General features: G+C 40.0%; 2 protein-coding genes across 7 annotated transcripts; both read left to right on the top strand.

Moving 5' to 3' along the window:
• The first annotated feature begins 40,566 nt into the window (after window positions 1-40,566).
• On the top strand, window positions 40,567-114,369 carry sema4c (sema domain, immunoglobulin domain (Ig), transmembrane domain (TM) and short cytoplasmic domain, (semaphorin) 4C). Of its 4 annotated transcripts, XM_085909882.1 has the most exons (18): window positions 40,567-41,030; window positions 51,723-51,804; window positions 69,615-69,699; window positions 87,185-87,383; window positions 98,089-98,243; window positions 100,481-100,543; window positions 100,971-101,069; window positions 101,289-101,385; window positions 101,727-101,846; window positions 102,948-103,099; window positions 105,167-105,342; window positions 106,602-106,746; window positions 107,032-107,245; window positions 108,812-108,927; window positions 110,099-110,256; window positions 110,573-110,664; window positions 110,891-113,159; window positions 113,250-114,369. In XM_085909882.1, the coding sequence occupies exons 4-17, from the start codon at window positions 87,260-87,262 to the stop codon at window positions 111,784-111,786; spliced, it is 2,607 nt and encodes an 868-aa protein (XP_085766008.1). In that variant the 5' UTR covers window positions 40,567-41,030; window positions 51,723-51,804; window positions 69,615-69,699; window positions 87,185-87,259; the 3' UTR covers window positions 111,787-113,159; window positions 113,250-114,369. The 4 variants fall into 4 exon arrangements, with proteins under 4 accessions (XP_085766008.1, XP_085766009.1, XP_085766012.1 ...); XM_085909883.1 differs by lacking the exon at window positions 51,723-51,804; XM_085909886.1 differs by lacking the exons at window positions 40,567-41,030; window positions 51,723-51,804 and adding an exon at window positions 65,663-65,721.
• A 7,115-nt stretch (window positions 114,370-121,484) lies between these two features.
• On the top strand, window positions 121,485-132,565 carry cdca2 (cell division cycle associated 2). 3 transcript variants are annotated; one of them, XM_085910727.1, is made up of 15 exons: window positions 121,485-121,734; window positions 122,293-122,464; window positions 122,770-122,909; window positions 123,695-123,848; window positions 124,599-124,750; window positions 124,897-125,070; window positions 125,661-125,790; window positions 126,657-126,943; window positions 127,371-127,422; window positions 127,500-127,574; window positions 128,210-128,337; window positions 129,573-129,632; window positions 129,843-129,911; window positions 130,489-130,645; window positions 131,564-132,565. In XM_085910727.1, the coding sequence occupies exons 1-15, from the start codon at window positions 121,711-121,713 to the stop codon at window positions 132,376-132,378; spliced, it is 2,589 nt and encodes an 862-aa protein (XP_085766853.1). In that variant the 5' UTR covers window positions 121,485-121,710; the 3' UTR covers window positions 132,379-132,565. The 3 variants fall into 3 exon arrangements, with proteins under 3 accessions (XP_085766853.1, XP_085766851.1, XP_085766854.1); XM_085910725.1 differs by having other exon boundaries at window positions 123,692-123,848; XM_085910728.1 differs by lacking the exon at window positions 129,573-129,632 and having other exon boundaries at window positions 123,692-123,848.
• Window positions 132,566-144,179: the final 11,614 nt, after the last annotated feature.

Below are 144,179 nucleotides of genomic sequence, written 5' to 3'. Positions count from 1 at the left end.
TTGTCCAACCCATCATTTGCTGCTTTCTCATTTTTGTGCAGATTTCTTCTAATTCTCGTCTTAGTGTGATTTTATCAAATGATTTCGCGGATCAGTAATTAGTCAAAACAGGATAATGTTGCGACGGTACCACCATACTCGATTATCTGTCAGGGGACTCAAATAGCTAAAAAGTGATACTCATTTTCTTTACTGATATCTAAATTTATGGGATCTTCTTAGCTACCCCTCCACATACAGTATTTCTGGTTATATAGTTTGTATTGCCAATCAATAAACACTAAGCATACCAACACACACCAATTCCTGCTCACTTCTGGCAGAGATAATTGCTTTTTTAGCTATCGCATAAGAGTATCCTGGATGTGTGTGCAAAGTACTTGTTGACATATAAACACCATCAGGAGGATTTGAGTACATGGCTTGAGCATATTTTGACAAGACTGGCTGAGACCAGAAGTCAAGTCAATAATTTAAGTAATTTGCTAGATGTCCACTGAAATACTTCATTCAGAATTATTAATTATCCTCCTAGCCACAAAGCTGAAAAGCATTGGCATTTGTTTCCTTTAGATGAGTCGTATCTATTTAAAAAGGCACAGTGAAGTTTCTTAGAGCTAGCGGCTGTTTGACCCTCCCATGCTCCTTCTGCGAGTCACCACATGCCCAGGCACCAAGGGCTTCTTTTGTCTGAAGCCCCTCCCCTTTTATCTATCTCCCACCCTCAGACCACTTCCTTTGCAGCTACTTGGTCCCTGTTGAATCATCACTTTCCCACAGATATCACAATCGACTCATACTAGTGTGACTTGTCAGTTGGATTTGGTTGGTAAAACTGCTGCAGTATCAGTGAATGTCAAATATAAATAAAAGAAAAGACATTTGTGTCATGAGAATGTAAGAGAAGGGTACCGTAGGCCAGAGGGTGTTGGTGTCATCGCAGATCTGCATCACGCGGCGATTAGCATGCTTTGGCTATGCTGGAAGCCTCCCAAGGTGTGAAGAGCAAGATTTTCACATCTTCTCCTTCCTGCTCATTAGCCATTCTCCCTATTTGCAGTTAGGGCTTTGTCACTGTAACTGTCATCTTTCATTGAAATCAGCATTCCCCATCTGTATCCTCTCCTCCACTCACAGGCGTACTTTCAGCTTTTAGACATGTTTCTCCAAGCAGACGCCAAGGATGAATCAGTAACTTCCCCGCTACTTTCCATCTTCCACCCGCTTGCCTGCTCCAAAGTTTGGAGAGCTATATTTGTTAGCAGATTTGTTTGGAGAGTCATTTTCTCTCATCGAGACATGTCTCTATTTGTTAGCCACCGGTTCATCTTGCAGCCGAGGAAACATTTTGTTTCGAGACGCCGCTTGCTGCTTCAAACAGCTCTATGAGCTCCCTTAATCCCCATTCCCATATCAAAGTGCCAAACTCTCTTCTTGCGACAAAAAGTAGTAAGCATAGAATAGTTCCACACAATCAGTGTAATGAATACTGGCCTTATGGAAGTATTATGGTACTTTTCTGCAGTAGCACAGACGGCTTGGAAAGTATATCTTCATTTCACTTCATTCACTTGTGCCTGTCATTTATGTTTCAGTGGCGGCTCCTCATTCCTCATCCCTCCTGAGACCCTCCTGCACACTTAACTCCCCTTCAAAGTCATCTGGTCTACCTCATCGCTCCATCCAGCATCTGTCTCATTACTATTTTGGTTTTATGAATTGGACGTCCTTTGTCCGCTTTATGCAGCCATCAACTACTTAAGTATAGTCAGGAAAACACACACACACACACAAACCTCCGTCTTGGTCCTTGCTATACTGAGCCCAAGGTCATAGACATTGTTCATTAGGGTGCAAAAACAATTTGTAGTCTATGCTGCAATGTGCCGTTTCAGCTGGCTATATACGTAGTAGACAAATGCAACTATTTATGCCTTTACACTTTGCCAAACACGCGGGCAACAACAGCAGCATTGACTGATGCTGCACGTCTGCGACGGGTCTGCAACACATAACGGGCACATATTGCACATTTCCGACGTGTCTAACGCATAATGTGCACACATCAGAAATTGTTGCTGCCGTGCCCAACATCTCTCGTGATTGGTCCATTTAGTCACATGCTGCTTTCTTGACATACAAGGGCTCATTAGGGATCATTTATTTATCACCACAGAAGAAAGGATGTGTAAAATGCATGTGTAAAAAAAGCCTAAGCACACTCATATCACCGTCTTCTAGTTCTCTATCGATTTCTCAGTTTATGCATCTCGTCATCGAGGTCCCTTTGTTCTAGCAGACATGGTCTTCAATATTAGCGCTTTGTTCCTTGTTCAGCCAAGTAAAAACAATGACTGGAATGAGGAAAAAAAAAAACTCAAGAATAACTCCACCCTATGATGTCCTACCTAGCTATGACCACTTATAGCAGTACACTCAGATTTGGATTGAATTTGGATATATATATATATATATATATATATATATATATATATATATATATATATATATATATATATATATATATATATATATACACACAGTAATCCCTCCTACTTCGCGGGGGTTACGTTCCAGACCCACCCGCGAAATGGGAATTTCCGCGAAATAGAAACTAGATTTTTTTGAAGTATGAGCCATAATTTAGCCATAAGATATTCTATTTTTATCGCTGACATCAACCAGCTCGCTGCTAGGGGACTTTCATATCAATGGACTGTGCGCTCCGCATTCATGCCTTAGCGACGAGACTAACAGTGTATTGCTATGTCCAGATGAAGGCCACCGCCGGTGGAGAGAACGCCCTGAAGTCACATGTGACAATAAAGTATACTGTACTGACTCTTTAATTTATTCATTTCAAAACAAGAAAACGACTTTTAAACATAAGCTATCATTATTAAAGGAAAATGAAGAAACTCAAGTGGCCGCGAAACCTCGTGAAATGATGAAATTTCTGCGATAAAATCATTAATTTATTTTTGAAAACCCGCGATACAGCGAAGCCGCGATAGTTGAAGCCGCGAAGTAGGAGGGATTACTGTATATATATATATATATATATATATATATATATATATATATATATATATATATATATATATATATATATATATATATACATATATATTGGTTCACGGACAAACAAAACATTCAAGTAAACAACACAAAAAGTCAAAACAAGAAGGCACATTAAATGAATAAATAAGAGCGATGAATAAATAATAGATAAATGAGTAAATAAATAAATAAATAAATAAATAAGAGGAGCAAAAAGGAGCCTCTATTCTTATACTATCAGACGCAACTTTCAAGTTTACCTCTGGAGGTCACACATTGAGCTCTCGCTGGGCAAAGCAGCAATATTGTGACCTAAAAGCTTGATGAATGCTGACTGTTACTGTGTTCCTTTATGCCTTGGAAATTATTTTGTATCATTTTCCTAACTGATATCTTTAAACGTAAGATCTCTTTGATGCTGCGTTAACTCTGCGCAGACCTTTGCTTGGTACTGTAAAATGTGACAAAAAAAGGAAAAGCACATCAGAACAGCTAAATGTTCCCCTGGGTCAATCGGATGCACTTTTATAAATTGTGGCAGGGGTGCACTAACTATTAACAACAGGAGTTTGAATTAAATCGTTTTATTCTGAGCAGAACCAAATCTTCAGTGATGAGGGTGGAGGGTAACACAAGCACATCTCGATTACTTGTTATTTATTTCTCCTTTCTAAACTTTCATTTGAGAAGTTTTAGGTCTCTTATCCTTGTGCCTTTTTGTCTAAATATCACAAACACCTGGCACATGTTCGTGTTCTGCCAGCTTAACTTTCTATAGTTGAAGTGGTTTAAAAAATAACCCAATTTGGGTTCAAAATTAGACCAACCCTGGAAGTTGGGTCAAATTGACTCTTTTAGACTGTTTCTGTTTATAACAAGTGTAGATTACTTTGTTTGGACCAGCTCTGCAAGAAAATATTATCATGATTACTTTTGTATAATTACTGCATTATATCACCACATAGTCTTTCAAAGTAATTTCAGTGCACTCAAGCTGAGCACCAGGAGTGCTTTGTAAGCAGACAACACAGAAGTGTGAATACTGCTGCGAATGTTTGCATATGCAACATTGTACATCAAGAATGTGTCATCATAATCATTTCCATATGTTCATTAGGTTAGGTTTCATTCTTCAAAAATTACTCAATAACAATGTCACTGTTAATGTAGCACGAAACCTGTATTTTGCTCGGTACCCGACACAGAGGTCACAGATGGTCGCACTTAATGTGCTCTTCAATACTCATTCATAAATTTGGCTTCATCTCCACGCCCCACTACCTTTTCACTTCCGAGCACATGTTCAAGTTGCGAAATCTGTCATTTGTCTTCATTCAGACAAGTGGCAGTCGTCAAATGATCAATTCAGCAACAGCTGTTTCTCTTCCTCACACACGTGATAAGTAGTTAACATGATCAAACTGCTTAAATATTAACTTAATTAACTGTTCGCTGGAATAAAAACAAAATGCATATTCAGGCCCTGTCATCAATTTGTCATTGTGGGTCATTCTGGAGTTGTGACTCACAAATATCTGCCTCCGAACTGTGAGGCGGATGTATTAACCAGTCTGCCAGCATGCCGCCCTATCGTTGAATAATTTGGTCAAAATTGTTATTTTAGAAGTGTTTCAAAGTCGCAGCACTCAGCATGAATCCATGCCCCAGAAGTAGCAGAAGTAGCGATTTGAAAAAGGTTGTCGATCACTGAAGTAGACTTACATTATGTGCTCCCTACACCAAAATGGAGTTTGTTTGGAATGTCTGTCTCATTTCATTGACTTGCAGACTACGCTAACCTTTTGAAATGGCATAGTCTGTCTATATTGCTGGCAAATCTCTTCCAAAAGAAGGGACTGTGCCGCCAATAAGGTTATCTTGGCTCTGAATTGCTTTATTTTTGTCTAGCATGCCATTCGAATGCAGAACTCAATTTTCTGGGACTGACTCTGCACCCTCAAGAATTCACAAGGAGAAAATATGGCAATTTTCAGCTTGTAAAGTCACACTCCCCATGGCAAAATGTGCCTTCCCTTTGTCTTCATGGTGTGCAGCTCTAATTACTTTTAAGATTTGTTCTACTTGGACACAAATAATAGTTAATGGTTCTTTGGGGACTTTGCACACAATCTGTTGCACTTTTGATGGCGTGTCGCCCAGCTGGGAATGCAAGATGTCTTCATTTCTACAATAAATTTGTTTAATTGCCTGGAGGCTCTAAATGAATGAAACAGCTTATTCACAGAGAAAATTTAGAACAGGTTTAGCCTTAGGCTGCCTCTACTACAGTCCATTTTAAACATTTTAAAAATAAATGAAGTCTTTTACCTAAATTCCATGCATCGTCTGACTATATTCAAACTTGAATTCGGTATTGGGGAAACCTGCAGTCATTTGAAAAGAAGAGAAAGACTCATATTAACGCAGCATCGCATGATCAGGTACTGCAACCATGTAACTACTTTAAATAACTAATCCATGTCTTTTGTGCTCGCAAATCAGTGGCTCTCCGGACAAAAGCTTTCTGGTCTACTCTGACTAAATGTTCTTAGAGATAACTCCCTGCTGACATTGACAGATGGGACTGCAAGCTCCCTGACATCAACACGCAAGCAAAGGGCAGCTCATTTGCCTCACAACCCGACCACAATCCCTCTTTCATCCTCCGCAGATAGATGTAATACATGGCTTTGGCACGTCAGAACAGTATGTTGAAATAGTGACCACAATGTTGAATGGAAGATAGAAAAATTAAGAAAGTATGTTATGATGTTACGAAGAAAATGCCGGCATTATCAGCTTAGTCTACTTAAACGTATGTACATTAACTGAGGCATTTCTATGCATTTTTTTCCAAACTACAATTACAAAAGCTATCGTTTTGATAAAACCATTTTGCAAAAAAGGCTCGTTCACCTTTCTGATAATGGCTTTTACACTTTTATTCGTCATTTTCCCAATTGGCTTAGTGGCATCCTAAACTTTTCGCAATAGCCCTGCTGTCGTTTCGCCGCCTGTCCCCTTAATCCTCTGAGCAGTCAATACCCCTCTCCAGCACTTAGTCCTTCTCAGCAGGCTGTCGGCTTTTTGTGCTCTTCTCCATACCACATCCATTTCCTTCTGATGAACACATCACACTGACAGGCTAAAAGCTCATAAGAAGACTCTTTAGGAAGTTCGATTGACCAAGATGAGTGAATTGGCTGAGCTAAAGCAAAGGTTTCTCTACCAAAGGCCGGATACATCAAAATAAATATCAATGTGTTGGACGCTTAAGCTTTCTTCACTTTTAATTTGTCACACATTATAAACCTAATGTGTAGTATATATGGATAGTACAATATTGCGTTTGTGTATTGTTACCTGGCTAAAGTCTTCTTTTGCCTAAACAGTCTCCTCATAATGCTGGCCATCTCTGATAGAATTCACATTCTATATGTTATGGTAACACCAATGAATGAATGAATAATATTTATAAATACACAAAATACATGTCATTTTCTTAATTAAGAAAATATCATTTGTTTTAAAAATGGCTATATTTACAAGCTATGTCAGAAAATGGTGCCACTTAAGATATATTTCAAATCCAAACTACAAAATATTTTTTCACATTTGGAGTAATCATTCTGGAGTCAAGTGCACTTTCCAAGCGCTGTCTACACTACAGCTTCTTCATCACGGCCATCTTGATGATGTCCACATCTTGAAAATTGAAACCTCTGATGACCTTCTTGACCTTAGGAAAGTGAGAAAATAACCTACAGAGTCAGGCTGAGTGAGTAGGCGGGCAGTTCAGCGCAGTCAACTGTCAAATGCTCAAGGCATTGAGTAGACGTGTTGTCACGGCAAAGCAGCTAACAAGTTCACCAAAGATTTTGAATATCAATCCTTGCCAAGTCCTAAATCTGAGTTGCTGTTGCGTCCTCTGGGTGTGAATTAGAGGAGGACATCACAATCCTTAAGTATAAAGTGTAAATTTGAGCAAATTCACTCAGTTCCTGAGTGAAGGAAGATCCTTCAAAGCTTTCTCTATGATTATCTACTGAGTGAATAATGTCATGTCTTTTACTATAGTCTTATGAACTTTATTCAATATAGATTATTAACATTTGATGTCTTAATATTCACATCTGATAAAAAGTGTCGCTCTGTCACTCTTTCTTTATTCTTCACTGCATTCTCCTCAGTTAACAATTTGCATGGGTGCTGTATAAAATAGCGTCTGACTCGTGCTGCTGTCACTGTTCATTAAATGCAAGTATCACCATAAAAAGTTGAATCCTCTTGTAGTTTTGACAAAAAATGACTTGCTCTCCTTTCACATTATTCTCTTCTCTGCATCACTTGCATCTGTTTCATACAACCATGACAGCAAGTTGGTTTTTGCTGAATTAAATCTACTCATGTACAATAAAATGGATGACTAAAGAACAATTTAAGTATTAAGATTAAATATTTTCAAATGTTTTCCTTTAAATTAAAGAATACTTAATTCAATTTTGGAGGCCCAAGGAAATCTCAGGGTGCCAGGAGAGATAGATATTGACAGTCTGTCCAAAATGGGTGGGTCTTCAATTATAACACTGCAGTTCCCTTGAGCCCCGATCTGGAGTTTATTTTCATGCATCTCAGTCCTCCATTGAGATGATGTATTACAAAAGTCTCAATGTTTCTATGCTGTTTTTGTATAATACATACTACACAACATATGTGTACTTATGTACTACATATTCACAAGTCGCTGCAAATATGTACGGGTGAGAGGCTGTGGAAAGTCACTCACAATTGGACCCTAACCCTCAGAAATTTGAAGCGTAACAGCGTTGATCAAATTTTAGTCGGCTTCATTTCATTTTAAACAATAAACCACACATTGCATGTGTTGTGATAATAATGGTTCAGCCATGGAGAGTCCTATAATAAGAATATTATCAATAGAAAACAATAATACAGTGTTACTTACCTGTAAAAGGCTTTTGTGATCAATAAAATAGAAATACCACATATTTTGCATGGGCATGAGTGATGCTCACTTAAATATGATTTCCACCTATTGGCATTTAACAGTTGCTAAATGTGCATTCAAGATTCAGCACAACTTTATCATAAATATTTGGGGGAATATTTTATTTGTTTATAGATTTGTGTCACAAGTTTATGTGCTGAGAAATAAAAACAACTGTGTAAAACGGAAAACACAGATTTGCAAATTTTTTTCAACATAACCTGTCATAACCTGCCTTACATAGAGACAAGATATTTCATGTTCAAATTGAACAGAATCAAAAAATTCTTTCTTGGCCTAGTATGTCAAAAGGGTTGACAGCCTTCTGTCATGAAGACGCTGATATTTCACTCATCCGAAATTAGAACATAATGACCACTCATTACGATTAAGAAAATAATTACCCTACAAATGACAGGACACAGCAGACCTCGATGTTCCTATCTGTTTCATGATGAAGTTTTCAAATGTCATCTCCCTCCTGGCGGATGTAATCCCGACAAATCAACCCAAAACTCTCATTGAGTCCCACCAAGGAGATAATCCCTAATTACCGTGTTCATTATTAACCTAATTAGCTGCACCTGTACCACCGTTCGTAATACGTGTGCCAGCAAACACCCTCGGTGGCTATTCCGAATCAGACGACCAGCCTGTGAGGGGTATTATGTCTGAGGGATTACAGGGTTCATTCTCATAATCTGGCATTAACCCCAAGAATAATGCTAAGATTCTTATCTATGTTTCATTAAAAGTGTGTTAAATATGTGAAGACCTACTTTTCTTCAAACTGCATACATTCGATGCAAAGCGCAAGGTGTTTTAATTCACTTTTTATAACACCGGTTTCCCAAATTGTATACAAAAGTCTATTGATTCGTCATGGACGGATGCCCATTTTGCAGATGGGGGACGAGGGACAAAAAAGACTGAAGACGGACGGATGTGGGCTTTCGTCCTTCCCTCTAATGGTCCTTCAACTCTCAGTCTATCCAATGGACCATTTCAGCATGCTTGCAAGTCTGCCAAGGATAGGGACTTCCGTTTCCACTTTGTCTCATGTAAGCAATCCATACGTCCAGACCAAACGTCGATGTTAAAAACAAATTAGTTTGTTTCTTCATGCAGGACCTGGAATAATGTTTTTCATCTGTCTCATTTACATTTGGGTGCAACTGGTTGTAAATATGCGCCAACAAACCTTGTTTACTGGTAAAATCCCTCCATGACGAAAACTCCCTGTTTCTGTAACCGATACTCAAATTGATTATTCTCAGGAATGCGTTTAATACCATCAAGAAAAGTCTTTTTTTGGAGCCTGCAAATGCAGCCCAGTTTCTAGGAATAATGAAATGTAGCTGTGAATGCGTCAACCTCCGTCTGAGGAGCAGACTTGAAATCAAAGTATCCTCCACAAATCAGAGCCTTGATCAGTGGGAGTGAGAGGCACAACTGACCTCTGCTCAGTCAGGGTGTCTAGGCCACTTATAGCCACTCCTTGTGCGATTCATCACAGTGACAGCCAGTGATTGGGAAGTGGACTTCACAAAGCTGTCGGGCAGTACCTAATGGGGCCATGGACCGTCTCTCTGTATGACTCCTGAGACAGAATTGTTCATATTCAATAAAGTTCGCATTATTCACGTAAATATTCTACACACCATCACCCCGTGTCTCAAGAGCATCTATCATTTATCTATGTGCAGCTGCCACGGGAAGACTGAAGCATACAGATGCTTCATTAGTTCAAAAGATATTAATGAGCCATGTCACACTGGTCATGATCCACAACGTCACACAGCTCAATGCAATGATTAATAGGCCCTTGAATGCAAAATAATGTACTGGTACATATGACATGTACTGAAATGAAGTAGATAGTTGAAATATATAAATGGGATATATTGTTGTTGTATTGATGATGCCACGACCACCCACTCTTCCCATGTGTTGTGCAGGCTACTGCAGTGAATTCTATCCATTGTGGCGTGACACATTTATATGCTATGAGAAATGCTTAGGTATGCTGCAGCGAATGAGTGGAATTAATTCACTTGATTGCCAAGTGAGGAAATGTTCACAGCAAATTATGTATGGTATCTTTCCTCATCTAGCTGCAGTATGCTAGTGTGGTATAGGAATAGGTAGACAATCTAAATGCCCTTCCATGAGATGCTGGAAGGTAAAATAAACCTGCGTATCACTTGTTGCATTTCATATAACAGGAGTTGTGCCGTTTTTCAAGTACCTCAGTTTAACTGAAAGGCCTGGATTTTATATGAAAGTATTTCAGTGGGAAAATTGAGACTAGCTCATCATTATTTTCAGTATATTTATAGTTTGTGGGACATTAGTGTTTGGTGATGTGCCATGACAAATTCCTGATGTGAAGCAAGTGGCTTGTCTCAATTAACTAAGGTAAACATTGCTATGCAAAGAGTGACCACATGGCTCATGGCATCGACCCACAATTAACCCATACCCATTGATGAGGCAGGGAGATTACTGAGAGGGCTTAACGGCATTATAGTCGGGTGCAGGTATAACATGTCTCTAGTATTCCACCAGCCATATATGACGAGTTTCTGTTTGTTTTTGTTCTAGTTGTTTTAAACATTTTAACTGTTAACAGCTTCACTCAAACTATAGATATACAGTGACTCTTCCAGATTCAAGTTGAATACTTTTATAGACATTGAAATTGTACCACAGAACATTTCTTTAAAATGTAACCCAAGACTTCAATCTTGAACTGTATTTGGAGTTTTTCCTATGGCTTTTTTTTCTGAAATAGTTCCGCTTGTCTGGATGCCGAGCTTTGGCTCTGGTCCCAGTGCCCTTGAGAGAGGTTGGACATGCTTCCACTCAAGAGTTGCCCACAGAGAGGTGCTGAGCAGGTGTGGGAATACCTATTGCCCCCCAGCACGGTGCCCGTGCATTGAGGTTAACTCCAATGGAAGTGAGTAAAGGGTCCCTCGACCTCCGATCTTTTTGGAGTCCTTGGAGTGGGTGCTGGACACTGGGAATTCCATAACTTTGATTGGAAAGGCAATGCTCACGTGGGGAATGAGAGTGAGACCTGGAAGGGAATGACTGAGAGCAAGCAATACACGCCATACACCGGGACAGCCTAAGTCGAGGTCCAGCATCAACTTTGAGGTTGGCCATCGTACTTGTGGCTGCTTGTCTGAGCACTCGGTGAAGAGAGGCGCAGAGCTGTCAGCTGATCACCACTTGGTGGTGTGGTATCTCTGATGATAGGGGGAAACGGCGGGCCGATCTGGCAGACCCAAATCTCTTATGAGGGTCTGCTGGGAACATCTAGCAGAGCCCCCTGCCAGAAGCGGATTCAGTATGTTGCCAGTCAGTCACCTGACAGAACAGGACGTTATATGTGTGTGTTTGTGTGCGTGTGTTTGTACCTGTGTGTATGCGTGTGTACGTGTGTGTGTATGCGTGCGTGCGCGTGTCAAACTGTTGCACATGAGTTTGGCTGCACTAGAAAATGAAAAATTTGTGAGGTAGATGCTCCCTGACAGACACAATTCATATGGTGTGTTTCTTCGTAAAACCCCTTAAGTGAGGCTGTCAGTCATTACCATGACCTATTTCCTCTTGATGGATTGAAAGGAATCTGAAGTAGTTGTGTGTCCATGTGCTAAAGGCAGGGCAAGGTCAAACTCAAACACTGGCACTTGAGTTGAGGGCCACGCCACCGTTTAGCTTCCCAATACAAGGCACTAAAATAAGCAGCTGGTACGCTAGATGACCTAAGCGGCAGTCATTATGGAGCTCTTTTCTTCTCACATTCTCTTCACATCTGCATTTTATGATTATATCTCTCAACAGCTCTCCTTCCAATCTCAGTAGAATGTAATTACTCCCATTTGACATCCATGATTGGTTAGGATAGGCCATCTTGTGTAATCAAGTCGTCAGCTGGTTTTGAGAGGCAAAAGAAGTCAAAGTCTCATTGTCAACAAAGTGACATTGATCATATGTATACTGCGGATATTAGTGCCTGGACTCTCTCCTATAATTCGCAATTGTCACTCATGGCAACGTCGGCGAATGACTCCTGAGTGGAATCACAATCCGGTGAGTGGGAGTACGGATTTCCCAGCCAAAAAAAAACAAAAACTAATTAAATAGTAATTGAGGAGAAACTCATAGTGCTATATAGTGCTTTATCTGCACCATACCTTGCCCAAAACATTTTAAAAGCCAGACATTCTTAAATTATTTGAAAGTGTATTACTATATTGAAAACATATTCATATGCTGCTGTAAAGACAAAGAAGAAAATAAAGAAGAAAACCAAGAAGAATAAGAAAACAAACTTTGGCATCCTTAATTATATATCGTATATGACATGCAGTTTCATGAATTAAATAATTATCGATATTCATACGCATCCTTGTAAATAAACCATTGACTCTAGCAATTATTTTTACTGAAAGGATTGTCAGGATCCGAATGGAGCAGGGCGACCAAATGCAGCTTGGACCAGGGTTTATTGAGGGAAAAGATAGTTGGAAGGGAGGATGAAGGGGAACAGATAGACGGACAAACTAACATAACAACCTAATAAAATAACAACGGGACCGACCGACGGACTGGCTAACAGAAACAGAGCTGACAGACAAAGACGTGAGACAGGAGACATGAAACAAGAACGCTCGACAGGGGAGTGAGGGGCCGACAGGACTGACTCCCCGAATGCCGCCGATTGTGGCAATGACTCCCCGAATGCCGCCAATTGCAGTTCTGACTCCCCGAATGCCACCGATCGCGGTTCTGACCCCCCGACAATACAAGTTTAAATACAAATCAGGTAATGAGAGGCAGGTGAGGGTGATCACACTGATCATGGGCAGACACAGGAGGGGATGGGCGAGTACACAGAGACAGTAACAGAAACCATAACAACATAGACTTCATAAAATAACCGGGGACGAGTCGTCACAGTCCACAAACAAGGGACGGCTCCCGATGTCCCAAAAACCCAAACCCCCACATGGTCTGGAGGGGAGGGGGGGCGCACCAGTCCAAATGACCCCCACTGGTCTGTGGCAAAGTCCAAACTGGCAGCAGCAAAGTCTTACCCGCGCTCAGCGGCAAATGGGAAAACAGAACTGCGCTCAGCAGAAACTCAGGAACCGAACCGCAATCGGCGGAAACTTGGGAACAGAACCATAACCGGCGGAAACTCAGGGACAAAACCGCAATCGGCGGAAACTCGGGGAGTCAGAACCGCCATCGGTGGCATTCACGGAGTCAGAACCGCAATCGGTGGCATTCGGGGAGTCATTGCCACAATCTGCGGCATTCGGGGAGTCATTGCTACAATCGGCGGCATTCGGGGAGTCAGCGCTGTGCGCAGCGGCAGGAGTTACCACGTGTTGCAGCAGTGGGAGTGGGGTCAGGGATGAATGTGCCACTTGTATCAAGAACACTACATAAGTCAATTTTATTCAAAGAGCAAAACAACAACTCCAGCTGTAACAAATTGCTCTGACTATACTACAATAAAATATTAAATAACAGGATAAATAATATTGTTCATAACATTCAAATTATAAATGAATAAGGAAATTAATGACTACATAAATCATTATTTTCTAACAAAATATACTACAAGAACGTTGGCACTTGGCATACAGCAGGTCCAGTGGGGGTTCCCTCCCCCTCACTTGTTCCACAGTCAATCAGGGTTCACCAAGTCTGGTCCTCGAGGACCCCTATCCAGCCTGTTTTAGATGCATTCCCAATGGAAGACACCTGATTCAAAGGATCATTATCAGGTTTTGATAGAGTTTGCTACATTTGAATCAGGTGTAATCAGGCTGTACCTAAAACAGGCTGGATAGGAGCCCTTGAGGACCGGAGTTGGTGACCCCTGGTTGTGAGAAGTTGTTAGTTGATGGGACAGAGCGAAACAATATTGTCACTCTCAATGGCTGCCGGGGATCATGTTTGAAATTAAAGAAACAGCTGAAGAATCATTCAGTCAAGCTGCCATGGCTAATTCATACTAATATCCAAAGTACTGTTCTCAATCATGTGTTTTTTTCTGACAGTGAGACTTTTATCCAAACATCTTGAGTTTCTTGGTTTTACAGAGAGAGATAGTCAAGTAAATTACAAAACCACACATTTCAGTTTTTTGGGAAGTGTGTGTAACTTGTAATTCTTAAATGACTCACGTTATAATTGAGCCACCAAAATGTAGTCTTTGATAAATGGGATAAAATGTTGGCTTAATCTCATTTTATGTATGTAACACCTACTGACTCTGAACCATTTCTTCCTTCAATACCACTGAACTGATTATCTGAAAAATGCTATTGATGTGACACCGAGAAATTAATCTTGCATATTTGGACTTGTCTCCCATAAGAGATGTTGCACTTAGCTGCCCAAAGACCCCATTCCACGATACAAGCAATTAGTTGTTGTCCCAGCAGCGCACGGGTCTTTTTACCGTATCCGTACAGCAAAAACACGGGCATTTATAAAATATAATATATATATATATATAATAATTTATAAAATGTCATAAACGAGGTACACTTTATTATATATATATATATATATATATATATTCCTATATATATATATATATTCCTATATATTTATATATATTTATTCCTATATATATATGGCAGAGTAATGCAAAGGAGGTAGATCGGTTAATGGCAAGTGACAATGCATAGTTGTGTTATACAACAGTATGGAACTCACACAATGATATCCATTTGCAGAATAAATCATTCTATTGGTATACTGAGTCCCAAACATTTTTTTACTTCTTAATATTCTTCTCACTTTAAAAAAAAAAAATGTCAAGGCAATTCAATTTCCAACCAACAAGAGCTCTTTGGGACAGCTCAGCTATTTTTTCCCTCCGTCAAAGTATTATCAGTTATGAATTAGTGTTTGCAAGAGGGGCAGACATGAAAAGAATGATGTAGCAATATCATGAACTAAGCTATTATAGCCAATTCATTTTGTTGCCATTCAGATTGGTAATCGCATTGCTCTGCGTTAAAATGCCATTCCTACAGCAACTTCAATTTCTTCTCTTAAATGCTTTTCAGGAGTGTATGTGTAATGTCTTCCCGCTGTAGCTTTTGTGCTGTGACCATGAAAGCTCATGTTAAGTTGAGGAAAGTGAACAATCACTTCAACTATCCTGTTGTGTTGAAAGAAATGGTTACGCCCCTGCAAGTACCGTATTTTCCGCACCATAAGGCACACTTAAAAGCCTTTCATTTTCTCAAAAAACGAAGGCGCGCCTTTTGTGTGGACCAAATTCCAAAATCTGTAAAGTTGTTTTGTGTGGCTTCCGTAATGTACAGGCATAATATGAAAAAACAATCAGAAGAAATTACGTTTTACGTACGTAGAGTACGTACCTACGCTGCCATTGATAAATATATACTGCCATGTGTGCAAATCTGTAAAGTTGTTTTGTGTGACTTCCGCCACACAGAGACCTAATATACAGGCGTAATATGTAGACCCGATGAACCAGTCAGAGGACATTACGTTTTATGTAGATCAGGACGGTAAACCAATCAGAGGACTGCACATAACACGTAGAGTATGTACCTCCGCCGCCGTTGATAAATAAATACTATTGTGCAAATAAAACAGCATTAGGACTCCCTAAAATGGTATAGAAAAAGAGACATGCTTATGAGGCACAATTAGAGCAGGATCATTGCAGAAGAGCAACGTGACAACGACGGGAGGGGACTTGGCATGTTTAATGACAAACTTGCCCAACTGTTTAATTTGGATTCAGAAGATGAGGACTTGGATGGATTTGCATATGAATATCAATTAACAATAATGTGAGTTCATGGTTAAACAGTAGAATAAAGTACAACCGAACTCACTGTCCTGCTCCCGTTTTTGTTTACCGCAAATCATGGCATGCATGCACCATATCATGCGGTGCGCCCTATGTGTGGATTAAATACAAAAAAGACCCCGCAATTGAGTCTGCACCTTTTAACCTGAAGCGCCTTATGGTGCGGAAAGTACGGTATTTGAAATGTCACACTAGACACAGACAAAGTGTTGTGTTCTGAATTACATAAAAACACACAATTGTAGCAATACCTTACTTAATTTCTGTGTAAAAGATGAAGGCCCTGACATACTCCAAAAACTCTAAACACAGCATTGTGATTGAAAATGACAATTCAGTGTTTAAAGGCCTCATGTAACAACCAATCAGGGCTCACCTGTTTTCTGGGTTTAGCCATATGATGCTGAAGCTGAGCCCTTGGGTACTGTCGTGTTATTTTCAGTCACCAGTTATTTTCAATGGTGCATTAAGCAAATGGATCAATAGATTTCTAAAATGAACATTTTATGAATGTAAGATATATTCAAGACTATACTGCTTCCTACAATAAACGTGTTCATTCATTTATAGCATCTGTGACAGCATAATGCCTGCATCATTGAAGGTGGACAAGCACCAGAGTTTGTAGCAATAAACTGGTGTTTAACAACTGTGAAACTTTCTTATTTGTAACAAGTCATTGGAGTGGAATCATGACCTTAACACTAACAGGGGGTAAAAAAAAAAACTTTTATTAGCTTGCAACACTCACACGACAAGGTGATCTTTGGTTTTATCGTAGTATTGCGCCAAAAACATCTGCATTCATTGAAAACACTGGCGAGCAGCTGCATCTCATTGAAATGCAGCAACGGTGATTCTGCATTGTTAGCGTATGTTGAGAGGTGTAGACCAATGTCACTGTTTGATATGGTATCTCTTTTTACCTTCCTCATTTTCATTCATCAGAATGATGTCTTGCTATATCGGTACCGTGCTCCATGTCTCTCCCTTTTGCTCCTCTCCTTCACCTTCTCCCTTACTACCTCCTCCTCGTGGGTCTTGTTCTAATTCAGTGCTCATCCTCCAGCCCAGTTTTCTACAGTATGTTCTCTAATCCTCTTTTCACTTTTGCAACTTGTAGGGACATGTGCCACTGATAACAGTAGCCCATTCTTTTTCACATAAAGTATTGTACTCCATATCTCTTTTGTGTCAACATCTTACCCTCCTAATATTTTCCCCTTAGTCTTATCTTACCTTATGTCCCTTTTTTTTTTTTTGCTTCATCTTGTTTTTGTTCTTTATACTTAACTTGCCAATTTTATTCTTTACCTGGTTGTTTGTCCATATTTTCCACAGTTTTTTTCTACTCTCGCTTTCAAAGTCAAATATGGTCTGAGGGCCTTTTTACATGGAGCTCCAAATAAAAAAAAATGAGCACCCCTTCAAGACAGCAGTTAAAGGACAAAAACATTTTTTGACTTTCAAAAAATAAACTGTGAATTGCAATTGTCCGATATACACAAAAAGAGGTAAATGGTAAGTGGCCGTGTACATACATCATTTTTCAAATCTTAGAAGATGTATGTGTGACAGACAGAAAAAGAGTCAGTTTTTGCTGTATTATGTCATCTGATTCATCCAATAATCTCAACACATATTATCTTCCACCATCAATGTTCTCTAAGGCAGAAATCTCACATGATCGCACATGATCTCTCAAAAAACACAAACGAAAAAATCACACTCACACACCCAAATGTATGTCTGGGTAACTTACTATTACACATACAAACAAACAAACAAACAAAAAACTTTGCTGCATATGACATATTTTGTTTTATTTTCCATTGCCTTCTCGTTGGTGAGTTAAGGGTGCTTCTTTGATAAACATGAATTCTGTCAATTTCTCAGGAAACGTCGGCTTCCCCCATGCACATGAAGATTTTTTTTGTCATAAATGTTGAACACAATTTCATATTTAAAATTGTCATATTTTGATGACACAAAAATATGCATTTCCAGGCCAATTGACATGAAATTAACACGAACTAAAGAGAAAATTTCACCCCTGTTTTATAGTATCATTGTCAGAATTTGTGAAATTCTAACTGTCATTCATAAATATGGTGAAGGAGTCATTTATCCTGCCTTTTAATGCAACCTTAAAATGCCATGCTTCCACTTTTCAACTCGAGACGTCTGTGTTTTCTTTCGCTGCTACAGTGTCTGTTTACCCACACTGACAGACATGTTATCATGAAGGCGAGTGTTTGTCAAATTAGTAAGCGCACATCAAACACACATAAGACGTCAGTACAATACAATGAAAACAAAGACAGATCAAGAACAACATCAAGAACTGCTGAACTCAACCACCCAATAAAGTAGATCATTTTTGAGGTTCCAAGTTCCTCCTTTTTTTTTTTTTATTTTGGTTTTGAACTCAACCACCCAGTAAAGTAGATAATTTTTGAGGTTCCAAGTTCATCCTTTTTTTTTGTGCGTGCCCTTATTCTGCAGACAGATACAACCTGAGACAGGAATATGACCTTTGGTTAAATTACCCTGTGGGTATTCGAAAAGATTGTCCCAGAACAGTGGTCAACAGGACATTATAATCAGAGAAGGCTTGAAGATGTTTTTAGCACAGACTGAAACTGCCTATATCTTTTTTCAGCTAATGTTTTGAGATATTTTCACATTTGTGAGTTTATGTTTGGCCTATGAAAGCATGCACAATACAGAGTTTACCATGTGATCCAATCTTATCTATGATGTTCCATCCACTGTTGTTTAAATTAACACTTGAGTCATGAGGTTTGCTCATCATTATTATTATTAACCGGGCACTCCGGTTTCCTCCCACATCCCAAAAACATCCTTGGTAGGCCGATTGAGCACTCCAAATTGCCCCTCGGTGTGAGTGCGAGTGCGGATGGTTGTTGGTCTCTGTGTGCCCTGCGATTGGCTGGCAACCGGTTCAGGGTGTCCCCCGCCTGCTGCCCGACGACGGCTGGGATAGGCACGCCCGCGACCCCCGTGGGGACAAAGCAGTTCAGAAAATGGATGGATGGATGGATGGATGGATGGATGGATGGATGGATGGATGGATGGATGGATGGATGGATGGATGGATGGATGGATGGATGGATGGATGGATGGATATTATAACAAACACCTGATGTGCTAGAGAAAACACAAGGGTAGTTTTAGCATCAGCTCAAAAATTAATCTAGAAAAGCATCTGATTTAAAAAAAAAAAAATTGTTCACTTGTGCAATCAAATTCTAATACATAAGCATTTTGTTTCTGGGTTCTCGTCCATTGACTATTGCAAAAAAATCGTAACGTACAACTCAACAGGTACATTTCCATCATTAGGGATGTGCGAGCTGATAGTTGCAACTTGTAGCAGTGCCAGACATGAGAATATAATGCTCTTAGAGCCAGTTCTCACAGCTGGCGAGCTAATGTCATTTGCGTGTTCTCACCAGTCCTTCACGTCGTGGGCTATGCTTAAGCAATCACGGCTCGTGGGGCACGGTGTTACAAAGTGTCCTCTGCTTCACCCCCACTAAGATGAGACTGTCAGGCAGACCAATAAGATGTAGCTGAAAGGCTCTGGAAACTGGCAGGCCTTTTGTGTGTGTGTTTTTAAGCGAGAAATTGGGCCAGAGGACGAAGATAAAATGAATAGCAAGAACCCAAGAAAAAGAAAAATAACTGTAAAAGAGTAGGGGGATGGAAAATATTGGGAAAATGAAAAGAGATTGTTTAGGAAAGCCGTGGTATTGCAAGGATCACTCGCCCTGGGTTGCCTTCCGAGATCTCGATGTGAATGGCTGATTAGCCGGTCAACCAAATAGGCTACAGGGCTGCTGCTGCTAGAGGATATCAGGCTGACCAGTGTCTCTGAAAAGAAATACACTAACTTAGAATATTGACTAAAATCCAGTGGACAATCATACACTCGCTTATGTCTTAATTAGGTGGTAGCCAAAACAGTGTCCCAGTTTTGAGAATGTGTTGTTGAATGGGTATGGTCTGACATTATGAATAGTTCATGAATAGTTTATATATTCTACATTACTGTAACAATGTAAACTATTGTTATACGTACATTTTTTTTCCACTGATTAAAAAAAAAAAAGTGTCCATTAAACATTTTGACCTATCTACCTAATCTATCGTCTTACAAAGCTTGGAAGTGCTACGACATGAAAATCAAGGATGATTCAAGGATGAGTATAATTGAGTCCATTTTTTGTTAAATAACACTTTTCAGACATCAAACTTGTTTTTTGCACAAACAATTTAACATAATTTGTTGTTTTGAGAAAATTATTGCGAGAAGCTGTTTGCAGTGTGTACTCTACAGGGCGCAATTTAAATGTGAAGCAAATAGAACCCACAAAAGTGGAATAATCTTAATAACGTTCAATTGTTTTTTTAAATTAGACAGATTATGAACCTTTTCCTATTTAAAACATTTCTCAGTTTTATTGACATACAGATTTTCTCCCATCCTAGCTGCCAATGGAGCTCGGTGTGGGGATTCTTATTCTTAACTGTTTTAATAATTTTGGAATTAGGCAAAACGAAAGACAATCAAACAAGAGAACAGGAGATTGAAGTGGCTGTTTGATTTCACAATTGAAAATGGAAAAACACTTTCGAGACCCAATTATCTGTATATAACCAGTTCCAAATTGTTTCTGTATGCTCCCTTTAAAGTAATTTGGTGGAGGTAATTGTATTAATCTTCATTTTTGTGCCAGGGCACGTTTAGTTTTGCACTGCAGCACGCTGGGTGTTTTGGCGGACCGAGAGCATTTTGCTTTACATTCCCCTGACGCAGCTGATAACTTGGTGAGAGAAGGTAGACTAGACTTTAGACCAGGTAAAAGCAGATTGGAGTTGTTGCACAAGGGGTGTAAACTTTGGTGGATTTGATCAAGGCACAGGCAGACAGATTCTCAGCTTTACGGATGTATGAGATGGATGTCGTTGTATTTCATTCATAAATACGGCAACAGCGTGCATCGAACCCTTGGAATAATTCTAGAAATTAAACGACTAAACTCATTATTATCATCGAGTTAATTAAATCTTCAAAAACAATCAAACTGGTCCACGTCACAGTAGGTCACATGGTCACAAACGATCGGGGTGGAAAGCGATATCCAAGTTAGCACTTCACAGCTGTGATCTGTGATTGCTGTGGCCAACTTTACATCAGCCACCCATGAAGGTTCTTCAGAAACATGATCTTCTGCATGAAGTCTATTTCTGCTTCCGCCATGTGCGCCTCTCCCACATTGATTTTAAAGGGCCATAAGCAAGACGGTTGTGTTCTCTCACAATGGCGCAATGCCTCTTTTTAACGACAGTTTTAGAAAATGAAAAAAAATATCCATAGACCAAAAACAAAGAAATCCTCTGGGCACAAAATGAGGGCCCAATACGTACACTGACATGCCAACAGCTTGTTGATACATGGACTCATTTAGCATTCAACTACTAGTAAAAAATGAATAGAGATGAAAGGGTGACACAGGAAGTTATAACAATCTGCATATAAAGATTGGTTTGACCCTCTGTATCCAGACCTTCACCACCCTGCCCACATCCTGAGTGGAAGTAACAGATGTTCGGGGAGGTAGAGACAGTGGAGGAGGGGAGTGGCAAGTCGACAGCTGTACAATGTTTTTCTATTCCAGCCATTGTATGGACTGAGTTTCAAATTCTAATTTGTGCAGCGCTCTGGCAGGAATGTCAATAATATAGCTGAAGTTATGACAGAATGAAGCGCTGCAGAAGTAAAGACTGTTGGAGAATAGCTGTGAGATGGAAAACCCCAGTGCGTGTGAAACTTTTGCCACAAGTCCTCAAATATACTAAAATGAGAACTTATGTAGTCACCAAATTATTTTGCAACTCGTGGAATAGAACATATTTCCTGGTTTCTGTTGTTATTTCCATGTGTTGAATTCAACGTGAACTTGGAAGAATCAATTTATTGTTGATTGTGTTGCAAAACCCCAAAAATCTGTAAATACTGAAAACAATTTCCCAGCTGGGACTGTGACAAAAATGACGTCAACTAGATTCTAATTTTCATGGCTGCTTGTTGTACAACAAGATTAATTCTAGAACTTTCAGACCTGATGAGAATGGGGGTGGGGTGAGGGGTGGAGGGCTGGATTAAGTGAGAAACAGATGGGCAAGTGAGGGCACACGTGGACAGCCAGCGCTGACAACTAAATGTAGGACACGCAACGGGAAAATGCAAGGTCAGAGATGACACTGCAAAGGGAAAATATATTCCATTTACGTTTGATTACCAATATCAATTTACAGAAAAACTAAAAAAAGGCATCTGGGAGACAGTACTGGGTCATTTGTGGCATCTGACTCTTTGGAAAGAGGAAAATAAGACAGGAGAAAAGCACGAGGAAAGTATAGGAACGTCTTTTCCAAATGGCAGTCCTGCAGCCAAGTGAGGGGAAATAAGGGCCTTGTATTGATGTAGCAAATGTCTGGAGAGCTGGAGAATGACACAGCCAGCCGTCTCTCTGGGGGAAAAAGTGATGAGAGGTGTTCCAAACACTTTGTTGCAATGCTGACAACCAGAAAATTGAAGGAAGGATGACAGCAATTCTAATAGGTTACCGACTATTTTTACAGGTCATGATTTTGAGCTTGTAGGTGTTCGGGCCGAGGCTCAGGTTGCCATGGAAAAGTGCACATCAACTATATGAGATAAACATGTTTTTTTTTTTTGCTGGCAGAATGTCTGTATGAAAAGTTTCTTTCAGTTTTCTTCAAGCGTGTGCTGTATATAGTGAATTTAGAAACAAAATATCAGAATTCACGACTGGGTCTTTTGTTGTGACCAGCCCATGGCACACCTCTGCAGTAACCATGTTCTTTCATTTGTATCCTCAAGTGTCTCAGCAGGATTATGACTGGATTAGTTTAGTATTCTATAATGCAGACAACCCTTGACTATAGGAAATAGTTTGACTGTATTAGTTTAGCATTCAATAATACAGACCACCCTTGACTATAGGAAATCTTCTGTAGAGTTTCATTACAAGTGCTGTATTTTACATTAAAAAAATTGTTTGATGTAGCACTATGCAGACCCATAATAAATCTCCTCCATTATCTTTTTTCATGAACAAACACCAATTAGAATTGTCAAATGTTCTTTGTTATGGAACCAATTTGTGAATTTGCTACTCTGCATTCTATTGCACATTTGATTGAGCTATTGTCCCCACAAATGAAACAATGCTCGTGTTCTTGTTTGACTTAGTTTGTCCGTAGGCAGAATGCAGCTGCTTGTTTTCTTTCATTCCAAAACAGTCACACATTCCTTTGAGCCGCAGGTCTAATGCAGGGCAATGCAGTGCATGGACCATGTTAAATATTTACCGGTCCATCATCTCCCCATCGACTGTTATCTGCCCTCAGAGTTGTGGACAAAAGGCTTGTCAATAACAAACATGCTAAACAGCAAATAATTCACTTACGGTTAATTTACTGATTTAATTTGAAATAGTGTCACATATATTTGTGAATGTAATTAACATTTTAAGGAACATTAATTACAAAATGTATAATGATGATTACATGTAATACTGTATGGACTGGTTCAGGAAAAGGATCCGATATGTTAGACCACCCTGGGATCTGCCGTCGGCCGGTGTATCACGAGGGATCGTGAAGATTAAAGAAAGGTATTTTTATCTTTACCTCAACTATACAAAGCAGGCTGCCGGCAAAGACATCAATGCAGAGTGCTTTAACTGCCATGGTCTCTTTGGTGAAACCACAATTAGAAAAGGACACATGGCTAGCATGTCTGATGTTCGCAGCAAACAACGTCAAACTTGATAAAGAATTCAATGAATTATAATGAATGTAGCCAAACATAAACATTAGCTGATGCATAGCTTTGGTCTTCTTTTTCAGCACCTTCTTCTTTGACGGCTTCTTCTTTGTCTTCTTTCCAGAAGCTACGACGACTATACATCTTTATTTTGCCACGCCTGCAATAATAACCGACACAGATTCTACTGTTGGCCCAGTGTGAGATTCTACTTAAGTTAAGCCATTTGGAACTAAAAAAAAAATTAAAAGAAATAAGACAACAACCCATACTTAGAACGGCTGCTGATTATATTAAAATGTTTTTGATACGTTCATGTTTACAAATAATTGATTGGCTGGCTTTAAAAAAAATAAAATAAAAATGGGCAATGTATGGTGTAGATGTAGTGCTTGCTATACACTATATATCTACTATTTAGGACAAGTTTTGTTTATTTACCGGAAGACTCCGAATTTTTGTTTTGTTCTTGCCATGGTGTTATCAAAAATGGGATCATGGCAACTTTGCATGGATAGTTTTTAGAAGGACCTTTTCTGTTGCAGTATAATTGTCACAAAGTGTATAAACATATGGTTGCATTGATGTTGTGGAAAAGAACATGAGCAACATCAACCAGATGACAACATAATCAAAGTCATTTAAGTCCTCTTGTCCAGCAGTATTGAGTTCAAATTTCACCCATACTCTCCTGGATGAAAGGACAAAAAAATCCCTGGCACGTTTTAAAAGCTTGTGAGAAGTCCTGAGTGTTTTTCACTTTTCTGTGTTTTTATTCTTTCGAAATGTTAAATTCAGTTGGTTATGTTTCATGAATTGTTTATTGTCCCGAATTTTCGGCTCTTGTCATAGTTTGACAGGTGTCCTTAATGCAGGAGAAAATATTTGGCCTCCAGGTTGTAGCGTCATATTAAATCAAATCAAGCTTCATTTATATAGCACTTTTCATACATCAGAAATGTAACAAAGTGGTTTTCTGTGAAAAAGACAAACAATAAAAATGCCGACAAATAATGAAAATTCACCCCTACCTGCACACACGCATGCAAATACACAAATACAATGCATATCTTACTCGGGTATTGTTGAGGCATGGCAAGCAGTGAGGATTCAGGTGAGGTAAATTTACCGCAGCCCTCGGCCACAAAAGATGCTGCCACACGAACCACCATGACCCGGGTAGACAGGGTTGCAATGCGCAGAGCCCCCCAGACCCCGGATTCCGAGAATCAGCAGGATGACATCCCAGCGGGCGGATCAAACACACCTCCCAGCGTGTAGGCTCCCATGAGGAGGCACTGGAGTAAAGCTTAAAAAGACTACAAGACAATGAGACTTCATAGAAAAACTACAATAAAATCTATTTTGAAAAATACTTATGTTTGAGTAAAATTAAAAAAAAATTACATATCAAGGAGCAGCAATAGAATGCTAAGAATATCCAGAACGACACAGTACACACACACACACACACACACACACACACACACACACACACACACACACACACACACACATAATCCTCAGGCACCAACTGTAGCCCTGCCCATGTATCCTCATCTTGGAGTGTGATTGTGCACAGTCACTCAAGCAGGTAATTCTCTAAGAATGAATAATATGAGATGTAATTATTGTCAAGCAGTCACTTGTTTGAACAAAAGAGAATGAGCGGACAAAAAACATGTGTAGCTCACGGATGTCATTATTTTTGAGCTGATCAGCCAAAAGGATCACATTAACGCTTCATAACAAATTTTGCTCAAGTGCTCAGTGGGAGAGGTGCAGTTCTATGGGAGTGTGGTGCATTTGAAGGAGCTGAAAATAAGTCTGGTTATCATCGCAGGAAATGGCGCAAAACATCCATTTCTCTGGCTCCCTGTCACCCATCATCCTCACAGGTGCTATCTTTTTTTGTTCATTCAACCTTTCTCCTTTTTTTTCTGCCGCTTGAGTTTCCTCATCTCCCCATGTCTTCTTTCTTCTTTCACTTTTCATCCCTGGACACAGTACACTTATTGCTTTTCGGCTCTTGTGCATTTTATTTTATTGTCTACAACTCAGGGTATTTCTTTTTCAGTCCTTTCATAGTGTGTTTTGCATTATTTTTAGTATTTAGCCAGGCTCATCCCATGCGTACATGGATATTTTCAAAAACACAATTTCTCTACAATGAGGTAGAAGAAAACACTTCCCATGCCAATGGGAAAATAAATAAGCAAATACACATGCATTTGCAGGCAAGAAAGTCATTGGCAAAGTGACAAAAATCCAGAAACCTGACAAATATTATTCCTGAAAAGGCAAAAACCACGATGATATTCATTAGAGCGGAGACTGTCATAGCATAGCATATTATCTAATTTTCTAATTCCATAGTGACTCAAAGGACCCAAAATAAGGGAAATGCACCTCTTGTGCACCGTGTGCGTGCGTGTGCGCGTGCGTGCGTGTGTGCGTGTTTGACATTTACAATGTTTTTGTATGTTTGTATGCATATCGATGGGCAGGCTATTTGCAATGCAACAAAGAAACATGATGCTGCATACTGGTCCTTGGGGAAGAAGAACTACTTTAACCTGTACTAATGTGTTTGGCACTCTCCACAGTTGTATTTTGTTGCTCCTGTTGTGGACGAGTTGGAAAAACTACTATGCACTATGTCTACTGCATGCATCTCTAAACTTCATTCAAGTTGGTTCCAAGTTGAGTAAAGGGGATGGGTTTGCAATATATTATGTGTCCGTCCACTTGATCCCGACATTGCCACCACTGCTTTTGGTAGTACTCAAAGCAAGAGAAAAACAACAAAGAATGTTCATGTTGGCGCCAATAGCCCTTCCCTTTGAGGGCACAAAAGAAAAAGTATTATGCAATTGACATGGATTAACAGAGCACAGACATTAAATTCATTCTCTTTTTGTTCAAATTTGAATACAATTGCATTCTAATTGGTACCCTTTTTTTCTTGGATTTGCTGTTTTGACTTTACAATTTTCAAGAGGTCCTTCAACCTTATATATAACATCAGTGCACTTTGAAATATTGAACCCTGGTTGCTGGTCAAACTAGCCACCATCGTTTTCCTTGGTGTCATCATTGTACTATTTGAAAGCTACCTTCACTTTTATCTGTTAGTGTGCATATGGATCAAACCCTTTGTTGTGCACACAGCAAAGATGCAGACATTGGCTTTGAACTATTCACACACACACACAAAAAAAAAGGCGCTCCTGCTTTGCACACCACACCAAAAGAAAAATTGAAGGCAATTTCATCCAGTCCTCACCTGGTAATTTGCATCCTTTCTTTAAGTGGCTCTCTTCTTCCATTTGTGTTTGGCTTTGTTACTTCAATCTCAAGGCAATTCTCATACGACACGCATAAATTATAAGTGGAGCTCTTGCTGCACAAAGGTGAACACACACACACATCAGTCTCTCACATTTCCTATTGCCATGGCCGGATGGGGTTGCAATACTGGCACGAGATAGTTGAACATGTTAGTGGCTCCCTGAGGCTGCTCACTTCAGAGAAGACTGGTGGAAAGCCAGGAGATGCGGTGCATTAAGGCGGTCCCTGCAGCTGTCCAGGGGCTACCCAGCACTTTCAAATGTGACAAATTTTCCCAATGCAAGATGACTTGCTGATGATGTCAGAGGTAGACATGCAAGCAAGCAAGATATGAGTGGGGGAATCGTTAAGGATCATCACTTTTCGCAAGTCATGAAAGTTTATGCCAGCACATTACAACAATATTAGCTAGACGTTAGCCTTTAATATTGAAGTCAGAACACATAAGCCAATTGCAGGACTAAAATGTAGCACTTGGGACTATTGTTAGCCACATATCATGAGTTGCAGGAAAACAACAGCATGTGTGTCAAACTTATTTTATGTTTGATGTTGGACAATTCAGCTTGTGTTTCTTTCATCAGATTTGTTGTCGATGATTGTAATCGTCGGTATCACAACTATCTTGCCTTGATGAAATAAATGCTTGTAAACATCACACCAACATCATCAGAAAGGTGTGATCACAATCAATGTGGTGATTGGTAAAGAAATGTGAATAGTTTGTCGTTTCCATCAATGGTTCTAGCCCAGACAAAAAGAAACATCCAATTAAAGAAAAGGATGAACACAAAAACTTGATATGTCAACGTAGGCCAAATGTTAGATATTTTTTCAATACGAATGAATACAAAATTATTATAATTAGTATTATTTAGTACTTTGTTAAGGCATTTCACGCAACTTTTCTGCTACATGCTATTCATTTTGTGAATTTAACTGGAGTGCGGAATTTGCTTTTTGATTTATGTGCATTCTAAGCAATGAGATTGTAATTCCTTGTTGTTCTTGCTGGTCATCTGCAGTGACAGCACAATCCCCCTGTTAAAAAAAAACATAAAAAAGGCGTATCAAACTTCTCTGATGATAGTTTGAAATCCAAATTGTAAAAAGAATTTCTGGAAATCTATTGCTGAACAAATTTCATCTTAAAATAGTCCACTGTAATTCATTAAACTCAGCCACAATTACTTGGTTGCAAGATTTTCTTTTTGCCAACCTCAACGTAGGCCCGTAATACACACAACTTGATTCATCTTCATTCTTCATGCAAGTGCATTGTGTAAGACGCTCACAGTGTGAGTACGTTCAGACACTTGGGCCAATCCGTCTGCCAGAGCAGCGAACAACAACCGTGTTACAGTACCGAGTCACACTGTTCACCACGCTCCAGTCAGCAGTGCATTCACATGCTCCTCAGGACAACGGGGGCTCTATGCGGCTGTGTCCCCTGGGACAAGGAGTTCAAAATGTATCCAAAGGACTGCGGCTGAGACAACAGAGGCCCATGTTATCCTGCTGCTGGCCTGGTGGAAGGAAGAACAGGGGCTGCTGATGGAGAAGAGTTTCAGGTTTCAAAAGACCTTTTGCCCCCCCCCCCCCCTTTCCTTCCCCTAATGGATTAGTGCGAGCATATGTGTATGGTGTATTTATTATTGCATTTCCAAAAGAATTTAAACTCACAAAAAGAAAATTGTATTCCACCAACATGTTTTTATAGTGTTTACGCAGCATGGAACACGTCTGTTTTAGAGAGAGGAGAATGTTACATGGAGTCATTATGTCACAGAGTCAATTCAAGTCATATGTGCCTTGTTATCCTGGTTTGTCCTGACTGGGCTTGCAAAGCTCCATCATAGTGCTTCCATCACATGGTGAAAGTGAAGCCAGCCGGGGGATATCACCCCAGGGATTGAGTGAGGGGATTTGAGATCAGGAAGTGTGTGAGTGAAAGCACCAGGGTCTTCCCTCCCCCCTTCTCCATTGTAGTTTCGCTGCCACCTTACACACATCTGTCCACTCCCGATTACAACCCCCACATCCACACTTCAACCACACTGAACTCCAAAAACAGTCAAATGTGATTTGATGGAATTAATGTCAGCTTCAAACATCAATAAGCATAATTGGACGACATTAAATAGATTGCGTGCAAATATATTAAGGCGGGATTAGTAAACTAGGACACGGTCTACTTCAATGCATTGCGCACAGGTGGAAGCCATGAAAACGATAAATGACATTGGAAAAGCTAATTGCCTCATATGAATTGTATCATTGTTTGAATGATATGGTTCAAATGTGCTCATCATTCTTGTTCAATATTGAAAACCCTTTTAGTGAATATTCTACTGTATGTCATGCTTCCAAGTTAGATTCCTTAGCATTTGATAGAAAGAAACAACAATATAAACTTCAGTTGAAGGCAGCAGGATTTCAGATGGTGCTGCCCAGCCCCCACCTGCCTCCTTGTTCTTCCTCGCAGGGTCTTACTGGGAGAGTTGTTAGAGAGCTGGTTGTGTTTTCTTTGTGTGGCCAGGCCTTGCTATCGCATTACTGCACACATGCTGATGCAGCAGCCCCACCTCCGCTCAAACCTACCCCCATCCTAGCCTTCTTTTTTTTTTTTTTTTTTATGGAGACAAGCAATAAGGGAGTGAATTAGTGTCTCAATTCTGAGTAATGCAAAATCACAATGTAGAGAGAGCAAATGAATCACTTTTTGTTATCACCAGTTACAAATTAGAAGTAAGATTGAACCGGAATTACCAGAGAACTACAACCCACCTCCAAACTGCCCAGCCACTCTTATTCATTTCCATAGAATTTCTCAATGTCATCTGGTGAATCACGCGTAGTGGTGAAGTGAAATATAACAACTTTGAAACTATTGTGGAGAATAAAGCGAAATTTAAATGATGTCATGTGACTTTCACAAAATGGGCCACGAGTTGTCGTTCGCTGAGCCCTGTGATGTCGACAACAACGAGTGACAAAATGTGTTTTTAAAGGTGTAATTGTACATGGAAAATAATGAAGATTCATGATAGGCAAAGGTTAAACTAACTTTTTACTGATAAAAATGGCTAAGAAAGAATATTCCTTTCACTACATCTGACATAAGTGAATGGCAACAAAGTGGGTGTTAATGATATGGACAGTAGAGTAGACACAGTAAAACCCATCAACTCGGACATGGTACTGTAGCTACAGTTAAGTTTTGTGTAAAACCATATGGCAGCATAGGAAAATGAAAAGGGATCAGCAAAGGGTGTTTATTTTTTTTGCTCCCGGCAGACAAGGCCGCCGTTGACGGTTTTGGATATGCTGCCCATTTGGAGACAGGGTGTTTCAGACCTGGCCTTTTTTTTCCGTTAAACCAGCTCCCCTTCCAAATCCCCTCCAAAAGTCATTCAGGCGCTTGGAGGGGCCTTGTAAAAGTCAACAACCACACAATGTGGTATAAAATAATCCACACTTTATTGGGATTGCCATGAGAGGGTAACATGAGGGGAGTGAAGGTTAAGTGCACAATGCACCTCTTTCAAGATAAAGCTTTGGTCTGCCACACCACTGATACACACACACATGCACACAAACACACACGTACACACTGAGTGCTAATAAAAGGCTTTTGGGTAACAACACACAATATATTCTGGGAAGTCAAAGGTAGAGTGTTCAGGTTGATGTGAGTGCCCGTGTCCTCTTTTAAAAACACATTGATGTGATTCAGTGGTATAAGAACATGCTGGTATTCAAACTGCTATTGCAATTTCTGGCCAGTAGCCACAATCTGCATACACGACAAAGGCAAGACAGATACAGTCGAAAGATGTCACTTAATTAGGGAGCTTTCACATTGAAAGTTTGCTTTCCCTTGTCACAATTGATTTAGGGCCATGTAAATTTGTAAATTTCCATAATGATTTTTCCACACATTACCATACTGGCACATGACACGTGCTACTGTTGGCTTACCTTGTTGGATAATGTTACAGCTGGCTCTCAATTTGACAGTTTTTTTCTTCAAGTAAAAGCGATATTTCTTTATTTTTGTACAAATTGGAGATGTTTCCATTGTAGAGTGGTTCTCATTTGAGGCGTAACGCTTGTAATGTCCTGTCTCATGAGATCTACTCATTCACATCAAATCTCATAAAATTGCGACAGGGTCAGAAACCGTCGAGAGGTTAACATAAGGGGCTCGCGTACTCGGACAGACCATGTGGGGGATTCAAACGAGCGAGTGCGGTGGCTGCCCGGGGCATGTTGCCCCAGGCGACCCCCGCTGCAGTAACAGGACTGGAGATTGGCTGCTGGTGGTGGCGGCACAACTAGAGGAAATGCGGAGAAAAGTATAGTCTATAAAGTCTATATATATACACAACTCAAAAGTCACCTCATGAGAGTGTAGAGTTTTGGGCAATATTTGATGAGTTTTTCACAATTTCTGTGTTTCACATTTGTGACTGCAATGGAAGCCCTACTCCGATTAGCCATCATCTCCAATTTGCTGCAGTGAACAAGAAGCTCTTCTCTCGAATAAGATGTTTCACTTTACCGTGGCTAAGATATTTTGGGTGACTGCTGTATTTACAGTTTTCCATTTGACAATTTTATGGAAGTCAAGGGGCTCTATTTTTACATGTGCGCTTGCCGTAAAAATCGGCATATTTTTATTTTCGCGTGGGGGGGCATGTCTATTTTACTGTGTTTGGGAATTTAGCAGATTACGCTGCACCATTCTGGCGCTTTCCGGCTATTTTCTTTTCCACGCCCCTGGTCACAGACGGTAAGTAACCTAGAACTAAGGTCAAAGTTGGGTCCCAGGTGGTGTGATGCGATTTTGGTTGGTAGACACATTCGGCACTCCGCTGATATGTGTAGTGGATGTCATTGTATTTCATTCATGAATCAAATCATAATAATAAAACCATTGACTGCATTATTACTATCATCATTGGCGCAAATGCCCCTTTCTACCTGCACCTTTCTATGAAAACACCAAAATGGGCCCTCAGCGTGTGTTTTTCATCCAAGGCTGCATTAACGTTTCGCTCGTGAATTTGGTACAAATTTGGGTTATGTTGCCAGAGTAGGAATGGAACGAGGTAAATCCAGGGCTGACCGTAATTCTTTATTTTATTTTTTATTGTTGTGTTAAGTTCACAAACTGTAAGCATATTCATGACATTTATTGTCTGCTTTCAAATCATCAGTCGTGGACAACTCAAATACAAACTGAGTCCGACAAGTTGGAGCCGAGGCAACACTGTGTCATCATACCTTCACATTGAGCCACACAAACGCCAATGTCTTCTTGTCAACATTAAAATATTTTACTTGGGTAACAATATCCCATATTTTTGCAAGAGCCTTGCCATTTTGCAACATGGGAGGATGTCAGGATGTCATTTCAGACTCAGGAAACCTCTCATTCAAGGTGTTTTGACTAAAGGTCACTGAATAAATGTGTCTCTGGAAGTTCAAACATTGTGCAAGGCATTTCCCACATCAGAGCTGAATGCCGCTCGGCCCACGTTGCACTCAGCCCAAAGGACAAAGAGCTTAGAGAGAAATGGATAGATTAGAATCGGCCGCTGTCACTCATTTATTATTTGTTTTCCTATCAGAGACCCTCAGTGTTGCCATTTTACTCCAAACATAAACATAAAGGTTGTCGTGCTTAAGGGATTTTATAGCTGGTATAAGTATTGCGTCAGTTTTTCATGGCTGAGTCAGCTGCCCTTTAGGATTTCAAAGATGCCAAGGAAAGGCATTCATACGCCCAAGCTCCCGAGAATTCAAGATATGAGGCGAGGCCAGGAGCGTTGGCAGACGGACAGAAGCTCAGTTGTTTGTCCATCATTGTCCAGCGTGTGAGGGGCCGCGCAGAGTCACTGCAACGGAAAATGCCCCAGGAAGTAATGTCAACCTCGCGCATTTGCCTCGTTCCTAACAAGATGAACCTGTAAAATTAGCAGCTAAAATGGGTAATTGTTTTAATGGCAAAGGGAGCACTGTGAGGGGGATATTTCTCAGGGATCCGATTGAAGCAGATGGCTCTCTGAAACCTCAGACCAGTGTGATTAGATTTCCACCATGATTGAGGAATGATTGCATTAGTTGACACTGTTTTGTGGGTGGGGAATAAGATAAAAAAAAAAAAAAAAAGCTGGTTTGGAGCAGTATGCCAGCAGTATAATCCTGGGAACACTGTTGCTTGCCTGTGTATGCCTTGGCCAAGGCAGTGTGCATGGCGATCAAAAACTCTTATCTGTTATCACAGTTGGGTGGATGTAACCATTCGAGCCCATGATGATGATGGCGCTCTGATTCCTCTGGGAAATATCTGAAACTGCTCAGAGGATGACTACAAATGAAAATTTGTATTATAGTCATATTGTTGCATAAGTAATAATGATTCTGTCAATCAAAACTGAACATTATTGTGTGGCGGTAATAAAGTTCCTTTGTAAAGAAAAGTTCACTATTGAACAGGTTTCCAGTAGTGTTTGAGCTTTATGTTTTGGAATAAACCATGAGCATACCACTGAATAAAAAAGGTTCATTCAAAGCCCACCGCCAATAAGCCATGGGAAGAACACAGCATTTGGAAATGTCCCCGTTTTGTTAAACCAAGGATGTATTTTTTCTTTTTTATTCAAACACTCATATGAAAAGAGAATTTAAATGCAGCTGTAACACATTCAAGCGCATGGAGAAATAGCATAATAATTTTTTGTTCACCTTTGTATGTGTGTGCCAAGCTGCAAAATAAAACACTTCATCAGTCTCTTTGCTCCAAGGTGACTGATGTAGCAGAGGAAAAGTTGGGATGATGTTGATTAGAATTCTCCAGCTAAGGGGCCAGAAGAGAGGAGAGATACAAAGATCACCAAGAGGATAAACTGTGCCAACCTAAGGTAAGACTCGAGGAAAATCCTGCATTTAAAGTTTGCAGTGCAATTTACAGTCATAACACCCTCAAATCCGTTCTCCTTACGTACGACAGTAAATCATCATGCTGTTATCCAAGCCAGGCAAAAATCAGGAGCAGTAAGGCAATCTGTGAAGACATCTAAATGAAGCACACATCCAATACTGATTTATGGCTCAGTGACAGGGTGAAATGAGGCGCGGGAACCGTAGCTGTGAACCAGTGCTTTATCTATCCCCTACATACACATTTGACAGAATTAAGGAACTTTCTAGTTTAGAAATGAGCTACCTGGACTTGAAAGCAAGCCCCTATTTAGTTTCTAATCAAATACCACTCTTTCATCAAATAAATGAAGCATCTTTGTGAAGTGGCACTTAGGAGTAACTCATTTTCTACCATCTCAAAAAGGCTCTGATTAAAACCTTGCTTGTCACTTTTGCTCTGGCTTGAATGAATACACACGTTGAATCCAATTATAGTCTTTGAACTGTAATTTCCTTCTTCCGCTGGGGAAAGGCAGGAGCCACCCATCATGTGGGACATGCTTTAATATACTCATTTCAATAGATATGACGCACCAGTAGTCAGATGCACATGCAAAGAAACAGTTGGGCCATTCACTCTGAATGAAGACCCGAAATGTTTACCCATGAGATAGTAATTGGAGGATGATTTATGACAGAAAGCAACAGCTGGATGATGGAGCAACTTTGTTTCACTAACAGGGATCGTTGGGGAGGATTTTTGGAATTCAAACGACTTGGAAGTTGACCAGTGCCACAGGAAGGATTGGAGGCATCGAACGTCTGCAGTACTACACTGTTATTTGGTCAGGAGGTCAGTAAGGGGCGGGAATTAATGAGCATGATTTTCATTGTGACACAAAAGGTGCTAAACTATGCCCTTCACTTGCTCAGCTTGGCTGAAGCGGTATTGTGGTTGTGTCACAACCAGAGGGTGAGGCAACATAGTAAAAAATATGTGAAAAGGTCAAAATTCGTTATAATACAGACACCATTTACCAATACATGACTCTGAGCTATCAACGTTTAGTCCGATTTCCCACAATATCGCTCAGAGTAGGTTTGGCTCAAACGAAACCTTTCTTTTGCAAGGAGATTGTTGTCAACCTACATAAGATCAAACTCTTATATTCCTTTAAGATGAAAAAAGATCCAAAAGAGAAAATGATAGAAAGCTGATTCACAAAGGAGATGACCTCTGCTTTACCTCATAATGAGATGTTACCCCACTTTGCTGGCAGCAGTCTGCTTTCTGAATGTCTCACACACTGTTCTTCGTGCAGCTTGACACTTCATCAACCTTGGCTCAGTCATTTGTAGGACACACTTCTGGAAGTAGAGCAAAAATATAATATTGTCAATCTGCACAAGTTGATGTTTTACTATAGGGAAGGAGATATGTTCATTTGATGTGTTTAGCAGCTTTTGTTATCAACGTAATCAGGAAAATCTATTTCTCTGCTTTTGCCGCAGAAGATTGACCTGAATCAAATCACTCAATTTAATCCCTCCTATGTGGAGTATATGAAGAGCTGCCTCTTCTGAGCCAGCCTCAAAAGACCTTTTTTGAAAGCTAACAGTGTGGATTAGGGCTCATTGTGCACACGGTTTACGTTGTATGACAAGTCTGTCGTCATGTCTTTTCTGAGTAGCAAACCGTTCTGTGATCATGAAAGGAAAGCTGCATTTTTTGGGGGGGAAAAAACTCTGGAAGTTTAGTCAGTAATTACAGCAGTGCAGAAGATGCTTCGTCAGCTGACTGTGGTGAGGAGGAGCAGAAACAAATGACCTGTTGCTGCTCCCCTTCTACTGAGCAGAAGACACCGCCCAAAGCACAACATAAGTGTTGGGAGGAGCTCTGCATGATGTCTCTCTTCCTTCAAATGAGAACTTCCTTCCTTGCGATTGTTGCGATACTGCTCTTGCCAGATTACCCAAATAGTCACATGATGTTTGACACACTTAGGGCGAGCTTAGTCGATATTCTGCAAACATTTGCCCTGCTGCATGGACCAAGTTTAAATATAACATTTGATGTTTCTTGTTACTAAAAGCCATACATGAAAGTTAATACAAGCAAGGATAGTTCTCATAAACTCAATGATACTTTCTAAGGCAATAGATTTGTTTTGTCCTTGCTGAGAAGAAATCGAAAGATGCTGCCGCAGTTTGTATCCTTACCCATGATCATCTTTCATCATCATAAGATGCTTTGGTAAATTCCAATCCCCTGACTTCCAATGAGCTGCGTTCTTTTCTCTGTTCAGTCTATAAGTCATCCTTGCAATCTCAAGGCTATATGCACAAGGCTGTGGCTGAAAGTTTTTGCATCTAGCATGTTGACATTGCCAAACAATGGCTCATAAACAAAAATACAGATAGATTTGAAGCCCTATTATCTTGACTGCAGGTGTTCAAAGAAAAAAAAGTGAAAAATGAAAATGAAATGTTCCTATTTGGGTGGACACGATGATGAAAACGCCATAGCAAGTTGGCATTGAATGTGTTATAAATTGAGATTGAAAGAAATTCTGAAATCCGCCAACAACTAAAGAGAAACTTTGTTTTGGACATACGTAATTATTTCATTTAGAAACATGGAAAAAAAATCTACTTCATGAAATACTTGATTTTTCCATCTATGTTGTGTAGGTTAGCACTAAAACATACGGTAACAAACTAAAACTGGATCATACCTGTGAAGCTTGCAGTGAGATAAACAACAATTGTGGGAGAGCCGATTGGAAAAGTGTAGACTGTTTCGACAAAAAATATTTGAAAAAACAGATAGTGACTGGGTAAATGTGCTGTCTAACTTTTGGGGACAATTAGATCATGGAACATTAAGTCAATCAGTTCAACGTCAATTCTTAAGCTTTATCCCATCGCAGTAGTTTGGTGTGGTTTAAATTTTGAAGAGGATCTCAATATATATTTTTCCCCTTCATTGGAATGACCATTGAAATGGTACGGTTCGTTATACTTTTGGGAGCGGCGCCCGAAAGACTGCTGTTCATCGATTGGTCGAAAGGGAATCATCTGCCTTGTTCTGTATTAAAACGAAATAAACCGAATATCAAGGGAAAAGGATTGTGAAGATTATGAAGGCAGGTGGAAAGCCGTGTTTCTTCAGCACTGTCACTGTCCTATGAGTACAATTCACTCTTCACGTAGCCGATGCATCCATCACAGTTCCTCTAAACACCTAGTGCCGGAAATGCATGTCTGGATTTACCAAGTCAGATCGTATCATCACAAACTGAACTGAACTTTATACTCGCCTATGATTGGTGGAAACATGGCTTTAGGGATGACAAACTGGCGTTTGGTGCAGATAAATCTGCAAAAAAAGCCAGTAAGGGTTGTTCTTTTGGAAAGGGGGGGGGTGAATTGCATTTACAATCCATCCATCCATTATCTGCTTATCCTCACGAGGGTTGCGTTTACTATCCATCAATCTCATTTAAAAACATCTTATCCAGTCTTGACTTTTACTTACCTAGTGGTAAAAGGAATAGGCTCTGTGCAGATTTTGTCAGTGACTGACTTGAATTATCTTGAGACACGTAACGATGAGGGCTTAGCACATCTTTCACACTTCAGAGATCTGGGATTTAAATCTCAGCATTGACTTTCTTGTGTGGCTTTAGTATGTTCTCCCCATGCTGACATGAATTTTCTCTGTGGTTCCTGTAAATTTAAAAATCATGCATAAATTAAAAAGTCTAAATTACTCATGGGTTTCACATACATATGGGTAATTTAGAGTCGTGATGAGTCCTAAATGGAACTTTACCAGATCCTGAAGAGGTTACGGCCATCAGTTTGTGTCCTCAAACTCAAGAGCTCTTGCATCATGCAGCAGGAATATGATTCGAAACACCAGCAAGTTCACCTCAAAACTGCCCAAAAAGAAAAATATAAAGGTCAAAGTCCGAATTGAAATCCAATTGAGATGCTTTGGTGTGACCTTAAACGGGCCGTTCACTCTAGATAACCCTCCAATATGGCTGTTGAGACAATTCTGCGAAGAGATGGCACAACTTGCTGTTAAATTAAGGCGGCAAATACTTTTTCTCAGAGGGTCAGATAGTTTTGCACACACCCTTTCTGTTGGTAAATAAAATCATTATTTAGAAACTGGATTTTAAATATCATTGGGTTGTCTCAGTGTGATATTAATATTGTTTTGATGAAATGAAACCTTTTGAAGTGATAAATGTGCAAAAAAATCAGCAAGGGAGCAAATACATTTTTCACAGCACTGTACACACACACACACACACACACACACACACACACACACACACACACACACACACACACATATGTACCACCTATACTATATGGATTGGTCAATTTCAACAAGTCAGAGGCATTCATCTGCACAGGGGTTGGTGGTGTTTGTTGTCGCTACCAACAGTAGTGTCGACTCATGCAAAGAGTAAATGTCATCAGACAACAAACTGCCTTTGCTCATGTGAGACATGTTGATATGAATTGTAATTTTGCTTCTGTAATTACACTTATCTGTGGTTTGCAGGAATGGAAAATGAGTAAATGTTTTGGTGGCAATTTGGTGCTCAGAATGATTTTAATCAGGTCTATTTATTTTTGTGCCAGTCACGAGAATAAACACGGGTTTTCTTTCATGATTTATTTCTTTGTGTTCTTATTCAAAGAGGACCAAAGTTAACATGATGTCTGACTTTCTGAAATGAATCCCACATTTTGACCACACTGTTATTCTTAATAGGATGGTGCTACATCCATTTTCCTTTTCATCTTTAACGTGCATTCAAATCTTAGTCAGGCTCCAAATCACTTCCTTTCATCCAAACTCTTTACCTGTTAAACAAATCTGTACCACAACAAACGTATGCCACCTGATGTAAAAGTGTATCGTGGGTACAACGCAATCATTCTGTTAATTATGATGCTTTGTTGCCTTGATAATCTGACTTTGTACGAGTTTTGGGTAACAATAATCATAGCAGTCAGTCAGAAATGAATTCAATAATGGTAAACTGCACAGGCAATTTTCCATTCATTTGATGCGTGCGATAGACACTCCCAAACAGAAATAAAGCGCGAGTCAGTTTTCATAATGTGTTCTTTCAGTAAATGCAATTGTAAGACATGCAGTCTTGGGAACAGCCTATGCCAGTCTGTTCATCTATTTGAATTGGGGTTAAGAGCAGCCATCATGTCCTGTATAGCACCCATAATGTCCATACTCACAATGAGACAATAAAAATCACTTGGGGTATTATGATGGGTATTGTTAAAAAAATTAAAAAAGTCTCTAATGTGTGGATATTCTTGTTCTACATTTGGTGAATTTAATTTAGAGGTCAAATATGATGCATCATAGATTTACTGTGCAGACTGCAGACATCGTGAAAGCAAATCACTGGCGAGTCCATTTCTGAGCTTCAGCAAAATTCTGTTGAGACACTGGATTGCAAGTAAACACAATTCAGGAGGCATGACACGGTTTTCTTTGAAGTTCTCAGTGCAAACTATAGTATTTTATTCATGATGTGGTTGCATTTTTTCAATTACACTCACTTGGTTGTAAGGTGATAAAAAAAAAAAAAAGCTCATTCTCAATGTGTCTATGTAAATGTACAACTACCACACCATAAAATATCTTCATGTCCATGAAGGTGTTTGCGTATGTGTGGGTTTTCTTCTGGTCTATCCCATTGTCAAATACTGGAGGTGGTCTATATGTTGGGCTAATCGCCAAACAGTTTCTTGGGCTGATTTTAAATGGGCCACTCAGATAGAACATCACACAATTTGATTGACAGACAGTAGCACAAGAATTCAACCAAAATTGAGCCATATCAAAATTCCGTAAATTGGTCTTGGGGTGAATGACAAAAGCATCATACAGAATTGTATGATGTAAATGCATGTTTTTAAAAAAAATGGAAGGGGGGGGGGGGGTGTAAATGTCTCACAATTTTCCCTTTCAACTGGAGTACCAACTTTCTACCCCTGCCAATTGCTCATTTAGAGCTCGGTTAAATGGACCAGCGACGTGTTAAAATAAAAAGGTCATACTCCAGGTTGGGGAGCGTCTCCTGAACAAGACTTCACTTTACACACACACAAAGGAAATGGTCTTTAGCGGGCAGCTAATGACCGCTGGGGGCCCCTCTCGTCTGTGTTGGGGTCCTTGTTCAGAGAAGCAAATGGGCGGGGATCCATTTGTCCGCTTTTGAAAAAAAAAAAAAAATCCAAGTCCTGCTGCGATGCGTGCTGCACAAGCGCACGCTGCACCGCACACACACTCACGCACGAGAACAAGCACGCACGCACGCACGCACGCACGCACGCACGCATTCCCACTTGCACACACATTTTTCAGCAGTCTGTCACAGCGACGCATTCAGCATAACGGTTACTTCAGTTCAGCGTGTGCATTGGCTCTGGAACTTCTAGAGAGACGTAGAGACAGGGTTTTAAACTCCTTCAAGACTCTGGAATATAAAATCGCACTCTATTTTCTTTCCTTTTTTTTTCTTCTTCCCATTTTCTCCTCCTCCTCCTTCCTCCTCTGGTTTCCTGTTACAAAGCCTTGGGAGGGAGTTGCGCGCACAGCCCTAGTTCCTCCGTAGAAACTAAATGACAGGATCAGAAGCCGTGATTTTTCTGCATCGTCCGGACATTTTATAGCAGAGGAGAAAAAGAAAGAAGGAGGAAAGAGAAGACTGCGTGACATTGACGAGGATGTAGAATGATTTTTTAACTAAAGAAACAGACGAGAAACAAATTCGCTGTTGCGGGGAAGAAGAGGAGAGAGCTATTGGGGTCTGTCGGCTTGAGGAAACGCACATCATCGCTACTACAATCCGCGGAGTCAGAATAATGTAAGTTTTTTTATTTATTTTATTTGATGTTATATCATGCTGATGGTGACGAGGAAGGCAGTGTTTATGCGAGTGTCCATTGTTGTGCTTCTATTCTGAAATGTTGACACACATAACATTTAATTTTATTTCAGTATTGTTTTTTGCAAATGCTCTTTTTCCGTGGTTCATTGTGGTGCAACTTTATCTCCATTCATAGCGCAGTGTAAACAAAGCGCAGTGCGGTCAGCAGCAGTTGGTTGGAGAGAAAGCAACTCAGGAATCTATAATAGTCTAAATTCACAATAGTAGAGATTTCTTGGATATCGTAACTGGTTAGTCGCCGGCGTTTCTTGTGAAGCGACTATGATATGATGTTAATTATAAAATTTGAATTTCTGTGAACTTTTATGCGCTTTTTGTTTTGCGTCAACAGTTTACTTATCGTGCAGATGCTTTGCAGCTTTTAGGCAGGCATGTTGAAGGAAAAGGTCATCATGGATTCATCCTGCACCTTTCAATCAACCCCAGTAATATTATTGCTTTCAGACAAATATCGTATGTAATGACAAATTGCATTATCGGTCCGCCTAAATCTTACACTTTTAAATTCATAATTTAACGACCTGTTGTCCCCCTCTGGTGTTTTGCCTAAATGAGTTAAGTATTAGCTTTGCTTGAGTGATTATTGTAATTATTGAGGTGGAGGCAGGCGTCCACTCATGGGCGGCAAGGAGCTTTTTTTTTTTTTTTTTTTTTTTTAAGAAAAAAAAAGTGGTGGCCTGGATTGGGGGGGTCTCTTTTACAAGCTGAATGGTGCCAGTGCCTGTTAACTAACAGACAGCCTGGGAGCGGGTGGGGGGTTGTGTTTATGGGATGCAGGAGGAAGACTGTCTTAATTTTATGGGAATTTTCATTATATTTCCTGTGTGACATGAGCCACATGTGTTTATTCCCCATTATTTTTTTTATTTTTATTTTATTTTTTTTGCATATTTTGGTCAATGGATCAATGACAAAGTTATGCAGAGTTGTTCAATTAAGATTTCATTTGGGCCAAATGTAAGCAGCCCACACACATTAGTAAATGGATGGTTTTCATTCTCAATTTTATGTTTCAATTTTTAAAAAAAAGCGTGTTTTTAGCCGCACTTCAAAACGACACCGTCGGCGATGTGGATAAACTACGTGAGTGTTGCATTCATGGTATCAAACATTGTGAATTTTTAAAATCATGTGAACTGACATACCCACTGCATCTCTTGAATGCAATGCAATTCAATTCAGAGAGACTGGACCACAGGCTGGGGATGGTTCTGGGCCACATTTGGCCCGCGGACTGCTAATTGAATAGAACTGATATACAGTCTAGAATAAATGGCATAACAGGGGAATATTAGATGAGGTCCCAAGTTGGTACAATATCAGGCTCTCCTTTGTAGTGTGTGCATGTTCTTGCTGTGCTTGTGTAGGTTTTCCCTGAATATTTTGGCTTCCCTCTACATGTCGGTTTCATTGAAAACTAAATTGTCTATATATATTTCAATCCTTGTTTATTTATCCTATATGTGCCCTGTGTTGGCTGTTAACCATTCTTGGGCGTAGACCGCTTCTTGCCCAAAATTGATCTGCAATAGGCTTTATCTTACCCACCACCGTGATTAGGACAAGTGCTATATAAAGTTAAGAAATGGATATGGAATATAAACAGTGGTGTTAGCTTTGGGCTGACATTTGAGTTGGGTGTAGCAGGGGATAATCCAATTGAAATTCTCTTGACTTACATTTGTAATTTATCAAGTCAAATTCAAAGACCCTTAAAAATAGACATAATCCTTGTATGTGAATTTCCTGAGTAGATTATTTTAGATTGAGGAAGGTTCACGGAGAATTTCACCAGGCTCTCCCTGTCAGCATGATGCCCAGTTTGGCAGGAAAGCATTGAAGATCAGCATTTATAACAAACACACATGCACGCACACACACACACACACACACACACACACACACACACACACACACACACACACACACACACACACACACACACACACACACACACACACACACACACACACACACACACAGGTAGCCCTTGGCCCCAGATGTTAATGACTCCATTGAGAGCGCAATAGGACTCCTGCCGATGTGATATCTTCATTGTCGAACAGACAATGGTCTCCACATCCTGACAGCCAGCCTCCTTCCCATGTTGCCTTACATACCCTTTGTGTGTGTGTGTGTGTGTGTGTGTGTCTCTCTCTCTCTCTCTCTCTCTCTCTCTCTCTCTCTCTCTCTCTCTCTCTCTCTCTCTCTCTCTCTCTCTCTCTCTCTCTCTCTCTCTCTCTCTCCCCCTCTCCCCCTCTCTCTCCTCTCTCCTCTATTTTATTTTGTCAAGTGATTGCATAAAATAAAATCACCTCCATCCAGACACATTTTATGAGTGGACAATCAGCTTAAAATGTATAGTGGTTGCCAGCCAATTGCAATATAATTGATGAATCAAACATTAGGATTTTGGTCAACTGTCTGATGTGTGAAGTTAACATGTACTAAAACGAGGTAAAAGTGACTGCAAATAATGGTCGCCAATGGCAGAGGTTCTGTCATCTCAATTAGTTTTGACAAAGTTGTTGTAAGAAGGACAACATGTCAGCTATGGGAAGTTGAGCTACTGAACCACATCATAGCGAGACTTCAGTGCACTCATGAAAAGTTGCTTATAAAAGTTAAAAATAAAACAGCTAACAGTTAAACACACATCCCCAATATTAAAATTGCACCATTGTTTCATTTTATTTGTTCCTCCATGCGTATCATCCATCTGCCTTCACCAGTGTTGATTTCATATTTTCCCCAAGCGTACACATACTGTATGTGACAGAAATGTGTGTTTTGACACTGTGGGTCAACATTGCATCATGCGTGCAACATCCCCACCATGCCAGATGTCCCCTGCCTGCTCTATGTTTAATTGTCACCAGTGTGTCACATGCATCACGTCAACGCAACAGATACTGGGGAGGCCACATGGCGAGCAGCTGAACGAACTATAAACTCCCGTGATAATGGGATGATTCCAGGTTATGTAACTCAAGAGACGATTCACAAACAAGATCACACACAGAGGCCATTCAGTACTTGTTAATGCGTGTTACTTATCTGTAAGTGAAGGATGCCTTTGAATTTGCTAAAGTTACAATGTGTTTTAAATGGTAGGGAAGGTTTTCTTTGCACTTCCTTTGCCGAGCATCAGCACCAGCACCCCGCAGTCAAAACAACATGATTGCAACCTTGATGATGCGACTCATACTCTGTCTGCTTTCTTTTTCTTTTTAAAAGCCCTTTCAAAGGCAAATTTGATTTTGTTTTGAGCTTGTTGCCATGCGCACTGCAACTCTGATGCTGCCTCAATGGTATGACCCAGCTCCAGTTTGCTGTGACACTTCACAGTGTGTGCTTATGTTTACGTAGCAAGTTATGGTTCATGTCAGGCCAGATGCAAGGTCTGGGGAGTTGAGCAGATGGGTTGTATGTGTGTCAACCTGTGTGTGTGTATGCCTCAGGGTAACAACAGGAGGGAAGGCTGGGCAGACAGCCTGATGTCTTGAAATGAAGGAACCCAAGCAGTTTCTGATAATGGCATTTGTCAAAGCGTGCTTAAATATGCTGGCATCGTTAGTGCTATTGATTCATTCATTATGATGGTGCATCAACTTTAGCACGTACTCCTGTTCACATGTAATGAGATGCAGTAATAATACACTGTTTCAACTGACATTGCATGAAACCTTTGTAGTACACAGTGGTGATATAATGCAATACTGACAGCTGTGTGTGATTTTTTTCAATTATTAGTATTTAAAGCCGTATCTGATTGAGTAGAATATGCCACAAGTTATACTTTATTAAAAACAAAAAAGTTGCTTTACCCTCACTCACAGCACACTTCACAAACTGTAAGTCCGCTCTGAGCACTTTAACGCCTGTTGAGACATTTCCCTCAGGCCGCTGGATGAATCCGGAGGGTTTTGGCAGGGGCTGTGATTGCAGTTGTTCCGAGACAAGAAGCTTTTGCTCCTCTTGCAACTTACCCATCCCTTTGATCGCTCTCTCTCTCACTCTCTCACTCTCCCTCTCTCTCTCTCTCTCTCTCTCTCTCTCTCTCTCTCTCTCTCTCTCTCTCTCTCTCTCTCTCTCTCTCTCTCTCTCTCTCTCTCTCTCTCTCTCTCTCTCTCGCTCTCTGCCAGCATATGCCTCCATCTTTCCTCATTGCAGCTTGTTTTAGCTCACTCCAAGTAGCATACTGGGGTCTTTTTTGCATTGCCAGTGAGTGAGCACTTAGCACTTATAGAGCTCAAATTTAATTGATCAGACAAGTGCCCGGTCAGCGTGTTTTTGAAGTGAATGCGCCTGAGGAAAGCGCTGTAATAATCCGTATGGTGTCTCTAATTGCACTGCCTGTGCTTTAAATGTCTCAGTAGAAGCAAATCAATTCAGTTGAATTAAATGAATTCTTGTCTCTATCATCTTCCAAAAGGCTTTTGTAAACTCCACATTATAGAGCATATGGCCCCAATAAATATTTGTCACTCTCTATGAATGATGCAGCCCAGCCCCTTCAGCGGCAATCAATAAATGAATAAACCTTGGGGGGTGGGGGGCTTTTTCCGGAAAGTCATACTGGTGGAAAATTCAATATGGTGCACACTCAGGGTCCTAAAGGCAAATCAGAAGAGCAAGTACACTTGGATGAACAGAATTTTTTCTCCATTTGAACATTTCTAAAGGATAAGCCCTTTCTGAACTGCAATTTCCCCTGTCAGATCAGGATGATCTGTGTAATTTTCAAATTGTCACTATACTGTGGAGAGAAGTATCACGATCCAGCTGCTGGTTTTAGACACATTTGAATGGTTATTGGGACCTTCAGATGAAGCAAAAGAAGCATGTTGGGGCACCTGATAGTAGTGACTGCACTCTTGCATAATGTATGAATGTTCGGATGGAAGTGAAGGAGAGGCCTGACCCACTTGTTTCTTACCAGCTGACCACTATTGGCCATCTGCTCCCTACCAGCCCCAGTCTCTATTTTTGTCTCTCAACTAGACCCCATCACTTTTTTACTCACTTTATATTAATGCATCTGCAGTATCGTATTTATAAGGGTCTTCCGAGACTGATTTAAGGGAGAATATAGAGCATCATAAATGTTCGCCTTTGCGAACAGGAGGAAGAGTACAAAGACAGTGACCTTTAAGAATGTGTGCACCCATAAATGTTCCAATTCATGTCTCATTTGAATTTTCACTAAAGATGTGTGAAGTTTTAAAGCATAAGCCACCGGGTCATTTCATCAGCATTTTTGGAGTCATGTTGACATTACAGGACTTTCCAAGTCTTCAGGCCACTGCACTATTCACTTTGTACTAACTGGGGCGGTGAATGGTGAGCAAAAGCTCTAGAACATTTATCAGGCGGGATCTCTAGACTATCTGTTGTTGTTGTCATTGTTGTTGTGGTTATTGTTGGAGTTGAAAATGTACTTTAGAAGAAATGAAAAAGATGATGCAGTCGTACAAATTGGAACACATACGTGATCCAAATTGTGGTGCCCTCATTTACAGTGGTGCTTTATCCTAAATGGAAAGGCAGGGACGTCACCAAATATCCCACTTCTGATTGTTTTACTTACAACGCCCAACTAGCACAAAAAAAAAAAAATCATGGCTCACCACTGCTAGAAGAGAGCAGCCTCTTGTATGGGAATAGTACCTTTTTTTGAACGTGTTGATTGAATGACAAAATTTTACTGTCTTAACGCAGAGATTATATTACAACATGGCTGCATGGGCATCCATGAAGACTTTACCATTGTCCTCGTTAGGATTGCAGGTAAACTAGAGCCTATCCCTGCTGACTTTGAGAAAGAGTGGGAATACTGTTCAGACTGGACTGGTTACCACTTAATCACAGACATGACACAGACAAATGACCATTCAGGCTCACATTCACACCGATGGACGATTAAGAGTCTTCAATTAACTTGCATTGTTTTGAGAGAAAAACAAAAAAAAACCCTCTTGACTGTGTGGCAGATTGCTAACCGCTACTTCATTGTGCTGCAGAGCCATTTGTATTAAATGGCAATAAGTAGGATAAGTCTTTTAGAGGATCTCGAAAGGACTGACTTCTGTACAGCTATATTGACTTCTGCTAGTTTAAAGGGACAAATTTCCACTTCTAGAATGCAGTTGGGACAACAAGCAAAATTAACGAAGACACATTGTTTAACCAACAGCATGTTCTTTATTCATGTCATGTCAACCTGTCCAGTTACTTATGTCGATACATAAAGAGTAGCTGACATATATATATATATATATATATATATATATATATATATATATATATATATATACACACGTGCTGTAGATACAGTGTATGGATGTTAATAACTTTTACTGTCAAAGAAAATTTCTGGAATAGTTCAAACTGATATGAATCATTGTGTCTTTACCCATTTTTACCCTATTGATTTGTCATCTTTTATATTTGATTGTGTTTCCCAGGTCTAGTCATTGTGGCTGTGATTGAAAACATAAAGTCTGATTGGGGAGGGATGATAAAATTCTCAGTGAGAAATCTTGTACTTGAGCCAACTGTGTTTCCGGGGCACTGTGTAAGGTGATCTGTTTTCAGAGCCCGGTGACTGCAATTTTTGTATGCACTGACTCGGCAGATGTTTCAAAGCACAGTATCTACTATGTTTTGTATTCCTGTCTTATTATTATAACTTATTTTGGTTGTGGTCCCACGTGAAAGCCGTTTGGGGCCCTCATTGAAAGCTGAGGTGCCTACTGTTTGGTCAGTGGCACTATTTCTTGTGTGTATTTTTTGAATGCTTTTGCAGAGTCAGCCTTTGCATTGTTTCTTAGATAATGGGCCTGGATAGGTACAGTCAACCAGTAGTGTGTGTGTGTGTGTGTGTGTGGTGTGTGTGTGTGTGTGTGTGTGTGTGTGTGTGTGTGTGTGTGTGTGTGTGTGTGTGTGTGTGTGTGTGTGTGCGCGCGTGTGTGCGTTTGCATATGCATATGAGTTTTTGGTGGTATCAAGGCCACTGCATTTTGTTTTTATGACAGCTTTTTTGGCATTGTTCTCATCCAACAAAGCTCACCCTGACTGCCAGTGGGCAGGAAGTTCTGGTAGCAAGCTGAGCGTACCCACGTGTCGTAAAGCAGACTCTGTTCTGCATATACTGCCCCTCCCGTGCAATCGCCTTGTAAAGTTTTAAAAAGACAATAAAAAGTTACCCGGTGGCTCAGAGGCTGGTAAGCCACATCTTATCCAGGAAGGAGCTGCAGCCAGGCTAATGGCCTCTCTCCGGGGTAGGTAGTAGTATACAGGAGCCAGTGCAGGGTTATCAGCTGCAGGAAGGCCCCTGCATGGCAGCTCTATTAGAGCTTTCATGAGCTTGAGTGTGAGCGAAATTTAGCTCTGTGAAAGTGCAAGTAACTTTTACCTTTCCGAGCTGAGATTTTTGTGTTCCCGTCTTCCTGTTTTAGCACCCCCTTAAGTCTAAAAACACTTTAGACTTCTTCCCTATGATTAAAGTTTAAGATTAAATAGTGTTCTTTCATGTCAAGTCAAGTTTATTTGTATTGTCCTAAATCACAGATAAGTCTCAAAGGGCTTCACATGTGCAAATCCATTCATCATTCATCAAATTTCATTTTTTGTGAGTACTGTATCATTTCATGAACGACTATGGAGTCAGTAGAAAATACGTATATGTCTAATACGGTGTGGAGAAGGTTGTAAAGTGCATTGACTCTGACTGACAAATGAGATTCCTCCTCATGTGTGGAAGTATGGCAAGTCAGGAAACATGGGGAGCCACAAGCCACTGCTGCTTTTCTTCATCAAGTGCTCACAGCATCTGCTGACTCTAACCTGTCGCTGTCTCTGTGTCCTTACCCAGATTTATGAAACTGCTCCTTTTTGCTCCAAAATATAGATACAAGCTGAAATGTCGAATCAAACTGGTACTTTTTGTTGACAATGCCACTTTCTCACTGCTACTGTCTCCGTAACACTATAAAAGCTTTTTCAGGTAACTATGAGGAGAAATCACATTATTTATACAAATTTACACTCACACAAAATGTACAATACACACATTTATACTTGTATGATAAGCCATGCACTAGGAATACATTTTGCATGCCATGATTATATCATGTGATACCATTAGTTGTGTGATTGAGGAATTGAAATCTTTCCAGAAAAACACTAAGCACACATCACATTTTAATACTGTAATTGAAGCGAGTGGATATCATAATACAAAATGTTTCTTGTCCATACAATATTCATACTTTATCTTCTTCATCAGAGTTATTGATACATTGAATATTCTCAATTTTAATTATATCCTACGACAAAAGTCATTCGTCCAGCATCATCGCCAGTTTGTATTCATAAGATCAAATTGTAGATCAAGGCTTTAAACTCCAACTGGTTTTAAATTGGCTTCAGAAAATGGGCAGTTCTTCCACTTTAAAGCTTATTTGACTCATGGGTCAATAAGCCTATCTCTGCTTTACATCTTATTGTTGCCAACTTGAGTCCAGCACCCACATCTCTCTTCAGCTCAGCTCTATCAGCAGCTGTAGCTATAAAAGTGCTGTTATTGAGGTGTTAGTCAGGTTTGTGTGCTGGGGAGGGGGAATGTTGCTGGAAGAAAGACAGTCTTTCAGCTTTTATTCCACTGGTGACTCACCTTTGACCCTCGGTGGTCGCACTTCTCTCGCCCTGCTCTTTTCTTCCAGTCCACTGCAGTGACTGTCTGAAGGGGAGAGATAGATTTAGAGAAATAAATGGAAAAACACTTGCTGGGATGATGCCACAGCGATGACAGTGAAGATATAAAGGCAGAGAAAGATAGAAATGGGGAACAATATTGATGGTGGGAGAGCAAACAAGATTGGATTGAGTTGCCAGGTTAGTCGCGGCAAGGTCAGAGAGGCACTCTGACGAATCAAGATCAAAGATGGCATTGGTTATTTGATTTTTTTTTTGGGGTTTTTGTTTCTTGGTCTTTTTCTTTCTTTCAAAGATAGGGCTTTCTGGTTCCGCTTTGCCTCGTGGGCGTAATCCTCACGTTCAAGAGAATTTTGAAAAGAAAACAGAAGTTTGTTTCTTCATGCAGGAGGTGGTAAAACAGACTCAAGTGAAATAAAGTGATTTTTATAATCGACTCCAAATAAATCTTGTAATATATTACCACCGACTGATCTTTTTGTGTCATGGCTGTGTCTCCGAAACTTTTTCAAATAACCCGAATGTTGTGCCCATAAGTAAAATAGACGTCAATAGTAAATTAGCCAGCTAATGAGGTTTATATCTCCTATCTCATATTATGAAACCTCCGATTAAATTGGGTCTTGATTGGACTGACAATGGACAGACCGGGAACGGAAGCCTTTTCAAAGACGAGGACGGAGATGGGGTGCGACTATATTACAAATAAGGACGGAGGGACGAGGACCGGTGGGTGCCCAGGTTGGGAGAGAAGAATGGAAGACAGATCGGAGCTCATCTGTGGCTGCAGACCAGCAAAATTTGGTAAAGTGCTCATCTGTGACTGCGGACCGGCAAAATTTGGTAAAGTGCTCATCTGTGGCTGCAGCTTCTGGAACGCAGAAGAGAAAAAATGCTTAAGTTTCTGCGAAAACACATGCAAGAATAGATTTGACAGGGAACACCCTCTTTCAGATGTCTCTCTACCCAGAATGCAAACAGTTTATGAAGGTGCCTAAGTCAATGGGAGATTCTGTGCAGCCAAAAAGTGCACAACAGCATACCTTTTTTGAAATTAGTATACCTGAATGTGAATAAAATTAAAACTCACCTTTTAGTCCAATCAAATCAGAGACTCGACAAGACCACCTCATCAAATTCTTGAGTATATCAAGACATTTTTGAATAGATATCTTTAGTAGTGCCAAATCATCACCTGGCTAAATAGAAGGAAGGGACGTTAAAAGTTGAGCCAAAAAAATTATACAAGTCAGAAACATGACTTGCTGTGGTAACCCTTGTGAGGGGGAGACGAAGCACAATGGTATGTTTACTACTTTGTGGCAACGTTTTGGGGAAGGCCCTTTTTAGTTCCAGCGTGCCCCAGAACACAAAGCAAGGGACATAAAAGCATGCTTGGGTGAGTTTGTTTTGGAATGAGAGGATTGACTCCACCTTGTTCCTTATAAAAACCCTCAGCAAGCTGCCCTTTTGACCTTGGTGACTCTTCTGTCAGAAAAGTAGTTTTAATCATGTAGAATATTTGCAACTTTCAACTGTTCTGATGTTATGTATTTTGTATGAGTTTCATTTCAAAGTTATATTTTCATGGATGTTCTGGGATTATTCAATAATGTACTCATTTTTGATAGGTTGCATCTTTTGGTTACCTCAATATTTGTACATTGTAGAGTTTTTTGTCTTTTTTTTCTTCTTTTTTTTAACATCCGGTGAACTAGTTTCCAATGACACTTAGTTCACAGTATTTCTCAAAGAAATATTCAGTATCTCTCGTTCCTGACCATTTCGAGTCGTAACTTCAACCCCTCGCTAGTACTCATCCTGCTGTTGTATGCCCCTAACCCTGGCATACAACAAAGTTTACCTTGCCATGTTTTTTGTACTATTTAGGTAAAGGCTTGTTAAAGAAGACCAGGAAGAAAGGAAAGGCAATCTCCTGATTGGAATTTAGAATGAAGCCAGGCAAGCTGCGGTAAATGCACAATGACGCACACACACATACACACACACACACACACACACACACACACACACACACACACACACACACACACACACAACTCCTCTCGGCCTGTTTGTGTCAAATAATCAATAACGCTCTTAAAAAAGGCCTGAGACTAATCGGAAGAGACAACGGGCAAGAAATGGGGGTGAATATCCATTTAATGGAAACAAAGCCATCTTGCATTGTATCTGCTTATCAGTCCCTCCCCTCATGCTATTTGAGTATTATGAGTTAGAGGAGGCAGAAGCTTATCAAATGAGTTCAATCGATTCTCTTTTTAAAATGAGTATTTTTCACTCTTCCACCATTCTGTCTGTATTCATTCAGCTTTTTCATATTTCGACTGCTTAACATCTTTGATTTGTGTACTAGGGTTAGGTTTCTTAAATAATTTGTGTTTCACTCCCTGTGGGAGATGGCCTAGCTTTTTAATTAATTGATTTTGAAATTGACTTTGCTGCTGTATGTGTGTGTGCGTGAGTGAGTTGGGTGGATGAGAGACATGGTTGTATGTGAGTTATTTGCTTTTTTTCATCACCAAGCGTTCCCCTGACACATTGATGGATAACAGACGGAGAGCTGTGTGTTCCTCCGAGGGTGTGTCCTCTCTACATGTGCAGCTGTCCACTGTAAGGTGGAAATAAATACAATAAACATTTTTAGCCCAAATACAAAATTGCAGCCACTCATACTGTATGTAAATGCTGGTAAGGCGTTGTGTGCTGAAGGAAGTAATAAAATTCATGTTGTGTCAGTATTTAAAGGTGACGGATTATGGAATTTTTCATTTTTAATTGCTTGCATACAAGTAGTTGAGTCTCTTGAGGGCCATCTCCCCAGCTACCTCGCAGGTTTAGCATATGGCATCCGCCACAATAAAGATTTACTATTTAGAGTGCCAAAAGGCGCAATGATCAGCCAGGTCTTTAACACTTTGGTCACAAAGCAATGCAAAATTTGAGTTAAGATAAGCAATTTTAACCCAAATAATTCAGTAATTAGAAGCAGAAGTTTCAAATGCAACAAGAACTCGCTCTCTGTCCTCAACATGATTTATACCCATTTCTTAATCACGTTTTGGGTGCGAGTCCAAATTCTATTGCTTGTCTTGGTTTTTGTAAATTTCGCCCCAAAATACAATAGTCAAATACAATTTATTAATGTGGTTTTTTTTATTCATAATGCATGTTTTTGAATTGGTGCGATTTATATTCTAAAATATGGTTGTTTGGCTTAAAAAAAATATATATACACGACTTGAATATTTTCACATATCAGACCAAGAATTTTTCAATGCAAGAAGTTAGCAATTTTTAAGATGGCGCAAAACAATGATTGTCTTCAAATCAATCTGGAGGCCAACAACAAGAAAATTCTTTCCCAAGGGGCCGGTGATGGATAAATATGACTCTCACAATCTCTTGCGTTATTGTCGGTAATGCACCCATTTGAACCTTTGCCCCTTCCTTGTTTTTCGTTACTTTCATTAATCCAGCCTGTGACTGTAGACCACACTTGTCATTTAATCAAAGCTAAAACTAAGTGATGCTCTAAATCTTGATCTGTGTGTGGACATAAAATGTCAGAGACCTTTATTGAGACACCTGGGAGTTGCTATCATCTGTGAAAAAAGATTGCATAATATTGTAAGTACCTGAGCTCTGAGCTGTGTGTAATTTGTCTTTTGCTTCTGCTGCATGGGCAGTTGGGTTGTTCTCCATCTGCTGTGTGTTGTTATTGAACGCCTCATGTATTATGCAGAATAAACATCGTCCATTTGTAAGCTGCATTCACTGTGGGTATTGCTTCAGGTTTATGCTTCATGAAGATTGTATTGCTCTTTGTTGGTCCACTTGAACACTGTGGAACTGATTGCGTCTTCGCTGTGTGCTGCCAGGTCCACATTGTCTGTCACACTGTTCCTCTCTCTGTTATAATACGTATGCATTTGCTTTGTGCTGCCTCCTTTGTTTTACTGAGCCTGCATGACTCTTTCTTTGTGGCTGCAATGGGAAAGGGATTTAGGGTTTGTGCGTCCAAAGGTCTTTGTGCCTCTGTTGGTGAATATTTCTACCTGTTTGTTGAACAAAAACATTCAGTGGAACATTCTAACACACACACACACACACACACCGACAAACAACCATTAAGTCTAAATTACAAGCTGTTATGAAGATGCTTTATATGCTTGTCGCATAAAGGTAGGCCAGCTGTTTCCTCATGACGCTTATATTAACCGAAAACAATTTTGTTCAATAACTTCATAGGAAACTGTTCTTGGTCATTTATATGCAGGCGTTTTTCTTTGGCTCTATTTCCTTTTATCCTATGCTTAATTATGCCGTCAAATTCAACAAAGAAGACAAACTTAGGTGCCAGTTATTCATTTTTTAAATCGGGCGAGCCAGGTTGGCTATTTTTCTCCGGCAAAGACAAATTTCACTCTGGACTTAACTTGAACACTGCGGCCTTATGAAAGTGTCATTTGAAGACAAGTGTTGCACTTTGTTTTGCTCCTACAAGACCACAAGAAGTCTGGCTACTTTTTGGGGGTGATGAAAGTTTATGAGATATTTTATGAGTTTGTTTGTCTTGGTAATTTTGCAGCAATGTCTTTTTGTCGATCTTCTTTTGTTAATAAAATATTTTTTGAAAAAATAAAGTCTTATTATTATTATTATCATTATCATTGCTGTGGAATGCTTTAGTGTGCTTTGAGCATGGCTAAACTTTTTTGTCAAATCCCAAATTGTCCAACTCAAATGGTGGTGTAGATTTTTATGTTAGCACCACTACTTAAACCAGGGCGACTAGGTGGGGCACTGGGTAGCACGTCCGCTTCACAGTTAGGAGGGTGCGGGTTCGAGTCCACCTACGGCCCTCCCTGTGTGGAGTTTGCATGTTCTCCTCGTGCCCGCGTGGGTTTCCTCCGGCCACTCCGGTTTCCTCCCACATCCCAAAAACATCCTTGGTAGGCCGATTGAGCACTCCAAATTGACCCTCGGTGTGAGTGCGAGTGCGGATGGTTGTTCGTCTCTGTGTGCCCTGCGATTGGCTGGCAACCGGTTCAGGTCGTCCCCCGCCTACTGCCCGATGACGGCTGGGATAGGCTCCAGCACGCCCGTGACCCCCGTGGGGACAAAGCGGTTCAGAAAATGGATGGATGGATTTCTAGTGCATGCTGACACGACATCATACTGAGACAAATAGGCACACTAGCAATTTACACCAACAAAGTTGTCATCAAACTCACCTTTGGGTACAATAATTCAAGAATTGCCGGCAAAACGGTGCATCTCAATGAAGGTAAAAACACAATCAAAGAATTCCTCCAATGCCAAAGGTCCACCAGCTATTAGCAAAGTTATACGAGTCAAAAACAGTGAATAGTTTAGATAGATATTTTAAGTCAACAAACAAAGATTTCAAAAAACTGGTTGCTTCGTGAATGGCACCTTCAAAAGCATATTTTCTGATGAGAAATACAACAATGTTTATTTCTCATCAGTACATAAAAGAGGCATCAATTTTCTCAGCAAGGAGAAAATGACATATACAGTAATCCCTCCTACTTCGCGGGGGTTACGTTCCAGACCCACCCGCGAAATGGGAATTTCCGCGAAATAGAAACTAGATTTTTTTGAGCTATTCTTGGAAGATATTCTATTTTTATCGCTGACATCAACCAGCTCGCTGCTAGGGGACTTTCATATCAATGGACTGTGCGCTCCGCATTCATGCCTTAGCGACGAGACTAACAGTGTATTGCTATGTCCAGATGAAGGCCACCGCCGGTGGAGAGTGTTATATCTTTACTATTTTCCAGGTTCTGATGTAGCAAGCATGGTTCGGACAACGACGTGATGGATACTGCTTTATTCCTTTCATCACAGTCAGTTCACTGGCCGTACATCGCAACACTGAACGTCCCCGAAGCTCCCCCTCCCACATCCGGGGTTTTCCCACTACGGAACATGAGTTAGTCCAAAATATACAACAGAGAGAACGCCCTGAAGTCACATGTGACGATAAAGTATACTGTACTGACTCTTTAATTTATTCATTTCAAAACAAGAAAACGACTTTTAAACGTAAGCTATCATTATTAAAGGAAAATGAAGAAACTCAAGTGGCCGCGAAACCTCGTGAAATGATGAAATTTCTGCGATAAAATTATTAATTTATTTTTGAAAACCCGCGATACAGCGAAGCCGCGATAGTTGAAGCCGCGAAGTAGGAGGGATTACTGTACATACAATTGAAAAAAACATTTCAGTGTGTAAAGGCAAGCATAAAAGGTGAAGAACATTCATTAAAAGACTTGAGCAGGAAACAGCAAGAGATGGTATAAAAGGGTAAAGTAGTTATAAAATGACAGAGAGGGGGGAAAAAAAACAATGCAAAAGACAGCAGGCTTTCTCCAAATGGTGCATGCATGAAAACACGCACACTACTATAAAGTTTGGACATTTTTCACAGCAATCACAAAATGTTCTATTTTTCCCCCTTAAAGCTCATTCAATCTTTCGGGTGGTTCAGTTGTATTTTTCAAGCTTTATTGTTGAGAGCTTTTTGAAAGGGTGTTTTTCTTTGAACACGCTCATTATCTCTTAATTCCAGTCAAATAAAAGATAAAATGACAGATCGTTTTATTGACGTCAATTTGTATCCCAAAGCTGCCAACATGTCTGTTGTTAGCCCACTGCTGGTTTGGGTTGTGTGCCGCTGATGTGGCTTCCATTAAAGCGAGTGAAGACAATTTTCCATCTCCAACTGACTGCTGAGCTTTTGTTTCCAGTGCTGACAGCATGTGAGGGCTCCAAGTGAGCATCACTTTTATTCAGAGGCAGGTTTGCAAACACAGTAGCAATAGGGACCGTGAAAAGGAAAGAAATCTGCGTATAATTGAGGAGTATTATGAATGGATTGAATTTAAAAAGCATTCTAGAAAAATCCATTGTCGCATTAGCGGCAAAGGGCCAATCATAATATCTCACCATTGTGTGTCGTGTTCAACTGTCAAAAAGCTTGTCTCAACATCAGAAGGGATGTCTCCTTTAAATTGAAATCAGAATGATCAATCAGCAATAAGCTTTCACTTTGATCAGCAAGACATTTCTAACATCAACACTAGGTTACAAATTTTCTTACTGCTATTTGAATTGCCACATACATCCTAAAAGGACGGCATCAGTATTGCCTGAGTTAGTTTTTATTCTCTATCCTGAAATATAAATAGAATAGGGGATGGCTGATAAAAGAATGGAAACTAAATGACTGAGGTCTCTCCAATGCAAGGTCAAAATCAATCCAAAAATAAATAAGACCAAAAACAACAACAACTACATAAAATGACATGCAAGGACAGTTTTTATTATAAGCACATCTTAATATTTCTATTTTCTCAGCATATGTGACTGTCATGTACAGTATACAATGCAATTATGCTTGTCAGCAGCATCTGCACCCTATAAAAAAAAACTGCAGTGAAAGCTGCTAGCCCATCTTGAAGAGTTTTTGTTTTGTTTTTTTGTCACATGTTGGTGTAAATGTGGCTTCAGATTTTCCCATGTTGACAAAAGAAAAAAAAAATCACTGACAAAATCATCTGTACAACACCTTCAGGTTTTGTCCTATGTATTTTGAACATTCCTCCTCCACTGACACACAAACACATTTTATATCAATCTATCACTATAATATTTTGGGTAAATGGACTTAACTGTTTTTGCCTACAACTTGGCAGCATGGTCAACATTGGTGCATCTCCTCTTCACAAGATCTGACACTCTTTAATATTGGCTGCAGGCCTGCTGTGCGATGTCATGACAAGATATAATCCTTGTTGGTCATGGCGCCTGGGTTGACAGTTGTTTTCCAGTTAGTATGCTTAATGCTAATGCTTGCATCTCCTCACTGTTTTTCAGGAGCCATCAAACCTAGAAACACATGTATGTAATTACTGCCATGAGAAAAAAAAAAAATGAAATGTCGTTAAAATAGTGTTTTGGAAAATCGTCGTAGCACAACTCGTTTGACCGACAGTGAATGTCATCTGATTTGTTTGGTTTATTCCCATCTTAACTCTGCCATCTAAACCAGATACGAGACACTATAACACAACTTTGGTTTTGGGGAATCGTAATGACTTTGAAACTGTACTTTTAGTTTCCCAGACACTTTGCATCGCTGCAAAACAATGATTCATTGCTGCCGTATTGTATCATATGCTCCGTTATGGAAGATCTGTCTGGAAGATCTGCTGTGACATTCAAATTGACAATACAGTAACTTCTTTATGTAGCATACCAAAGCATCGCGAATGCATACAAACACTTGTGTAACGTGATTGGACTCACATGGTGCATCAATGCACAAGTAAACCAATTAGTTGGTGCAGTTGGTTTTGCTGTAATCAGTCATGTGGACTAGAATCATGTTTTGCAGCAACAAGAAAAACAACAAAAACAAAACTGTCTCTTTTAAAGTTTAGTCTCCACCATTGCTCTCCGAAGCTTCTTTTTCTGCAAGATCAGTTTGGTTGAGTCTGATTAGATACCACAAATAACTGAGCCTCACTTAGCACTGTCTTGTGCCCTTTAGTTGGGTAATCAAATGTACAAATGGAGATTATACATCCTAATGTCTTCTACCTTGTGTTTTTTCCTCCACCCTGCTGTGAATTCTCATATTTTAAGTTTGAGCTTTCTTTACCTTTAATTACAGGTTGTATTGAGGTTATTTTCAGCACATGAGGGGGCATCCTTATCAGTCTTCAGCCTAAACTTGTCACTCTTGAGTCAAGCCCTTTTATAAGTCAACAAGGGCTATCATGGCTTGTATGTCACAGTTGGAATTGCCAGAGGACACTTTTAAATAAGGCACATCCACACAAAAAAGGTCTTACTTAAACAAAAACATTGGGATTATTTTGATTAATTAATCACGGAAAAACGATTGGACTGCAGAATTAATACATTTAATCACACTTTTTTTTTACTCCTCCACAGGGTTTTTGTTATTGCCTTAATTCCTGAGACAAAGATGCCTTAAGTGATGATACGTAGGACCTTCCCTGCTAGATTCAAAGTTTTTTTTTGTTTGTTTCTTTTTATCTGCCCATTGGAACCTCAAAGGAGATCATGGTTGTGGCCAAATAATGCAAGAAACACTTCAGCGCTTCAAGCCTACAATATTACCTATAATGTAAAACCTGTTGCAGGGAGCAAAAATTATTCTAACTCAAGTTAGAATAAATGGATTGTTCTATTACGAGCAGGCCACGTCTGCTGGAAATAGTTCTTACTAATAAACTGTTAACAAACAGTAATAATTGTTTCTGCTCAGGATTCCCCCTCCTTGTTATTCTGAAAAAGCCTATTTAAAATGAGTTTGAGCCCTGGGCTTATTGTCAGCCCCAAATGTACCATCAAATTTGATTAAAAAGTAGAACCTATCCAATTGTTTATAGTATACCCTGATAGAGAAACTTTGATTTAATTTTGTGGTTTTAGTTGATGTTCATTATCATTATTTTAATTGAAAAATGTTTGTTGGATGTTTTAATCAAATCCCATTTCTAAAATAAAATAAAGAATACAATTCACTTTACTTTCACTTAAGATCATTTGTACAGTCTTACTCACTGAGTGTGAGACAAAGGGGAACATCTCAAATTTTGTGCCCAGTGCAAGTCTAGTGGAAAGCGAGGTTTAATTCTGTGCATGGATGGAGTTTTCCTTTTTCTTTCTGTATTTGATATTTATATATCACAAAAGTGCTGTTTGTGCAATTTGGGCATGAACCCACTGACATGAACACAACTTGCTTCTCGGCCAATGACGGCAGCTCCTCTCATTCCCTTTAACATTGCTGAAGCAAAAACAGACTCACTGGAGTCCATGCTGAAGATCAAAGCGTGCAAGTACGTTTATAAGAACACCTCCATGAGTAGATGATGTAAAGTTGGCCAGGACGATGACAGAAGTGGGCAGTTGGAGGTCGCCTCCAAACGCAATCTTTTGTCCTCCTCCTTCATAGCTGTGAAATAGTGACTTGAAAAAATATTAGAAAGGCGACAATAATAAAAATAAGAATTCATTCATTCAATTCATTGACTTTGACAGTGATTCAGAGGGTTTGATGCAAACATTTGTGATATTTTGAAATGACATACGATGACCTCCACCACCCATATCTATGAAACTCCAGATCTTTCAACTTTCACCTCGATCACACATATTTTGTACTTCAATCATTTATGTACTACTCAAAAATAGAATGAATCAATACTCATTCAGGAACTGTTGGTTCATGATGACATTTGCACCTTCTACCAAAAGGCTTCTTACATTTTAAATGTTACCGTAACCTATTTGGCTGAGGGGGGTATACAAACGTTTTACTTGTAAATGAAGTCATCAACTGCCAGCACATCATATTAAGAAATCGAATATAAGATCAGTATTTAGCATGCAGTTTGTTCTTTTTATGGTTGCGGTGATCAAATATACACAGCCGTACAGTTTCACCAAGCACATGTATAAGACAACGTTCTTGATTGGAGTTTGTCATATCACCAGACCATTGAGTCGTACCTTGTGAAAAACAGCTCCCTCGCCATTGCTATTTTCTGTCTGAGCACCTGCTTACAAACAAAAAGCCTCTGTTGCATCGGGGCTTTTCACACTGAATGATCAAGTGTGTGTGTGTGTGAGAGATAGCTCAGGGGCACTTCATGGGTGCCTTTATGATCCCAGGTCAAGCTTTATTATGCCGGAATAATCTCTCCCGAGCACACATGCAGCGGGACTCTCATATCTACCATGCCATGATACAAATTGGAGTTCCCTGTACCACCTTCATACACACAAACATGCACACACACACAGACACACACACTTGTCATCCTCCCCCAGGCCCATCCTGTAGCGATCCATTGCTCTCCTCTGCCATCAGTGGGAACAAATGAGCCGGGACATGTTTCTTAGTGCTTCTCAGTGCACGTGTGCAGGCCAAACTTTCTGTCTGTCTAACTTCGCTCTCTTCTGCATCAGTGAAACACACACACACACACACACACACACACACACACACACACACACACACACACACACACATATAGAAGCGAACTTGCTCTGCACTGTTACCCACAGACAGATCACTGACAGTCTCGTGGCTATGTTGCATTGTGAATGAGTGTGTATGTTGCACTTGTGTTTGTGTGTGCATGTGTTTGTGCATGCCTATGTGTGTGTTGTTACAGACTTCCCACCCCTACTGTGTCAGTCTGGCAAGTGCCATTTCACAAGGAGCTGAGGAGGTGAGTCAGGATGGAGCGAAAGCGTGAGCCTCAATGCGAGTGTGTGTCTGTTGTCGGAGAATTTATTAATAAAGATGACCTCGGCTGCTCAGAGGATATGTCGCTTTCTTCGTTTTTTTTCTTTCTGCCTTTCTAAATAGACACAATCCACTAAAATAATTATCATTCCGAGAAGCTATTGTATTCGCGTATTCATGAATAAATGAGGATTAGTCTATCTCATCTCTTTCCTCATCTTTGACATGATTTTTTTCAATAGTCTTGAGAATGCTGCTCTCCTGTTTGTGTGTACAAACATTCTTGCGTGCATGAAATCTGGGTCTACGTGGATGTAACAGAAATAATCCTTTGGGATATAACTCTTTTTTTTGTCTCCTGCTCTATGGATTTGATTATGTGCATGATTATGGTGGGCTAAGTAGGTTGTGTCCTTGTGTGCATGTGTGAAGACACCTGCGTAAGTTGCAAAAAGCAGAATATGAGCAAAAATTGAAATAAATGATTCTGTTTGTGTCAGACATCTTTGAATATCACCCCCGTGGCAGACTCAGTTTTTCCTGGAAGCTGTAGGGTGTAAAGTTGCACTTTATTTAGTCTGGACAAAATGTGTGTCGTATTATTTACAATTCCTCTGCTGTCAAAATGGCAGTCGAACATAGTCAGCCCTAGTTATGAGCCTCCAAGACTATAAATTCAGTTTTTGCTAACTCTAACCACGTGGTCAATACCGTAGGGAAAATTGCATAAATATAATTTTAACCAAAGCCATCATATTGTCTGCAAAAGCTTATGTAGACGACTTCAGACACTCATCATTTTTAAGGCTGATTAGTGATGTCGTCTTTTTTTTAAAGTAAAGGTTTTGGCCTGCCATGCAAAACTCAATATCAGGCCCAGGTTTATCTCCTTTTGAGGTTATAATAACTCAGTCCACATATAGACAAGCGTGTTGTCATGGTGAAGAAGCCCCGACTCCTCCCACCATAATTATCACCACTTTTCACGCACTGATCAAAGTTTTTGCCGCAGGATCTTTTTGTAGATGTGCTAATAGATTGTCTTGCCCACACTGAAGGGGAACTCTCATTGTGATAATTTCAGGTTAGAAATACATGGAACTTTTTCTCGTAAGAACGAGTACAAAAAGGGTTATTTGCATGAATTGATTCATACCACTGGTGAACGTTCTTATTCAAAATCATCCAGCCATGTTGGATCAATACTTGTGTTTTCAGATGGAGCTTCTGTTTTTTGGGTGGAAAGACGGTGACTATTTTAAAGTTGTTCAAGTGGAACGCTAATAGAAATGATTTGGCTGCCTGGTTATATGATAAGAAGCATAAAGACTCGTGAATTTTTAACATGAAGGTTTTAATCACTAGCGTAGTCTAAGAGAAAGTACGTATTTTGAATAATGCTTTATTTGGGAAATGATACATATTTGTCCCTTATGCCCTCTTTGACAAATGAGTTTAAAGATTTGGTGATTAGGTTATCTATAAAGGACAAAAGATGGGTCAAAGGAACCCAAATAAAGAACTAGTTGAGGGGACTGGATTCATAATCATAGTCAATGGACAATTACATACAGACTGATGATACAACTTGTGAGAGTTGATGAAAGAATGCTTGAATGCAACTGATGAGAACATAATGAGAAATCTCTGTAACACTCAATAATGTTTTTTGAGCACTGCACTTTCTGGCCAAATTTCTGTTGGATCGATGCAATAACTGAAACGTTTCAATGTTCTGCATCTGCTTTCGGAGCCGCAATCGAGGGGGCGGGGGGTCCTAAAACAATCAACTATATTAGTCAATAAGGAAAAAAGTACTCCAGATGAAATGCTGCCCATTTTGTCCAAGTATATGTCTTTGCAGAAGGATTTGTTTGGCTTTATGAGACCAATATTGGGACCGTGTTATGAAAAGGTCAGGGTTCAACCCAGTGCTTTACCATCACATCCTTCCACTTACATAAACACACGTCAGGCTGCACAAACACATGCATGTATGCACACAGAGCCCTCTCTACCTACGCCTTCATTGCGCTCATTCAATCGGGTTTGTCCTCACTCCCAAATATTCTAATGTAGTCAAGTCAAAACATCATCAACTCTTTTATTTAACAAACTTCCACTTCATTAATTAAACCGTCTACCACTGACAGGTTGCTTTGGTGACATCTACTTGTGAATAAATCACACATTTCAACTTTCGAACAAAAGATGGACCTAAGAAGGAAGATGATGAATAAATAAAAATCAGTGTACTCCTTGCTTTTGCTTTCAACTGCTCTTTCCCACTGCTAAAAATCTGGTCACTGCATCCTGGCTGGCTGCAATGCCGGAGGCTTTGATAGCATCTGTGCTGTGGGCTGCACTTACAAAGTTTGGAGCTGGCAAAATGTGTGTTTTCTTGTGGTGGTGGTAATGTAAGGGCATTCATCAAAATAGCAAACAGCTCACCACCAATTTTCAGCAGTAATTTTACATCTGAGTCAAAGGACATGAAGTGAAAGGCTTTACTTTATGCACCAAAATGTACAAAAGGCAATTTTGTATCAACAAATCACGATGCATTTTAAATTGGTCACAAGTCACTGCTGCAAACTGTTTTTTTGTGGATGATGTTCATAAAATTCTTTTTATTCAGGAACGCATGTTCACTTGTTGGAAATGTAGTGTGAACATTAAAAACACCATTTTGTCGAATAAAATATCAACACCGATCTTTAAAACCCTACCATTCTGTGAACTATACAATTTTTTTTGTACACAGCACAGACCAGGGTTTATCATAGTTTGGAATTTTTCATTACAGTTAGTTATTTTGTTTTGACTTTTTTTTTTAATTCATTTATTTGTAATTACTTTCTAGAACAGGTTTATTAATTTTTAGTATGTTTCATTTTAGTTTTAGTATTAGCTTTAGTTTTAATTTTAAAAAAAATACCGTTTAAGTAGTCTGTGTCAATTGCAAGATAAAAAAAAAAACAAGAGAACTATCCATCCATCTTCTGTACCACTTTGTCCCCACGGGGGTCGCGGGCGTGCTGGAGCCTATCCCAGCGGTCATCGGGCAGTAGGCGGGGGACACCCTGAACCGGTTACCAGCCAATCGCAGGGCACACAGAGACTAACAACCATCTGCACTCACACTCACGCCTAGGGGCAATTTGGAGTGCTCAGTCGGCCTACCAAGCATGTTTTTAGGATGTGGGAGGAAACCGGAGTGCCCGGAGGAACTAATTCTTTTTTATGAAAGTAAAGTACAATTCTCAACTGTTGTCCTTGCCTCTTTGGTATTTATGTATGGAAATACTGAAATAAATACATTTGAAATAACCCCCTAAAATTAATGTATGATATTAATTGACAAAGATGAAAACATGGGACTTTTTTGCTATCATTACAGTATCGCGTTTTAGTTCGTTTACAAGCACAAGATGATTGTTTCTTCACCTTTTATGTTTGCATGTTTTTTGTGTGGGCAAAAATGATTCTCAATGTTAGTTATTGCTTTAGTTTTGGTTAACTGAAACAACTTTGGTGCAGAGGCAGTATTCATATGCATAGGAAGGTAAATTTGTCACCATTAACTTGATATCGGTCATGTTGTGCTACACTAACTAATCAATCCATTCTGCTCGTACTGATTGGCGAATCTCATGAGGAATCTTGGTGGAGATTGACTTTGTCGAGCTGCGGCGCCAATAATGGCCTGAGCAAATGGCGTCCAACTCAATTTCGGCTTGTAAATCACAACCTGCAGTAATGAGCAGCACTTAAAGGGGTCAAAGTTTATGAATAACTCTCGAGGACAAAGACTGTAAAGGCTCACTGCAGTTCACTGGTGGGAGGTGGGAGTACGCTGTGCCCTTGGCCAGATGTTCTCCAAACAGGGAGTGTGATTGTGTGTCATCATGAAGGTTCTCGTAGAGTGCTCAGCTCTAATAGATACTGGCATGTCATTTTGTTGGACTTTTATTGCCACATGCCTCTTCCAATCCTATCACTTGTTAAAGTTGTCATTACGAGCATGCGCATGTGCCGTTTGTGCACCGAGTCCTCAAGCAGACTCACACTTTGGCACAAGCTCAAATCTTGGGCCTCTGCATCCGATTAGCATCTCATTGTGGAGGGATCAAACTGAGAACAGAGTCGGGCTCCTGTCGGGGCTCATTGGAGGAAGTGACGGTACATGGTCGCTCCATTTTCACTCAGCTCATCAGGGGGCTGTCATCTCTGACAATATGAAATTAGGCCCAATGCAATTAAAGGTCCTCGCTGTCACAATTGAGGCTGATGGGCAAGGCTTGTATAATATCAGCGTGCCGGCTCATATGTTAACAGACTTTAAGGCTTTGTTAGAAATGTACATTTTGTATGTTCACACACATAAAAGCATGTCCTCCCCCACCTGCAAGCACACGCGATTAGCCCTGAAAGCACAGGTTTAAACTGTTAGTCATTGCTGATTCACAAGCCTCTGGCTGCTTGCCACATCATCCCTCACGGCACCGACTGTCAAACACACAGACAAGCAAAAAGAAGCTGGAGGTATTGTGCATGTGTGTTTTTGACAAGGTGTTTTAAAATCCAGGGTGTTTTTGGGTTTTTTTTAGCAAGACTGCCTTTTTGCAACACTTTGCTCCGCTTTCATTTTTGGCCTCCCTTGCGTGTAGCTGCTTCGAGCCAAGCTTGGTGTGCATTAGTCAATGTGGACGCATGCATATTTAAATATGAGTGTGCGCAAGTGTCTATGCAAAGCCTTGCAGTGTTTTGGCTGCCGGTTCTCCTGGATGAAGCCAGTGGAAAGCTGAGGTCTGGATGACTTACTTATTTAGGAAAAATCCACCGTTGATGGCCAGTGTGCTGCCATGCAGGCAGATAATCTTTTGCTTGCATACTAATGTGTGCATTTTTTATATTGAAGTCATATTTGTACAATACAACATGAATAGAGCAGCACGGTTCACTTTTGGTTAACATGTCTGCCTCAAAGTTGAGAGGTCCTGTGTGGAATGTGCTTGTTGAATAGCTTTGTGGGAACGTGGACGTATATGTGCTCTGCAGTCGGCTTGCAACCAATCCAAACTGCAGTCGGGCTCGAACCCACGTGACCATAATGATCCCTATATAAAATGAAAGGACAGCCATCTGTACTAGGGCTTTCATTATCGAATATTTCTAGCATTTGTGATTGTATTGGTTATTCCATCAATTAATGGAATAATCAGATACAATTTGTATTCTGTGAAAGTGTAGTAAAACAAAATGAAAACTCTTACATTGTTAAAATAGGGTATCACCTGGATTTGACACAAATTGGTTTATACATCTTTGAAATGAATACCACAATCCTAGGTAATGATTGAAGTCGACTGGTTGGATTCAAGACAATTTTATTCAGCATAATTTTCCTTTTTCCTTGCAAGATGGAATCATTCTAAGGGAGGCCAAATAAATGTGCTTCAAGCAAATTGACCAAATATGTGTCTTGCATATGACATTACGTGGTCACTACACAAAAGTTTGATGAAGGCGTTTTGGTTGAAGCAGGTGCAGACGAGCTGCACGTGACATTTTTGGGACGGGTGAGATGTAGGGCTGACTCCATTCAGTCTAATGAACGTCATTTGTCAGCTGCTTGACAAACACAATCCCTTTCCTCCAAAATGTGTCATGTTAGGATATGAAAAACCAAGTGTCCTTAAGGAATTTGATTGCATTGAAGTCTTTGCTTGAAAAATGAATGTCCACAATGGAATTGTCACTCTTCCCCAGTCGGGAAGACAAGGCCTCACCAACAAAACCTATTGGGTTGTCTAATTTGGCCATGGAGGCCTACAGGAAATGGACTTGTGTATGTACTGTTAATTGTTTTGTGTCTATATATATTTATGATTATGATTATTATTATTCAAATGCATCAGATTTATAGATATTACTATTCTGGAGACTTATCAATGAATACATTATTCATGCGCTCATACATTCACACTCTGGCGGTGTGCCCTGGGGGAGGCTGACAGTGTGTGCCTCCAACCACCATCAAACATTCGCACCCAGGATAAAACAGTGTGAGTGGAAGCACGGTATGCCAAGAGTCTTGCCCACGGACACAACAACACATGACTCGAATTCGAACAGCTGACCCCTCCGGTTACTGAATGACCCGTTCTACCGTCAGAACCACAAGCGCCACACTTCTTCTGTACTTCTTCTGTTTTGCTGCTATGATTTTGAAGGTGGCCCAAGGGCTCCAAGAACACATCTGAGCAGACATCAGGCGATGAAGGCTTGTCCTTGATCAAATGCTTGGCTAACCAGCCAACTAATGAAATGAAGCCACGTTCATGGAACTTTAAACATAGCGCGATGCTGCACTATCCAAACGAGGTGATGTCTGGTGTTGCCACAAAACTATGGAACTGAATGCCAGAACAAAATGTTTGTATGCTTGGATACTCTCAGGAGAATTGTCCCAAGACGTTTCTTTTGATCACAAATGCTATTAGTGCGTGTTTTGATAATTACCTAAATGCATTTAGAATTTAGGAGGATTTGTTCCCAGTTGTTCAATACCACTTTCTTTCAGACCACTGCGAGTTCTCAGTTCTTGAGTAGTGACCGATACCGAGACCCAATACCACTAGTACATTTTATACATAAAATAAAGAACAATGACAAATGATTGTTGAAAAGACCTTTATATCCATCCAAATGTATAACATTGTCTTAAAATTGTATGAAATGAATGGCAATTCTCTGTTCTAATTTATAATTCCATCCATCCAAATATATCAAATGTTCTTAAAATTGTATCAAATGAATGGCAATTCTCTGTTCTGATTTAATTTCCAGTTCCTAATCGTAAAACAGCCACGATACGGCACCCGATCCTGATATCGACACCCATAAAGTACTTGCTCATCGCAAGTTAACAGTTGTTGATTTTATGATTGGCATCGTGATGGGCAGTTTTCACATGATGATAAACAAACATAACTTTCTGTCCTACTGCTGTTTTATAAGAACTGTTTGAAACTGCTAGAAAAAGTGTTTTGAAATAAAATGTTGTCATTGTGTTGTAGATAAGGTGGGTCATGGGGTAATTCCCCCACACCGTATTAGTGTCGGCATGAACCTAAACTCTCAATAGTGTCATTATTACCGCACTACTTTTTGTTGCTGCAACACACCATTGGGTGTTGAGCATTTAACACTTGAGTAAATGTTACTGATAATGGATTTGCAGTGTGGTTTCTGCAATAAAAAACACTTTGTGACAGTTGTTACGTGTACTGTCTGATTGGTTGTTTTTCCTCAGATCTGGTGGTTTCTTGTATATCAGATTTGAGGGGGCTAGTAAAAGGGGGGTTGATAGTCTTGACAAATACAGACAAATAGTGTTGTTTGTTTTAAAATTGAAAACTCCCCCTGTAGTTTGTTTTGTAAATGGAGGTTTTCTGCCCAATTGACATCTTTTTGCGTTCTATTAATCAGACCTCCTGCACATCTGTTTTAAGTCAATAAAGCACAGTGCTATGAAGCTTGAACATCCAGAGACTTGTTTATTGACTTCAGTGGCTGAAGTATGAGGGTGTCAGAGGTTTTGGTTCTTCCTTTGTTCACTGCCTCTGTGTAACTCAAGCCAGCCCATATGTTACTGACAGTATCTGCATGGCCCTTGGCGGTCTCATTGTGTCGAGTGAGCTATTGATGTTGACATGATGCTGAACCTGGTCTCTGCTCGTGAGCACACATGCACATACAAAACCTGATCTGCAGTGTGAACATTGGGATCGACTCGATGTGAGCCTTGAGGGCTGAGGCTTGTGTGTGTGCATGTATATGCATTCAAGTTAAACCTTTGTCAACCCCCAGTCCGTCCATTTTCTATACAGCTTTTTCCTGTTCAGGGATGCGGGAAGCTTGAGCCTATCACAGCTGACTTTAGGTTAAAAAATAAATGGTACTATGGATTGGCCATCAGTAAATCACTGGGCATATATTTTGAGAGAGGCAATTCTAATTCCCATCATTATTGTGTAGATATGAACCCATGCTGCCTGCTTTAGTCAGGCAAGTGAACCACTATACCACCAAAAACACTTTTGTGGACTTTCATATGCAAATATCGCTTACTGTTTTTTGAAAGTGACATCTATTTCAAAAACATGGTCTGTATATTGATCTCAGACATTTTGTGGAGTTGGGCAAGTGTGTGATCTGCCTTTCAATGAGCCCTTTAACACGCCTGCATAAGACTGCAAATGTGTGTGTTTGTTTAAGTACCTATACACAACTTTTGTGTAAGACAATATGTACTCTACACATGCGCATGTATGGACGATAACTGATTAAAGCACCTACGATATGATGAATATAAATGGGCCTACATTCCCTAATTTTGCTCACCGTCCCTGTGTTTTTGTTCTCTCTTTTAGTGACATGTGACGTTCATCTGAATAGAGTCTCCTTGTTGGACGTACAGGAACAAAGTTCACAGACGCAGAAGGACAAGAATAACAAGTAAGGAAGTGCAAACAGAATAAAGGGTGAAGGATAAAAAAAAAAAAAAATCTGTGCTGTTCAGAAATCCAAGTGAAAAATGCACAAAGGAAGGAGGTAGTGTGTGTGTGTGCGCATGAGTGCTTGCGTGTGCATTTGAAGTGAAAAATGAGCCAAAAATGAGGGAAATATAGATGCATTCGGAAAGAAAATCCATGGTGTACAAGGGAGGGTGGTACTTGTCAAAACAGGACGTGAAAATTACAGGCAATTCCAGGTACATTCGTAAAGAAATCATTTTGGTGACAAAAAAATACAAGGAGAGAGACAGAGAGGGAAAAAATGAGGTGAGGTAAGATATTGGATGTCAGATCTGAAAGCGTTTCATTTAGGAATATACCAAAGGTTGAGCGTGTGTGTGTGTGTGTGTGTGTGTGTGTGTGTGTGTGTGTGTGTGTGTGTGTGTGTGTGTGTGTGTGTGTGTGTGTGTGTGTGTGTGTGTGTGTGCGCGCGTGCATCCATTTGCGTGGGTGTATGTGTGAAATTGATGGTGTACTGTTTCAGATGGAATGGAAAAAGAAAAAAAAAAAAAACAGAGGCAAAGTTGAAATAGAGGAATAAAAAATATATGAAAACAATATATGAACTTTGACTCTACCATTTCTGTGTATGAATTTAGATATTGTGATTATTTCTTGCAGCCAGTTTGATTCAGGGAAATACTACCGGATCCTTGTGAGACAAGGACCATCACCTCTTAACACGAAGCAGTCGTCGATAGCAAAAAATATTTGGATTGTCAAAGACAGAAAATGCTGCATGAAAATCGTCCCATTATGTGAGCTAGAAACATTTTATAATGAGGAGCTCGCTGCCTCAGACTCCCACTGTTTGGAGGAAAAAAATGCCAATTAATAAATTCTAGTACATCACTAGTTTTACTTGCATACAAAATACAATGATGTAATTAGGTGCAACCTTGGGTTCAATTACAATTTCATTGTCACCTACATAAAACTGGGCTTTGACTTAATCAATCATCACTGACTATAATCATGTTGCACATTTGATGGAGGTTATTCCAGCTGAGTTTGGGCAAGAGGCAGGGTAAACTATGAACTGGACAAAGAATTCACACTCATATTCACACCTCTAGGCACTTTGGAGACATGCAGGAAGGAAAAGCACAAGTAGAAGCAGAAATCCCACACAAGCACAGGAAGAACATGCAAACGAGAATGAATCAAGCTTTTATCAAGGTTTTATTAGACAACATGATTGTGTTAGCATTATTATCCAGTGGCATAAAACACACATAATCCAACACCCCACTTAACAATTGAACATTAAAAGCCTCCATGAGAATTCTTCAGCGATAAGTTTGTTGGCAACCTTCAAGATGTAAGACCAACTGTTAAATGTAAAATGGAATCTCAATCTTAAATTGTTCTAAATGTATCCGTGATGACATTTGTCCATGATGTTTTTGTTTCACAATCCAATCCATGTGCTGTACATCCGTTACAGCGATTGCGAAAACTTACTCTAGGTATTTGTTTATTCACTTATTGAGTGTATCGGAGCGCTAGCGGCAGTTTCAACCATAAACTAGGCACAAGCCTCAGAAGGGAGTCTGTTTATTATTTACGAGTCCCAGTTCCCCTTCAATGCCGACGCCAAACCTATGTCCTTGTCATAAGAGCATACTGGGATGTGAGGATATATGGCTGTGTGTATGTGTGATGCCTGTGATGAATAGTTTTCTTATTTACAATCAGTTGTCAGCTTGATGGTTGCCCCGTATCCCGCAAACTTTAGTAAAGTGACTCTGAATAAAAACAGAAAACCCTCATTTTTATCCAGCTGCAAAAGGCTGAGGCTATGGAGCAAAATGAAGGTGTGCTTAATTGCATCAATAAAAGCACACATGTAGTACATGCAACACACTTAGTACCTCATAAGGATGCATAGCGTTAGGATTTTAGCAACGTCCTTATCGATACTCTTTATCGATGCCGTTATTTATCAATGCTCTTATTAATATGTTTCTAAGTAATTTGATTCAAGTAAAGATGTGAACAAGAAGATAAAAAATAGAATTCTTTTTTAACAACTATTTTATTGCCGCAATAAACACAGGCAACATCATGTCCCTTCAATGTAAGCTTTCAATAAGCTTTGCAGTGTAAGTAACTGGAAAACAAACTCACAGCACCCTATTCTCAGTGACAGTGATACTGAACATTTAAAAGGAATGGTTGATGTACTGCTTCAACTGTACATGTAATGCTTCAGCAGACATGTTTATTTTCCCTCCTTTAGCCAAAGTGAATGGGGATTCTTATGAGTGGATACCTGTGGTGGCTTTACAGTCAAACAATACAACAGAGCGCGGCCGCCTCATAATTAATTGACGGTCGCTGGACCATTAGTGGTATCATTTGTATAGAATCTTTACGGTGCTTTGGCGGTACCGACCCAATTTGATATCGGTGCCAAAAAATACCGATCGGCGGTATGCATCCCTAAATAGTAGAGATGTGAGGAGAAAAACAGTTTCAGGTCATAAATCATTAGTCCCGATTTTTATTCAAAATCGGTGTGTTTGCCTCTCTTTCTGAATACAAATGCGCTTATCCCACGTCCACTCTAATACTTGCGTATCTGCCTTTCTGTCTTTCACAGTTTGTGAGGATATTGGTTGTCCAGGTTTTTCTCTGACAGGATGCCATCATCGAGTTTGAGTGAGGGAAAACAGGCTTGGGTGGGGAGAGAAAAGGAGAACGGAGGGGGCTGTGACAGGAAGATGAGATAAGGGAGGAAATGGAGGGTGAAGGGAATGCAGGAAAGATGGTGGAGGTTATATACATCACAACAGTCTGACACTTGTCAGGTAGAAGCAGATTAAATGTTTCACTTAACAGCGTACCCTTTCACACATCTTGTTACAACCCAATATCTTGTAGACACATACACTACAACACTCTTTGCTTTCAATTATGATCCATTTTGTCCTGGGTGATATATATATATATGATGGTGTGTGTCTGTGGTGTGTGTGTCTACACACAGACACACCACTAGTCTTACTCGCATACAAAAGAGAATGATGCAATTAGGTGCAACCTTGGGTTCTATTCCAATTTCACTGTGAGACAAGGACCACCACCACCATATAGTATATATATCTTTAAATTCAAAGGAAAGGTCTTCACAGAAAAGGCTTACCTCACTCAAGTGCTCTCACACGCACACCATACAAGTTTCCATGCGTGAAGTCTGTTGATGTAGGCAAGTGTACACTGGCTGTTTGGCCGTCCTCCATCCTCTTTTCCATCTGTAGCAGAAGTCCTTGTCTCTCTATTGATCCATGCTTATCTTCCCGTAAACCTGAAACACTTTTCCTCATATTTGCCTGCTCATCCCAGACACTCTTCTCCTACCACCATATTGCTATTGATCGTTTTGTGTGTTCAAGAGAGCAGGCAGTGGTTAATGTAAAGCTGAGTCTGGAGGAGAGATGCTTGTGGTTCACCTATTGCCCTTCTCCCCTATAATGGACCCAATCAAGCTCTAACAGACCCTTGGTAGACACATCAAAGCACTCCACTGACTTCTTTCTTTCCTTACATTTATTTCGTGCCTCTACCTTCCATACAAACCCATATCTGCAATGCTACGGCCAATTATAAGTTGATTTCAGTTCAATAGCTCTTATTTCTAAAACAAAATATCGGCCCATTATGCATTCTTTTTTTTTTTTTATTGCAGGTGCTAAGCAGTGTTTGCTTCTTTTCTGCCCCAAATAATTAAACCATTGACTTTTAACACCATTCAATGTCTCTCCAGAGTGTTAAGGGCACGTTCAGTATTTGTTGAGTTAGCAGAGTGTATTGTGAAATGAAAGAGCAAATGAATATTTTTGTTTACAGTTTTAGTCTCTAAATGGTTTAAAATTATGACACTAAATTAACACCTGTCTAATTTAATGTCAGTTCTAGCTACAGTATATCTATGTTTACGTAGTATTAATTAAGAGCTTGGAAACTACATGCAAGTCATTTTTTCAATGATGATATCCCTGTCACACCAGATCTACTGGCTCTGGTCCTTGTGAAAATATGATGCCAAGTTTTGATCATGATTTTTTTTTTTTCCCCCTAATACAATGTAGCTTCTTACACAGATGTTCAAAACACAATTGTAAACTTGTAACCTTGACCATGTCTCCAGCAGTAATGTTGCGAATGAAAGTGAAAATAACTTCAAAATCAGCAATTTGGACGTCAGTCAAATTGATTTCAAGCATGCAAGTACATCTATGTACTATCCATGTGTTTATTTTGGAAACAGATGAGCAGCAAGTCACAATTCATGAATGGTGAGGTTTGTTACAGACATTGTCATTCTGTTCTTATACCTTGCAATAATAATTAATAATTAAATAATTAAATAATTAAATAATAATAAATAATTCTTAAATAATTCTTGTGGTACGGTTCCCTATTATTATCTTATTTTTAAAACTCAAAACTGAAAGTAGATATTTTGGTCTGCCCTGCTGCCCTCACTTACCAGATGATAGTAGTGATGCTGACAATATCGTTGTTGCTACTTTCAATCATTACAGTATCTAAATAATAACAGTGGAGCACTGATCAGCACATCGCCTCACAGTTCAGGGGTGTAGGGATTGATTCCAGCTACAGCCTTCCTGTGTGGAATTTGCATGTTAGGGTGCCTGCATGGGTTTTCTCTGACTCATCCGGTGTCCTCCCTAATTAAAAAATCATGCATTGACCACAGCAAAATATTCCATGGATGTGAACGGCTGTTTGTCTGCAATTAGTACCCTGCCGTCCAAAGCCTGCCGGGATAGAGTATGCGGGTCGGAAGAATAATAAATAAAATAATAATAATAAGATTTATAATAATGATAAAAGGCATGACAATAATAATGATTATGATAGTAATAATGACTAATTTGGGACCCAACCGCAAACGTTTGGGAACGACAATTCTATGATGCTGCATTACTGTTGTGAAAATAAATATTATTAATGCTGATTAATGTTGCAGAAAGTTCTGAGCTATACAAACTAAAATGAACCCTTTGAGAGAAACATTCCAAATTCAGATGCATCTAAATGCTAATATGTCAGGCATCTGGAAAAGTGGGCTTTAACATAGCTGGTAGAGCTGCTGCAGCAGAAGTGCAGAAATCAGTTTGGATGCAGAGCATATTCATATACAGCCCATAGTGGTTATGTGTATTTGTGCTGTATGTGGAAGAGGACCTACTGTATGTAAGAATTACCTAGCATCACCGCAAGAGACCTTTGTAAAACAATAGAGGTGATAAAGAATACAGGATGTAATTCATTCAACCATGTATTGTGTTCAATTTGGAGTTTATTTAACCTATTAATCTAAACCTATTGAACCACTGTGCTTGGATGGTATTTAGATTTTTACCACATTCCAACGACCTATATAAAAACATTTTGAAGAGTAAATTGCTTTTTGTGTGAAAGTCATTGTGAATCTTATAGACAACAGGAGTGTTGTTAGCTGGGATAAGCACCGTTTCACCAACACCTAGCACAGGACAAGAAGGACAGAAAATAGATGGATTTGAAACTTTTGAAATAGCGTCATGCCACTGAGTCACTTTCAGCAGCCTTAAATACCATAATGCAATCGATCCCCCCCATTGAGTCATTGGTAATGGCATCAATGTGTCATCATTGCGTTGTTGAGGTATGTTTTCGATCTTTCTGTCGGAGTCAAGCTAGGTGTAACCTTTCTGCCCGACGGCACCTAACTGGGATCCAGGCCTCCTGACTCAGCGTGATCTCCTGAACTCTTGTTAAATTAAATGCTCGAAGAAAGAAACTAAGGAGATGCTGAGGACACGAAAAGCTGGGGTGAGAGTAAAACGCCTAAACAATTATCCCTCTTCGAAGAACAGTGGGCAGCTTCGCTAATCCAGATCATATAGTGACTGAGGCCGTGGATGCGTTCTGTATTCATACCCTATAGTTGTTTGATATCGAGACAGTGCTTCGGCTGCCTACAGGCATCACTTCTATCATTCCGAGCTGATTAAAGCACCAAAGCATACAGTAGAGAATACGATTCTGTGAGTTCTGAAATACAATGTCGAGAGACGTTTCTTGTTTGTTTGGCTGAACTTGGCCTGGAGGGAGCGATTTCATTTGTGCGCTGGTGCATGAGGAGCAGGTTGTAACACTAAACACTAAAGGGATCAACGTGTTGGGGCAACTTTAACTGCAGTAAAAATGGAAGACCTATTGAAAGTAAACAGTTTTCACTTGATGAATTTCTAGATTTGGGACTTTATCTATGAGCTTGGTATTGTCAATGCATCAGGAAGAATGTGGGAGATAAGGCAGGACTTTGTATCTCCATTGTAGTTCATCTGACAGGAGGTGAGTTCAGGACTCGCAGGTTCTTCCACATCTAACCATGATTTTATACACACTGCTTGGAAGGCTCGTTTTCCCTCTTTTACACTGTTTGCAGAGAAATTATACTGTACGAAACATTTATGATGACCAATTAGGATTTGGGGTAACTAAGAATCTAGTCCAGGGGTGTCAAGCTCATTTTTTTCGTGGGCCGCATGGTAGTCACAGTTTCTTTCGGAGGGCCATTATGTCTGTCAACCCAAATAAATGTATCAGCACCTCATATTATATACAGTATAAGCTACAAACTAACTGACAAATAACTCGTTTTCAAATCAGATGAGTAAAAACTGGTCAAATATAAACAAATTAAAAAAAAAAAAGATATTTTTAAAAGTGAAGACAATTTGTAATTCTTGTAATGACACGCAAATTTAATGCACAATTTGTCTTCGCGCGCTACATAAAATGATGTGGTGGGCCGTATCTGGCCCCCGGGCCTTGAGTTTGACACCAGTGATCTCGTCCAACGCCTGATAGTCTCTCTGTGTCTAGGTGCATGTGTGTGTGCGCACGTGAGGAGTATGTGTCAGCATTAACCATATCATTGTATCATATAAGGTTGAGTGACCTGTAACTGCATCTGGAGCAAAGACTCATCCGAACATATACATGTCTATAGATACATGTGCATTGATGCAGAGAGGAGAGCGCTTTTCCAGCCCAGCATCCCTGGGGCCGTCACTCGGTTCTGTCAGGTTGAGTGCACGGGGGTGTTACCTCCTCTCACTGCACTCACGTGTGCTCATCAACAACGTGGCCGGACTGTCAAACACAAGGTCGAGCAGAGAAAAGGCACTGGCGCACACATAATTTGTCAGGGACATGGGACCGTTTATTTTTACAGACGTCTTTTGTGTTGTCGAATCGTTTTTTTTTTGTTTTTTTTTTAGCAGAGTCTGAAAGTTTTGAATCAAATCAGTCGTCCTTTGCCAACCGAAAAGAAACTGAAAATACTGTATCGAAAGTGGGTTTTGCGTGGGGTTACATAAATGCCTGTGCTATCAATATTAAAAAATAGATTCGATCAATATACAGTCAGTCATTCGATTCATTTTGGTACAAATCTTTTCAAACTGAGGGTATTGTGTTTGGCGTCAATGTGTATATAAAAAGGTTCAAAAGGTTCAACTCAGTGCTGAGACAGTTATCGAGGTACTAACACGTATCCCTGGTATAGAACGCTGCACAAATCACATGCTGAGTTGGCACTTTGCTTTTTTACAAGTTGTGTATTAACAAGGGAGGCAGCTTGATGGTGCACTTACTTTTAAAGCAATATTGTTCAATCTCTGCACAAGAGAGAGGCTTCTATAAGATCCTGATCAGCACTTTCCAGCAGAGGGACCTGGGAGATACTCTGAGTGAGATTAGTTGCCGCGGTGATTGGAGAAAATGGACCTCCAGCGGAATAGATGAGATCCATTGATTAAAGCTGTCCATGAGCACTAAAATGTCTTCACTCAAACTGAAACGAGGAAAAAAAATAATGCTTCACATTGATTGAAGTTTGTTAAACTTGCATTAATGGATTTTCCGAGCCATTTGAAGCGGTGCAAAACACTGAGCACGTAACAGTGACATACGACTGCCTCGTAAAGTTAGTAAACAGCTGTCTTGTTACCCATCCAACTGACACAGACAGGCATTAGCATTGTCTCGGATTTGAGTTTCTGTCACTCTGAGGAGTCCGAGACAATTATCCACTCTACCCTTAACTCTCTTCTGGTTCTTGCAAATTCCACAGGGAAATATGTGACTCTTTATGTTCACAAGCTAATTGCTGACTTTGTCTGTCTGCTTTTAAGTGTTAGAGCATACAGTGCACTAATCGGAGTACAGTTGTGCACTGTTCAGAGGTTTTCGTCTGAAACCGTTGCTACAGTGGTCAGAGCTGCACAAACAGCCCCAAATAGTTTCACACTCTGACGTAATTTTCACTTGTCAGCTCGGGAGAAAACAAACAAACCCAAACACCAACCACATTAGTAACAATTTTGGATGGACGATTTGGTCTCCGGCACCGAATCAAGCGTTGTAATAGCTGATAATGACTTGGATGTAGTATTTATGAATTCATTCAAAATAACTCAACTTTATATATAAACCACTTAAAAAACAACAAAGTCCATAAAATTCCATTAACCATAAAAATACAATATAACCAAAGAATGAAAGAATGAACGGATGAAAAAATGAGCGGACGGACGGATGGATGGATGGATGGATGGATGGTGTGTTGGTTGCCAACAGTCTGTTAATCCATCAAAGATAGATCATCATAGACAGTTTTGATCAGCTACCCCAAGGAAAACGAATGAATGTCAAAAATCATCAAATTATTATCACCAGTCAGTGAGCCACCCATTAATGTTCAAAGCAGCAAAGCACATTTACTATATTTGCATATGATTAATGATTTTCTAAACAGCACAGAACCATCCACCCATTCAAATTCATCGCAAGTAAATGCCACCAAGTTTCCAATTAAAGGATAACTTGTATTCACTTGCCATTCTAATTACCTCAAAGTGAAGCCAAACCTTTCTGCGCCTTTGGAGACAACCCATTTCTACTTGATGAATGTCAGATAACATATCCTATGGGACCGCACGGTACTGCAATTACTGTCACCCTGCAACCAGCTTTTATGGTTCCCCCTTACGAAACTCCGCGGCTCTTCAAGGATTTTCTCCTTTCATCCCTCATGTGGCAAATGCTTGCACGGCCATTCTCTCTCGCACTCGCCGCCTTGTCTATGACATGGTTGGCTGGTCAGGCATGGCCGTCTTATGATTCTTTGATCATCTCTCTGATCTCCTCCATCATTGCCAGGGGCACCATCTGATTACAGATGAAATGGATCTGATTTGGGCTCTGACCACAGGCCAAACACCTGCTCCGACATGACAAAGTGATAAAAAGGGACGTACAAGCGGATGTACAGACGGGATGAAAGCAGTCGGGCTGAGTGTCCCTATCAAGGGACAGTAGGCCGTCTGTGTATGTGATATTAAAGTACATCTTATTTACAACCTATGCTGCAGCATAAATATAGTACACTTCTATCACATTACAAAATAAAAATCTTCTCATGTCATTGCAAACCTGAATTTGTATTTTTAATTCATTTATAATAAAGATTTTTATATGACATTAAAGCTTACTATCATACTGCAATATAAATGCGGCTGGTGAGTCAACAGATATAGTTGGCCCAAATTGTCAATTATACACTTTAATGTATTGAGCTATGTATTGACATGCTAGTACAATATGCCAGCTGTACAATATGATACAAACCAGAGATGGGCAATATAAATGATGGAGGGGGCCATGCATGCTCCTAATATCGTTCATTTTTTTCCAATGCATGGATAAAATACCCCAAAGGGTTCTCTCTCTCTCTCTCTCTCTCTCTCTCTCTCTCTCTCTCTCTCTCTCTCTCTCTCTCTCTCTCTCTCTCTCTCTCTCTCTCTCTCTCTCTCTCTCTCTCTCTCTCTCTCTCTCTCTCTCTCTCTCTCTCTCTCCTTTATCAGAAGCTTTTGCTCCTCTTGCAACTTACCCTCCTTCCCTTTGATCTCTCACTCTCTCTCTTTCTTTCACACACCCACACACGTACTCATATATATATATATATATATGTGTGTATGATATTATATTTATATATTAAATTTATTAAAAACATTTTAAAAAATGGTAATAAGCCATGAATGGTGCCAAACCACAAATATTCAGAGTTTTGCTGTGGTTGTTATTATCCCACATTAATCCCCACATAATTGGTGTGCTCTCCGCCACTTGCATATTGCTGGTCTAAAGTCTTGTCACAAACATTTTGGTTTGTTAAACACTGAATTAGGCTACACCCCGTTCTTTCATGAAGTTTTTTGCTAATAAGGCAAATGCAAGTATACGTTGTGTTATATCATGGGGAAAAAGAAAGCACTCAATTCAGACAGCACGTCATGGAAATGTTAACCAAACCATACAGCAGCTCCAAATCATAAATTTGCTTTATCCAAGGGCTTAAATGAGCCTCTCTTGATAAATGAAAGATTTGCTACAATTTTACTTTTGTGGCTCATGCAATTTAGAGGCAGCTATAATTAGAAAAAAAGTCCACTTTTTGAGCACTGTCCAGATGACCTTTTTTTTTTAACTATTTGCTTGTGTCCATCCGTCCATCCATCATTTTCTAACAAATTAAACTGGATAGTTACGAGTGTGCCGTAATGATTTGATCCAGCTCTGTACACTAGGGTACCATGGTACTTGTGCTTCACTTTTGTAATAATCTTTTACAGCATAACATCCTGCTCTCCACACCTTTTGTGAATTGTCTACACTGTTTGTATTATGTGTCCTCTCTGCATCCATTGCAGCCTGGTCATCCTGGAAGAGGGACGGGACGGTCCCTCCCATCTGTGGTCTCTTCTCAAGGCTTCTCATTTCCCCTGGAAATTGAGTTTTGAGTTTTTCCTTGCCCTCCTGGGAGTTTAAGATCAGGGGATGTTTGAGAATATGTGTCATTTTTCACATGTCCTGAGTGTTGTTAGTCACCGAAATGTTGAACAGAGGCTGTGATGTACCCAAATCAAATTCTTCGTTTGGCACGCTCAAACATAGCGAATAAAAACTCTTGAATCTTGAAGCAAATCGATTCGTCATTCAACGCATAGGTTCATGTTTTTTTTAATTATTATTATTAATGGAAAATCCACAATTGGTTCCGAGAAGTATATAAGTTTAGAAAGAAGTCATCAAAATGCAACATGCAAAAATGCTGTTTGTCCGAGGGTCAACAAACACAACACACCAAGCCAAAGACGTCAACTGTCTTTGAAGTGAACGTCATTAAAGAAAGTTGCATCAAGGAGATACGTCACGTCGAATCTAAGGGAACAACTTGCACGAATTATTTGGTCAGTTTCGGACGTTCACCATCACATGTAAGTAATATGCTTATGTTATTTGTATTTCACCCGATTCGCAGATTAAGTGCATGCAACGACGTACGCAACTGGCGATTTTGCTGATTATAATATAAAACACCATTTGATTGTCGTCTTGAAGTAGTCACTTTGGGCTGGTTAGACTAGCTGAATCCGGATTTTATTCTGAAGGTAAATTCCAAATTCTAGCCTATAATATGATCAAAGCGTTAGTGGCATTGAGCATATAAACTTTATATTATAAAGGTTGCACACGCGCTCGTCGGGGTTAGTTGCCTTTCACTAACCTGTCGTTTGAGTGAAAAGCCCCATAAAGCACCTGGTGGTGTTTTCCATCAGTGCAAAAGTCAGACGCAGTAATAAAGTCCTTGTTGACATTTCTCACTTCACATCTCACATCATCAATTTTGCAGAGAGTTCTGTAAAGTGATATTTTTCTTTTTTCATCCTGAATCCAAAAGTCGTTTGGCTCTGGAATTGAACCCAGATCAGCTGACTCAACTGTACACTTCTGCATTAATAACCCAGACCTAAAGCTGCCAGGCAGAATGTGTGGGATGCTAGCATCCAAATCACTTTTAGGTGTTGTTTTTGAACGTTGGGTGTGTTTTAAAAGCTGAAATGTGATCTAAATATTTTACATGGGAGGGGGAAAAAAAAAAAAAACGTCCTAATTTTTAGATTTATGCCTCAACCTCTCTCTGGGCTTCTGTGGTGTGTTTTGAAACTTGCAGTTTTATAACTGTCAGAGACACAAAAATGAAACTGGGGATGAGCTCAGAAACAAATCACCATAAGGCAATGATTCACTCTTTACGAGATTGTGTTTTGAGCGACGTATCCTGAAAAACTCTACAGCATAAAAACAGGTGTCTGAAACTCTCTTCAATCTGCAAGAGACTTTCTTGCTATGGATGTTCTGGTGATGTCTGTATGATACCTATTTCTCATTCGTTTTACAGATGTCCATTCATTTGTTTTTTAATTGAAATGATTCATTATAAATAAATAAATAAATAAATAAATAAATAAATAAATAAATAAATAAATACAATTTGCGACTTCCTTTGCAAGGTCTTGTTTGCAAATTTGAGAATCTGCTGTGGAAAGTTCACACTCTTGATTGAGTATTATCCTTGATGTTGACTGGACCTCTCCAAATGGCTCAATGTTAAACAGTTTTGTGTTGTCAGAAAGTCTTCACAAGTTGTTTCTTGTTTGCATTTGTGTGTGCATTTTAGGGATGCTCAATGCCACCTTTTTTTCAGACCGATTCCAGAATAGAACAAGTACTATACTCACCAATCCTGATATCGAGTAATCAATACCACTTTAGAAACATAAAATGTCTGTTAAGCCAATGACAAATAGGTAGAACAATCACCCTGCAATAAAAAAAGAAAAGTCTAAAATAAAACACATAGCCGATACATTGAAATAAGGCTGTTATTGCTCCGATAACCTAAATTTTGTATCGTTAAACACCCATCCCATGTGCATTTTAATGCTGGAGAAGCAGTAAAGGATGTCTGGCTGGGAGCGGAAAGGGTAGCAGAAAAGGAAGGAAGAGAGCTGATGCTAGATGAAGTGTTTGTTTTTGAGGGAGGCGAGAGAGGAAGGAAAAGGGTGGGAGTTGCCGTTTAGTGTGTGCGTGTGTGTGTGTGTGTGTGTTTGGTGTGTGTGTGTGTGTGTGTGTGTGTGTGTTTGTGTGTGTGTGTGTGTGTGTGCGTGCGCGCGTGCGTGCGTGCGTGCGTGCGTGCGTGCACGCGATATGTGGAGACCAGCACTGCAACCCTCAGAACGGAGGTTAGGGGTTAAAAGTCAGACATTGGCAAGGCAATCAGCTGGGAGTGTGTTGGAAGAGGAGGGGAAGGAAATGAGTGTCAGGAAAACACATGGATAAAATAAAGGTGAGGTGGAGGGCAGTGTAAAACAGACTTACTGTGACTAAGAAAAAGGACATGAAGACTGAATTTGAAAACCTCCCTCACCTTTTTTTCCCCTGAAATCCACCCCCACCTTGGAGAACCCCCACTATGCTTCTCTCCTTAAGGAGTCATCTTACCTCAAGTACGTGTGTGTGCGTGTGTGTGCATGTGTGTGTGTGCGTGTGTGTGTGTGTGTGCGTGTGCATGTGTGCGTGCGTGTCTGCAAGCACAACCAAAGCACACTTAGACTCAGAAACCTAATCAGACCATGTGGCCTATTTCTGTAGATCTTTTAATGAGCTCTCTTATTGGAGAGTAGTGACTGATATTATTTAGGCTGCCATGTCGCAGCTCATTAGCTAAACCAGCCGCAACACTAGCACCAGCCTCTAAAAGATGATTTGAATGAAGTGACACTGCAGGACCTCATAGAAACAGCGTGGGGACAATGTAATTTCATTAATGGTCTTGGTCATCAGCGGAGACCTTGGATGTATGTCATTAGTTATAGCTTCATGAGAGCTCCCCAAGAGTAGGCTTGATTCAAAGACTACAATTTTTGCTTGTGAAACTGCAACTAAATGACAAATGGTATAATTTTAGTAGTACATTGGTATTGAGATTAAAGTAGTCAATAAAAGCCATTCTTTTAACATTTGGCATTTCTTTTAATTGCCATAAATTATTCCCCTTCTGCTCTGAGCAGCAACAATATAGCTGCACTAAAATTAGAAGTCAAGTCCATTATACGCTTTGGAGTGCCTCGTGTGTTTGTCAGTCCTTTTTTTAGTGTGGTCGGGAAATTATGAAAAGCTATTTAGGGCCTGCAATAGGTCTTGACCCACATTAAGATTTCAGGCTGTTATAATTGAATAGTTATTTGTAATGAATTATAAGGATCATTTTAGAGAATCATCTGAGGATTTACAATTGTGTGCTTCTTTTTAAAGGTCAAAGTATGTTCCTTCTTACACAAAAGATGAGTATTTTTGTTTGGAATTTTGTTCCTTCATTGTGTAGAATGGGAAACAAATAAGAACCTCATCAAAGTGTGATTTGTTTTTGTTTCATTTTTTTTTTTATAGAAGGGGGGCATACCATTGCATGTTCTACTAATCGATTGTATCTCTATTATTCCAAAATATCATGTTGATTTATCGCTAAACTGTTGACCGCTTCATCCCTATTTTAACATATAAGCAGAAGAATCTCAACTGGGCCATCTGCCACAATCTTTCCCTATCCCCCTGTCCTATGCTTTCGTCTTTGCAATGCCTCTTCACTTAATCCAGCCTTCAGGAGTCCCACTTTACTCTTGTTACCATTTTGCATAGTTTTAGAAAGCCTGAAAATTCCTCGAAGCAACATATCTAAATTTGCAATTTTTATAAAGCTCCCCCTTTTTTCCCCATCTCATTTTTAATCTGCTGAACCCTCCCTCCAACTAGGCTACCCGCATGCATCCCCTTTCTCAATGTCTTCTTGGCTCACTCAAGCGTTGCACGCTAAGGCCTCCAGCATCGATCCAATAAAGACGGTAGTGTGCATTTCGAGACTTGCCGATTTCACAGCATTTGAGATTGGTCATTTAACGGCATGTCACCATCTTATCTGGAGGTGTGTGTGCGGAGGGGTTCTCACCCTCTTATTTTCTTCATAAACATGGAATCAATAATCGTCATTTTGTTTCGATTTGCGCTCACAAAAACATGCGCAACGACGCACGCACGCACGCACAGCACCAATACCAGTACCACCAGTGTAGCACAACCATATTTGTTTGCCAGGATGGAAATGTCTTATGCTGTACATATCCTAGATTGGATAGGCTAAAGAAGGTAGGACACAAAACTGTTGAAGTACTTTGCATTCATTTGATTAAAATTGTGTGCTTGTTATGGAAGCTTAAGAGATACCTTAGCCATAGTTTACATTATTGAAACCCATTTTTGCTCAAAATGCAACAGATACAGAATTGAAAACCAACAGAAAAAAGTCCTCCACAGGGAGATCTTCATATTGAGGCCATTTATAGTGGTTTTGGATCACACCTCCTAGTAATTCAACCGGGGACTTTCATCGAGTCTCATTGCCACAGGCACATTAAGCCAGCCAGTCTCTACTTTTACAAAGCGTTGTGAAAGAATGGCTGTCCTATAGAGCTCACTGCATTCAATCACAGATCTTTAATATAGAGCGACTGTTGCAAATGGATGTAGGCGGCATGTATTTGGTGATCGATGAATTGTTTTGCTTGAATTTTCTTAATCATTGGAGCGTGATCATTCACCAAGAAAGATATATTATTAGCCCTCCCCAAACTACATTGTGTTTAGATTTATGTGCTGAGGATTTTGGATAGCATCCTTGGTGATTAAAATGCTGCGACTGTATTAGAAATGACGTTTCAATTAAAGAGTGTCATCTCTCTCCAGAAATGTCCTACTTACTCAAAATAATCTACCAGTTGTAGAAGTTCTATCCAAGAAACAGTCTTCATGCAAAAACTGTGACTTTTTTTCACATTTGACGATTGAAACTTGATTTTTTTTTTATGGTCAACTTTCATTTTATATTGATAACATTTCAATACCAGGTTGTAGTTTGTTAAGTTGAATCTCGTGTTTAAAATGGATGATGACATTCAAGCCACCACAATATGCATGGTAGGTTCATTGGACACTGTATCGAGGTTGTCAACTTATTTTTGCCGCGGGCCGCATCGTAGTCATAGTTTCCTTCAGAGGGCCATTGAAATTATCAACCCAAATAAATGTATGAATGTCTCATTGTATTTATACTATTGGCTCTACACAACAAACTGATAACTAGTTTTCAAAACAGAGACTAATAAAAACGGTTCAAATATTTCAAAAATATGAATGGCAATAACATTTGGTAGAAATATCTCTATTCTTTTAATAATGAAAACTATTTGTTATTTTCATATTGACATGAATTCGATGCGCAATTTGTCTTTTTGGGCCTTGTCAAATTATGTGGTGGTCCCCCGGGCCTTGAGTTTGACATCTGTGCTCTATATGATGTAATTGTGAGTATGAAAGATTGTTTATCTGGCCTGTGATTGGCTAGCGATCGGGGTGGGGGGTACAGGCTCCACCACATGTGAGCCAGCTGAGGATAAGCGATTGAGAATATGCATGAAATGGATGAACAATTTCACTGTTCCTAGCTGATGGGTGTTTTTCTGTCTTGACTTTGCTTAACATTTTGACTTTGCCATAGGGACTCCTGGCACTGGCTTCTAATGCAAACCTGTAGCTGTACACTTGACACGTTCATTAGGTCTAAAGCTGTTCATTTACAGCATACTGCTTTTGAATTGTCCTTACCTCAACATTCATTTCCTAACACATTGGCGGCTGAGCCATTGTCAGCACAATCAACTTTGATAACGTTGCCTCAGTTTAATATACCGCTGCTGAATTGGCTTAAGAAGAGTGCGGTGATAAGCAGTTTCACAGCTTTTTGAGTGGCAATAGCGTTTATTATCAATGAGAGTAAAGGAGGGACACAAGACTTTCCTCCACAAACCTGTAGCCAAAGGTCATAAAACTGTTGATTTTGATGGCGGACGCTTGCACAGGCGCACATTTGCAATTGGCAGTTGTTTTGTTGTTTTTTTTTTTTTTGCATCATTACTTTTGTATAATATTGTGATTTTTATGTCAACATGGTGACCAAGTGGTTAGCATCTCTTTTTACTTGGACAATATTTTTTCTGCATACTCCGTCTTCGGACATAATTCCAGAAAGATGCGTATTAGGTTAAATGGAGACTATAAACTGTCCACTGTTGATTGCAAATGATTGTTTATTCGTTCCACGTGACTGACGAGGAATCAGTTTCGATTATACGTACCTTGCCTCTTAAGAGCCCAAAGTCTGCCACAGTAAACTCCAGCTCATTTGCAACCCTTATATTGTCAAGTGCTATCAAAGATGAGTGGGTTTGTTTTTTTCATTCACCCAAGTCTTTGAAAATACTGTATGACTTCTATATGAATGTGCAAGTTCTATCAAAACGGTTTCTAATACACAACTGAGTTCCTAAAGAGAGTAAATTTCTGCCTCCTTCAAGCTGACGTAGTGTTTCTTTGTGTTTCCGCAGCCTTTTCTGCTCTCCTGAGTCCTTCTTGATCATCTGAGTGAGGTCTCAATCCATCACTCGCTCCATTTCCACCAAATGGGAGTTTACATCAGAGAAATGGCTTGGCTGAAGGTCTTGCTCTTGTTGTCCCTATTTGGATGTGAAAAGTCTCTGGGACTTAACTGGAACCCAATCCCACGCAAGACTGTGCGGTATCAGGGTAAGTGAGCTGTGCAATACTTCAAGGAGTATCGAAATGTTGCATTGAAAAGTATGAACGATACTAAATCCCTTTGTCACAGCAAAGTATCACTATTTCCACTGGATTTTTTTTCATTAGGCTTGGGGGGGTCGGTGTATCGAAGGGGGTCCTCAAAACGATAATGGCGCTTCAATATGTTGTCTCCTGATATGAATGCAAGTTGCGAGGTTCAGTCACCTCGTCATTTTTTACACTTTGTCCAGTTCTGACAAGTTCTCGGCGTGCGGCTGGTTTAAGCAGATGATGTTCAAGTGTGACCTTGGGATGGTTTTTCCTACCACTTAGTAAGAAGTGTGTCACACACAAACAATATTCCCAGTGAATTTAACTGTGGTGTTAGAAAATGATTTGTGTTTGGACAGCCAAAGGAGCTTCTCCATTATCAGGAATGATTCATATCAGATTTATATTAAGACCCTGAAGTTGACCCCAAGTGAAATTAAAACGACGCCAATCTAATCCTGGTTTTAAACTGCATTTGCACTCTTTATCTCTGTCTTCCACTGCAGCTATGGCTGGATATCTTCACTGAACAATGTCAATTGTTGCAGGCATGCTTAGAAATGGTGCCTGTTATAATCCATCAAAGGGGAAGTGCAGCATTCTCTTACTTGGGGGATTTTGCTAAATGCAAATACAATTATTTAACCTCTCACTGTCATCTATCACACCTTTCATCTTATTTATCTAACTTTGAGGCTCCTTTCTCTTCTTTTTGCCTTATATCCTCTCCCTCACAGTTTGCTTCGTATGCTTGAATGAACCCGAAATGCTCCTGTGACGTTTTTACAACGATCTCAGATTTCCTCAATTCTCCAGGAAAGCGATACACTCGTTGTGTGGGGGATATTTCAAAACCTTTTTTGTACAATATACATCAGGGCGGTACAAAAGAATATAATCGACTTGCGATTTTCTCCCCACCCCCTCAATATTGTCTATTTATTAAGATGTTTTTTTCCAAGGTGTTTTTCTAATGTACATTTCATCAAACATAAGCAATTCATTATTACAATCAAGAAAATCATAGCGTATATTCGACTAAAATAAAGCCAAATAAAGCATTATTTAGTATGAAAGTCGGATTATCTACTACATTTACAAGTGTAAACTTCCTCAATGCGTGGATGTGCAGTCTCATAAGCAGTCACTACTACAACAACCTGTGGTGCAAACATAAAGTTTTTACTTTAAATCAGTAATAAATCACAAAGTGCATGTTACAACTATAATGCAAATAAATCTGTGGCTTTACCACTTCAATATTTCCGACGATTTATGCTTGATGACTGCCCTGCTTAAACACTGAACTCATCTAGGTTGTCCATAAATAAATAGTCATTCCACATGCTAAAGTATAGCAAAAGTAAGATTGATACCTCTCGTTATATGATGGAACATCTCATTCCAAAAACAGATTGGCGCCTGCAGGCAGGCATCTAGCGGTGGCTAGAGCGACACGTCGTCAATTAAATGAGGAGTAACATAGTTTAGTCTCTCTTGAGTTTTATCCATAAAATCGTACGAAACAACATTTGACCTCATAAAGATACATTTTTGACTGCTAGCAACTTCACAGTGGCGCCACCATTTTCTGTTTTGATTGGTACAGCGCACATATTTGGATTGTTTCCATTATTTATTCATTTTTTTCTCACGGGGCGAAAAAGATCAAACATGTACAATACTTGCTTCAAGGTCTAGCATTGCAGTCTCTGACTAAGTCATTCCTGACAATACCTCAACATATACTGCCTGACTCACCTCACCTGACTCCTCTCAACGCACTAAAGGACAAGCCTTTCCGTCTAAGTAAGCCAAGTCATCCAGATGTTGGGCAGCAATCACCAATGGTACATCACAGGGAGCCACTGCTCTACTTCTCAAACAAGTGGGTTAAATTCTAAGGCATCGTAGCTCCCATTACTTGTAGTGCAGCAATAAGTCCTGAAATCTGAGAGAAGGCAGATCACGTCACCCTCATATTGCCTATCCTACGTGATTTGACACTTGAGTGCAGAAAGATTCTCGGCACAAATTGATTTATTTTGGAAACAAGTAAGATTATCCTACTCATTGGGAGATTGCTCCACTCTGTGAAAGAAAAATGAGATTTTCAGGCTCCATACTAGGGTAAATGACTGATATGGATGAAGGAGAAAGCAGCAAGATGAAATGGAAAAACAAAGCTGCAGAAAAAGAAAGTGAGCTGGTTCCGGATGGCAATGGAGTGGAAATACTGTATAATGACAAAAGAGCATGAAAGTGAGACAGGTAGATGGAGAAAGACAGGGAGACGGGTCGGACACTCACTGCCTTAAAAGGACAAAAACCTCTGTCTGCGTGTCTATCTAAGGATACATCTTTGCACAGACATGCAAAACCCATTATGTTTGTGTGTGTGTAGCTGTCTCATCATCCTTTGTTTATGTGTGGGTACTGCTTAGGCTGGCAGTATGAAGGATTTGGAGCTCTTGGGCAGAGCAGGAAGGGGTGGATGTCTGTTTTTATGTGTTTTGGAGGGTGATAGTGAAGTCTAAGCTGAGATAGATGCAGAGATATTTACCCCCTCCACCCCTTCCTATCGGCACTTATCACCCCTCCCTGCAATTGCACAAGGAATACACGTAGATGCAGAACAAGAAAATAAACATCCTCTGTTCTGTCTTGCCATGCAATCTATCCTGCTTTTTTTTCACTCTTCAAATGTCAGATTTTGACATTTTAAATGTGGTTAAAGTATTTTTCTTCACAAGCTATTCATCAATTTATAAACACCAAATTCGGAATATTTATCAGCACTTGAAAAAAAAAAAAATGTCTATTCTTTTTTTTTTTCTTGTAAAATGCTTCTGGACTCAACTTGTGTCATTCTGTGTTTGTATTTAGCTTTGTGGCCACAGTGTTGTCTTCACTATGGTGATAAAGGAGTCTGTGTTTAAACTGCCTTTCATGCTTACAGATAAATATTAAATTGGTGCGCTCAAGTGACAGGAGACGTACGTTTAGATACTTTTACTACTTTGAACCTCGTGAGCAATATTATCCTGGAAGTGCACCTGTAATGAATCACTGACGAATAAACTTTAAGTCAACTCTCCTAAGTCAAGTAACGCTTGTTTATATGTCAGATTATTTTTTTTTATTGCATCTTTTTTTCCTTATGTCCCTCAGACTTTGCCTTCTTGTTTTTCTTGTTGTGCTCTTAGACACACACACACACACACACACACACACACACACACACACACACACATACTAACAATTACACACATAGCCAAGCCCAGTGACAAAGACCAGTAAGCCAAAACTATGCCAAACTCCAGGCAGCTGAGGTTAAACAAAGAAAGCATGAGGAAAGGAAAGGGAGCCCTAAGAAATGAGCCCCTTTGAAGCTGTAAGTAAATCTTGGAATTTGTAAATGACAGCCAACGCCAATATACGTATGTCTCTCAATCGATAGATTAATTTAGAAAAACCTGTGGTTTGTATAGGAAAGCCAAAACCAATATTTGTATGCATCTTCTTGTTTTGAAAAATCAGTAGATTGATTCAGAAAATATGTGAGACAAATGGCAAATTATGGGTACGGAAAAGAACCAGGTCTCTGACCGCTCGAGAACCCTCCGTCTCCCCTCTCAATTCTCTCTTCCGTATCTTCGCAAAGCCTCCAATTACAGTAATAAGTAGTTGTGAGCCATGCAGAGGAGGCAGAGCAAGGTTGTGCGTGACTGGCCGGAGAGACAGATGTGGGAGGAGGAAGAAGGCAAATATTCATCACTTGCTTCTCTATCTGCGCTGAGTGTCACTCATCCACCGCCCCTGAGCTGATTGGTCGGTAGAGATTAACAGCCTGGACCTGATGTCACGACCTGGAGTGTGCACTCTTGTCACACTGACTCTGAAAGAGCTGATGTGTGACCAAGTGGGCATGTGGATTAAAGTGAAAATGCCACTCCAGGCTGCTCTTATGTAAAGCACTTCCTTGTAGCAGTGTTAAAAGGGTTTTTACTCATACCCAGATTTGACGCGATTGGCTTTGTGCAAAAACGGAATGGTCCATTATGTCTAGCCTTAAAAGAGTGTGAGGAGTACATGTCTGGGTGCAATAGTGAGATTTTACACATAAAAGTGAATTAAATGTACTGTATGAATCTCACACACTGATGCACATGTACGAAACGAGCAAAAACATGCTCTCACCTGTCGGTTGCAGAGTACCAAATTGTGAGGTAAAAACAAGGAGGGAATGATTTCATTTCTGAGTGGGGTTGAGATATTTACTGTATTTTCCACACCATAAAGTGCACTTAAAAGTCAAAAGACCCAAAGGTGCGCCTTTTAATGAGGTGCGCCTTTAGTGTGGACCGAATTCCAAAATCTGTAACTCGTGTGCTCCTGCCGCCCGCCACATGCAGGGCCATAATATGTAGACGTAATAAGTAGACCTGATGAACCAATCAGAGGATATTATGTTGTTTGTAAAATACGCAGACCGGTGCGGTAAACCAATCAGAGGACTGTACGTAATACGTAGAGCGCGTACCTCCACCGCCTTTGATAAATACAGACTATCGGTTTGTGCAAAGCAAAAACAGCATTAGGATCCTCTAAAATGTCATCGACAAAGACACATGGTTTACGAGGCACAATTAGCCGAAGAGCAACGTGACGAGATTGACGAGAGGGAACTTGTCATGTTTAATGGTGAACTTTCCCAACGGTTTCATTTGAAAACAGAAGATGAGGACTTTGGTGGATTAGCGCGTGAATATTTCTCATCATTTACACAACAATTGAAATTCTGATCACTAGGTACTAGGTCTTGTGTAGTTCGTAAAAATCAAAACATGTCTCACTTCCCCTAGTTTTCCTTCTCATGCTCTCATTCTGTCTTCCGCCTGACGCTCTCCTGAACTCTGTCAATGCAACAGAGAACTGACTTCCGTCCCAGAGAGTTTTCCTGTGTGTATTATTCTTGTATTCTCAGTGAAGTTTCTTTTAACGTGGGTATCCTCTTAGATGAGGGTTTGTCAGTGCTGCATGTGAGTTTGTCTTTCGTCTCGTGGCACTGTGCTATCTATCCAGTGTCTGTCTGTTTCTGCTTCCCATACAGTGTTTGTTACTGCTTCAAAGCGCTCCTTAAAATAGTTCTTTAATCATAGTTTGGTGTGTGAGTGGCCAGGCGGTTGGAAGCTATAAGCAGAGGCTGTATAATATTTATAGCAGACAGGGTGCTCTGCTGCAAGGCTCATGGGCGCAGATTACAAAGTCTAGGATCTGAATGAAGTACAACTTTTCAGACAACAATGAAGCGGATGGATGTGGATCCCCTCGCCTCACTCGAAGACTCCACCTTCAATGTTCACAATAATTTGTCTTTGACTAGGATGGAATATTTTCTGCTTATGACCATTTCGCCCAAATGTCATATCATGTATTTTCTACCTTCAGGCGGCTTCTAGTTTCTGTTCATATGAAAATGGGCATTCATATCTTTTAAATTGAGCCTTTTCGGTTTGGTTGAAATCCATTTTTCAGAGCTGCTGCCTTTAAGAATTGAAAATGACGTTGCAGTGGACATGAAAATGCTATTTGTCATAGAGTATATACGTATGTATATACTACTTTTTTACATTTTGATTAGAAAAAGTACATTTTTAGTACTAAGTTTTCTCCGAGTACTCTGGTTTGCTCCCACATCCTAAAAACATGCATGGTTGGCCGATTGACCGCTTCAAATAGCTTGTAGTTGCGAGTGCGTGTGTGAATTGTTGTTTGCCCCTGTCTGCCCTGATTTTGGCTGGCAACCGGTTCAGGGTGTCCCCCCGCCTACTGCCCGATGACTGCTGTTGATAGGCTCCAGCACGCCCGCGACCCCCGTAAGGACAAGCAGGACAGATAATAGATTGATGGATGGACGGACGATAAAAGGCATTGATTCACCTATGCAGAGCACGTACGTTTCCACAAAAATCGGCTGGCCAATCGATCGGAGCACTCGATATTTGATGTCGATACTAAATGATACTTGTGAGAGTATGAAATCGATATGTCCATCACTATTGCCCCAAATCCTCCAAGTTTATAAAACAGCACAACTTTAAGCAGCAACATTAACATTGTGACTACACGTGTATGGATTTGTCCATACAGTAGGCCATCCTGGTTCACTATGACAATCGCAAAGACATTGCTTCAACCAGTGGAGATTTTTTTCAGTTTCACCAGCTTGTTTAAATCCCTCCACACAGAGACAAAGAGGACTTGTGGTGCAGTCACCTGCGATAGTGTCTCTTTACAAAATTGACCTCACCTCTCTGTTTCTCTTCTGCCTTTCATCTGTATTCTTCCATCTGTTTCACCCAGGACACTTGCTTTTATCTCGGCAGTGGCTCCTTTATGTATTCTTCAGTCTTAGTTCTTTCAGCCAGTTTGTCTGCTAGCATCAAAAGTATAAGTACAGTATTTTTTATTATTATTTTTTTTTTTTTAGCTTGAAAGTGGAGACATTAGATGAATGCAGTACATCATACAGTGCAAGCGTATACTGTATATTTGAGAGCCACATGTATAAAGGTTTTTTTTTTTTGGTAACAAGTTGCGACTTCCACACTTTGAAAGACCACCGGATTCACAGCAGGGTGTCCTAAGGTGACCTACTTACTATTTAGCATGCTTTTGCATGAATGATATCCTAAAATTGAGTACAAACTAACAAAATGAACATCAAAAGAAATCTCTCAAACAGAGACCTTTCCTGGTTAACTTAAAACATTGAATATCAAGCAGAACATTCATCCCATACCTCATGAATAGTTTATTGCCACATTATGGGGAGACAGCCTTTTTTTTTTTACATTTATATTTTCTTTGAGATCATGATGCTGTGAGGAGCGGTTTGTCTTTGACTACTGCAGAGTCAAACTCCAAACAAGACATGTCACAGATGAGGCTCACGTGAACTCAACTTTATTCAGTTCAGCAGAGCATTTGTTCCAAACATCATGTCTACTTTTTGTAAAAGAGAAAATCCTCTCAAACTAAAATGGAAGAGGGGATACTGAGGACAAAGGATAATGTTGCTTAGATGTTGGGCAGGTCAGCTGTCAATAATTTGGACTTGTTTATTACACCCCAAAAAAATATACATCTGCCCATGCAATGTTGACAGTCATTGCACTTTCCCATATTAACCTTGATCAGGAAAAAGCATTGCCTACCCCTGCTTTAGGAGCCTCTTTTTTTTTTTTTCAACTCTACTTATGAAATAAAAGTCAATTTAGTCTCAACTAGGCCAAAACACCACGTGCATAGTTTGGCTTGTCATAAATCACACTACTGGTCCCTCTCTTGAGAATAGCTGCTTTTTTTTTTTTTTTTTTCAAGAAATGAAAATTATTCATTTTGTTGAAAAGTAAATGTCAGTCATTCATTCTTTAGGAATGCATTATTTGCACTGTGGACAAATAATTTGAAGTGAGAATACTGACAACAAGTGGATAATAAATAAAGCATGAGATATGATGAAAAGCAAACCCCATCTATTTTGTATATTGTCCTCCCCCATTTTGCTTGCTTTCTTACATGTGTGCTCTGCTGTAGTTTGTCTTTATGATAGGTCAGTATTGACTAACCTTCGTTTTTGGTTCAGACTCCATGGAAACAAGGCCATCAGCTTGTTTGTACAGATTTATTTATACAGCCTTGCTTAATGGGCGCACCTTATCACACTTCTGACTTGCAGATCCGAAACTCGTCAGATTTTCTATAAAAATGGATGAATTAAATTGCTAAAAGTCATCAACATCACCAGTAATAACTAGGCTTTTGGTTGATCTCCCTCCCTAAATCAGTTTTGATGTCTAAATTAATTGCCACCCTCATCAACCTTAACTTCAAAGGCTGTCTTTTTTTCCACAAAAGAAAAAACTAATTACAACAACAAAGTAATGCCTTTCCTACCTTAACTTTTATTGAGGCTATTGTCACCATCAGGCCGCTGTAAAAAGTCTTTTTCATTTTTAGACAGCGTTTAAATCTGAAGTCAGTGTTTGATTCCAAAGATCCATATCAAACTTCACCATAACGACAGGGCAGTTGGTGAGGGTTCTGTGTACATTTGTTGTTTCAGTTGCATGCAAGACAGAGTCATGAATCCAATCCTTTAGATGCTCACTGAGTTAAGGACTCACAAAATATGTGCTAGAGCAGGGGTGGGCAAACCTTTTGACTTGTGGGCTGAATTGGGTTCTAAATTTTGACCGGGGGGCCGAAACAGGAGCAGATGGATGCAGTGTTTGTGTGAAGTAATATAAAAGACATGTAAAGGTCCTTGCATAAAAGGTTTGGCCTTTAGTAGGTAGGTAGTAAAGCATGGATATTCAAAAAAAGCTTTTTTGAAAACAAATGCGTTTATTAACAGCATAAAAAAAAAAAAATCACCAAAAAACTACTATCAGTGATTCTCAATAAATACGACACCGTTATTATGAATAATCCATCACTTCAGCGCCTGTAGGTCAGATTTACAAGAGATGTTTATCTTATGAGGCAAAATCACATCAAACAGCAAATATTCTGACCAAATCCATCATCTTGAAGAATCTGTGAAAGAATACATCTAAATAAAGTACCGTGCTGGCCCAAATATAAAACGGTGGGGTTTTTTTTTTTCCATTGAAATAAGACTGAAAAAGTGGGAGTCGTCTTACATTCGGGGTCTAGACATTATACCCATTCACAACGCAAGATGGTGCCAGATATCTTTCAAGCGAATGCTGAACTTAACTGCCCAGGCCAAAGCGAACCCCTGTCAAGAAGAAAGAGAGAGATCTCAGCTACTCTCGAGTTTAAACAACTTTGCATTATTTTATTGCAATGTTTTTCCTAATTCAGATTTGTTTCAAGACTACAGTTAGTTAGAGTTCCCTTTGATCGTTAATGCAGTTTTTGCAATTGTGTTGTTTTATCACAGTAGATTTACATCTATTTATTGTATTTATTGTAATGTTTATTGACATTTCAAAAACCAGAAGCCATTCATTTACAAATGTGATTGCACTTTAGTTTACATATTTAAATGTTCAGATATTAAGATGTGATAGACAGTTTTTGCATGATTTGAATGAGGCAAAATAACATGCTTTTTCTCTCGAATATATTGTTATAATCATTTGTTTCAGATGTACTGTCATTATTTTCTGTATAAAAATTGAATGTGGTGTTCAAAAAGTATTTTTTCAAACTTGAGTCTTGAAAAAGAGGGGGCCGTCTTACAATCGGGGTCGTCTTATATTCGGGCCAATACGGTAATAAACAAATCAAAACAGCAACATGGTGATAGATATCTGAAAATCAGAGCAGAGCTTGAACTCACATACACCAGGTGACAGAGGTGAGGAAACGAGAAACACTTCCTTAAAGTCGGCCTTAAGAACTTCAAAAGTTAAGATTAATCGCAAACAGGTCGTGCATCAATGTCCCTGAGCATCCTGCATTGTTTGAAAATGAGAACGGTCGTTAGTTTCAATCCCTGCTATTTGTACAATTTATTTTCAAAATGCATTTTGTTTTGTTTTTTTACAGCAAAGTAGAGAAACATCCCTTCATTTTCAGTGGGAACTATGTTGTTGGTCTCCCTTTTTTGCTAGTGCATCATAGTTTGGAGTAAAATCTGTTGTGGCAATTCTTAGGCTAGAGCTGAGGTGTTGGTCCTTAATGGAAGGATTCCAGGGTAAGGTTTGTGGGTGGCTTCTTCGTAAAACTATCTGAATTACGAGAATGCTGATGTCACAGCCCACACTCGAAATTCGGCACTGATAGAAATAGAGCCCGGAGTGCGGCGGGTTCGTACTACTGAGTACGTACACGCACTTGTGAGTGTTCACCGAGCTTTCTGGCATGGCTTACGGAAGTAAATGCGGGGCGGGCGTTTCCCCATCTACTGGGGAAACGCAGTCATTGCAGGGAAAATGACCAAAAACAATGTTTAACCAAACAATTTATTCAGGTTTGGCGGGCCGGATCAAACGGCCCCGTGGGCCGGATGTGGCCCGCGGGCCCTAGTTTGTCTGGGCTAGAGTCTCACTCAGCATACAGGCAGAAGACATGTTGTTTTTGACTACAGGCAATTTTGCCCAAGATGTCTTTAGACCTTACAATTTTTGTGTGAAATAAAAAGACATGGTGCCAAAGAGCAACATCTGGTACTCATGGTTTATCAGCTGCTGTAAATATGAATGCCTTCTCTTTATTATGGTATCGGTATACAAACCGAAAGTTGAGAAACACTGAATGTGTTTACTGAAACTGCAAGAACTATCTTTTTTTTTTTTCCGTTTATGTAAAAATGATGATGATTGCAGCGTAGGTTGAATGTAGGTGGAAGATGATATGGGCTAAAATTGAAAAGCAGAGTGTCCATCTGTGTGTTGCATAAAAACCAAGAAATGTGTGTGAACCGGAGCTAGGTGGAGAACATGATGTTGATACTGTGTGGGGAGTGGGTTGATTCCAGACTCAGTGGTGTGAATAAGCTGAGACATGGACACGTGTATACCAATTTAAGTATGAAATGTTCCATTCTATCCTGTCATCTGTGAGCAAATGTGGCAAGTAAAATGTTATCATAGCAAATGTTACTACTTTTGTCTTCATCCAGATGTTTTGGACAGCATGGCCAGGTTCAGCATTCAAGGAGTGTTCAACTACAGCATGTTGACACTGTCGGACCATGAGAGAGTTTTGTACGTCGGAGCACGCGAGGCATTGTTTGCCTTGGACCCCAATGATATTAGCAGACAGCTCCGACCACAGGTAACACACACACACACACATTCACGCACACACTCTGAACAATATTAAACTTGTTATTGAGCTCTATATACACGTTAGATTGAATTTGAATTTCTTTGAAAGTTTTCATACATTGTATAATCCCAGCCCTTGCCACACTTCCTTGCAGTGTGTTAATTTAGACACTGCCCTCATTTTATTCTTTTTGGCAGTTCTAATTTCCTGATTCAAGGACATCTGAGAACACTCTTAAAAGAAGTCCTTAATGAAAGTGGAGAATAGTGAAATAATAAATGACATGAGTCATACTAGTTGGGCATTTTATTTGTCAGACCTTTTCGTTCATCAAAGCTTAGGTTTGTACCTGAGAAGCAAACGAGTTACAAACTGTTAAGAATTTTAATTGTTTCTTCGAATGTTTAAGTATTGTCCCTGAAGGGCCCCAATAATGTATGTTGTTAAATGCTGCTGTTTTGCTAAATAGAGAGTGGATATCTGGATGTCACTTGAATCAACTCAAAAGTAACATTGGGTTTAAGATGTCTCTTTTATCAACTGGAAAAAAAACAAAACAATGTAATCTTTACATTGACAAAATTATAGTAAATGTAAGTGCTAGCTTTGTATTACGACAGAGTGCAATCCTTTGAGCTCTTATCTGGGAAGCATTCAATTTAACCTATACATTGTTTACTAAATATACGCTAGTCCAAGTTGATATATTCTATGGTACTGGATGGAAGAAAAAAAGTATTCCTTTAAGTCACCTATGGGACAAAATAATTCTTTAAATAGTTTTATTAAACACAAGTTATTTTCAGCAAATTGTGTTTCTGGGACCAAGCGTTTATGTCTTTTTTTTCCAGGTTATTGCTTCATTTTAAATGTATTTGGCTTAAGCCTCATTCAGTAATAGTCTCAGAGAGCAGCCAAATATTAAAATGGTGATGTGCGCTACGTTTGGCTGAAAAAGTAATGCATATTGCTCACGCGTTGGCTCCGTCCCTCATGCGTTTATTCCATCCTGTTGTATTGGCCCGATTTTAATATCTGGATCTCGTTTTTTCTGAAATGCACTCTTTGGGAATTGTGTTTGTTTGCCTCATATATGGCCGCTCACATATTCAAAGAGATAATGAAGCCTCAGAGACCCAACCTGGTTTGGCATTGGGTTATCAATTGACCTGCATTGTGATCAATACAATTACAGCAGGTGAGTGAAGGCATAGTGACCAAACAGCCCGCAGCAGTTTCTGGATTATTATCTGATTTACCGTAATGAGAAGTTATTACATGAGCACACAGAGATGTGCACACCAGCAGAGTCGCATCATGCAAGCGCAGGCTGTTGGGGTTTATGAGTCTTGCAGTGACGATAAGACCACCTGTTAACGTTCCCCTAGTGTGGAACGTCGAGGAATGATGCCAGCGTTTCAAAGTTTTGCCCTCCACTTCCATCTGCTTATCGCTCCAAATTTGAGACATTGTTTTGTGACTTTAAACAGCCCTTTTCAGGCGTCAGTTATTCAGTCATGTTCTTTAATTGATTTGGTTGAAATGTGTTCAATTATTATTATGGAGCTGAGCTGTCCTTTGTTGTATTTCCTCTGCCTGTATAGCTATAGCATTGACCTGACATGGAGCCAACCGTAATAAATCTTAGAATTTCTACCAGAAAATTAATAAATAAGTTCCACTTCCAGAAAGATGTCTTATGCGCAGCGCATAAAAAATACCAAGCCAATTCACCCAATGACAATGCTAAATCTCACCTGTCATTGGATTTATTTGATCAAAATTGTTTAAACCAAGTCCATCTGTCCTTGACTCTTGACTAAGAAATCACTTGCATGTTTTATGTTCTTTAAATAATAATGGAAAAAAAAACATTTGTGAACTCAATGAATACAGCTACAATAGTTGTGTATTCGAGCACAAGTATACGTTATTTGTCCATGATCCCATGTAACTCTATTCAACGGGTGTTTTAAACTAGCCTAAATAGACATACTGTAGTCCGGATATCTCTAGTTTGAAGTTAAACATCAGTTAACAGTTTTAAATTGTTTACATCTGGTAACTATGCAGCTGTCTGCAATGCATTGTAATGTAAGCACTCCCTTCTCATTTTAAAATAATAATAAACGTAATATTTGAAATGCCCTCAAGCATGGCATATTTGGTATCCCCCCCAGCCTGAGAGGATTTTATTATAGTTTAGTGACTTTGTGTGGTTTCTTTCATTTATTTATATGCAGATTGACTGGCCAGCTCCATTGGACAAGAAGAGGGAGTGTGTCATCAAGGGCAAGAGCAACCTGGTAGGTTGACAGGAGAAGGTATACAAGAACGCTTGGCCTTTTAAAAAAACAAAAGCCAAAATGGGATTATTTTGGATTGAAGTGAGAATGACTCATTGCATGACAACCGCTCATGTGACGTTAGCAGGTTGAATCGTGATCGGTCACAACCTGAACCCTGAGCACATGTGATGTCAGTTTCAGTCAATAGCAAGTGGCAAAATGATAACAGCGGCAGCACTGATTGATTACCTAACTGTACGAATCCACCGCAGCTACGTGAACTTGTAATTCTGACAAGCAATACCGTGCTCGAGCGGGTTCCGTCTGAACGGCACAGGCAAATAAATGCCGGAATAGTGGCTCTACCATTATGCGGCTCGTGTCTCATTAGCAAGGAAGGCAAAATGAACAAGTCAGGTCTAACAAATCCTTCTCCGTCCCTCAGACCGAGTGCTTCAACTACATTCGCTTCCTGCAGAGCTATAACCACACACACCTCTACACGTGTGGTACCTACGCCTTTCAACCCAAATGCACCTATGTGGTAAGAAAGTGATAAACAATCTTATCTGACTGAACTTCATCTTGGCTGTAGTAGAATGGAGAATGCCACTATATAAATAAATTTAATTCTCTTCACCAACGGCTAGCTGAATGCATGTTTGTGTAATTGTGCATATGGCATTGGAAAAGACACTATTTCGTCTATATTGTCATAACAGAGGAATGAACCACCTGCTTATTACTGGATGTTTATGTGCAGAACGCAGATTATTTTAGTCTCAGCACTGCTGTCCTGGAAGACGGGAAGGGCAAATGTCCATATGACCCTGCCAAGGGCCACACTGGCCTAATAGTAGGTGAGTCATTGTGAATGCGTGCATCTGTGCGCTAGCGTGTGCTTGCCGTGGGTGTGTTCCATCTCAGCTGCATTTTGACTTGAGGAACAACATGATGATTTACATCACTAACAAGAGGCATGAAACATGCATCAGATCTCTACAGAGTACTCCTGCAGGCTTTCCATTTTGTTTTGTCACCATGCAGTTAGTTGCACGAAGGGTCCAGAAGTCCAATTTAACTTTTCAGAATTCATGGTTAAAGTAAACCAACAGGCACCCATTCTTCATTTGGGCTAACTGTTGACCTTCGTTATTTTAGCCCGAGTATGATTTGAACCAAGACTCTTTTGTTGCTACAGACAAGGAGCTCTACTCTGCCACACTCAACAACTTCTTGGGAACTGAGCCAGTCATCCAAAGGAACTTGGGCCAACAGCACTATAGTATGAAGAGTGAATACCTGCCTGCATGGCTCAATGGTAAGCATGCTCGGATAAAAAAAAACATTCAAAATGGTGGTGATGCATAATATGACAGAGGAAATAAATTTCAGTGTTAAATATTTCTGGATAATAGCATTGAAAACAGTGAGATGAGTGCCTTAACTAGCACTGGGTAATAAATATAGACAGTAAACATCATCTTTAAATTGGCATTTTCCATCTTAAAAAAGAGCATCAGGAAGGAATTCTAGTCAGTCAAACCTTTTGTCCCAACACATGAGGTTGAATCACATTTAATCTGGCGTATTCTTGAAGTCGCTGCAGTTTCAGAAAAGGTTGAAGCTCTTGTTCAAATAAAATAGCTATGCTCATGTTCCAAACTTCCAAATGCTAAGGTCCCCATTTCTGTTCTCACTATACCAAGCATCGACACCAGTCCTTGTTAGACCAGCAGTTTAAAAAAAAAAAAAATCTAAATATCATCATAACTTAATTTCACAAATATATTTGTCTGAAGCACAAGCGTAAATCACTGCTCACACATGAATGAATGAATTAATCTCATAAAATGAATTAGATAGACAATGCCACCGTGTTTTTTTTGTTGTTTTTTTCTAGACAGATTTTAATTAAGGAGGGGGGAAAAAAAAGCCAGAAATGACAAAGAACAAAAGAGACAGAATGAGTTCAGGAAATAAAGCGTAGCACTTTGGCACCGTCTCGTTTTGTTATCTTTTGAAGGAAAGAAATGAGAAATGTGCAAAGAAATGAATTGAAAAGACGATGAGGTCACTGCAAGTGGAATTGGTAATGAAAGGGCCGACATTACAGTTGGCTAAAAGCCAATAGAAGGACAGGTAATGAGAAATGGTGATGGAGGAAACATACAGATGAGGCCAAGAACTCATCTTAAAGTATTACCGGTACATGAGCTCGAGTTTCAAGATATTTTTTGTGTCCCATTGTAGCTTCATGTATTGTCTCCAGCTAATGGTATGCAATAATAACATGTCAAGATCCCTCACGTGAAAAGAATTACATTTCTGAAAAAAACATGAGCACTCATTCTCAATAAAGAAGTATTAAAGATTAAAGAGATTGTCACTGTGTCTTGTAATCCTGTTTATGTGTGCACAGAGCCAGATTTTGTGGCTTCAGCCCTGGTTCGAGAGAGCAGCGGCAGTAAGGAGGGTGACGACGACAAAATCTATTTCTTCTTTAGTGAGCGAGCACTGGAGCTGGACTGTGACACTGAAGTCAATGTGGCGAGAGTGGCACGAGTCTGCAAGGTAACCCTTTCACCACGAAAAAGATGAAGCCCAGCCTCACGCTTTTTCATTTGCTTTTATTTTCAAACTCATTCATTTGATGTCATGAGGACTGGGTCCGTGTAATCATTGCATACTGTGCAAACTGAAGTCAGAACCATAAAATGTCTATACCATATAAGAAAAGCCCTATTCCAAACTCAATTTATAAACTTGAAAGGTTAAATATGAATGGAAAATAAATAGATAAATGGAATGGCATTTGCGTGAGCGAGCAATGAAATTCCACCATACCAAACTCTTGGAGTTAAGCTGTTGACTAACATTGGATTGCACATGTTCAAACAATTAACTCTGCATGAATGCATTTCCCGAGAATTATATTCTTTAGTCTGCAAAAACTTTAGTCTGACGGCCCATACGTTTGACACACCCAGAGTTAGGACAAGGAAATAACCGGACAAATATGCTGTTAAGTAGTAGTACGGGATGGCAAGATCATTTCAGCTTGAGCAATAATATGAAAGAGACAATCTTTTTTACGTATGAAATTGTGTTAGAAGTGCACTGATTCTTTATTCATGGTGCCGCACTTTGCAAAGGAACGTGAAATAACATTGTGGTGTCACATGCACACAACAAATTGCTTGGTATCCTTCCATTACAGAAAGATTACAATGATCACTGAAATAACTTGAAAACTAATGAGAATGGAATTGCCCAACGTGCATAATGACAAGCCACAAAGCTCGTAGGAGAATATCAATGGGCCTAATATGACAAAATGTGACACTTTTGGCAATTAGATTTCTTTTCAAGAAATATTCGCAGAAAACATCAACTGTATAGCTCTTCCATATTTGGCTTTTTCACTATGTTTTGGGGATCCTTCTCCTGCATGTGGGGGGCTTGGGTGAAATCAAAGCTTAAAGATATCAAAGTAGTTTTGAGCTTAGTGTAGGATGGATGAACTGTGATATACGTATTTTAACATTTTCATGGACTTGCTTTGTGTATCAAGGCCTAACAATGCTGGGCCAGCCGTGTCAAAATACTTTGGTTTATGCAGTGCAGTCAGAAGAAAGGGTTTTCCTGCTATGGCATGTATGATGCAACCACATCATTTCTGATGTTTAATATAGAAACAGATACCGCTGGCAACTTAAATAAATTGCGATCGTTTGTGTGTCTTCCCCAAAATTATTAAAATAATGATGATAGAATTATTAATGAATTGATTTTGACAATGATTCCATGGGTTTAATGTCTACTTTTTGTATATTTATATATGTTTGTCTATGCCCTGATCAAATTCAACCAAAAAGACTACTATGACCAATTCTGTCATGGTCCAAGCAGAAGTAATATTCAACTGCCTTTTTTGCCACCATGTCAAACAAAACCTGAAAGACACAAGTTGCATTACCGGTAAATAAATCTTAGCGTGGACTGTTTTTGCCAATGAGGCAAACGTGTGCAGCAAAATTCAAGATCCGCCAGCATTTCGGCATGCACCGTCTAGGAAAATAGATGTGTGTAATTAAGCAAATTGTAGCTTCACACTTTCATGGAGGATGCCTTATAATGTCTGTATGAAGAACAATAAAGGCTTTGTGAATGCAATTACAAACAGATGCCCACACTTGATGAGCACTGGAGCAAAATGAATAATTCAATGCATCCTGCTGATATTGGTTTTGCAACAATGCGCTGTGTCTCATTCTAACGGCTATACTATCACCATTAACATGTACTTTATCATTTCGTAGAGCACGCCATCACTGCAGACAATGAGAACGGCATTCTTTGTCACAATGGCTTTTCTAAGAGTTATGTCAAATTAAATACACAACTGAATAATTTGTCATTATTTTCCTGACACAGATGCTAATGAAATGTCACAATCGCATCTTTAGCTGCTGATCAAAGCAGCTGATATGACTTCTGCGTGTGCCACATCCAAATCCCCTAGATGCTCAAAACCACTTGAGAATAGCTACAGTATTTATGCGCTGTGATTGGCTGGTGACCTCAAACTTGGAAAGACTCTTGTATAGCTGTAAATGACCTGGCAAATCTCTTCTTCAGGGTGATCTTGGTGGTAGCCGGACGCTGCAGAAAAAATGGACCACCTTCCAAAAAGCTCGGCTGGACTGTTCGCTCCCCGAGCGTCATGTCTCCTTCAACAACCTTCGGGCTGTCTTCACACTGCCCGGCCAGGACTGGAAGGGGACAACTTTCTTTGGCGTCTTTCACGCTCAGTGGTGAGTGAAACACAGAAGGAAAGCAGTATTGAAAATAATAATAAAATAATATCACGTAATGATGATGGAATATCATTCCATTCGCATGATAAGAAATACTAAATATAAGAAGTATTTGTTTTATTTATTTTTGATAAAAGGCAGGATATACATTGTGTTGCCAATATGTAGAATATCCTTGCGTTTTTTAACAAAGTCCCCCTGGCTTTTGTAGTAATGGCTATAATCGATGATTCAAAACATTATTCATTCACGCCATAATTGTGCGTTTTATACATAGGTCAAATCAAATTACTGATATTTTGATGTGCTCTATGAACCAAAAATAAAAGCAGACTGATGGATTGATAGAAGTGTCCTAAGAAGTGCAAACGTCATTTTTTGGCCACTCTACATTTCATGTGTTGATGAGTCATTTGACTACAAAGGAAACGTGATCAAGGGCAGGAGTTTTTTTGGGGTTTTTTTCGAAATGGAGACGATCCCCTGTCTCGAGGCCAGGCGGTGTTCTTTGACTGGAGACTTTTGTATTGCTCGTTGACATATCACGTTGCGAAGAGAACCAACTTTGAACTTAAAGCTGTGATTCTCCATTCATTGAAATGAATCTCAATCCTTTATTCTCTGTCTGATTTGCCGGGGATTCCTTCAAACCCGCGAGCTTCTGGAAAAAAGATAACGTTGAGATAATTTGATATTCCAATAATTAATTACAGTTTAAGGCATTATCGGAACGAGTCTGCGATCTTTTTTCCAAGCTAAGATACCAGCGCTGTTTTAAAATTGAATTCATCATTAAAGCAGGGAATTATCGTCAAATCACGTATCGGTATCTCACCGTGAAAAATACAAAATATTTATAATCCATTTGCCAAAGTTGGTCCTTTGTTCTATCGAGGGATAACGAATAAATGCAAATCCACTAACTTTTTAAATAAAGTGTATGTACATTGTCACATTTGTTAACTGAACAACAGCATTAAGGCACAAGTTGTAGTTAAAAAATTGTCATCATTTAAGGATAAGGATAACTTTTTTTCTTCATCCTTAAACAATGACAGTTTTTCTCATTCTCTCGTCCCTATTTCCTTGTGTGCCACAACTCCCACTCTTCTTGTGCCTTGCTGGGTGCGTTGCAGCCCAGAAGCTTCTTCCAAGCAAAACGTCACATTTTTCACAATAGAATGACAGCTAATCCGTCTCTCTCCTTTTACGCCACCGCACATCACTAACTTCTTGCCTCGCCTGCAATGTTTCAGGGGTGACGTGGACGTGTCGGCGGTATGTCAGTACCAGATCAGTGATGTGAAAAAGGTGTTTGAAGGCTCCTACAAGGAATACAGGGAGACATCCCAAAGGTGGGGGCGCTATTCCGGACCCGTTCCCAGCCCACGGCCTGGATCGGTAAGAAACAGATATTGTGAAGGAAGGAATAATGGGATTCTGTTGTTGTGTGATGGGATGAGGGCAGGAAACAGGTGACAAGGCATGAAAAGCTCTTAGTTAAATGATCCACAATGAGAGAGAAAAGGCACAGAAGTCATGTGGAAGTGTGGAAGTGAAAAAAAAAAAACACTTAAAAACATTTCTCCCTCTTTTTCCATCTTGTCGTTTTCACCACGGCCTCATCCTTCTCGTACCCTTTCTCCTCTGCCTTCCATCCATTTCTCCTCCCTGTCCATGCTGCAGTGTATCACAAACTCAGACCGAGAAAGCGGCTACAACAGCTCTCTGCAGCTACCTGATGCAACACTCAACTTTGCCAAGAAGCACCCACTGATGGAGGACAAAGCACTTGCTCGCCCCCTGCTTCTCACCAAGGGTGTGAACTTCACACGGCTGGTTGTAGATCGAGTTACTGGTCTAGACCAAAGAGCCTACAACGTTCTGTTCCTTGGCACAGGTACAAACTACATCATGTTTCTGGTTTGTCAGTTTCCGCCTAGCAGTATAATTTAGTGGTATGACTTTGATGCCAAAGGTTGAGCAGGATACTAAGATACAATTTGTCCCACTTTTTTGCCATTTTTTTTTCTGGGTTACCATTGTCGGTCGACGGTCCGGGACTGGCACGAGATGCACTTCATTCAGTCCGTTGAGTGCTCAGCAGAGCACGGCTCCAGACTGCACCCCTTAATGTTTTGTGTGCTTCCCTAAAATTTGAAGTGAGTGGTGACTGACCTCCCAGTAAAAAAAAAAAAAAAAAAAAAATGCCCTGCAGCACACCCTGTAGTATTTGTTGAAGGGATGAGCATTTTCCACCTTTGGCAATGTACTTGGACAGGTACTGGCAACAAGCAAGGTGGCAGAAAACAACACACCATCTGGCCACATTTCAGCTGGGTTTCAATTAAATGCTTGATTTGCATGCCGAGACTCATCTTCACGCGTCAAAGGAAATGTCAGCGTATGTGCGACTTAATTAATACCTCTTGTGCGTGGCCATCAGGCCCCCCCCCCCTCCCGTACAGGTATTCTGTTTTGGCTTAAATCAAGCACAATCAACAGCTATGTGGCGATGTGAACGTGAATGCAGCCTGTCTCATAAATTGACGTACCATTCAGATAACTGCAGTGGTAAAGTGACTACTGCATTATGTATGGCGTGTTGTGACTGTTTGGAGGCGGCAGACACCGTGTTTGTGCGGGCAACCCATGAGGCCAACATGCACACATATTGATACACACACACACTCTCTCAGACGCTGTAATACATGCTCGCTTTTCCGGAGCCAAGTGCAAATCCCCGCTCGTTGTGCTTCACAGCACAAACTCAACAGGGCCCTTGGCAGACGTGCGCACATTGTGCCAATTGGGCTGCCGACTTGATTAGCTATTAGCCGCAACATAGCAACAGCTGATGGAAAAGAGAAATGAGCGAATGAACCGCCTGTCAAGTGTTTTGCCAACATTCATTTGCAATCGGAGAGTGTGTTCATACTATGTTCGGTATATGTCCGTGCGTGTTTTCTTCTCGCAAGTATTTGAAAGTATTTGTTGTGACTTCCGGTCGTCACAGCGAGTGACTTGCATGTTTGCCACTGTTTCTATGGCAGATGTCCATTGCAATGCAAACCACACATCTTTAAATCCGTGCGTGGGACTGATAGCCCGAGAATCAAATATTCACTGTCTGAATGAAATGCAGCAATCTGTCAAATGTTTTTTTTAACCATCAAATTTAGAAATTGGCCAACACTTACTTGTCCTTGTACTGCAATAGGGTCTTGTGATCACACCAAGAGTGCTTAATAGTACTTCACGGTCGGACATTGTTGTGTATTCTATCAGTAGGAATTCATTTGGTGTGTCGATTTCCGGTATAAAAAGCTGAACAATTATATTATGAACTGAATGATACATAATGTATCTTCATGCTTGCTAAGTGCCTTTGTTTAGAAAATAATTCATAAAACCTCCTTTAATCCATTTTGCTTTTCCTCCTCCGCTTCCCTCTTGTGTGTTGCAGTTGATGGCTGGCTACAGAGGGTAGCTATCTTGGGCTCTGACGCCCATGTGATCGAAGAAATCCAGCTGTTTGACATCGCTCAGCCAGTAGACAGCCTGACCATATCCCACTCCAAGGTAAATACAGTTTTGGGCTGTTTCCCAAAGGCTACAGCATGTAAGATGTTCTTGTGTGACATTAGCAAAGCTACTACTGTATGTCTGAAAACGTTCCCAGATTAATATCACTGCGATGATATCATCATGGTGCATGCAGGCTGTTATTCAGAAATTCAAAGTACTAATCATTTTTCAATCAAATGCTAGGTCATGCAAATGGGGCAAAATCAAAAGAATATTGCCACATATTTTCCTCATTTTTTTCATGCTGATTTCTTTCTATTTCTGTTGATTTGTCTGTACATGTTGATGCTATAATTGGAAGTCTGACGTCTGCTTATATATAAAACCACTGCAACAATGTGGAATAATTTGAGATGTTGTGTCGTGAAAAAATGGGCATTTGGGTAAATGTATACAATACATAATTGATGTTTTTTCTTAGATATTTGTCATGGTTACCTTAAGATAAAATTTCAAAGAATTTGCTGTAAAATCACTGCAACAATAATTTGGGATTATTCGAGATTTTGTGCAGGGGGAGGCACATAGCATTACACCAATTGAAACAATACTTCAATTTTTTTCATGTTCAACTAAAAATGAAATTCCTGAATTGACTGGTACAAAACACCTGAGCTGCCTTGGACTTCCCGTGCCATGCCATTGCCGTCCTGAGCACTATATTTTTCACTAGGTCATCAACCTGCCCTTTGTTGTCTCGTGAATCCCAAAAACCCGCTCCACAATAACAGTAATTACAATCCTTGGCCGCTGTGGTGAATTGAAACTGTGCCGTGTCCCTGCTGTTTTCTCAGTCTGCTTGCCCTGCGTTGACACTGTCCCGTCCCTAAGGCTCCACTGTGGCTTTGCCCCCCCCCCCTTCTATTGATAGGTTTTGTTGTGTTTTGTTTTGTGGACAGCCCTTCAAAACCACTGTTTATCTCCTTGATGTTGACTGAGCCACACTAAACATTTTAGAGCGGCGTTTGTGAAGAGTGCAGCACAGATTGCACTGGGAAGAGGGTCGTCGGCTAAATGTTATTGTAATTGAGAGTGATTATCCCATTATCTCCTCCAACCCCGAATTGAGTCGCTCTCTCACTGTCTCTGTCTGTTTATCTTTTGTCTTCCTTTTTAACTGCCTCTGATCTGCTCTTCTCTTTTCTCCCTCATTGTTTCTCCTTAGAAGTATGTCTACATCGGCTCTCGCTCAGAGGTTCTCCAGTTGCCCTTAGCCAACTGCAGCCGCTATCAGTCTCAGCCAGACTGTCTGCTCGCCAGAGACCCCTACTGCGCTTGGGACAGCGAGGGTCGAGCTTGTGTTCGCATTGACCTCCACCGAGGGTAAAGATCTACACTAATTCATTCATTTGAATTTCTAGTCTATTCTTGATGTGTTCTTCAAATGCTTTCAAAGTCTACAAAAACCTTTAAAAAAAAAAAAAAGATACTGAAAATCCTTATTGAACCCCTGAGTGTAAAATACTGCCACCAGCAACTCATAGCTAAAGTTTTATATTTCACCAACATTAAACCTCAACCTGTAAGCAATAAAGCAGACAATAGATTATACAGTTGGATCACATTGGATAGTGTTGTTTAAAGTAGATTCAAGCAAAAGACTATGATTCAACTCGAGCTCTGTCCCTCCCCCTTTCAGATCCACGTCTTCTCTGTCACAAGACCTCATGCTGGAGAGGTTCAGCCGAGGAAAAGCAAAGTTTGACAAGCCTGTCTCCATCCCCAGCCCTGGTGAGTGATGGGATGTGCCTCAGCAGTGCCTCCGTGTGGGAGTTGAATGTTATTGCATGGGCAAATTGGTAAACCAAGAGGATGTAGTCAATGTCATGAAGGAATGCATTGAGTTTTAGCTGAGTAAATGATGTGGACTCGAGATAGCTCAGGATATAAATTTAGATAATTACTATTTGTGCTGTCTCTATCCCTCCCTCCTCCTCCTTTCCCCATCTCTCTCTAGAGCACTCTCGCCTTCGTAACGTCACCGTGGTGGTGGGGTCGGACATGGTGCTGCCCTGCCAGTTGATCTCCAACTTAGCTCAGCCCTTCTGGGTTGTCAACGACCGCGAGCTCCTTCTCGGCAACCCCGAGGCCGGAGGGCCACGCTTCGACCGCACCCTCAAGGCTCTGGTTGTCCCTGAAGCGGGTCAGATCCAAGCAGGACGCTACATCTGCTATTCGGAGGAGCAGGGCGTGAAGTTTCAAACGGAGCGTTACCAAGTAGCTGTAGTGGCAAGCGCTCCCGTCTTCATGGAAGCCAGAGCCCCTGACAGCAGCATGGGGCTCTTCTGGGTGCTGGTCATCACCCTCGGTGCCGCGTGCCTCCTGCTCTTGGTCGCAGCGCTCTACCTGCGCAGGAGACTGAAACTGGCACTTGGAAAGGGAGCTGACATGAAGCCCCTGGAAAGTACCTTGGTCTATCCCATCACTCTCCCAAAGGAGCCGCCCACTTTTGTGCCCAGCAAAATGCCCAGCGACGAGGACCGTTTCTGGGAGACTGGCGCTAACTACTACTACTCGGACGGCTCGCTTAAAATTGTTCCCGGTCACGCCCTGGGGCCCAACGGCGTCGCCAGCACGGCGTCACCCAGTGCCATTCCAGGCCAGCCCATCCACTCCCCCAGCCGTCTCAGTCTCACCAACATCCGAGGCTCCGGTAGCAACGGCTACATCCGCCTGAACCTGAGCACAGCAGGGGAGGAGAGGGCTAGCGGGTCTTGCGCTGGTGGCGGCGGGCTGGGGGGCCTGAGCATGGGTGGGAACGACTACTCAACCCCGTTCAAAGAAGAGCTAAGGCGCACTCTGCAGCAGAGGAGCGTGCTGCCTGACGCTAATCCAGAGGAGTCGTCGGTCTAGGCCTTTTCTGCGCCCGTCTCCATTCCCTTGAGTTGGAAAAAAAAAAAAAAACAACCAACCTACCTCCCTCCTTTTGAGGATGCCTGCTCTCCCTCGCTCTCTCGTTCAGTGACACGTTGTCACCTACCAATGCTCTTTCCCTCACCCTGCCAATGCCTGTTTGGCTCACTGTAGACATTTATAGCATGTTAAATATAGACACTCACACCCATGGTTCGCCAACACACTCTCTTACATAATTATTGTGTGCTCTACGCCACCAAGTCTTGAACTTTTCCTGCTTCCACTGTGTAATGGCCATTTGTCTAAAGTGTGTATTTACCCAGGAGTACACCGTAGGCATGGTAATGCAACCCATGGCATTATATGTTGTCTGAAGGGCACGTTTAATTGATGTTGGGCGGACCAAGAACGTCTTCCAGCATCTTTGCGAAGACCAGTTGATGGATGGCAAGAACAATTCCTGTTCTTCTGAGTCCGCTTTTCAGCTTGTACTGCACTTAAAAGTGGAAGCTAGTCTTCCCTTCTTTTTAACGCTGAGCCAAGAGGAGGCTGATTAATGCTGAAGCAAGACAACAATCATATTTGCGTATGAGAAGCTCTGTGAAGACGTGAGAGACAATGAGAGAGCGACTGAAATGAGCGCAAGGGAGTTTCTCAATGAAGGACATTCTCTCTAAATGTTTTGGTCCAATTTCCTTATATTTTATTTTTCCCCACTTTTAATTGAGATATTTCTTCAAAAGTTTTTTTTTTTTATTTATTTCTTAAGGACCGCTGCAGCCTTCAAGTGGTCATGAAGTGACTTTCTACCTTCCGTGAAGAACAAATGCTTACATTCCAGGCTGCAACCTGCTCGGTGACCTTTCGAAGCACCTTCAGTGTACTAAAAGTGCATGAGAACCACGTGTTGTTGAAAATTCACGTCAGATCAGCTGTTTTTGAATCTTTGCTCATTCCCTCGGAAAAGAAAATGCTATTGGCATTCAGCAATAAGGCAAAGACTGCACACTTTTCAACAACGCAAAGACAACAAGCATGGAGAATGTAGTTGAATCATCTGCTGTGGATGTTTCAAAAAGTGCTTTATGTTTTTTGTACGGTGACAGTGGTAAATGTGCACTGCAAAGAAGGAAACTACCACATTCGGTCACACGCCTAACGCTTTGAATGTCAACAAGCCCGGACTCCAGTGTGTGACAGGGCAAGGTGAATGCCCTTACTTAGATGCCAAGAGACCAAGTTGAAGATTTTGTGTTGCGGACAAAGAGACGAAGAACAGAGGGCAACACAGGAGGCCACGACAAAAGGACCAAATGATGATTTCCAAGTTGATAGGCTACAGTAGGACAATGCCTCTGAATCTGTTACAGGTATTGTTTCACTTCTTTTTCATGAACAATGGAACTATTTTTTTGCATTGTTACTCAATCTTCTACAATTTCCCGCTCTTGTCTAAACAGGGTGATTGTTTGGGACATGTCTGCATTGCGCAGGAGAGCAACGCAAGAGCTTTCAACAACATTCAGTTGTGAAACACACTGTGGACACGGGTCTAAAATGTCACGTATCCCAATGACCCCGCGGTACTCGGCCATCAGACGAACATATTGCATGAGCAAGAGCAAAAGGACTGTTCGTTTCCATCACCATTGTATAAACGCATTTTTTTTGGATTGAGCATTTTTGAGGATTTTTTGATATGATACAGTATTGTAAAACACTTGTGCTCTCAGTTGAGCTTTCATTTTATGGTTCAAGGAAAGGATTTTGTCTCATGGCAGTGTTGCTAGTGTCACTTCACCTTTGGGTAAGCCAAAGTAGACTGCAGATGTTCTTCTGTTACCCCCGCCCCAAGTTATTTTCCTGAAACAGATCAATATTGAGCTGTCCGTCCATTTTACAATCCTGAGCTGATGTCTGCCAGCTTTTTGAATATTTTAACTGCAGCAAAATGTTCCCTCAAGAAAAAAAAATGTCTTAAGGCGAATGGATTTTCTGTTTGTTTCCTGTTTACTTGTCAGCAGTGATCTCCTGGACCTGATTCTTGTTTCTATTCACGAAGGCTCACCAATATACCAAAATCATTATTTAATTTGTTAGCTGCCAATAACCAAATAACAAGCTTTTGAGTTAAAGCAGATTAGTTCTAGAATGTGTGCACTTGCTGGTATCCAATACTTAAAAGTTTAAACACATTCTTGGAAATACACTACTTGGTGATGTCTTGTTGAGTATTTCTTTTGTTATCAGGCTTTGCTTTACTTTGCGTTATGAAGAAAAAAAAAACAATCAAAAGAACAATTAAAGAAGTCTTTTGTTGGAGTAAAATGCATGTCTTAGAAGTCTTCAAACTTCACATTTGTTTGCCATCACCACTACAGTGCGGTATATTTTTGTGTTCATTCCGATTGACCTACTTTTGCCTGTATCTTATTGAACTTTTATGTTTGTTTTAAAGTAATTTTAAGTAACTTATTTGTTGTACAAACACGTTGATATTTATTATCATTGTACATACGCCCTTATTTTTTTATATGTGTGTATATACATACTATATACACAAATAAAAAAAGAGATCTACTTGATTTGTGTGTTTATTTTGTCAGAGACAGTCCACCAAGTTCACACTGAAGGTAGTAATCGTTATAAAATTATCACTGGGGACGTATGTTTAAATAAGCAACCTTAAATGAATTTTTTTACAAAACCTAGAATTTTAATTTTTAAGTTTCTATTACACTGCCCAATGTACCGTATTTTCTGCACTATAAGGCACACTTGATTATAAGGCGCACCTTCATTGAATTTTTTATTTTAGAAATTATTTCATATATAGGGCGCACCGGATTAAAAGGCGCATAGAATAGAAGCTACTGCATCAAACTGGGGTTGACTAGGGTTGCGGTATGCATCCATTAGAATCTCATACATTTCTGCATCTAGCTTCTATATTTGCCAAAATGATCCCGCTCTCTACTGTTTAATGCACAAGAGCATGTTGGAACAGGTGACGTCATGATGTTGAAAGGGCTGTCCCTTTCACCCATCCACCTGCTATTAAGTGATAGCGAGATCACTTGCCTATGGATGGAAATCTTAATCACTTCGTGACCTTAATAAGCCACCATACGAGAAAAAAAAGCCCTGCCAGCCAGGCAGGCTGCAGAACAAACTCGTCGCCGCTGGTGTCACCTGCTTGCTCGTTCGGCTTAAGATGTCCCCAAATTTCTTGCGGCCCGGGGAGTAGACAACACCCGATTCTATCGAATCTGAGTTACTCTCTTTATTATACAGCCTCAATATTGGAAAAACATCTGTCAATCTGTGGAGTTGGATTTATTTATTTACTATTCATTCCTCGTTTATGCAATTCGCTAGTAAAAAAAAAAGGACATGTTCTCCCCATTTGGCAGCATCTTAAGAGTTAAGTCTATTTGCCCTTTTAACTTTATGGTTCAACATACTGTGATATCTATAACTTCTGGCGCTTTTCCATTAGCCAGGTTCTACACCGAGACGGCCTTGCTTGGCCCCGAGTGGTTTCTTTTCCGTTAGTTGAGTGTTGTGTTGAGCATTGAGTGTGTTGACTGTTAAGGGCTGGCCTGATGATTGGCGGTTGGAACATCAGCAAAGGTGAAAGTGCATGAGGGGCATTTCATCTTGAATGTTGGTTCAAGTAGTTTGTGTGTGGATTTCCTGGACCACGCATTCAGGGCATTACAAGAGACAGTACAAGAGACAGTAAGTGCTTTCCGGCCACTGCAATCTAACGGTCAGCCACCTCATGACAAGCCAGCAAGCTAGCCAGCGTTTTCTAACTTCAAATTTGACAATAACAATTTCAGTCTTTCTGAAACGTTGCTAACTTTGCTAGTTCTACCAATGTGTATGCCGTTAACTGTGACTTTAGTTTCCACTAGCTAAGGTAAATGAAACTTCCTAAGTTGGCAATTAATCATATATTTTTGAATCAATACATTATTTTACTGTAATTTCCTCAGAGGTCAACCCTGAAAATATTTAAGTGATCCATCCGTCTTCTTCAGCTTATCGGAGGTCGGGTCGCGGGGGCAGCAGCTTTAGGAGGGACTCCCAGACCTCCTCCTCCCCAGCCACTTCATCCAGCTCATCCCGGGGACTATTTAACATTGTCTCAAAGTGTCATTTCTTCAGTGTTGTCCCATGACGAGATATAAGTAAAACATTGCTGAAATGAGAGGATGAATGTACTCACTTTTGTGACAGACTGTGTCTATATATTGATTGGTGTGATTGTTCTTTCTTTGTCCATCCCAGCCTGATCAATGTAGATAAGAGTGTAGTCTGTGATATGATGCCAATTCGGGACAACAACGATGGAGGCTACATCAAGACGAGAGATTATCTGTTGTAAATCACTGCCACCGGATTAAGAATGTAATTCCTCAACGGGTCAGTCGCTAGGCTTCTACATGTCTGGAGACTAAAACAGTGTAATAATTAACAGTATAGACCCAGATCTAGGTTGTGGTGTACTACATTTGTGGTTTGTATTATCAAAACTAATGGATGTCTGTAAAGTCGCATGTGGAGAGACAAGTATTTTCTCATTCCTCTTTTTTTGCGGCTTCCGTTTTTAATTTCTTCCTCTCTTCTTTGCTTGAAAATGGTTAGAATCATGTTTCCTCTGGAGGGAAAATAACCTCGTTTTTTAATAATGGATGTATTCAGTAGTTCATATCTGGTGGTTTTAAAGGTGGAAAAGCATCAAAAGTTGTGACTTTTTAAAAATGAAGGAATTGCTCCACCAGCCATTTCTCTGGTGTGCCTGACATCATGTTCATCGATTGAACTCAACCTTTTATTTGAACACGTCGACCAGTGAGCCGGAGGAGATGGGAAGCTTGTACATTCAGCGAGACAATTTCACTATGGCAACAACGAATTGGCATCTCAATTTATCCCCACTCACATCACAAAACTGCAATTTTTCCCTCTGTCCCTGCCCTGCGCCCTGCCAACGAGGCAATGAAAGGGGCCGCTCGGTCACAAAGTTGTACACACAAGGATCGAGGAACTCTTGAGCAGTGTGAACATTTATTCTCATCTTGCAGTAGGTTGTACATTGTCATTATTTTAAGATTGTCTCTCTTTTATGCTTTCATAATTTCACCTGTGCTGCATCTGCACCATACACTCTGTGCATAATTATGAGGCAAGTGTGTATTTTGACCATATGATCATTTTTATGCATATCTTCAAACTACATGCTGTATAAGCTTCAATGCTTATTCGATACAAGCATATGAAGTCATGTGTATTCCTATAATGAGGGATTGTCAGGCCTAAGGAGATCAACACCCTATATCAGTCTGCATCATTATTCGGCAGCTTGTTTTCCTCAGGCAAAATGGGGCAAAAAAGTGGTGACTGTCAAAAATTGTAAAAAGTCTTTCGGGGGTTTCAGGACTCTTGAAATCACAGAACCATTAAACATTTCATTGCAAATGGTCAACAGGGTCGCAGGAAACGTGAAGGAAAAAACAGGCAAATTAACTGCCAAAGATTTGAGAAGACTCAAACATAAAACTACCAGGAACCTAGTATCCTTCAGTGCTCCCATATTCTGGAACTTCAATCTAACTGGAGTGTCCAGAAGTACCGGGTGTTTAGGGCTCAGAGACATGGCAAAGGTACTGACACCTGACCACCACTGAACAAGACATCCATGTTGAAATGTCAAGACAGGGTCAGGAAATATCAGAATACAGATTTTTCAAAGATCTTGGACTGATGAGAGTGACTCTTGACCGAACAGCTGGACCTGTGGCTGGATCAGTAACGGCCACAGAGCTCCACTTTCAAATCGCCAGCAAGGTGGAGGTGAGGTACTGGTATGATTATATCCCAGGCACCAGCTGACTTTGGGCAAATGTTCTGGGGGCACCATGGAAAAGGATGGTTTGTCAATCCTAAACCCAGAGCACATACAGAAAAATAACCATCCCAATTCACACATGCAGTCTTAGATATTGTTTGTTGATTGAAGGACGAAGCAGGAGCATTCAAAAGCTACACAAACACGCCCCAATAGAAGTCCAAACAGCATTTATGTCCTTTCAGATGTGTTTTTTTTTTTAAATGTGTTGACTTGTTTTTATACTCTGTTTTTGTGTTGACTGTTTTTGATAAGGAGGTAGTCTGACCAAAACATTTGAGTGCTCTCTGTAACTTGCCAAGAAAGCAATGACCGCTTCTAAGTCCATATTTACAAGAAGCAAGTACATAAAGCAGTGCAGTGTTGAAAAAAACAGTAGCCGTGTACATATAAGTCAATTGTACATGAATTATAAATATCGCATATGCAAATGTGAATTACACGATTGCTGACAAAGACCACAAATGGCCGCTAATGGCAAAGCGCTGGCAACCCAAGAATGATGCAAAACCAGACACACAAACACATAAAACAAATGCAGCAGGAAAACACTGCAATACAAAAAAAATCAACATCACAGAACTCAACCAGTAGCAGAAATTGTGATTATACTCAAATAAATAGAAATTATGAACATAAACAAGAATAGTCAGCAGTATTCAATGTAAGAGGAAGTATATTTTCTATTAATACCAATGTAAAAGAGCAAGTCAATATTAATTATTAATAGTGGACGGATAACTACATTTAAAGACCTATAAACAGAATGCAATACTGCGTGTAATAAATATTCAGTTGTGAATGTGAACAACAGCAGCAAGACTAAGGAGCAGCAATAATTTACAAGGAGAAATAAAAAATATGTGGTTGGGAGTGAAAGCGGCAATATTAACTGTCAAAATTGACGTGCCAACTATGCATAAATTAATAATAAATAAAGCATGTGCACAGTCTACTGAGACCCTTGATGATAATGAAGGAAGGACCTGCTGTATCTGTCCTTCACACATTTGGGAGCAAACATTATCCTTCACATCTTTCTTTACATTATCTCATGGGTGAGCATGAGTCTATCCAGGGTGACATGACAGATGTGATGTAATGGACAGGAAGGTCAATTCTTTTGATTTTGTTGTTTACTGAAGGCATTTCAGATGAAAAGGTGAATGAGACAAAGATTCGGATTTGGTGCTTCTATTTCATGTCATTTATATCGAAATGAACTTGAGGCAAAGCATCTTTTGTTGTAAGCCACCTACTTTTCATGTGAGCAAATGTATTAGAAAGGTCATTATGAAAGGGAAAGTCAACTCCCATCTGGTAACGTTCCATCACTTTGTCTCCATGGATACCGTTCACAGCCATCCCCCTGCTACCAAGTCAATCGCCCACACTTGTTCTTGCCTTTCGTCGGTCCACAATTTAAACACCACACTCCAGTCACTCCTTTGTCAGATCGTCCCCGTGAGTTACCCGTTCGTTCCTGTGCCTCGTGCTCTCTGTCTTCCGTCTGATTCCCAGTTGCCGACCCAGTCCCATGTTCTGACCGACCAAGTTCGATCGCCGCCCGTCCAATGAATGCCGCCTGCTCTGATCCACACCCAAATAACGCCCACGATACAGCCTCGATTCTGAGCTACCCAAGCCCGATACAAATATCCCTCCATTAAATAAAACAGTGGGTCACATTTGGTCGCCCCGCTCGTCTGTCATTCCTGATCAAATTTTCTTTGTATTAAAATGTTCTGTGCAGCCCAACTAACCGAAACACAGTGTTGTGATTAATTAATCATTTGCGGGATATGAATTAAAAAGGCACAATCCACCTGTTTTTATCCATCTCAAGGGGCGGCCATTTAGTCACCAGGTCTCCAGTCACAACCAATCATGGCTCACCAGTTTTCTGAGGCTGAGACATTGTGACCTGAGAGCTGAAAACTGTGATGTCATTTTCAGTCAAATTTCACAAATGCAATATGAATCAGAATTCAGTGTTTAGACTGGTGGAGGCACATACAACATATTACTGTAAAGAACATTGTGGGGCTGATTTCACTTTTAAATAAAAACGTAAACTTGACTAACATTTATATTATATTTTATATTTGGTGGCAAAATCCTTAGTTGCGTTAACTGCATCAATCTGGCGACACATTTTCTTCAGCAGACTTGTGCGCTGCAGTCCAGCAGAATGTAACGTATTTTTTCTCAACAGAATGTGCTTGAACCTCAAAGCCTCAGCCAAGCATGGCCCTTTGATCATACATTAGCTTCACCGGAGAAATCGTCTTCTGCTCTGCTAATCTCATCACCCCCCCTCTCTACTGGAAATTAAGTCAGCAGGTAAAACACATACTACTCAGTCAAGCAAGGAACTAGTCTTTCATTTGGGTTAAATCCTGCCTGTAAGGCTGGATCAGTATGGGTGGAGCATTCTGAAAAGCAGGGGACTTAAAAAGTTTTATATTTGAAATATTTTAAGCCAACAGGTATTCTGGGGATAGGCGCAGGTCAAATATTCAAAGCCAAATAAAGGGCTAAGACCTTAGCCGCTAAGGTCAGGTAACTTGCTTCAGATGTGTAAATGAGCAAGACTCTTACACAAACATCCATTACTATTTGAATTATATTCGTTGGAATACAAAGAAAAAATAGGCATCCGTGTGTATGTAAGGATTTTACTTTCCACACAATTTTTTCCTGTCTATACATGAGAAGAGGACTCGTACAAACCACCTGAAGTAAAGAAGAAGAACAAGCAAATGCGTTTTGGATGTCCTCTTTCCCTTGTGCTCTTTGATAAGCACCTGCTTCTCAACTCCCTTTTGCAGAAAGGTGGTGGTGGTGTGTGGGGGGGTACCTGGTCCAGCCTGATTGAGTCTCACACCCCACCAACCAAGTCAAACTTTAGAAATCTCACTGGGTTTAGTGCCTCCCTGCTGCTTGTAATGTCTCATAACTGCAGAATTGTCTCTATCAGATAGCGTGGAGGAGAATGGAGAGGTACGGTACCTGTCTTTTTTTCCCTAAATCATTACCTAGCCATTGTATAAAAACTGTATCTTGCATGATCGTCACGAACACTATCATAGTTTTATACTTACATGAATGCCTTTGAAAAATTTGTCAACAGTTTTTGACAGACCTCTTCAACCAAATAATTATAAAGTCATCCAACCAACCTCTTTCTTTGTCAAGGTCCAAATTATGTGTGAAACAAGTGGAATCATCTCTATTTCGCTGTTAGCTCGGAATCAATTTCACTATCAACTTTTTATTGACTTTGTAAACTATGTGTAGGCGGCACTGGTTAGCACATCCACATCACAGTTTGGAGAATGCAGATCTGATTCCACCTCCGGCGCTCCCTGTATGGAGTTTGCATGTTCTCCCCGTGCACGTGTGGGTTTTCTCCCACATCCCAAAAAACATGCTTGATAGGCCAATTGAGCACTCCAAATTGCCCCTAGCAAATTGCCCCCACTTATTGCCCCATAGCAGCATAAGTACAGCAAGACAACAAGTGCGTCACCACCAGCGCCACCTATTGAACAATTTAATGGCAACGTGGCAGCGAAGGTATCCAGATGTATTTTTTATTTTTTATTGATGGATTATTAACTTTTGTATATACTAGGGTAATTCATAACGTACATGACACATCATGCAACAAGGAATGGTAATTTAATTCATACTTCAATCTCTACAGCTAAACAGGAATCCAAACAGTTCTTGAGGTCACGTGAGACATTGCTGCATTCCCATTGGGCAATTCATATTAAACGAGTTCCTGTATTGCCGGCCGCCGCAAATGCGCTAGAAGTTTGTACTTGAGAAAATACAAGCGTGTGTTATATTGTTGTATCGGGCCATTTTTAACAAATCTAATTTGTGGTAGTCCCTATGGACCGATTTATATTTTATAGCAAAACAAGACGGCAGTTAAAAATAATAATTCTCCGGAGTTTTTTGTTTTGAATGACGTTCTCGGCGGAAGGATCCAAATGCAACACGCGGTGTTGTGGAGGGTAATTTGAAACTCTTGGATTTTATTTTAATGTAATACACACCGGTTATTTTTCCCAACTGGACAGTTTTTATTTAGTGTATATATATATATTCAAATATATATGTATTTACTTTTTTGATGACAGTTACTCATGCTTGTTTTTGTATACATATATTTATATTCGCAAGGTTGGTACTTTGAGTTCTAGCTACAGTCACTAACATCTCGACGTAACGTAAGCTAACGACAAACCAGTCATTTTAATTTTTGAATTTGGCTGCGATAATTCTATCATGCCCCATAACCTTTTTTTGTCCGGAGCATTTTCAATTATGTTTAAAAGTATTCATGAAGTGCCAAGGAGCTAGCTTTTCCTTCATTTGCGCTCGTGTCTGCATTGTTAGCACCTGTAAGAAATCCGGATCATTTTTCATTCAATGCATGTTTTGCCCAACATCAAACATTCATGTTAGGTCTCGCTAATACACTTCCTTGACGTCATAGTGATGCTTGCTGTATTGACATCAGATGCTCCCTGGAATACAAGTTGTAGCATTGTAGTTTATGGTTTATGCAGATGGCCACTGAACAAATGCTCATCGTGGAAAAGGAGACAGGCGAGAGCAAAATGTCCCTTTCAAAGGATCCTGAAACTGTATCAAGGGAGTCTCTTGAGTTTCAGAAACTCACACCTTCTCAGTTTGGCATTACTGTGCAAAGTTTCAGCCCAGTAGCATCTGGAAGCAAAGGTGAGCTTGCAGATACAATACACAGTTGTATGAAAAGGTTTGGGCACTTCTGATAATTTTGAAGATTTTTCTTTATAAACCATTGGCTGTTGAGATCAGCAATTACAGTTATATATGTGATGTTTTTGAGAAGTGAAATGAAGCATTTACAGAAAGTGTGCAATTGTTACTCGAACAAAACTAGTCGGGTGCATTGAATTGGGCACAATGACCCCCAAAAAAAATCTGCAGTGCCGAAACCTTTTCATATTACTGTATTTTAAGAAAGCAAATTTGACCAATCATATCTTTGTCTCTTGCTCCAGAAAAGTCTCATTTGGCAAAATTGAAGGCAAGAAGAAGACGTTCTAATGTAGGTGTGAGAGGCTCACCAGAAACAAACTCGCTCATCCGCTTCATTGCACAACAAAAACTGAAGAATTCCTCCAACTGTCAAACTCCAGAGGTGAGAAGTAAATTTTCAGGCTTTTGATCACCTTTGTATTTACAGTGCCATGTTTCAAGCAAAAGACCAATAACAATTTTAACATTAATATATATTTATTTATTAACAAAGTGACACTTTGGGAATGTTGGTTACATGCATTCAGAGTTGTAGTGGTTTACCATGATTAATCTGTGAATTGCAGAATTTCAGGCTTTGTGTGATACAATTGTCGTTAGGTAGTGACAGAGCTGCGGTTATGTTCAATTAATTTTATATCTACAATAGCAGATTGCATTATTACTACATTTGTCGTATCACCAGCACTGTAAAGGTCTGTAAATAAGCAAGGCAAAACAATGGCGGTTTCACTTTCATAAAGTTTCTTCATCTGTGCCAAAGAGGCAAACTTTCGTTCAAATATAATACAAGTTGATTTATATAGCACATTTCACAACAGCTCCAGCAGCAACAAAACGCTTTACATATAGTAACAATAAATAATGATGTTAATACAAAGACAGTGGAAACGGTAAATCAAAACAAATGTATATCCAGTTATAGTACTTGTTATATACATACGTATAACCTAGACGCCAATACAACAATGACAAGGTGAATGAGGGAATGCGCTCACACTCTTATACTTGATCTGACAATTATTTTATGATCAAAACAACAAACAACATTGGTATTATTTGGTTTTACTCATTTTAGTAATAGGTGTCCTTGTTTTGTCCTTCATGATTGAATATTGAGTTGCAGCACTGAGTAGAATTGTTGTGTCCGCTATCTGAACTCAGCAGCTTGTCAGAGGGAGCCCCTTCCTTCCTCGAGTAGCATCCACCCTGAAGCAGAAAATAGCTTCCTTCCAGACTTTGTTGTTTGTGGAGGAGAGCGAGGTTTGCGATCAGGATGACACCACTGGTGGATGCATGACGACAAAGGATTATCTTTCTGGTAAGTCATTACACCAAGATTAAAACTTTGTTTCTCAACTATGGTCAGTGGCTTTATTGCTGCCAGGGGAGCAATGCACCATGCAAAAGCAATGATTAACCCCAACTTTGGGTGCGAAGTCTCAGTGCATTCCATGTTTATTCACGGCACACAAAAAATATGGTACATTTGTGGATTATTATTAATCACCATTAATTATTCATGTAGGAATAATTTCGGTCTTGACTGTATATAATGGAGGCAACTTCCACCATGACTAGCCAGAGAAAAAGACTTGCCAACCCAGTAGTAAAAGAGAATGATTGATCCAGTGGGGTTCGCCAGTTGTTTTTGAGATTTTCAAGATTCAAGTTGGGGTTCTTTTATTCGCCATGTTTGAGCGTGCCAAACAAGGAATTTGACTTCAGTACATCATTTGTGTTTTGGGATTTTCTCGGATTTAGCTTGGGACCTCAATATGTAAGTTGTGTGATTGCTTTAGCCGCAATAGTTGTGAACCCTTTTATGCATATTTTAATATTATGACTACAGTAAACCCTTCCACTCCATATTGTATGCAAGGTGGAGAACTGGTTAGAATGACAATATTCATTCCCCCAGTTTCTCTGTAATGTACTCACTGCAATATTTTCAAGTTTGTAGAACACAGAAATACAAACACTGCCCCAAATAATTTAGACCACAAAAAAGTCAAGTATTGTTTTTGTGTGCCTTCAAATTTTTTACATTGGCTGAATTTTTTTATTTGAGATGAACACAACCAAGAAGAGAAAGAAAACCACCATCAAGCAGCGTCACCCACACCCAGCAAGAAGCGTCGTGTGGGCCCCCTCAAAGGCTGTGAAGTGCAGATTAGAGTTGCACACACTCCAGACCTTCCCTTAAATGGCAGAGACCAGGAGGTATTATCACTCTGCCCATATACGTACTCCCGTGACTGCCGTCTTTAAATCGGGTTTCTGCTTCTTTCTAGTAAATAAAAAACAAGCACAGGCTTTTTGCTGTTCTACAGATTCGAAGTTATTTAAGTATTCTGTTGGATCCATAGGGAGATAAGGAGCCAGTGGCAAAATGCAATGACGATGTCAAAACAGAACCTGTGCCGTCAAGTGAGACTGAAGAAGAAACGCAACCTGTGCTTCCTTGTACACCACTTCGTGGTTACCGTGAGCGATGCATGTCCTTGGGACATGATGCCTTTTCCTCCAAAAACAACCAACAGGTGTGAGATTTGGTTGTAGACACACATTAGTTAGGAACTGACAAAAATGCAGCACTGACTTCGTAACAGTTGTAAACATCTCCAAAACATGTTTGTATCGTACTTTAAGACGTGCTTTTTGCTTCATGAAGCACCACATTACAAAATTGTATATATCGTTGTTTGACTAAACTAATAACCGTTAGATGCCATCTCGCTCCATACCACACTGAGAATGTTTAGGTTTTCATTGCTACTATTGTTTTTTTTTCCCCCAATTCATTTTAGTTGGCGTCAGTTTGAATTTTGACTATTTGTAGGCCGGGCCTGTCCCAGTCCTCCGCAAATAGTGTGGTTCAACTGTACAGTAAATAAACAAGTTGGTTAAATAGATTGATGTGCTGTATATAAAATTTGACAAAAACAAAGTCAGCAGTAAATGCACGATACCTTTCACACTGAAGTTACTTCACCGTGTCCCACCGTTTACCGAGTGACTATGTCAACATCATCGACAACAGTTAGTAATGCCAATGCTTGTACGTGTGTTAGGTGGAAACACTTGAACTAAGTCCAACAGAAAGGCAATGGAACTTATTTTTTCTCAACAGGAAAATGTGTTTGAATCTCAAAGCCCCAGCCGACCACATCCCATTGACCTTACATCACTTTCACCAGTGGATTCGTTCTCTCTTTTCCAGTTCTCTTCGCTCCCCTCTCAAATTGAGATGAAATCATCCGGTAAAATACACACTGCTCTTGGTCATGCATGAATTTTGTCTTTCATGTCGGTTCCAAATAGATTGACCTTTAAGGTGGCAAGATTAATTGATATATTGAATTAATTGACAACCTTTTGCTGTTTGATTAATAATTTAAACCCATTTTTTGTTAAAACGTGTGCATCCTCGCGCTGCCAGTGAACCGACTTATGTGCATCAATTACGGATAAATAACTGCGAGACAAGTCCCGATGGCTGCTGTGCCAAAATGTAAAAGTTGGACTTGGAAAGATTTGGAGCATCGGACTTCCAGCCGAGTGTGGCCACTTGAAGCAATTTCTTTTCCGATAGGCAGTAGTGAGCGTACCCCATAGGTGGACTTCAGGGTAAATGCAAGTCAAATGAACCCTTACTGATTAATATATAACAACCTATGAACAATTGAGATGACAAAAGGTCTTTGGGATGCATTATGTATACCCATCTTGATTTATTGTGAAAGAAAACAAACAGAAACATGACATGACAGAAACGGCACTTTAGTTGTCCATTATCAATTTCAGCATTTCAGGGCTGGTAGAGGCTGTGATGATATATATTTTTAAAATTTTGTTTTTGTTCTTACGGTTTTGGCAACCAAAACCACAAGAAGATATTTTCCTGCATAAAAGTAGCGGTGTTAATTGCTGGCTTCCCTTCTTTGCCTCCATCTGACACCATGACATCATCATGTTGTAGGCCATAAAGGGGTGGTCCAATAAATGCAACCTTAAAAAGAAAGTTACATTTGAACCCTTTTATCTATTCATGTGATTGGCCTTACAAAAGGCCCGCACTATTAATAAACTTGAATTCTTTCCATTTTGATCATTATTGTGCATACAGATGCAAGTGAGTCATCTGGGGCATCTGCAGAAAAGAAGAAAAAGAAGCGGGTGCATTTTGGATGCCCACTTTCCCCAGAGTTCTTTGATCAACAACTGCCTCCCAGCACCCCATTGCAGAAAGGGCAAACACCAGCTCGAGCCACCACACCAGGTGGGATCTTAAAGAAGACACCGCGGAAGAGTGAGTCTTTTACTCCGCAAGGCCAGCGAGGTCTTTGCACTATGTTTGGTGCCTCCCCACCAATGCTCCATATGGCGGAAGAGGGGGTGGAGAAGTTTGAAATGGTAAGTTACATGTCTTTTATTTATTAATATTCATTTTTTTTTAATACAGCATTCGGAAATTGCTCCGATTATGATGCGAAAATCTGATTTCCTAACTTAACCTTGTTCCTCGAGGGCCGGTTTCCTGCATGTTTTAGATGTCGCCCTGCTGCATCAAAACTGATTCAAATGATCAGAATAGTTATCCCACTTCTGCAGACCTTGATGATTATCTGTGATATAAAGTGTTTTTTTTAACGCCATAAATACAGTAAAAACATGCCAAGGGAGTTTTTTTTAGTTTGCACATTCAATACCTTGTTTTTGTAATTTATTCAAATCAATATACGGTGCTTTGAAAGGGCTTTAGAAATCCTTGTATTGTAATTTTATTTACATTTTACTCAACGTCCCAACTATTCAATGCTTAATATTTTTCTGCATCTAGATCATTTTTCCTTCAACAGAAGACAGTGATTCTACAATTATGTCTGATACAGGTGGGATATAGCATTTTATTGACAAACAGTTATAGTGTGGAGTCAGCATAATTACTTTTTTTTTTCTTTTTTTTCAGAATTGATGAATTATGCTCATCTGAATTTAAATGATGCTTTTGATGATGAGGCTCTTTCTCCAGAGGTACCAACAGGTACAACCTCATATTTGCCTTTTTTATCGATGCAGTTCATTTAGAAAGTATTGAGCCTTATAAAACATTTTCATATTTCTGTTGATCTGCAATGTATTTTTATTTCCATACTCCATAATGACCACACGAAAGGAGAATATATTCTGCTGTTGCATGTTAATTTGAGACAATTTGGAAACAGTTGCAGCATTAAAGGTGATGGGCAAACATTCAAAGTTTTGGACAACCAGGACTCTACCTTGAGCAAAAGATAGGCAACTGGTGGCCCTTGAGCCCACTTCCAAAGGCTCCTTGATTAATTTGTAAAATCTCCAAATTGCGGCAAATTTCCTAATTCAAACCATGCACTGAACTGTATTATCTGTAAAAGTCAATTCTACAAAGCATTATACTACTTGAAGCAAACATTTATCTTCATTTGATATTTTTGCTTTATACTTTTCTTTGTAGCTGTATTATGGTTATATAGTAATAAGCACTTTGTTACAGCAGCAGCAGCTGTTGTGAAATGTGTGATATTCATAAAGTTGTATAGTATTGTATTTCTTATCTTATCTTTTATTAGTAGTAATTAATTAGTTAATTAATGTAATTAGTAGTTAAGCAACTGAATTTCTTGCATTTTTTCCCCTTAGACGTGAAGTCTGAAATAAGCCCAGCCTATGAGTCAAATGCCCTGAACGAGCGTGAATCTTTGTCAGAGGAGAAACAACCTGAGGCTGTCAGTGACGCTGCACCCAAATTGAGGAACTGGGAAAAGAAGGTGATCTGCATTCTTGTTTACTTCGAAAGGTCGCCGTCATACTGCAGTGAAATGTTTGCTTTTCCTATGGATTTTTATGATGCCATCACTGAAGAGTTCCATTAATGGGGATTATTAGACCTAGAAATGTAACAAAATCAGTGATTAAATGTTCATGCATGAGGATAGTCTAGCCAGTAGGTATGACGACATTTTGTTTATTAATGATGATGGCCTGAGTTTATCGTGGACAGTTTTTATCATATGACAAAAATTCAACTCAGTGCCTCCAATTTAACCCAAACAATTACCGTGAAATAAAACCTACACCACAGTGGCAAAATGGAAAAATAAAACAATTCCAAAGAAATTCCAGGAGCTCAGTGAAGTGGTGGAGAACAGAATCAGAGCGAGATATTCCATGAGCAACTCAAAACCTACAATAACCCAGTGAAACGGGCGAGAAGTCCCCATTTTTAGAACTCATCACGGACAACAAAAACAACCCCAAGTTATTTTCTATTCCGTGAGCAACTCAAATCTACAATAACCCAGTGAAAGAGGCAAGAAGTCCCCATTTTTAGAACTCATCACAGAAAACAGAAACAATCCTAAGGTATTTTTCGAACACAACTGACTTGTCTTTCATCTGGGTTCATGTTCCTTCAGAACACATTCAATTGAGTCTGGGGTTCCCCAAAGGTCAATTTTCGGTCCAATTATGTTTAATCGATACATAGTATGCGGCACCTTGGGGATGTCTTCAGGAGGTACAGTTAAGCAGATGACACATGGCTGTACAGTATATCACTGTGTCTTCTGGTGACAGCAGGTAGCCTTCAGAAGGCAGTTCTTAACTCTGTTTTACATACTAAGTCATGGATGGCTGTGAATTTTCAACCGCCAAAAGTGAGATTTTAGTTGTTGGTCATGAAGGGAGAATGTAAGAATGTATCTGTGATGTGTTTTTACCAGTTTTAAGCTTGTATCCACTGAGCGGCAAAGGTTTGAGAGTGTGACAAACTATGCTACGTTTGAATATGGCCTGTTCAGTCTCAAATACGTATTTCATTCTAGCCACAGTTTGAACCTGGAAACCATCAATATTTTTATCAAATACTATGTGAACTAAAACCTCACCTCAGAAGCCAACCAGCAACACTAAACAGTTCATTCAGCTTTGGACGTCCCACTGTAGCCTAATTCTTACTGGGTTTTTGTTTTTCTGACCTCAAAGTGAATGTCCCTCATTGCAGGCAGCAGCAGAATCTGAATCTACAAATGAATTTCCAGCTGCTCGTACTCGTAAGAAGAAGGTATTATGACTGCTGATCGCGCCATTTAGCAGACATGATTTTCTTTTTATCAGTCAGCTTTATCTAACAAGCTGCCAACAGATCTCCTGTTTCATTCCAATGAATGTAAAAGTAATCCCATTTCAACATATCCACCTTATGTGCATGCATATTTGAGGAATGGACCGTATCGTGTTCATCATCTTTCTGCCAATTTTTGCTTTCCTTTAGCTACCTGAAAAGAGCCAGCCTGTGAGGAGGTCGACACGCTCTGCTGCCAAGCCTTCTGAGACGATCAAAGTGAGTTTATTGAGGCTCGTGGTACAGAAAAGGTTGTTGTTATCTTTATTTTTGATTTTAAATCCATGCCTTTATTACAAACATTCATGCCCCATAAGGAGTACCTTTCAACGAACAAAAGATGTGTTTCCAGTCGTGGTAATATGAGAAAGCTAACCCTAAGGCCTGGGTTGATCTAAATTATGTTAAATATGTATCACGATATACGTGAGTAACATTTACCAGTACAATGAATGAGTGTGTATTCTTGGAGACAGACAAATAGTCCTCGTCAATTTGTAACAAGAACTGTACTCATTCCTTCTATTAAAAAATGAAAAGGGTCTAAATGGATCATGCACCCACCCCACTATCACGCATCTGCATTAATGTTGCAGACGAGCTCACGTGAATGTGATGTGTTCACCCAGACATACCAAGTTTCAGAAAATTGCCATGCATTTTACTGTATGTATCCATCAGGCCAGTAATGCCACACTTGGTTGTAAATTAATTACTAATGACTCCCTGTGAATTACAAAGTTATATTTGAGTTTTTCTTGAAATGACATTCATAGAGCACCTTCTGTCTCCACAGCTGGCCTCTAAAGCAGGAGCAAATCGGTGGAAAAGGGAAGTCAACCTTTCTCTTTACGGCTCTCGAACATATGCGTCCAAAAATCCGAGCCTCAGTCCCATCACAGAGTTGTTGCAGTCAGTAGCAGCACAGCGCTGCCTCGCTACTAGTTGTGCAGGTAAGATGTATGCTCTTCTAAACCCGGTGTAATGATTAAGACACACTCAAGTTGATGCCTATATTGAAGTAAAAGGCCTGTCACATCTATAGCTATCACTTCAAGGAGACATGTGTTCACAATTTATCACTGTTCTCAGGCGTTAGACAGTGAAAAGTCTCTCTTAAAGATACAAACAACCCTCTTTTTTTTTTTTTTTTTTTTACGTATCAAATTAACTTAGATTCTATGTTCGATTGTCTAAATTCCAAAACAATTTTAACCATTGATGTACGACATAGATAACATTTTATACCTATTTTCAATCTATATCTAATTAAGATTTGTCCTTAAATGTTAGATAAAAAGATTTGTCGGCCCTTTAGCATATGATCGCGATAGCCCAGGCACGACCAATTGAGCTATGCTCAATCCAACAGGTACACTAATGTAATAAGTGAAATAAGCATGGGTTGATTGGTGGTACCTGCAGAGTGAGGCCCAAGAATGACGTAATAGTAAAGCGACTGTTGTGTTACCATCTCTGATGCGACATTTGCGGCACAACAGAACCAACACAATTCCCCACAGAGGCATATATCTATCTATCCTCAATGGGAGTTGACTAATTATCAGCAAAATTTCCTCTTGTCAACATTGTAATTTTCTCTGGGATTAAACCACTGAAGCCACTTTTGGTTCCACTGAAGCAATTTCAAAGCACATTAAATTTGAAAAGCACGAGGAGCAGGTTCATGCTGATTTATTTTGCGTAACTTTAGCATACTTGCTGGGTAACTTTGGAGACAACTTGTTGCATACAAACAACGAGTACATTTTTCTTTACATGTCCTATTTGAACTCTTTAAATCTTGACATTTGTGAAGCCAGAAGTCGTGAAGTTCCTGTTGTGCTGTTGATTTCTCCCAATAATCCCAGATGAAAGTGCATACCTGAAGAATAACGCCGGTGAGTCAGAAAGCAGTGGCCCCGGGACTTCAGCATGTATTGGTGAAAGTTCATCAGAAGCGCCCTTGTCCTCTGGCCAAAAAGCCTCAGGGTCTTCATCAAGACCCAGGACCACAAGGCAAGGATTCAGGAAGGGCAGAGTTTCAATACACGGCCCGCTACGTGTGGAGCCTCAGGTGCAGACCGATGAGAAGCCGAGTAAGAACCATGAAGAAGAGGTCGCTACAAACACGACTGGGTCAATAGACGGCCCATCGGAACAAGTGTCGGATGACTCTGAAGAACATTGCACCCTAATATTTGCTGACACGGCCAGCACACACGCAGATCCAAATTCTGATTCTTGTCATTTGGTCGTTGAAGGCTCCACCTCACCCTGCTTGTTAGGAGGAGAACAAACCAGTACAGTGGCCTTGACAAGCACGTCCCCCCGGACAACCCAGCAGGCTCAAAATATGTCAAGATGCTTGAGGCACTCTGTGAACCCGGCAGAGGAACAACCTCAAGCGGAAGCAGAAACACAGGCCAAAACAAACAGCAATTCATCGTGTGAATCTCCTGAAGATGATACACAAGTCGACTGTGGCCCGGCCTCCTGGATGGCTGACTTCAATTTTGAGGATGTCTTCAAACGCAGGGGACAGCGCTCAGTGCGCCGCAGCCTACGGAACCAAAGGAACGCAGATAATGACTCAGGTCTGGCCTGGGTGCCTCGGATCTCACCTGAATTAAGAAAAAGAAGCGTCAAGAAGATGCGGAGTCGCAGATTCAGTTCAATTGTTTAACCAGTCGCCACTGTCTGAGGACACTCAGCATACCCACCACTTGCTCGTACTTTGACAGTTTTTGCATTCCCCTCAAATACTTACATCATTCTCCACTTACATCATGTCGTTTTTCCTTCTGAATTCATTTGCCTGTTTTGCAAGCTTGTTGTTTTATGGGATTAAAGTGCTGATTCTTTCTCCTTGACCAATCATTTGCAATCTATGCAAGCCACTCAATATACAGAGAGCCCAATCATTTATGCTGACCTCCTCTCGATCAATATCCAACCACACATTTCCCCCTCACCCTCCGAAGTCACTGGATCCAGTCTCAATGAGTCAATATTTTCTCTTAGTAGATGGATGAAGACGGCCTTAGTGCAGTACCAATCTGTCAGACGAGGTTAGAGGCGACTGGATTAATGTGAAAGAAATGGCAGGAACGGCTAAACGAGCCCTTGAGTCATTCTCTGCTATTGGAGTAACTAAGAGTCGTGGTGGAAACTAAGCGGAAGGAAGGAATAAAAGCAAACTTATGCGAAAGTAGACTAAAGTAAATTCATCATCTCCCAAATTTGACCTGCGAAACTATTTTTAAAACCATTTTCATAATACTAACTCGTAGGGTGGAATTAATCTTCTGAAAAGGGTTTTCTCTTGTGTTTAATGATTGACTTTTTTAATTTAGCTGTTGAAGTAAAACTTTATTCATGCAAAACTATTGAGCTGCAACTTGGAAAAAAAAATCACAAATGAATAGAGAGCAAAAATCTGTGCTCGTTTTGGTCGACTGAAAGGAATTAAACAAAAAATACATTGAGTGCTGACCTCTCTAAGATTCAAAGCAGCTCTCCCACAAGCAGTTCAGTCCACATTCGAGTCATTTTAGCAGACAGGGTAGAAACAACTTGAGTTTCACATTCAGTCCACACAGGACAATTAACTTCTAGAGATATGCCCGAGCGTGATGTATCCATCACAGTGTAATTGTCTCTCCACTTTTACATCAAGCTCGAGTCACTTCACTTGCCTGAAGGACACCAAGGTCCCCATTTTGTGGTTGAATGCCAAACAAGGCCTTGCCATCTGCAACTAGACGAATGGGCTCTGATCTTCTGACTGTGACGCAGCAGGACTTTAGTGCCATCCAGTGGCTGTCATGAAGTGCTGCGTGTCGGGCTTCACATCAAGTGAAAGTCAGAAAGAAGTGAATGAAGTGCAATTCATGAAAATACATCATTTCATTTGTATGAGTCAGTTTATTCGATTAAAATAAGATTGATTTCTTTTTTTTAAATCGCATCATGTGTGGGCACCTTTTATTGGCTGGGTCAAACTTGGCACGACTGCAAACAGGCTGCTGTGTTGTGAAAGTCTGCAGGCATAATGGTGCACCTCTATAGAAGCCCTTGTGTGAGTTAGTGGTGTGAAGCCAAAGCCACCATCCCTGGCAGACGGGCATAGTGAAGACGGCTTAGCACAAGAACAATGGGGTCCTTTGAGAAAGACGACGCCCCCAAGACATGTGGCCTCCAGTCACCGTGGCAACCCCCCATGGGACATGGAGAGGGTCTGACAGCTGGAGAGAAGGACTTTCAGAAATTCACTTGCTTTCTTTCTATTGCTTCCCATACATGGAGCATGTGGATGGCCAAGGGTCCTGACTATTTGGAGTTTTGTGGCCTCTACGCACAAAAAGTACAGATAGTTGTCGAGAACAAGGTGAATTGAATTACATTAGTAATGACTAAAATTAAGCACAAAGCTGGGTAAAAAAAAAAAAAAAACAACGGGGAAAATGTTGTTTCCCTTCAATAAATGCCACTACTGAAGTAAGAAATCATGTGGCAAGCTTGGTTTTCTTCATGCAAGAATGTAAGTCGTGTGAGACTTTGAAGAAGTCAGCACACTACGTTCCCACAGTTTTACTAATGTTGAGATAGTTATAAGGGCAACTTACTTTAGCTTTCAGCAAAACACGCAAAAGCACTTCCTCGTGTGATTGAATGGCCAAGAATATTATTGCAGAGCACTTCAAACGTCTAAAATGTCCTTCATCAACTCAAAATGCCATCACAGAGGCTACCAGTGGCAAAAAAAAGCCAATGTTAAGAGTTTGCTCTCTTTACATGTCATTTAAAAATAAATTATATTCATGCATTTTACTTTTGTCTAAAAAGACCAGCCACATATATATATTTTTTCCAGGTCTTAATTTCCATCCTTTTTAATACGGCATTATTTTAAATTGACGTAAGAGAAAATGCACTGGCATACAATGAATCAGTTATTATTCCGTTTTGATCCGTACTGTGTCAGAAAATAGATCAAATGTTGATCATTGTTTTCCAAAATAGAAACAGTTGTAAATTTGTTTTGATTCAACACAAAGATGCCCACAAAAATCTTATTTACTGTCATGAGGCTGAATAACCGAAGACTGGACAGTTTTAAATTAAACAAGGTGTTTCAACGATTAATCAGTGATTACAATGATTTTCATCATATTAGTTGTAGATTATTTGTTGTACCTATTCACAGTCCTTCTATGTCCTTGGGTTGTTGTTGTTTTTTTTGTCTTGCTATTTACCTCTTTTGTTATATCGTGGAGGATGAAAAAAGTGGAAAAGCACAGGAAAATGAAGGGAGTAAAAGTAAAAAGGCATTTGAAACAAAGTCTTGAAAAATTAACTACGGAAATGACGCACTTGCAAATTACCTCCCTATCAAATCATTAATCATGACATACTGTATGAGATGCAACATTTCATACCCTCTGCACTGTGTACTTTTTTTTTTTTTTTTAATCGGTCGCATGCCGTCTGTTCAGACACAAAGACGTTTAATCGGTTCTTTGCCCTTGCAGATTTACAGACCCTGGCCTTTCAATTAGTTAATTAGTATCTGAATTGGTATTAAGTTGTCCTGCCGCCCCAGTGCTTTCCATGCAGCGAGTCCTCCATTATTGATGCTCGGAGCAGGGGCCGTACACCCGGCGCAGCTCTCCTGCAGGGCCTAAGGCAAGCAGGAGGAGGCAAACAAACAAAGGCGAGATGACAACACGAGCGTCTCGCAGTTACTGTTTGCTTTGCCGGCCGGCCCAGTGTGTCTGCAGCTGTCTGAGGTCTGCTGCTAACAGCTGCGTCTGGACGTCTCGACAAGGTGTGCACTGTTGTGCCTCGGAAGGGAAGTCGCCCTTCGTATTACTGTGACTTGACACGTCAGGGGGATTAGTGTATATAGTAGTGTCACATTATGAGAAAGAAATGATCCCTGATTGATGCATCAGTTTGATGGTACACTTTTAGCAAAATTAAGGGAAATTTATATATATATACACACACACACACACATACACAATAAAAAGCAAAAGATATGCAGCATTCATTAACAAACTTGTAGAAAATATTTTAAATGTCTTAGCATGTCTGAACAAAACACACTCATGACTGATATGGTGTGTTCAACATGAGTGACTGCTTCTTTTCACATAAACACTCAGTGGCTACTGGGGTTGCAGCCGGAATTTTCCATGGAATTTCAAAATGATGTTTTTCGAGCCAAAAGGCATTGGACTTTTTTTTTTTTTTTTTTAACCTTGCGCTGTGCGTCCTTCACTCGAATGTGTGCTGCTTGTCACACCCAAGCTTTGCATGCAATTTCTTTGATCCCACACATGAATCATTTGAAAGTCATCCGTGTCTGTTTATCAGGGCGATAGCTGACCCAAAAATGCATTGGAAAAGAAAAAATGTAACCCAGATTTTCCCCCCCTAAATGCTTCATTCAATATTCTCCATAAAAACCAAACCACGAGTACGTGGGGCCCACTGTACATCTTAATGAGGTCATTAGTAGGTCACATCATAAGATGCCTTTTGTTATTATCTGGTCCTTGCATGAGTTCATCTCTCCTCTCAGTTTACTCAAATCTGCAGTGGATCTATGCTGTATTCTGTCTTTTCCTCCCATCTGCTTGTTGCATCATCAAAAAAAACACAGTCCTGCTTCCTCTTGGTGTTTAAATGAGCTTTAATTTGGGTCGATCTCCCGGGACAACACACAGCACAGCAAGTCCTATCAAAATCCATCCATGTGAGACAAAATCATTGTGGAGTCAACAATATGTGGCCTTAAGACAGTTGGCAGCCAAGCATGGAAAGTAGCGAGCTTGACAACCTTATAATTAACTTTGCCAGCTTTCTGCTGAATGGATGTGAAGGCACCACTGCTCCAAATTTACTATGCTGATTTTCACATTTTATTAAAAAGACAGAATTATGTTGATCATTGAAGTGACAGGGATGACAGTCTGGATGGCTTGCCATGACATTTATGACTGCTTGAATCAGATTAAAATATTTGTCTCTATTTCCACACAGGAGGTTTTAGGTAGTTGACCTCTGCTACCCGCCATTATGTTTACCTCCACTTGGAGCTAAAACTGCAAATTCTACACAGTGGAGCCTGAACTGAAATTCAATCTCAGGTCCTCTCAACTCCGAGGCAGATGTGCTAACCACTACATTGACATAGTAAAATCAATAAATGAGCTGGTGTTTTGGGTCAGTGTTAAATATATTGGGTCATTAATTATGATGGCAGGACTGTGGCTTGTCCAGTAAAAGGACTTGTTGTTGTATCTGCGGGTCAAGGAAGGACTCGCAGCCCCGGGCCACGTTGCTGCATATGCCGTGACGAGGTTTACATTCACTTCCTTTGACTTTTGACCTCAAAGATGAAAATTCATCAGCATGGGAATTGTGTGGAGGCCTCTTTGCACATGGCATGAAGACTTACACAAAACTTGTCAAGTCAAACAGCTTTGTAATAATTGACTCAAGTGTCTGTCCTAAGACCTTCATCAACTAAGTGTATGTGTCTTTTAAATTTGCTGTCACCACCCCCAAAAAAATGGAGATTTTAAAAACACAAGGCCATCCATCCGTTCAATCTTGTTTTGTGTATTCCTCTTTATTGTCTGTGTTTAAATGGAAAAATACATCTAAAACCCTTTGTGGTTGTCATCTATAGTGAATGAAACAATTTTTTACCGTTACCGTCACGTAGCTACATATTACTCAGTATCATCTGTGTGTTTAACGTAGTTCACTGTGATGACATAAGAGGCTCCATCAGAAGCCTCGTGCTTGCATGAGAGGCAGACAAACATGAATATGGTTACACAGAGAGAAAGCCAATTATTCAATCCGAGAATGTATTGAATTAAACACTGATTCGCCACAGTTGACATTAGAGCCGCACCGATCGTTACTCGCTTTGTAATTTGATTGAGGAGTGTGTCGGCTTCATCAGTCGTGAGAACAACTTATGCTCCCATTAGTCTGCAATGATTTAAGAGCGCGTTACTTGGTATCAAATTTAAAGGCAATCATATTGGCTCATGCTAATCAAATTAAGGCTTAATTATGACTTAAGTCATTTGCGTTGACTACAAACCGATTAACCACATTCTTTTCTCATGCCTCTCAATGGAGTTTTTAAAGGAGATCTCCTTTAAGTCTGTGGTTGGTTTAAAAAAAAGGGAGGGGAGGAAGTAACTGGGAAGAAGCGGGAAGGAGTGGGGGGGGGTTATGGTCGTGGCAGGAGATGAAGAAGTAGACAAAGCCTGTTGAGCCCATGAGGTTAAGTTCCCCCGAGCAGCAGGGCCACAAGAATGTGTGACAGAATCCTGGAGGCTGCATTGTTGTCAAGAGATCGGCAGTCCCATTATTTTTAACGAAAAAAACTAAACAATATCTCAATATCCACCTCATGCATTTGCACTGGTGCAGGTCAGTGGTTACTTCGACAAGTTACAATTCGACTATAAATTTAAATAAATACTGTAAAATTTGTCTCTGCTCAGACCCTGCTCGTGTTTGAACCACACATAAGTGATGTGCAATATAATTAGAACTTTATTTTTTATTTCATTATTTTAATTTTTTCGGGGTACGGTTACTGTAACGGAGAGCTTTGTGTGACTTTCCGCCATGCTTTCTTGCGCCAGTATAGCTCAGTGGTTACTTCCACAAGAATCATTTCCCTCTCGGAAATTCTCTTCTCCAACTCAACACGGGTTCGAACCACGGGCGATGTCTGGTGCATTTTTAGGCCTCCCCCCCCCACTTCAAGGCAAACAATTATGTATGCTTTAAAACAATATTCTTGATTTTATTTTGTCAATCATAAATGAGTTGTTTTGAGAGACATGTTCGTGCTCTGCCCCTAGGTGATATGGTGACTAGTGTCGGCTAAAAGTTATAAAAGTTCTTTATGTATCGGGTCATTTCGGTCGTCCAGTAGTGAGCAGTCCCCCCCATTTTGGGTGGCGAGTACTTGTGTTGCGGGTAAGTGCCAAACCTTTGAACGCACCATCATATTTCAGTCTTTTTTTTTTCATTATGATACAGATACCATTATGATTACCTTATCAATTAATGATTAGACTTTAAATGTTGGCTAATAACAACGGAGTACTAGACTTGAATAATTTTAACAGAGAACTAGACATGAATAATAACTGACTTTCCGCGTTCTTCTGTTGCGCTGGTATAGCTCAGTGGTTACTTCGACAAGAATTCTTTCCCTATCGGAAATTCTCTTCTCCAACCCAACACGGGTTCGAACCACGGGCGATGTCCGATGCGTTTTTAGGCTCCCCCCCTACTTTAAGGCAAACATTTATGTATGCTTTAAAACAATATTCTTGATTTTATTTTGTCAATCATAAGTGAGTTGATTTGAGAGACATGTTCGTGCTCTGCCCCTAGGTGATATGGTGACTAGTGTCGGCTAAAAGTTCTTTATGTATCGGGTCCATTCTACGTCCAGTAGTGAGCAGTCACCCCCCATTTTGGGTGGCAAGTACTTGTGTTACGGATAAGTGCCAAACCTTTGAACGCACCATCATATTTCAGTCTTTTTCTTTCATTATGATACCGATACCATTATGATTACCTTATCAATTAAGGATTAGACTTTAAATGTTGGCTAATAACAACGGAATACTAGACTTGAATAATAGCTTTCCTGCAACAGAGAACAAGACTTGAATAATAACTGACTTTCCGCCACAATTTCTCGCGCCGGTTTAGCTCAGTGGTTACTTCGGCAAGAATTCTTTCCCTCTCGGAAATTCACTTCTCCAACCCAACACGGGTTCGAACCACGGGCGATGTCCGGTGCATTTTTAGGCTTTTCCCCCCCTACTTCAAGGCAAACCTTTATGTATGCTTTAAAACAATATTCTTGATTTTATTTTGTCAATCATAAGTGAGTTGATTTGAGAGACATGTTTGTGCTCTGCCCCAAGGTGATATGGTGACTAGTGTCGGCTAAAAGTTATAAAAGTTCTTAATGTATCATGTCCATTCGGTCGTCCGGTAGTGAGCAGTCACCCCCCCCCCATTTTGGGTGCCAAGTATTTGTGTTACGGATAAGTGCCAAACCTTTGAACGCACCATCATATTTCAGTCTTTTTTTTCATTATGATACCGATACCATTATGATTACCTTATCAATTAATGATTAGACTTTAAATGTTGGCCAATAACACACACCTGTGTGTTCATCCAGTTGTGTGTGTTGTATATGTGTTCTGATTGAGCAGTTATGTTTACATAAAATAAGAAAAGAATTGTACATATATGAGCATCGTATTGTACAGAGATTGTCCATCCTAATAGAACATGTACACATTTCTGTTGCTCCCTCTTCAGTATTTAAAAACCGTCGATACTTGTCAGAGTGCATGTAGTACACATGAATAATCATTATACGATAGCTACACGACGAATTTACGGGACTAGAGTAAGACCAAGACCATTCACTTAAAGGACTCAACAGCGACTCCTATTGGTTGTTCTAATAGTGTTCAGTGTAGATTTTCACTTTTCTGTGGCAAACAGACTAAAGTCTAAATGATCTAACTACAATAAAAAGCAACATGTATTTCCTCTATATTATTATTATTATTATTATTATTATTATTATTATTGTCATTATTGTTATTATCATTATTATTACTACTACTACTATTTAATGTTGTGTTTTTTTCTGTCCTTTTCCTTTTTTCCCTTTTAGGATAAATAAAGTATATTTTAATTGAATTTGAAATTCATCTACAGTACATATTGGTGTGTCTTGTATACCTGCATGAACCCACATTGTACAATACAACTCACAACGTACATTGATGGCTTGCATTGAATGGGATCAGCCAAGGCAGCGTAGTCCGGACAGTAGCTGATAGCCAGCTTCAAGCACGCTTCCAGATGATAATCATTCATGGTAGAACGGTATTTAGAACGGTGTTGCAAGGTGTAACAACACATCTCCAGGATCAACCAAGGTCATGAAGACATTTAATTATCCCGCTTCTCAGTACCTACGTTGTTTTGTCGTCCGGCTTTGCTCACCATTGACACTCTTTTTTTTTTTACATTGTGGTTCAATCATTTGATACAAGTTTGCGGGCCTTTGTTTGTTGGGTTATGATGGAGCATTCCTACGCCAGTTTACCTCTTCTTACAAGCCTGCCAGATGGCATGTGAGACTCATTCCATTGTTGTTCTCATTCTTTATTTGTGTCCCTTTTTGTGTTTCCTGTTCCACAGCAAGTGCAGCACTTTTTCTATTGTGGTCTTAGCTCATTTTTTAGTATCATCTAATCAAATGAAAAAAATCACAAAACATGATCAGATTAATTTTCATTTATTGATGAGTCTCTCGTCCTAAAACAGCTGGAATATCCGTCTCACACACAACCCTAATGAGGATACTCGGTATAGAAAATGAATGAAAAGATGACAGAGACTTTTTTTTTCCCTTTTCACTAGTAGATAGCGGTGCTACACTAAAGCCAAGTTTTTACAAGGCAGCAGAGTTTGGTTTAGTATACTACACCCGCATTTGATTTGTATTCCTTGTAGGGCTGAACAATTAATCAAATTCAAATCGACATCCCAATGTAGAAGAATGCAATAGTGAAATTGCAAAGGTGCAATTTGGACAGCAGGGGACATCTTCATCCTGGGCAAACCCCCCATACATCTGTACATTTAATACATTTAATTTCTTAATTCAGTGTCTCGTTAAGTTCAGTTCTTAGTGCAGTCCACATGTGTACGTTGTGTCACAAAACACAGAAGTGAAAAAGCCACAGATGTGTTTGCATTATTGTTGTGATCTGATTTACTAATTTACTGTATGTTTATAACATACACACTTGTTTGGTAGCATTTTAAGACAGTGTCTTATTGCTAGCCTGCAACTAAAATGATAAGTAAATTCATAATTTGCATGGCTCATTTGCCTTTGTGTTAGTGTAAACACATCTTATAAAACCAAGCATTTTTGTATGATAAATGTGATATTGTTCTTTGTAATACATATTTATTTATTGCTTGTACTTGTTAAAAAGAATCATGGGAAGAGGTCCTTGAAAATAATAATCCCATATTAAATTGCAATCACAACGCTGAGGGGGGAAAAATTATAGTATATTTCAAAATGGTTCATGTAATCAAGCATGAGTGTGCAGATCAGTGCAGCAAATATTGTTGCATCTCCCTCTTGTGATCCAGTTCATGTGTATCATCAAGAGGAGAAATTGGTTTTAAAAAGGTTTTGTAGTTGAAGACTGATAAGGGACGTGAGGAAAAGTTAGGAACAAATTACTAATCTAAAACTCCAACAGGAAGGACACATGAATAGTAACTAATTATGTGGGCCAGTTACACATTTCGTTCTCATTGTATCGAACATTTCAATGAACAGCAATGTGTCGAGCACCACACTTATTCAAGCCTTTGTACAAATGAATGCCTTCTGTTAAACAGTTGTCTAATTCAATAAAGGATTTGTACTCTCTGCAGTTGAGTAAATAGGGTCATCCACTCAAAGTAGGTTTAAACTCTCTTTGCTTGTGTAAAGGACAAACACGCACAATCACAGTCAATGCCAACTAAAGAACAATTTGCTTTTGTTTGGTATTTTCCTAGATGTGACACAGGTAGAATTGGGCATAACGGGCCATTTGCGCCATCAGGCGTGATAATGGGAGGGAACGAGTCGACACTTGACAGCATGGGATCGATTCAAGCTCACTTTCAGTGTACACGTGGGTGTGACTGGTTATTTGTCTCTATGTGTGCCCTGCGACTGATTGGCGACCAGTTCAGGGTGTCGCCAGCCTTTCGCCCAATGTCAGATGGGTTAGGCTCCAGCACCTCCGTGACTTGAGCAGGATGAGCGTAGATAGATAGATAGATAGATAGATAGATAGATAGATAGATAGATAGATAGATAGATAGATAGATAGATAGATAGATAGATAGATAGATAGATAGATAGATAGATAGATAGATAGATAGATAGATAGATAGATAGATAGATAGATAGATAGATAGATAGATAGGTAGGTAGGTAGGTAGGTAGGTAGGTAGGTAGGTAGGTAGGTAGGTAGGTAGGTAGGTAGGTAGGTAGGTAGGTAGGTAGGTAGGTAGGTAGGTAGGTAGGTAGGTAGGTAGGTAGGTAGGTAGGTAGGTAGGTAGGTAGGTAGGTAGGTAGGTAGGTAGGTAGGTAGGTAGGTAGATAGATAGATAGATAGATAGATAGATAGATAGATAGATAGATAGATAGATAGATAGATAGATAGATAGATAGATAGATAGATAGATAGATAGATAGATAGATAGATAGATAGATAGATAGATAGATAGATAGACTTTACCACTATAAACGCTCCCTTATCTCCTGTTCTTAATGGTGTTAAAGTCGCACCCATTAGTTCATGTTAATGGACTTGTCAAAGGCCCCTGTTGCAAGTCCACAGCCACTTAAAGGAGCGTTAACCACAGCAGCACCATTGATTTGTCAGGCCAAGAATTCTCTGCCGCTTGTGTCAGATGAACAGGTGTAATCTGTGGGGGTCTAGCGCACTTCACAAATGAAGGAGGTGCCATTTTGAAGAAGCAGACGGGAAGTTGGAGCAAGCAGTCCGGAGGTACAACAAGCTGTGCTTCACCTTCCAGCTGCTGTCTGTCTCTTTAGATTTCAGGCAGGGGAGGGAGCATGGGTCACAGGGAGGGCGGGGTAAGGATGGTGCTGTATCTGTATTGGTGGGGGCACGCTCTTGGTCTGACCGGGCTTGGAAATTTCCGTTGTACATTTCAGTTCTTTTCAGGAGAGGAGGCTTCACTCTGGTTTAAGATTTAGGGGATTTGGTAATGAGCCAGGCCCAGCAGGAAGCTTGCTAGATTTACATAGACAAAAAAAGCAGTCATGGACACTGCTTCACCCTAATCAAAGAGCAGCACTCCCAAAAAGCGGTATGGAACTCCCAAATGTGGTCAGCATGGGCTTCTTTGCTGCTTTACGCATTCCATAGCTGCAGCCCGTCAGTGTAGACCAATGAGATTGCATAGTTGGATGCAATTAGTAGACACATTGTCAGCTCAAGTCACAATTATTGACCAATATTTACATGAATCAAAATCCAGAAACAAACATGAGATGGCTAAATCCAAAATTGTACGCATACCCTGGCCAATTATTTAGTGATTTGTTATCTGATAATGACCCAAGAAGGCTAGAGACTAGATTCTGTTTCCAAAACCATTCATATCCCTTCTTCATAGTGTTGTAGTTACACCACGATCGACCAGTCCAGGGTGGGATCCCTCTTTTGACTTCACCTCAATTTTGTACAGGAAATAGAAAATTAATGGAACCTTTCTCGCATTCTTTTGAATGGTAAATAAAAGGTTATCCAGAGTTTTAGGGACATACATTGTTTTTAAAAATATATCTGT

The sequence above is a fragment of the Syngnathus leptorhynchus genome, chromosome 4, assembly GCF_054491065.1.
Source record: "Syngnathus leptorhynchus isolate UIUO chromosome 4, UIUO_Slep, whole genome shotgun sequence".
In the NCBI taxonomy this organism is placed as follows: Eukaryota; Metazoa; Chordata; class Actinopteri; order Syngnathiformes; family Syngnathidae; genus Syngnathus; species Syngnathus leptorhynchus.
This window is presented reverse-complemented; position numbering and strand designations above follow the sequence as displayed.

Excerpts from the sequence above, each read along its gene's own strand:
- cdca2 (XM_085910725.1), top strand. The coding sequence starts at position 121,711 with ATGCAACACGCGGTGTTGTGGAGG. Across the intron at positions 124,751-124,896 it reads TAAATGGCAGAGACCAGGAG|GGAGATAAGGAGCCAGTGGC; the intron begins GTATTATCACTC and ends TTGGATCCATAG. Across the intron at positions 125,791-126,656 it reads AATTGAGATGAAATCATCCG|ATGCAAGTGAGTCATCTGGG; the intron begins GTAAAATACACA and ends TTGTGCATACAG.
- sema4c (XM_085909883.1), top strand. The coding sequence starts at position 87,260 with ATGGGAGTTTACATCAGAGAAATGGCTTGGCTGAAGGTCTTGCTCTTG. Across the intron at positions 101,847-102,947 it reads CCTGCCTGCATGGCTCAATG|AGCCAGATTTTGTGGCTTCA; the intron begins GTAAGCATGCTC and ends ATGTGTGCACAG. Across the intron at positions 105,343-106,601 it reads GGCGTCTTTCACGCTCAGTG|GGGTGACGTGGACGTGTCGG; the intron begins GTGAGTGAAACA and ends GCAATGTTTCAG.